The sequence below is a fragment of the Arachis ipaensis genome, chromosome B2 (assembly GCF_059453495.1).
Source record: "Arachis ipaensis isolate K30076 ecotype BB chromosome B2, ASM5945349v1, whole genome shotgun sequence".
In the NCBI taxonomy this organism is placed as follows: domain Eukaryota; kingdom Viridiplantae; phylum Streptophyta; class Magnoliopsida; order Fabales; family Fabaceae; genus Arachis; species Arachis ipaensis.
In genome coordinates this window covers 14,751,999-14,883,120 of record NC_142437.1, presented here as the reverse complement: position 1 = coordinate 14,883,120, position 131,122 = coordinate 14,751,999, and the positions used below count along the sequence as shown (strand labels likewise).

The 131,122-nt window shown below is 33.3% G+C and overlaps 4 protein-coding genes, 1 long non-coding RNA gene and 6 pseudogenes across 16 annotated transcripts; 4 read left to right on the top strand and 7 right to left on the bottom strand.

The window, feature by feature from the left end:
• The first annotated feature begins 19,735 nt into the window (after positions 1–19,735).
• Positions 19,736–20,782, top strand: LOC110268724 (ubiquitin-like-specific protease 1A). Its single transcript, XM_021115543.2, has 5 exons — positions 19,736–19,968; positions 20,086–20,170; positions 20,266–20,343; positions 20,451–20,540; positions 20,630–20,782. The coding sequence occupies exons 1-5, from the start codon at positions 19,736–19,738 to the stop codon at positions 20,780–20,782; spliced, it is 639 nt and encodes a 212-aa protein (XP_020971202.1).
• Positions 20,783–23,284: 2,502 nt separating this feature from the next.
• On the bottom strand, positions 23,285–25,391 carry LOC107626904 (protein FAR1-RELATED SEQUENCE 5-like; annotated as a pseudogene).
• Positions 25,392–39,500: 14,109 nt separating this feature from the next.
• Positions 39,501–40,468, bottom strand: LOC148573101 (uncharacterized; annotated as a pseudogene).
• LOC107626905 (protein FAR1-RELATED SEQUENCE 5-like) lies at positions 40,468–41,599 on the bottom strand (annotated as a pseudogene).
• Positions 41,600–61,477: 19,878 nt separating this feature from the next.
• On the top strand, positions 61,478–89,353 carry LOC107626907 (putative aquaporin NIP7-1). Of its 11 annotated transcripts, none has more exons than XM_088506400.1 (7): positions 61,478–61,781; positions 63,479–63,510; positions 77,871–78,095; positions 78,903–79,097; positions 79,219–79,280; positions 88,688–88,802; positions 89,329–89,353. In XM_088506400.1, exons 2-6 carry the CDS (start codon positions 63,481–63,483, stop codon positions 88,692–88,694), a joined length of 519 nt encoding a protein of 172 aa, XP_088362526.1. In that variant the 5' UTR covers positions 61,478–61,781; positions 63,479–63,480; the 3' UTR covers positions 88,695–88,802; positions 89,329–89,353. The 11 variants fall into 11 exon arrangements, with proteins under 11 accessions (XP_088362526.1, XP_088362525.1, XP_020971199.1 ...); XM_088506399.1 differs by having other exon boundaries at positions 63,416–63,510; XM_021115540.2 differs by lacking the exon at positions 63,479–63,510 and adding an exon at positions 74,287–74,369 and having other exon boundaries at positions 61,478–61,814.
• Positions 76,741–77,310, bottom strand: LOC110268723 (uncharacterized). Its single transcript, XR_015905459.1, has 3 exons — positions 77,209–77,310; positions 77,066–77,131; positions 76,741–76,858 (listed from the first exon to the last, which is right to left on the bottom strand). It is a non-coding gene; the product is annotated as an uncharacterized LOC110268723 (long non-coding RNA).
• On the top strand, positions 87,203–89,687 carry LOC148573100 (photosystem II reaction center W protein, chloroplastic-like; annotated as a pseudogene). Its single transcript, XR_015905458.1, has 3 exons — positions 87,203–87,314; positions 88,688–88,802; positions 89,329–89,687. The product of XR_015905458.1 is annotated as a photosystem II reaction center W protein, chloroplastic-like (transcript).
• Positions 89,688–98,890: 9,203 nt separating this feature from the next.
• On the bottom strand, positions 98,891–100,360 carry LOC107626908 (uncharacterized). The gene is made up of 4 exons (XM_016329801.1): positions 99,682–100,360; positions 99,385–99,502; positions 99,136–99,302; positions 98,891–99,042 (listed from the first exon to the last, which is right to left on the bottom strand). Exons 1-4 carry the CDS (start codon positions 100,358–100,360, stop codon positions 98,891–98,893), a joined length of 1,116 nt encoding a protein of 371 aa, XP_016185287.1.
• Positions 100,361–109,632: 9,272 nt separating this feature from the next.
• LOC107626909 (peroxisomal targeting signal 2 receptor-like) lies at positions 109,633–110,162 on the bottom strand (annotated as a pseudogene).
• A 689-nt stretch (positions 110,163–110,851) lies between these two features.
• On the bottom strand, positions 110,852–119,533 carry LOC107626910 (phospholipase A1-Igamma1, chloroplastic-like). Its single transcript, XM_088505174.1, has 4 exons — positions 118,686–119,533; positions 116,295–116,609; positions 113,096–113,322; positions 110,852–111,413 (listed from the first exon to the last, which is right to left on the bottom strand). The coding sequence occupies exons 1-4, from the start codon at positions 119,460–119,462 to the stop codon at positions 111,164–111,166; spliced, it is 1,569 nt and encodes a 522-aa protein (XP_088361300.1). The 5' UTR covers positions 119,463–119,533; the 3' UTR covers positions 110,852–111,163.
• Positions 119,534–130,388: 10,855 nt separating this feature from the next.
• LOC148573099 (uncharacterized) overlaps positions 130,389–131,122 on the top strand; it is a 1,312-nt pseudogene continuing 578 nt past the window's right edge.

Sequence of the window (131,122 nt, the reverse complement as noted above, 5' to 3'; positions counted from 1 at the left end):
TTAATTACGTTTATGTAATCTTCAATTCTAATATACGGTTTACTTCTGTCTAATTTGTTTTTACTTGTAGTGATCAATTTTGTCGTTGTTAAGATAATTATATTTTGATTTCACAATAGTTATGTTCATACCCTGGCCCAACACCAACGCCCAGGTCCAAATAGGATAAAAAAGTCCCAATCCATAGGTTGGCCTCCCCACGTAATCGACCTCCTTCCAAGAAATCAGATTCGACACAGTTTCCACCCTAAGGAAGTTGGGAACGAAGGTTAGCTGGCAGATAAGACTTATTCAAAAAAGTAACTGCCCCTAAAATCTCTCAACCCACTTCCAGGAGCCATATCTCAACTTACCTAAGATAAAGGGACGATTATCCTCCTTAAAAGGTGGAGCTACTCTAACGGTAATTATTGAATCACCACTATAAATACACTGACACCCCTCAGGTATCTCTAAGTTCCAATATTCTCCAAACTTGGTTAGACTCTTTCTCGTTCAGACGATTGGACCAGGAACAAGGAGTCCAGCCCACTATTCTCCGGTTACCTATTTTAAGAAGTTATATAGTCTCATTTTGTCCAGTATGGATAATTACATTACATTACCTGCAGTAGTGGTATTTTCCAACAAATACTTATAGTATTTAATAGTGTAATGGATGTAAACTAATTAAGAAATTATTGAAATTTAACAATAATAGTTATTTTATTATAAAAACAAATTAAAAATATGTATCCCAGCATAAATATAGCAAAATATATTTTATTCTCGAACCATATTATTTAATATGCAGTTTGATATTCTTAAAATATTATGAAAAAAATGTATTTTAAAGTTTACTTTTAAACCAGTTATTATTTTTCTTTTGTAATTTTGTAGCCAGTAGTATAAAATCATGGTGCTGAAAATCAAACCGGACCGGGCGATTCAACCGGATTAACTGAGAACCGGTCAGCTAGCCGGTCCGGATAAGCCTAGAAACTGCATGGCAAAAAATCGGTGATAGTACTGGCCGAACCGGCGGTTAATCGGTGAATCGGAAAAACCAGTCGATTTTTTGATGGTTTTTAAAGGTTTAAAAAAAAAAACAAACCCCCATATAAAAGCCCAACTACCCCCTTTCTCTCATAAGAAAACCCTAATACCCCTTTCTATCTCCCTCTAAGTTCCACGCCGCCACCACCCCTTTGAGTTTCAGCGCCGCTACCACCAACAGTAGCGTCACCTTCTCAGCTTCTCTGTCGAGCTCAAAGCACAGTTCGAGCGTTACTATCTGCCGCTGTAGAATCTTCGCCGTTTAACTCCGCCGCCATAGAAAATTACACAGTTTGACTGTGTTGCTCTCCCTCTTTGTTGAGTTATTCGATCGGTTGTTCAATTTGTCTTTTTTTATTTTGTTAATTATAATGATTATGATTTGTTGTTTTTATATTCTGAATTCTTATGCTTGGATAGATTAAATTCTGATTGTTGTAGTTGCAAAAAATATTTCAATTGGATTACCTATGTAACTCTGTTGATTAACTAAAGAAAATATGGTTGCTGCTTCATTTGTTTTTCCTCTTTTTTTTGTTACTGTTGGAGTATTTTTGTTAATGGTTGCTGGTACCTTGTTGAAATTCTTAGAATAATTCTGTTGATTTTAAGAAATTAAACTATACATTGATGCCAATAAGTACAGGTACAACACCCCCTTTTTTTTTCTTTGAGATAATGTACTTCATAAGATTTTTTTAAAGGATTTAAAGCTATATTTTTTATGACTGAAGTTTTATTTTGTTATATGTAATTTCTAGAAAGTTTATTTAGTTGAAAATTTATTGAATTTAAATATTAAAAATGACTTCTTAATTTTTTATAATTTTATCTTATATATAAGTAAACTGGTTGAATCCCAGTTGAACCACGGTTAGACTAATAAATTGTTGAACCAGTCATTCTACCAGTTGATTGACCGGTTCGGTTTTTGCAACCTTATATAAAATACATACTGAAATATAAATATACATTGCGAATAAATTAAACTACAAACATAATGGTTGATTTTAGTTGCCAAGTTTGTTGTAAAAAAAATTATTTGTTTATAACAATATGATCCTAATATATGAAATTTTTTATGGTTAAACAAGAAAATAAATAAATAACGTCGGCTGCAGGTTTAAGAGAAAATATTAAATATTTATACACTTTTTGCTGTGGGTGACGAGAACTGAGTTGGGCAACTGAAACACGCAATTGTACTCGGTGTTCACTTCACGTCCATCATATGCCTACAGTAACGACTGTCACCAAGGTGAGAGAGAGACAGTAGAGATTTAGAAATAGATCTCCTCGTGAATTACATTTTCGCTTTCTTTATTTATTTGTTTTTTCATTTTCTTTTTGCGTAGAAAAATTCTTAATGTTGTTCTTTGTGATGGAGTAAATAATTTTCTTTCCCTTTCTCTTGAATGTTATAGTTGGTCCTCAAAGTTAAAATTAAGAGAAAATTTCAGCCATTCTCCTTTGTAAGATGCTAAAATGGCACTCCCGTTCCCTCTATTTTATAAATGTACATTCCCGTTTTTTGTAACTTTTTAAAAACCTCATCTTTAATCTATTTTTTAAATTCTGCTTAACAAAATACTCTTTAATAAATTATTTTTTATTAATGAAACTGTATTTTTACCCAAATATTTTTAAAAAAATAATAAATAGATTATTTTTTTCTAAGATACATACCCTTCAACAATTATTTAGTTACTAAATTTTGTTTTTACTAACATTTTTGTTAACAGTTAACTATATATATTTTATTATTGACTTTTCGATATCAATATATATTATTTTAACATGAAACAAAAAAATGTTACTACTATTAATATGTATAACAATTAATACATATGGATATTGAAAAATAATTTTACTTAAATTTTTTACTTAATATTAAAATATTATATTTTTTTATATCAACAAGTTAATAGTAAAATATAAAAAAATTGTTAACGAAATTTTTGGTAAAATTGTAATTTAATAATTGAATAATTTTTGAAGGATATTATACGAAAATGTAATATAAGTATTACATGTTTTAAAAAAATACTTTTTAATCAATAAAAGAATAATTTATTAAATAATTATATTAACTCCAACACTTAATTGATAAGGACGAGTTTTGAAAATAGTCATTACGAGCAACTTCGAAAATGATTTCATTAATTAATTATTGGCAGTCAAAGGTTCGTATGATACTAACAAGAAGGGAATTAATTTTCTAATAATATTTACCAAAATGAAACGACAATACGTTCAGTTAATATTAAATTGGCTCTGCTACTATTCTTTTCACCGGTTACCATCAAAAATTGATTTTCAAGGTTTCCTTCACTCCGCGTGGCTTTATATCCATTGTGTGTGTTACACATAGAGAAGGAGCAATCCTCTTTCACAGTGAGTGATCCCCACCTGAAATTTTTCCCAAACACAATACCCATGAACAACGGAAAGTATAGGCTCTATGCTGTGCGCAGGGGATGTATTCTTGGAATCTACATGTCTTGGGAGGACTGTAAAGAACAAGTTAACGGATTTAAAGATGCAGAGTTCAAGGATTTCCGCCTCCTGAGAGACGCCCAAATTGGTTGGGAGTTGTTGATCCACCAATGATACTACCCCCACCTCCGGAGCTCGATTCTGGAGTTCATCCTCCGACAGGACTATTTAAGCAACCGTTCTCTTTATCCAAACACTTCAACAGCATGCACGTTGGCCCAACATTAGGTGAGTCATCACAGAAAGCATTCATTCCTTGTTCTCAAATACCACAAGGTACGGGGGCAAGTGTTGGTATGGTTACGCCAATGGTTTCTCTTTTCTTTTTTTTTCCCTGTTTAAACTGCCATTGATTATGACGATGAATAACTTTGGGTGTTTATCATTGTCATCGATGTCCGGGACTGAATATTGTTCCGGAGACTTCTTTGACTCAGTTTGTACTGGTTGAAGACATGGAGGTCTATCTCATTCGTGTTTGCTGCCAGCTAAGGCTTGATTATCCGGTCTTTAACAGGCGTGAGTTTTTCTCCGACAGTGGTGAGTTGCTTCATGGCTACTGGGTGACACTGCAATCACAACAACGCGATGTTAATTGGATCTTCGAGGGTGGGTGACAAATGAATTTTTTCCGGTATAGAAATTATCAAATGATCAATCGTAGTATAGTCTAAACCGACGCAAACTCCTTCATCAAACAAATCTACAATCTATATCCGAGAGTACTAGTCTCCCGAGTCGTTCTCCCTTGGAATTGCCAAAGTGTGCATCTTATTGATTTAGTAAGCCTTGTTGGAATTCTTTGAAGGTTTTAGCAAGTAATGAGAAACAAACAATCAATTATCAAAAGACTTGGCTTAGGGTTGGCATTAGAATTTCTATCCTTATAGTCCATTCAATATTGACAACAATTAGGCCTTGCTTCATTTAGTTATCCCCTAGGTATAGAGGGAAGTCAAATGAAAGCAATCAACTTGAGTCACAAGTCCTAGCTTCACCTTATGTGAATCTAGCTTTAGTGCACTCCAAGCCAACTAGCAATCCCTAATTCTAAATCAACTATTGATACAACTATTCAACTTCTTCCAAGGACCAAACCCTATGCCAAGTGTGAAAATTCTACTCCATAGCTAGTGTTGTCATTTTATCAAACATGTGATGAGCAAGAAGGAAAGTCATAGTAAAATGAGAAGAAAAGTTGAATTGAAAGTATTGCAACCCAAAGATCTAACAACAAGTCTCAAAGAGTAGCAATGGAAATCAAATTCTCAAAATAGGAATGAAATCCAAAATTACAAAGTTGAATCCTAGATCTATGAAAGTGGATCAATTACATCTACTACTTGAACTAGAGAAGAAAATCTATGACACGAACAAAGTGGAGTGAGAATTGTAATGGATCTCACCAAAAAGTCATTGAAAATCCAGAAATTAGATGAGGATAAACCCTAGTGAAGCTTGGAATCTCCCTCTTCTTCTCCCAAAAAGTGTAACTAACTCTCCTCTCTCCCCAAAATATCTAGATCTAGAAAATGAACTAACTAAGTGTCCTTAACCCTTGTTCCTTTGGTCTTCTTAAGCTTTTTCCGCCAAGGTGTTTCTCCAAGAGTGGGATCCTTAACTGCCTCCACGCCTAAGTCACGTGACTTCTTAAAAATCATATTCGCAAATCGGCGCGCACGCGCCGTTGAGACGTCTTGTAATGTGCGCGGAGGCGTGATGTACGCGTACGCGCCCATGAAGATCCTGGCTTAGCCGCTTCTCAAGCCGGCTCTTGGCTTTGGCTCCACGTTGCCCTATCCGCGCGGGCGCGCAAGGTGCGCGCACGCGCCCATGCGGAAACCTCCAAAGCTTAATCCTCATGCTTCCTTCCTTTGTACCCGTCTTCCTTCTCTCTTTCGGTCCATTCCTACTCTATATCCTGAAACCACTTAACACACAAATCACGGCATCGAATGGCATCAAGAGAAGATTAGAAATGTATCTATTTTAGTGCGAAATAAGCATGTTTTCATTCATGAGGCGCAACTAGGAAAGGAATGCAAAATCTTGTATTTTCATATAGAAAGTGTGTGGAATCATTGATAAAACCCCTGAAATCAGCACAAGATAAACCCTCAAGTTGGGGTTTGTCAACCTCCCCATACTTAGATCCTAGCATGTCCTCATGCTTAGAGAAATACAAAGAAACACAGAAGACCGAGGGATTGCAAAAGTATAAGACTCATGAAGTGCAACCTACTTATATGCATGCAACTATGACTAGTGCCACTATCCACTTGGTTGGGAGCAAATTAGCCTTCTTAGGACATATGCGAGCACATGGGGTACAATGATGGTCAAAGCATAGGACTTGCCACTTTCTAAGCATCAAATGCAATATGTGCAACCTTGCATGAGGAATGCTCGCGAGAGCCGGGAATCAAAGGATTGAGCATCGAACCCTCGGCGGAAGTGTTTGCACTCTAATCACTCGGTGTTTGGGGTTTATTCTCTCAATTCTCCCCTAATCGTGCTTTCCAAGAATTGTTTTTCATCTAACAATCAACAATTATTCAATGCATGCATACAATTATCATGAGGTCTTTTCCTTAGGTTGTAATGGGGTTAGGGTCAAGGTAGGGTCATATATGGCTAGTGGACTTAGGATTTGAATCTTTGATTAACTTAAACTTTCCCACCTAACCTATATAATGACCTATACAATTAAGTACTATCCTAACTACCCATTCCTCACTTTTCCACATACTCATGCATTTTCTTTTCGTTTCACAATACTTATGCATTGATTCCTCTTGAGCTTCACTTTGGGGCATTTTGTCCCCTTTTTATTATTTTTTTTTCCTTTTTTTTTCTTTTTCTATTTTTCTTTTCTTTTCCATATTGTTCTTCTTTTTCTTTTGTTCTTTTGTTTTTCTCATTTTTTTTCTATATACGAGAGCGTCAATGCATAATGTTTTACATTTGATCAATTCATGAGTATGTACCCAATTCCCAATATTTCAATAATAATACAAAATACCCTTTTATCCACCCAATGCCCCAAGGTTCCCACACTTGAATGATACTCACACACACTAGCCTAAGCTAATCAAAGATCCAAATAAGGACTTTTATTGTTTTCCGCTTTAAGGCTTGTAATGTGCTAAATTAAGAACAAAGTGGGTTAATCGTAGGCTCAAGTTTGGCTAACAAAGGAAGATAGAAGGTAAGGCCGTTTGGGTGAGTGAGCTAATGAAATGATGGCCTCAATCATATAAACACCAAATAATGGACATAAAGAGTCAAACAAATCAAAGATCACAATCATAGAAGGAGAATAATGCACACAAGAAGGAAAAATAAGTGGTTATAAGATGTAACCACACCATTAGGCTCAAATCTCACAAGCTTGTGTTCTTAGCTCAAAACCATGTTCCAAAATATAATTCTTCATGCAACTTTGGCATCAAAGCATTTAAAATTTGCAATGCCATGGTTGCCCCAAAGTGTTGGTTTCCTAAGAGAGAATTTCATTGTTCCAACCAAGCAGGCTTATCATGCGAATGGTGCCAACTAAGACCTAATCATGCAACCTATCCTAATTTATTCAGATTTATTCAGATGTTACCTACGGAGATCGGTCGGCCGACCTCCCCACACTTAAAACTTAGCACGGTCCTCCGTGCTAGAGGTTAGGCGCGCTGGTTGATTGAGCTCCGAGTGTGCCACATCTCCAATGCCATTGCTATCTCCGCTTGAAGTTAAGGTGGAGGTGGAGATATCGGGTTCCTCCATCGGTGGGGTGATCATGCTTAGAAGCCTCTTCACATGAGCATAGCGGCGTTGGTTACGCCTCTCATAACAGTCTAATTTGTTGTGAAGGTCTTCAAGGCGTTGGGCGGCTGATTTTTGTGATGTAGATGAAGTGGTAGCGTGGCCAGTTGGTGTGGGTAGTTCAATGTCCTTGGTGACTTCCGGAGGCTTGAGGCATCTCTTGGTCGGAATGATATCACCATCGACCGGTATTGAGGTTCGCCTATCTTTAGTCTCCCGGTTGACGCCGGCTTTCGCAACTAATGCCGTCACTAAAGCGGGGAATGGTAGATTTCCCTTGGCATGAATGCGCCCCATGGATTGGCGGATGGCACGCGGGGCGTCGACCGGTTTCTCAGTCAAGATGCATCATATCAATAAGGCAAGCTCGGCGGTGATGGATGACCCATGTGTGCTTGGGAGCACGTAGTGAGCTAGAATTTGGGCCCATGTCGTGGCTTCTTGAGTGAGGTGGCGGACATCTAAACCCTTGGATCTTCGCTTTATGGTCCCCCGAATCCAATATGCGTCGGGTAACGCAATGACGCGGAGGATCGCGCTCCAATCGAATGCGCGGTCAACGCATGTAGCCAGGACTTCTTGGTAGGCGTCATATGCATCCGTGGACGGTGCAATCCCAAGGACTTCTCGGATGGTTTCCACTGTGACCGACACTTGTTTTCGGCGCACAAATATTGATGTGAGATGAGGTGAGTGGAAGTTGGAGTAGAATTCTACCACCCAAGAGAGATTGGCCTCCGTTGGTTGCCTCAAGAGGAACCTCCAATGCCTCCGGTCAATGTGTGGCATCACAATCGGACTGAGGTGAGCCGGTAAGACTAGGAGGGGTTCCGGATGGTAATTCCTTTCAATAATTCTGGAGTAAACAAGTTTGCAGTAGCGGTTGGGAAACTTGTTTGAATCCTTTGGAGGGTTGTCCTTCTCTAGAACGTCAACGGGGCCCTTGGTCTTCTTCAGGAGGGGCCTGGCCGTTAGTTCTTGGCGTGCTTTATTGGAAGCTGGCTTCTTGGGGCCTTTCCCGTTGTCCTTTTTGATGACCATCCTGTGGAAGCAAGAAAGGAAAATATCAAACCCAAAGAAGTGGAGGTACATGAGCTCTATGTAATGAAAGTTATGCCATAAAATATGGGTATCTTTGTTACATGACAGCTGCAACATGTAACTAGGATAATGTGTGAAGAGCAAGGCAAATGATTTTCATGTGGTGCAAGGGTAGTTTAAGCATGCAAGGAAGAAGCATGAGAAGCACACACCCTTGGGGACCATAAATGGGGATGAATGGTTTGTGGAAAGTGGGGATGCACTCAAAAGTGATTGGTTGAGAGGCAAGGTAGTCACAATAAGTCCAAAATTCAAGTGTGCCTTTCATCGAACACTTGGTGTGCATCCCTCAAGTAGTATGTGATTATGTGAAAATGAGAGCAATGTAACTTTCCACAATCCATTATTAATGATTATAATGCATATTGAGTGCAAGAAAAGTAAGCAACACCATTCATCTACTCATGTAAGTGAGTTTGGGGCCTAGATGCCTATGAAGAATGGGATTGAAAGAGAGGGGAGAGCAAAGACCACAAGAGAGAAGAAGAACCTAAAAGATGGTGCAACTAAATGAATAAGAACCACAAGAGATTATTGGACTAAGAGGGGCCTAGTATAATACCTTGTGAGATGGAGAAGGATGTGGAAGAAGAAGAGAAGTGGAATGAGAATGAAGGGGTAAGTGTGCCCTTCTTAAAGGTGGCGTCGAGTATCGGCGCGTGCGCGCGCGGTGCGCGCTCGCGCAGGGAGTAAGGTGACTAGGGGCGCGCGCGCGCGCACATGTCGCGTGCGCGTCCATGGGCTGGGGGCACAGGAGAGGCACAGGGGTGGCATAACTCTCTGGACGAAGTACCAGAGATTGCTTTAGCGTGTGTTGGCGCGCGCGCGCGCAGTGCGCGTACGCGTCCACGTGGTTGTGCCCCAGGCATGAGAGGGGCCTGGAGGGGGCTCAACTCTCTGTGAAATGGCCCAGAGAGGAGTGCAGAATGAAAGGGCGCGTGCGCGGCTGTGGCGCGCGCGCGCATTCCGTGCTCGCTTTGTATGGACGCGTGCGCGCCAGGTGCGCGCACGCGGCAAAGGTGCTGGGCTGGTGGCGTAGTGTAGGCTTGAGAATGGCTTAACTCTCTGTAAAATGTACTAGGGGGGAAACAAGGCAATTGGCGCGGACGCGCACCATGCGCTTGCGCGTCGATTGGCGGATTTCGCTCATGTGCGCGGACGCGCCATGTGCGCGCACGCACAGAGGGGTGGGTTTTTCTAAATTTGCAAGTGGTTACACCATTTTCAACATTTCAAACCCCCCCTCCATACAGCCACTTAAGCACTATAGCAAATGAAGTCAACAATGAAGGGGAGTTGTCATTAAAATCTAGCTAACAAACATGAAGTCAAGTGTCTATGTACAAGTCTCAAAGGAAGATCTTACCATGGTGGGGTGTCTCCCACCTAGCACTTTTGTTTAACGTCCTTAAGTTGGACTTTCAGCAGCTTATAGTGTTTATTCAAGAGTTGCATCCCTCAAGAGGAACACTTCAAATTCCTTGGCGTTCTTTCTTTGCTCACCATGATACAATTTAAGACGGTGCCCGTTTACCTTGAAGATGTCCGGGCTTGATGGGTGGCGCAAGTGGTAGACTCCATAAGGTTCTACTTTCTCCACTTGGTAGGGCCCATCCCACCTTGATCTAAGCTTTCCGGGTAGTAATCTCAACCTTGAATTGTAGAGAAGGACTAGGTCACCGGGTCCGAATTCCCTTCTCCTAATGTTCTTGTCATGGATGGCTTTCAACTTTTCCTTATAAAGTCTGGAGTTGTCGTAAGCTTCCAATCTCATACATTCTAATTCAGCCAATTGAAGCTTTCTTTCTACTCCGGCCCCACCCAAGCTCATATTACACTCCTTTACGGCCCAATAAGCTTTGTGTTCAATCTCCACCGGTAAGTGACATGCTTTACCATATACAAGCCGAAAGGGGCTCATGCCAATGGGTGTCTTGTAAGCCGTTCGATAGGCCCATAGTGCATCGGAGAGTTTAGTGCTCCAATCTTTCCTATTCGGCTTTACAATCCTTTCCAACACATGCTTGATTTCCCGGTTAGAGACTTCGGCTTGGCCGTTTGTCTGAGGGTGGTAAGCCGTGGTGACTTTGTGGATGATGCCATATTTTCTCATGAGGCCGTCTATTCTTTTGTTGCAAAAGTGGGATCCTTGGTCACTTATGATTGCTCTTGGGGCGCCAAAGCGACAAATGATGTTGTTCCTCACAAAAGAATACACAACATTAGCGTCATCCGTTCGGGTGGGGATTGCCTCAACCTATTTTGACACATAATCGACGGCTAACAAGATGTAGAGAAAGCCATTGGAATTTGGAAATGGTCCCATGAAGTCGATTCCCCATACGTCAAAGATTTCGCAAAAAAGCATATTTTGTTGGGGAATTTCGTCCTTCTTGGAAATATCTCCAAACCTAATACATTGGGGACAAGATTTGCAATAGAGGGAAGCATCTTTGAGAAGAGTTGGCCACCAAAATCCGTAATCAAGGATTTTTCTTGCCGTTCTTTGGGGCCCGTAGTGACCACCTCCTTCGGAAGCATGGCAAGCGTCCAAGATTGCTTGGAATTCGGTTTGAGGTATGCACCGTCGCACTATTTGGTCCGCTCCACACCTCCACAAATAGGGATCATCCCAAATATAGTATTTGGATTCGCTTTTCAGCTTATCCTTTTTGTGTTTGTTGAGATTGGGAGGGAAAGTGCGTGAAACCAAATAGTTTGCTATTGGGGCATACCAAGGAACCACTTCCGAGATTGCATGCAAAGCATCTAAAGGAAAGGAATCATTGATAGGAGTGGTGTCGCCTTTTGTGTGTTCGAGGCGACTTAAATGGTCCACCACTAGGTTTTGGGCACCGCTCCTATCTTTGATTTCCAAGTCAAATTCTTGTAATAAGAGCACCCAACGAATTAATCTCGGTTTTGATTCCTTTTTTGCCAACAAGTACTTTAGTGCCGCGTGATCCGAATATACTACTACCTTGGAACCAAGAAGATAGGCTCGGAACTTGTCCAAAGCAAAAACAATAGCTAAAAGTTCCTTTTCGGTAGTAGTGTAGTTGGATTGGGCTCCGTCTAATGTTTTGGAAGCATAAGCTATGACATGGGGAATCTTACCCTCGCGTTGTGCTAACGCGGCTCCTATCGCATAATTCGAAGCATCACACATGATTTCAAAGGGTTGAGTCCAATTGGGTCCTCGTACAATAGGGGCTTGTGTCAATGCTACCTTGAGTTTGTCATATGCTTCCATACATTCCTTGCTCATCTCAAATTCGGTGTCTTTTTGAAGTAATCGAGAGAGAGGTAAGGCCACCTTGCTAAAGTCCTTGATGAATCTCCGGTAGAATCCTGCATGTCCAAGAAAAGAACGGACTTCCCTCTCGGAGGAGGGGTAAGGTAAACTGGATATGACATTTATCTTTGCCGGATCTACGGAGATGCCCTCCTTTGATACTATGTATCCCAAAACAATGCCTTGTTTGACCATGAAATGACATTTTTCAAAATTTAAGACAAGGTTTGTTTTGGTGCATCTTTCTAAGACTTTTTCAAGGTTACCTAAGCAATGCTCAAATGACTCACCATACACACTAAAATCATCCATGAAAACTTCCATTGATTGCTCTAGAAAGTCCGCAAATAGGCTCATCATGCATCTTTGAAACGTTGCCGGTGCATTGCATAGGCCAAATGGCATACGCTTGTAAGCATACGTTCCAAAGGAGCAAGTAAATGTAGTTTTTTCTTGGTCTTCTAGAGCAATATGAATTTGGAAGTATCCGGAATAGCCATCAAGAAAACAATAGTATGATTTACCGGCTAACCGATCAAGCATTTGATCGATAAATGGTAGTGGAAAATGGTCTTTTCTTGTGGCCGCATTCAATCTTCGGTAGTCTATGCATACTCTCCAAGAATTCTGCACTCTTGTTGCTATAAGTTCACCACTTTCGTTTTTGATTGTTGTCACTCCGGACTTCTTTGGCACTACTTGGACTGGGCTTACCCATTCGCTATCCGAGATAGGGTAGATGATGTCCGCTTCAAGTAGCTTAGTGACTTCTTTCTTCACCACCTCAAGAATGGTTGGGTTAAGTCTCCTTTGAGGTTGTCGGACCGGTCTTGCTCCTTCTTCAAGAAATATGCGGTGCTCGCATACTTGGGGGCTTATTCCCACTAGATCCGCCAAACTCCACCCAAATGCCCTTTTGTTTTTCCTCAATACATTCAGCAATTTTTCTTCTTGTTGAGGAGTTAACTCTTGAGCAATTATCACGGGTAGCTTTTGGGCTTCATCAAGGTATGAATACCTTAAGTGAGGTGGTAGTGGCTTCAATTCCATCTTCTTGTCATTCTTTGAAGTTTGAGTTTCCGGATGGTTTGTATGGTGTGTGGTGTTTGGTTCGCTCGACTCTTCATTTGCTTCTTTGACCATGCACTTCTCATCTAATCTTGCAAGATGCACTTCGGCTACTATGTTATCGATTGGGTCACACCGAAATAGAGAATGGTTCTCCGGTGGATGCTTCATTGCTTCCTCTAGGCTAAAGCTTACAATTCTTCCATCAATTTCAAATGAGTAGTTCCCCGAGTAAGCATCAAGCTTAAATCTAGAAGTTCTCAAGAAGGGCCTTCCAAGTAGGATAGAGGATGCTCTCTCGGTTTCGCTTGACGGCATTTCAAGGACATAGAAGTCAATCGGAAACACCAACCCCTTTATATTCACCAATACATCTTCCGCAACACCCGCTACGGTTATTATGCTTTTATCCGCTAGGACAAATCTTGCCGTCGACCTTTTTAGTGGGGGCAACTTCAATACTCGATAAACGGAGAGCGGCATGATGCTAACACATGCTCCGAGGTCACACATACAATCTCTAAATTGAACTCCATTGACGGTGCAAGTGACCATACAAGGGCCCGGGTCATCACACTTCTCCGGTAATGTTCCCATCAAAGCGGAAATAGAACTCCCCAATGGGATGGTTTCCAATTCAAGAATTCTATCCTTGTTTATGCATAAATCTTTGAGGAATTTGGCATATCTAGGAACTTGATGGATGGCATCAAAGAGGGGGATGGTTACCTCAACTTTCTTGAACATTTCTACCATTTTTGGGTCGAGTTCTATGCGCTTTTTAGCTTTCTTTGCAAGTGTTGGAAATGGAATTGGTTGAGCAATTTCTTCTTCCAAGGTTCTTTTGGCCTTGGTTGTCTCCTTTGTTGGTTGGGCTTCATCCTCAACTATGGCTTGTGGTGTCTCCTCTTCTACTACCTCTTCTATATCTATTCTCTCTTCCTCTTGGGTGGTTGTGATAGGACTTGGGTCCTTTGCTTCCTTTTCTTTTAATTGTGTACCGGATCTAAGGGTGATGGCATTGATGCCCCCTTTTGGATTTGGTTGAGGTTGAGAGGGAATGACACTTTGGATTGGGGGTTGAGGAGTGGGGGTCGATGGTGTGTCCATACGTGCAAGAAGAGCTTGTAGTGTAGAGGTGAGGCCGGTGAGGCCGGAAGCAAGTGTGTTTTGTAATTCCTTTTGGCCTTGGATAATGGTCCGGAGTGTTTCATCTTGGTTGGAGGGGGTGGTTGCATATGTGAGTTGAGGGGCTTGTGATTGGTTGGGTGGTGGTCTTTGATGTGGTGGTTGATATGTTTGGTAGTTTCTTTGTGGGTTTTGTTGATTGTATGGTTGATTTTGTAAGTTGTATGGTCGGTTTTGTGAGAAATTTTGCGAGTTGTTATTCCATCTTTGACCTCCTCCATTGTTGTTGTTATCCCTATTCCCTTGTTGATGATTGTCTTTCCAATTTTGATTATTGTGTCCACTTCCTTGGTTGTAGCCTCCTCCTTGATAAGGGTGCCCTTGGTTAGGATTACCTCCTTGGTAGTACCCTTGATTAGGACGGTCATAGAAATTATGGGTAGCCGCCAAAGTGTTATCTTCTTGAAGGCTTGGGCACTCATCCGTGTGGTGAGAGTAGCAAGAGCAAATGCCACATACTCTTTGAGGGACCAATTGTTGGTTGTGTTGTTGAGGTGGTGGAGGGTGTTGTTGATATGATTGAGGTTGTTGTAGTTGTTGTTGGTTCAATTGGAGTTGCCTCAAAACGGATGTCATCTCATTCAAGGATTGAGTTAGAGCGGTAGCTTCACTACTAGTTGATACCTCGTTCACGGTCCTTGGACGGTTGACTCTTCGCTTCATATGTTGATTGGATTCGGCTAAGTCAATAATAAGTTGCCATGCCTCCTCCGCGGTTTTATATTTGGACAAAGAACCATTGCTAGAAGTGTCCAAGAGGGTTCTATCTTGCTCTCGCATCCCTTGACATATGTATCCAAGCAATACTTGAGTGTCGAGCATGTGATTAGGGCACGCATCTAGTAGTTTGCGAAACCGTTCCCAATACTCATAGAGTGGTTCCGTCTCACCTTGCACAATACAAGACATTTCTTTCCTTAGCCTATCCATCTTTTCCGGGGGTAAGAATTTATCCAAGAACCCCCTTCTAAGTAGGTCCCAATCGGAGGTAACTTCACTAGAGAGAGTGTAGAACCATTCTTTGGCCTTATCCTCAAGAGAGAAAGGGAAAGCAAACAACCATATCGCAACTTCATCGGACCCTTCCCGTCTAGTAGTCGAGCATATGCGATGGAAGTCCTTGAGATGTCGAATAGGGTCTTGTGCGGGAAGCCCGTAAAACTTGGGTAGGAGATTGATCAAAGCGGTCTTCAATTCAAAATTCGCATTCAAATTGGGGTGAGTTACATGAAGGGGTTGAAGGACATAATCCGGTGCACCCGCTTCCTTGATGGTAACTCTCCTTGGAGCGTCCATGGTATTAGTACCTAAAACAAAAGAAGAATTGTTAGTGAGATTGATGGGAGTATGATTAATGCCTTCTTTGAGTGACGGTTCAATGTTCACTTGTAGTAAGGTGGTTGAGGTGGTGAAAACCTCTTCACCTTTTCCAAATCTTAGCCGCCTCCGAGCTTGTCTAATATGAAATAAAGTTCGTTCTATTTCCGGATCAAAAGGGGCTAAGCTCGGATTCGGTTGTGAACGCGTCATGCAATGAAGGAGAAATGGAATTCATTGTAACGATGAGGAGTTAGTCAATTGAGCAATTTACAATGAAGTGCAACTATGTACATATATACACACTTAATCCAAAACAATAACATGGCACACTAAGCAAATCCCCCGGCAACGGCGCCATTTTGACAAATGAATTTTTGCCGGTATAGAAATTATCAAATGATCAATCGTAGTATAGTCTAAACCGACGCAAACTCCTTCATCAAACAAATCTACAATCTATATCCGAGAGTACTAGTCTCCCGAGTCGTTCTCCCTTGGAATTGCCAAAGTGTGCATCTTATTGATTTAGTAAGCCTTGTTGGAATTCTTTGAAGGTTTTAGCAAGTAATGAGAAACAAACAATCAATTATCAAAAGACTTGGCTTAGGGTTGGTATTAGAATTTCTATCCTTATAGTCCATTCAATATTGACAACAATTAGGCCTTGCTTCATTTAGTTATCCCCTAGGTATAGAGGGAAGTCAAATGAAAGCAATCAACTTGAGTCACAAGTCCTAGCTTCACCTTATGTGAATCTAGCTTTAGTGCACTCCAAGCCAACTAGCAATCCCTAATTCTAAATCAACTATTGATACAACTATTCAACTTCTTCCAAGGACCAAACCCTATGCCAAGTGTGAAAATTCTACTCCATAGCTAGTGTTGTCATTTTATCAAACATGTGATGAGCAAGAAGGAAAGTCATAGTAAAATGAGAAGAAAAGTTGAATTGAAAGTATTGCAACCCAAAGATCTAACAACAAGTCTCAAAGAGTAGCAATGGAAATCAAATTCTCAAAATAGGAATGAAATCCAAAATTACAAAGTTGAATCCTAGATCTATGAAAGTGGATCAATTACATCTACTACTTGAACTAGAGAAGAAAATCTATGACACGAACAAAGTGGAGTGAGAATTGTAATGGATCTCACCAAAAAGTCATTGAAAATCCAGAAATTAGATGAGGATGAACCCTAGTGAAGCTTGGAATCTCCCTCTTCTTCTCCCAAAAAGTGTAACTAACTCTCCTCTCTCCCCAAAATATCTAGATCTAGAAAATGAACTAACTAAGTGTCCTTAACCCTTGTTCCTTTGGTCTTCTTAAGCTTTTCCCGCCAAGGTGTTTCTCCAAGAGTGGGATCCTTAACTGCCTCCACGCCTAAGTCACGTGACTTCTTAAAAATGATATTCGCAAATCGGCGCGCACGCGCAAGGTACGCGCGCGCGCCGTTGAGACGTCTTGTAATGTGCGCGGAGGCGTGATGTACGCGTACGCGCCCATGAAGATCCTGGCTTAGCCGCTTCTCAAGCCGGCTCTTGGCTTTGGCTCCACGTTGCCCTATCCGCGCGGGCGCGCAAGGTGCGCGCACGCGCCCATGCGGAAACCTCCAAAGCTTAATCCTCATGCTTCCTTCCTTTGTACCCGTCTTCCTTCTCTCTTTCGGTCCATTCCTACTCTATATCCTGAAACCACTTAACACACAAATCACGGCATCGAATGGCATCAAGAGAAGATTAGAAATGTATCTATTTTAGTGCGAAATAAGCATGTTTTCATTCATGAGGAGCAACTAGGAAAGGAATGCAAAATCTTGTATTTTCATATAGAAAGTGTGTGGAATCATTGATAAAACCCCTGAAATCAGCACAAGATAAACCCTCAAGTTGGGGTTTGTCAGTGGGTTCTCATCGAATGAGTAGACCGCAAGGCAGGACTACAACTACAGGATCGTGGCAGCCTTGAGAGTTCGGGTTGAGGAGCTGGAATGGCAACTACCAAACCCCGTACACCAGCGAATCCAGGATCTCAAACAGGAGAACTGAAAGCTTAGGTCTGACCTTTAGAAGTATAACGACTTATTCGAGACTTGAATGGAGGGTTGACTATGGTTGCAAGTTTCTACATTCACAGTTTAGCAGCTTATTGTTAAGTCTTCGTCCTTTACTGTTGTTCATGTTTAGTAGTTATTCCTGTTTGCGTTTTTCTGTTGTTAACGTCAATGGTGAGTCTTGTAACGTGGTGAACGGTGATGTTGTTGTTGGGTATACTTTGCTTTTCAGTAATTTCCAAGGATGGTTGACGAACTAATGATGCAAATGTTCAGGTTAATTACATATTTTACGGTGGTTGGGTCTGTGAATTATATTTACTCAAACTTAATTTATTTAACTTAACTCTGGTAAACTTAGGCATGCTGCAGCAAAAAATAGGGACCTAGGACTTAGTGCCCTAATAGTTAATTTATTTAACTTACCGAGGAAGTCCACAGTGGAACCAACTACTATGTAACCACAAAATTTTGTATAACTGCTGACGTTGAGTTAATTTTTTGTTTAAATTAATTGAATTACTTTTCCAACCATAAAATTGGGTATAGTCTGCTACCAATGCCATAGGATATTATTTACCTATCTAATGAGAAGGAAGGTGTTGTTTCTCCTGTCTTGTCAAACAGACGTGAATAGGCGTGCAGATGTGGTGGAAAAAGGTTGATGTGTGATTGGATAAAGGTAGGGAAAACCCTAAATTGCATTTGAAGTTAGGGTCAACCTTGAGTGAATTTTCCCGTGTGCTGTATTGTCCCAGAAGACGCCTACAGAAACGATGCCATTCGGCCCATTAGGCCATAACACCAAAAAAGCCCATGAATAAGAAACCAAATGATGGGGTTCAGTATGCATTCTATGACACGAATTGGGCCGCTCTTGAACACATTAGGTGAATACAATTAACAGTGGCCTTATGTTTGAGTAGCTACACGTGTGTCATATTTATGAACTGCAATGTTAATGGGAATCGTCTAAAGCACACTAGTTTCCTAACCCACTGTACTTCCATTCTATTCTGCCCTTGCTCACACTTTTCCGGATGGAGTTACACAAAGAGAAAAGTATCGAGGATGCAATGAAGCGTCGAAGAAGAGCAACCAAGGATGAATCAATGGAGCGGGTAACCACCGTGGACGATGCAGTCAGCGGTGTCGATGATCACACACAGGTATGAGAACGTTGTTCTTTTTCTGCAAAAGTGTGGTTTTTTTTCGTTCTTTATCATCCGGTTTAGTATCACTTGCACACGGAAACGGTGACATGCTTCCCTTCTGTCGTCATTGTTCAGAAACCGTCAACCGGAGATGACATGATTTTGGGGATCCTGAAGACGCAAGCGAACCAAATATAGGCTCTAACCGCAGTTGTGGCACAGCACGGTCTGGTGCTGGAACTTCTCACATCTTTGAATGTACCTGCTGCTTGTGACAACAAACCGATCATGGACCTGAACCTAAACTTGCATCCTTTTGGAGGAGTGCATATTTACCCAAGCGATGGAACACTTCAAGAGACGGTGAAAGAGGTAGCGAACACCAGAATGTTCCCAGATGAAGCTCCGACACGCCAAGAGTGTCCTCCACCAAAACCAGAGGACGTTGTCCGAGGTATATCAGCCCCACCGCCTACAAGGATGGCCAGGGTCAATAAGGGAAAAGCCGGTACTCCCCAACCAGCACCACAAGTCAACTTACAAGTTTGTAGTTCTCCAAACGGATTTTATTTTCAGGTTATTGTTGGTTTATTTTTTTAAAGATATTCTCCGTGGTATTTATATACATATGTATATGTAATTTCCTTCATGTCAGAGAAAGCTGTCCTTTAAAGATGAAGGAGAATCATCACAAGACCTCATAAGAAACATAAGGTCCACAGGTCCTGGCTCTCCATGGACATTTTACACACACAGGAGTGCGGACATTAGGTCAGAGGAGACTCCAAAGGTACATGAAACACTGCATGGAAACCCTGGATCCCCATTGTTTTGTATGTTTAGGGTCAACTTGCTCAATTTTTCTCATTCGTGTCGAAAGAAAGATATGTTTTCGGTCTGGACAAAATTTTTTTTTCTTTTCGTATAGGTCCGGACGACAAATATTTGGGTTCATTACCTTTTCTTGGGCCGGCATATGTGGCAATTTGGAATTTAATTTTTTTTACTACGTAGCCCAACATTTGCATGTCCAATTTGGTGACCATTAATGTTTAAGGGGCCACTACTGCATCTTGGGCCACAGGTGGCTTTAGTTAGACCCAATAGCCTTCTCATAGTCTGATGGAATGCTTTCCTTACTAATCATTATTGTTTGGATCACTTTTTTATTTAACTGCAAGTGGGTTATTTTCCGTGAAACCGTGAACTGTTTATGTCTTGCTATGCAAATATAATAACCTTCGGACCATTGGGTATACTCTTAAGGTTTTATTCATGTTGGGCCCGTATACTAAGAAATTTAAGAAATTTTATTTCCGCGATTCCAACACCCTCATGGAGAAGCAATGCTTGGACCTCTCATTCTGGCCCCCCGCCAGGGATGCAGTTTGTTGGCCACGAGCTCGCTGTTGCGGCCTACATCTTTGCCAACGGCCTACAACTGAGGTAAGCAGTTACATTTTTCGGGTTCTCTTGTTTAGTAGTCTACAATTATTTCTAGAATTAGAAACTACTTTCACCACTCATGGCTATTTTTGTTTTTTCTGTATGGTGACCTGGCAGCGAAATCTTGGTGGAGAATGAACATTGCACCGGGAATTGGGAAGCCCTTTGGACATTACGCCCTGGAGAGGAGGTCGTCGACGACGTAAGTGGCTTGAATTTTTTATTTCCTCACAGCATGGTTACATTCTTTCCGAATACATCCGTTAATTGTTTGCGCTTAAATTTACCAACACGTAGGTTATCAACCTTGTCGTGGCAATGTTTTCCTCAAATATGGCTGAGAAACAAAGGTGGTGGCTTCCTACCACGTTTGCGGTGAGTTTGTTAACCAGTTAAATTTTGTTCGGGCAAAAGGATAAGTACTCTCGATTGGCAATTAAACTCCTTCATAATTTTGTTCACCTAAATGATATTTTTTGCAGCAAATAGCGATGAGCCCAGGCCACCATTGCAAGTCAACCCTGGATTACATCGTAGCTAAGTACATGGGTTTCGTCGACAATCTACTGAAGGTGAATCTTCTCAGACCCAAGATTTTTACTAACGGTTTAAACGGTCATCATAGTTACAATCTCACTGGCGAGTGTCCCTGTTGGTGCAGATTTATGTTCCTCTCCACATGGGACGCCACTGTTATTTGATGATTGTTGACATGTGGGATCAGAATTTGATTTATCTGGATTCATTAAAGTCCACCGTCGAGCGACAGGCTCGAATAGACCAAATATTGGAAGTTGTTTCCTCTCACTACTGATTCTCGTCTAATCTCCCTCTGATTTTCTTTTTTTTTTATCTCATTCGCTTCTAGATTTTGTTCATTTGTTACAATGACATGATTGCCCCTTTAACAATAAGCAAAATTTGTTCCCCATAGCTGCATAATTTTTAAGATTCATCCCACACATGGTGCTAACAATATGTATCTCACTAATCATTGTAGGCTCGTTTACTTGAGCTATTGTTGTCTGACATGTCTGCATACGAGTGTAAGACGACTGTGCCGAAGTCTATATCAAAGTTTAGGATCCACGAGCCACACATTTCTCAACAGGCTGCGGATTCGTATGTTGTGAACTCTTTCACTGATTCCTTTCTGCCATGCTTACTTTATTCATTATAAAGTTCATTTCTGTGTTTGCGGCAATGACTGCGGAGTTTGGGTTGCAGAGTGGATGATCCAATACGATTTATGGGCATCATATGACCTTCAAGTTAGATAATTAAATGGTTCATTGAATGCTTTCAATCCTGTACATGATTTAGGTTGAATTTCATGTGGTTGTAATGAATATATATGTATTACCATTGTGTGTTCTCCTTTCAGAAGATCAATGGACACACCAGAATGACCATTGCTGTTGATCTAGTTATGGGTGAGCACAACCCAATCTCCGAAGAAGTTCAACAAAAGGCTGTTCAATTCTGGGACAGGAATATGATTTGTTCTTACATGAAAGGAGCCAGACCAAGAAAGAGGACCCGTAGCCCTGTAGGGCCACTAAGTCCCTAAGTTTGATGTGGCTCAAATTATAACATTTTTTGGGTTGTTGAATGCTCTATCAAATGCTTTAATGGATCTCTGGCAGGATGAATTGGCCTGCGTTCAACACTTTCATCGGTGCTCCCTTTTTTGATCAATATGAATGAACCACAATCTGGGTACAACCAACCTTTGTGTGACCGTACTTGTTGGGTTAACATTAGTTGGCGTTAAATGCATCAAATGAGATCTGGTTTGCTATTATTTTTTTGTCTCCATACATGACACTGATGAATTTTTTTGGTTTTGAATTAGTGGTCTCTATTGTACTCAGAAAACAAGATTATTGTATGGCATGTTGTGAATGTTCCTCAGTAGATACAAATTGTAAATGAAATGACATTCCATATTTCAGTAGGCACACTTGTCCTTAACGATTACACGAGTCGAAGTGATTGTACCAAGCTCCGCAAGAATGAGTAGTTTTAATATTAGATATAGTAATAACCTTGAGACAAGGAAAACATGAGCCCATGATATAATTAATCTGTGGTACCATGGACTCATTTTTAACCACTAATAAAGCCCGTTACCAGAAGTCACTAAAGAACGTTCACTACCTAGATTGCTTGATAAATGTTTAACCAGTTTAATTCAGCACAGCTTGCACCAAAAGTTAAATAGAACACGCCTGCTTAAAAACACATGAAACTAATTTATGATCAAGGTCTACTGACAAATAATAAGGATGGCATACTAAATGGAAGTGGACCTGTGAGTATATCAAAGACTATTAATTATTTTACGCCTTACTATTACTAGTCCTAGTATTGGTTTCATTAATCTCATGTTAGTCCTCAATAATGGAAGTGGACCTACGAGTATATCAAAGACTCTTAATTAATTTACGCCTTACTATTACTAGTTCTAGTATTGGTTTCATTAATTTCATGTTAGTCTTTCAATGGTTCCGCAGATGTTAATTGCACTTCTTTCGACCACGAATAGAAGGCTAATACACACACTTCATCTAATGAATGTACACAAATAGCAAATAGCTGGCTGCAATAATTTCCCATATGAAAGATATAACTTGTGATCCATATTTCCTTTATCGGTGGTAGAAATGACATTTCATTGGCACTAAATTAGGCAGTGTTTTTACCCATCCAATACTATACTCAAGCAAAGATAGAAACTAACACTTCAGAAAACAAAGAGCATAAAGCACAGCTATTATATTAGGAAACTGAATTCTCTAATGAACACCAACTTTGACTACTAATTATGCTGGAAACCTCAAACCCAGTCTTGAACTGATATCAGTTATTTGAGTCATCAGCTGCACAGGTAAAAGTAAATATAATCACTCAATTTCGGTTTGAAAATTTCTTTTAAGGTGCCACCAGAACATGAGTGCAGAAGTCAGATTTTTAACTAGGAGAAGCTTACCAAAACCACGTACCTGTGTTAGTAAATCATCGGTGTTACTTATCATGTTCTTCTCCCATTCCATAGTCTCATTACGTCCAGTTGCAGCATAAATTTCATGTTGTAATCAAATCTTCGAACCTGATGCCTCTAAGCAAACCTGCGTAGCCAAATTATTGGGTCCAGGAACACCCTTCTTGCCGTGTTCAAATCTAACCTGCACGCCAAACAGCCATCAAAAGGAAACAAAAACACATAATTTTTGAAACACAAAACTCTACTTGCTACAATAAGAAATGGTATGCGGTGTTTTCACCCCTTCCGTTGGCAATGACCCCTCTGACCCTAAATTTGTCGCCTCAAAATCTTTGCTCTCTTCAGCTTTGGAAACAAAGGACCGGTCGGCTTGCAGTGTCATTTTGTGTGCCCCGTTTTGCGGCAACGGGTGCAGCACCTTTTCTGTCCGCCCTGCCTCATCACACGAGGGGCACCCTTGGTCTTCGCCACAACAGGGTCATGTAAGTCAACCGTATCAAGAGCTTTCTTCTGACGGACATTTTCAGGGCCTCTATCCTATTTCTGACACAGCGTATGGAGACCGTTAAACGCCTGTGTACTGTGCGGCTGCATGAAGTACACCATGGCGCAATAAGAAACCAATTTCACTACCAACTTCCGTTATCTCAGCATACTTATCCAACGACTTTGCATCCTTGCGCCACCTCTTCAGAACCAGCCTCTCAGGAATTCGAGTCAAATGCTTATGCTTCATTACAAAAAATATATGCCGACAAGGAATTCCCTTTTGGCTCTAAAAATTGCATCGGCACTCCATTTTCCTTGAAACCCTATCATACAACACAATCACCTCTCTACCTGGGTCGTCGTATTCCTCCAATGTGTACACCATTGTAGTTGAACGTCTAATCTTGGCTACAAAATTAACTTCACCGACACCCACTATTTCCTTCTTCGCATCAACGAATATCTCCCGTGTGTATGCATCTGCAGCATACTTTTCAAGAGGATCCAAACAAGTTATCATAACCAGCATCCCATGGAGTGATCTAAATTGTGCAAGCAATTCATTATTTCGGTACTCTCACACGACCAACTTCAAATTTTGAACCATATCAACGAGACTGTGCCTAGACTTAAGAAAATTCTTCACGTACGCGTTAATGCCTTCACACCGGGATGTTGTCCGAAAACCTGCACAGAACTTGTCTTTTAGATACGCATTAGCCCACATCATCCTCTTCTGAAAAGTTTCTTTGGCCCAAAAACTATTTTGCAACCCATACTCTTCAACGGCATCATCCCACTCAGCCTCAAATTCATCTATTTCCATCTCTGAATGCAGCCACCGGGTAAAACATTGCCACAGTCCCTCTTCCTTCACATTAGCGGTTACGTTCTTCTCCATATGCCAAGCACACAATCAATGCGTTGCCTCCGGAAAAATAGACTTGATTGCAGCTTTCATTGAATCACAGCCATCCGTGATGACATCCGACGGCTTCTTGTTACGCATGACTTCCAACAAATTTTCCAGCAACCACTTATAAGACCCAACGCTTTCATCTAACACCAAGCCAAACCCAAATATTGTCGTCTGCTTATGGTTATTCACACAAGAAAATATCACCATCGGTCTCTGATATTTATTTTTCTTATAGGTCGAATCAAAGGCTAGAACATCCCCAAAGTATTGGTAATCAACTCTACTGCCACCATCCGCCCAAAACATATTGGCTAGCATATTATCCTTAGTAAGATTATACCTAGCCATCGACATCGAATCTGCCCCCGCTTTACCCTCCAAGTATACAACAGCGGCGTTAGCGTCCCCATCAATAATCTTTGCACATTTAGCCTTGTTAATATAATTGTAAGCATCCTTCTTAGTGAAGCCCATTAGAGAATAGCCACCAGACTATCCAGCCATATACCCTAGAATCTTAGACGTCGGAACACCATGAGCCTGTATACCAGATATTTGTGCCTTAGCGGAACAACTTATTTCTCTAAAATTCGTCATCATATGAACCATATATGCCGGAGTTAAATCATGGTTATGATCCAATACTATTTTCCTCACCCTCCATATACCATTGACCACATCAAGGTAGACTGATAGCTTTGCCTCACAATTTGTCCGCGTTTCCGGTCTATGACCTCTCTGCCTATCTAGCCTATCATAGTGATGACGTTGTCTCAGGCCCGCTCTATTACAAAAAAATCTACGACGAATAACCCTTCCACTTTCATCTTTTCCCGAGTCACCCTTTCGAATACCAAAACCAAAACATTTGCCTAACCTCCTGTAAAATTCATATGCTGCTTCATCGCTTTGGAATGCCTTATTCATTATCTCTTCCTTACTCAACTGCAATACATCTCCATATTCACCGGCTTCTTCATCCAACATTTCATATCCACTCTCAGCCATTAAAATTTTTAGTGAATTTTGGAGTTCAATAAATTCAACAACGAATATCCTGGAAGAATATTTGCATCAAAATAAATAATAAAAGTAACTGCTCAGTAACACAGCAACAAAAAAATCTCCTCACCAGTGTGATTCATTAATTCCAAAAATACAATACCGGAGTGGCAGAACAGAATATTTCCTAAACAATTACTCATCATCATGCAGCAAAAATATCTGACATCACAAATTACTCATCAACTTAGTCTAAACAATTTTACAATCAATCATGCAACAACAACAACAAGCTCTTTTTATTTCTAAAAATTTTTCTCGACCATCATTACTTCAAAAAAATATTTTACATCACAAATTATATGCATTAGCAACAAATCCCCCATAAAACTTACAAAAAAAGAAAAATTGGCGTAAATTGTATTTGCTTATTTTTCATCACATCCTCTGTTGTTAGCAAAAAACCTGCAATACTAATTTTAACTTCTCTACCACCTTACAACTCAAACACACCCTTGCATCAACATACAACCAAGCATAATCTTCAATGTACAAAATTAAAGTGTTATGTCGGAAAAACTTACCGGCTTAAATGGTTTGGACACAAATCAGCACCGCTCCCTGTCCTTTTCCTTCGTACCCTTCAACTTTTCCGGCCTTTCACTATGTACTGCCGTCACCCTTCCCCCTCCTGAAATCGTTACAGCATCTGGGTTACCCTAGTTCCTCCAAGGCTCCAACACTTCTTTCACATATTATTATTATTATTATTATTATTATTATTATTATTATTATTATTATTATTATTATTATTATTATTGGGACTAAGCCCAGAGAAGGATACAGCATCCCAATATATTCTTGTTGAATGAATAACCCAGATTCAAAAAATTTTATTGGGCTTGAAATAAAAATAGCCCAAACATTTAACCACATTAATTAACATAATGTAGTACTTATCTTATTAATCAGTTTTACATGTTAAAGCCTGCTGTCTCTGCTTCTGGTCAGACTTGTTGTTTCTTGGGGAACAACTATACACACGTCCACCAACCATGTACTCCACGTTGCTTCAGCATGAAAGGAAAATTTTTTCTTTCATCACCGTATCACTGCCCTTAACATATGGTCAAGTTCTTTTGTTGAGATAAATATTGTAAAAGAAGTTTTATACGAAGGTTTATAAATTAAACTTAAACTTTTATACATAGAACAACTATGATGAAGAGGTTATTCTTCTTCAACAGCTGAAACGACGTGGAGGAGCTATATTTGCGAAACGTGTAACGTTGTTCCTGAAATGGAGACATAGGCTGTGTAAAGTCAGAGGATATGCAGTCCGTGTTAGAGAAGGGGATTTATTTGGTTAGAGTTTTTCATCCCTAATGATGATGATTATGATGTTGGGATTTTTGGTGTAGGCCCAGCATATGAGTTTTGTTATGATGTGGGATGGGCTTTTTGGTTCGGTTTTTCGGTCGTTAAAACTATGAGTTAAAGTTTTTGTGAGTTGGATAAAGAAGGAAACTTTTGGTGAAAAAGATTGATAATTATAAAAGTAGAAAACAAAAATACAATGGTAGTCGCTAGTAATTGGTAACTTAGGAAGGAAAATATATAACCCAATTCCAAAAAAAAGAAAAGAAAATATGTAACAAAAGAAACTTAGTCAGGGAAATTATAAATAGAATTTAGAATGTTGTTCAGAGTCGGTGTAATTTTGATAACTTGAAAATTGATAAGATTTAAGAATTTAAAAAATTAGAAAATGATAACTTTGATTTAAAGAAAGAATTGTTTCAATTAAAATGTAAGTAGATGTTTATTAAACCAACTAGGAATGATGAAAAAGTATGTACGTATTTTAGAGACGATAACAATAGTTGCCATTGTTAAGTATGAGTTATTTTTTTAATTTATAATTACAAGTTCCTTGAAGAAGTCATGCTTGTTGTCCGTGTATTTTTGTGTATTCTTATATACTGTTTGTAGATGTATATATTATCTGGAAAAGGTGATAATGGATTAAAAAGCAGAATTGAGAAAACTTAAAACAGAGTTTGCCGCGGGGTTAGGAGAACTTGCCAATTTTTATAGAGTTTGCCGGGGGTTTGGCGAACTTGCTTAAATGCCAAAAAAAAAATCGTATTTGGGGAATTAAAGTTCAGAAATCATGTTGGAAAAAATAATACTTTTCTTTATTTTATAAATAAAAAAATCCCTTAGGATATGCATTTGATTAACCAAAATGTAACGCACAACACAAGACACACTTGGCAATTGATTTTTGACCATATTCCGCAAAGGCCGTTGCTACCGTGCTGAAGCCCTTATATTTCATCAGGTGATAAACTAAGCTGGCGGCATCATCTAGGGGACGCGTGTTGATATTAGGAGTGCACGCGCAGACAAAAGCCTGTCGGCTGCAGTGGTTGCAGAGAGAGTTTTAGGTGAGTTGGGATAATCACATAGGTCATAAGCTTATATTAAATTATTAATGATAGTTATGTTTTTGAATTGGATTTTTTTGTAGGTCATGGGTATTTTTGGTTGTAATGGTGGGGTTGGGATTTTTTAAGGGTTATTTTTGTATTGTGTATGGCCTAACGGTGGAGAAACATCTTTTTGAAAATATTCAGTTTGAGAGACAGAAAACTAGCATGTTGATATTAGGTATAGTTAATTGGATCATGTAATATGGGAAAATGAATTTGTTTCCTTTTTTTATATATACTAGAAACCTGGAAGGACTTACGAGGAAGAAGAAAAAAAATGACTAACATTCAGAGTAACGTAAGCATTGACATGAGTACTATTAAAAGTATATTGATAGAGATTGGGATTGGAACGTGGTGGAATATTTTTATCCGTTGTGCAGTTCGAACAAGTCTCCGCACGTCTGCCATTCTCCTTTCCAGCCTAATTATGCTTGAGAGTGCATGTGGTGCTTCACGCTCTTCCCTGTGCTTGACGTCGTCAAACTGAGCACAGACACCAGGGATGGTTGGTGCAGCTGGAGATTGTACTAGAGCGACAAGTAGAGGCTGAACGAGCTCCAAAAGGGAAGTTCGAAGACGGTGGGAGGCAGAAGGACCAATAGGCACACTTTAAGCGGACCTACCGAAGCTACCATCATGGGAAGTAGCTGATGGCTTCAGAGAAGTGTGTTCTCTTAATCCACGTCGAAGGGGCAGTTGACCTCCGTGTACGAAGTACAAGAACGACCAAAAAAGTACATGAAGGTGGAGAAGAGTGGCCGGCTAAGAGAGCGTGTCTGGAAACACCTGTTCGTGGTCTTCTGGACGGAGCAAACAATTTTTGGTGCAAAGAAATTACGCCAGTTAATTCGGTCAGACGTGTTGTGAGTTAATTACGTTTTATGTAATCTTCAATTCTAATATACGGTTTACTTCTGTCTAATTTGTTTTTACTTGTAGTGATCAATTTTGTCGTTGTTAAGATAATTATATTTTGATTTCACAATAGTTATGTTCATACCCTGGCCCAACACCAACGCCCAGGTCCAAATAGGATAAAAAAGTCTCAATCCATAGGTTGGCCTCCCCACGTAATCGACCTCCTTCCAAGAAATCAGATTCGACACAGTTTCCACCCTAAGGAAGTTGGGAACGAAGGTTAGCTGGCAGATAAGACTTATTCAAAAAAGTAACTGCCCCTAAAATCTCTCAACCCACTTCCAGGAGCCATATCTCAACTTACCTAAGATAAAGGGACGATTATATAGTCTCATTTTGTCCAGTATGGATAATTACATTACATTACCTGTAGTAGTGGTATTTTCCAACAAATACTTATAGTATTTAATAGTGTAACGGATGTAAACTAATTAAGAAATTATTGAAATTTAACAATAATAGTTATTTTATTATAAAAACAAATTAAAAATATGTATCCCAGCGTAAATATAGCAAAATATATTTTATTCTTGAACCATATTATTTAATATGCAGTTTGATATTCTTAAAATATTATGAAAAAAATGTATTTTAAAGTTTACTTTTAAACCAGTTATTATTTTTCTTTTGTAATTTTGTAGCCAGTATTATAAAATCATGGTGCTAAAAATCAAACCGGACCGGCTGGTTCAACCGGATTAATTGGAAACCGGTCTGCTAGCCGGTCTGGGTAAGCCTAGAAACTGCATGGCAAAAAACCGGTGATAGTACTGGCCGAATTGGCGGTTAACCGGTGAATCGCTAAAACCAGTCGGTTTTTTAACGGTTTTTAAAGGTTTAAAAAAAAAACTAACAAAACCCCCATATAAAAGCCCAACTATCCCCTTTCTCTCATAAGAAAACCCTAATACCCCTTTCTATCTCCCTCTGAGTTCCACGCCGCCACCACCCCTTTGAGTTCCAGCGCCGCTACCACCAACAGTAGCGTCACCTTCTCAGCTTCTCTGTCGAGCTCATAGCACAGTTCGAGCGTTACTATCTGCCGCTGTAGAATCTTCGCCGTTTAACTCCGCCGCCATAGAAAATTACACAGTTTGACTGTGTTGCTCCCCCTCTTTGTTGAGTTATTCGATCGGTTGTTCAATTTGTCTTTTTTTATTTTGTTAATTATAATTATTATGATTTGTTGTTTTTATATTCTGAATTCTGATGCTTGGATAGATTAAATTCTGATTGTTGTAGTTGCAAAAAATATTTCAATTGGATTACCTTTGTAACTCTGTTGATTAACTGAAGAAAATATGGTTGCTGCTTCATTTGTTTTTCCTCTTTTTTTTGTTACTGTTGGAGTATTTTTGTTAATGATTGCTGATACCTTGTTGAATTTCTTAGAATAATTCTGTTGATTTTAAGAAATTAAACTATACATTGATGCCAATAAGTACAATACCCCCTTTTTTTTTCTTTGAGATAATGTACTTCATAAGATTTTTTAAAGGATTTAAAGCTATATTTTTTATGACTGAAGTTTTATTTTGTTATATGTAATTTCGAGAAAGTTTATTTAGTTGAAAATTTATTGAATTTAAGTATTAAAAATGACTTCTTAATTTTTTATAATTTTATCTTATATATAAGTAAACTGGTTGAATCCCAGTTGAACCACGGTTAGACTAATAAATCGTTGAACTGGTCATTCTACCGATTCATTGATCGGTTCGGTTTTTGTAACCTTGTATAAAATACATACTGAAATATAAATATACATTACGAATAAATTAAACTACAAACATATTAATAGAAAAATATAATAATGGTTGATTTTAGTTGCCAAGTTTGTTGTAAAAAAATTATTTGTTTATAACAATATGATCCTAATATATGAAAATTTATATGGTTAAACAAGAAAATAAATAAATAACGTCGGCTACAGGTTTAAGAGAAAATATTAAATATTTATACACTTTTTGTTGTGGGTGACGAGAACTGAGTTGGGCGACTGAAGCACGCAATTGTACTCGGTGTTCACTTCACGTCCATCATATGCCTGCAGCAATGACTGTCACCAAGTGGTACACAAAATTGTGATCGCACACTTTTCACACAACTCCGTGCAGCTGACCAGCAAGTGCACTTGGTCGTCTAAGTAATACCTTACGTGAGTAAGGGTCGATCCTACGGAAATTTTTGGCTTGAAGCAAGCTATGGTCATCCTTGTAAATCTCAGTCAGGCGGATTCAAATGTTCATGAGTTTGATAATTAAAATATAATTAAAACAAAAAATAAGATAGAAATACTTATGTAATTCATTGGTAAGATTTCAGATAAGCGTATGAAGATGCTATGTTCCTTCTGAATCTCTGCTTTCCTATTGCCTTCATCCAATCATGTGTACTCCCTTCCATGGCAAGCTGTATGTTGGGGGATCACCGTTGTCAATGGCTACCGTCCGTCCTCTCAGTGAAAATGGTCCAAATGCGCTGTCACCGCACGGCTAATCATCTGTCGGTTCTCACTCATGTTGGAATAGGATCCATTGATCCTTTTGCGTCTGTCACTATGGCCAACACTCGTGAGTTTGAAGCTCGTCATAGTTATCCCATCCCAGATCCTACTCGGAATACCACATACAAGGTTTAGACTTTCCGAGTCTCAAGAATGCTGCCAATTGATTCTATCTTATACCACGAAGACTCTGATCTCACGGAATGGAGGGCTCTGTTGTCAGGAGAGGCAACCATGCATCGTGAACCAGGAGGCTAAGAGATATGCATTCAAGCTCGTTTTCATGTAGAACGGAAGTGGTTGTCAGGCACACGTTCATAAGTGAGAATGGTGATGAGTGTCACATAATCATCACCATTCATCATGTTGAAGTGCGAATGGATATCTTAGAACAAGAATAAGCTTGGATTGAATAGAAAAATAATAGTACTTTGCATTAATTCATGAGGAACAGCAGAGCTCCATACCTTAGTCTATGGGGTGTAGAAACTCCACCGTTGAAAATACATAAGAACAGAAGGTCTAGGCATGGCCGAATGGCCAGCCCCCAAACGTGATCAAGAGATCAAAAGTGATACAAAGATAGCCTCAACAATGATCTAAAGATGATTCCAAGATGAAAATACAATAGTAAAAGGTCCTATTTATAATGAACTAGTAGCCTAGGGTTTACAGAAATGAGTAAATGATGCAGAAATCCACTTCCGGGGCCCACTTGGTGTGTGCTTGGGCTGAGCATTGAAGCTTTCACATATAGAGACTTTTCTTGGAGTCAAATGCCAGTTCTGGTGCCAGTTTGGGCGTTTAACTCCAGCTTTTATGCCAGTTCTGGCGTTTAACGCCAGAATAGGGTAGAAAGTTGGCGTTTAAACGCCAGTTTGCATTATCAAAACTCGGACAAAGTATAGACTATTATATATTGCTGGAAAGCCCAGGATGTCTACTTTCCAACGCAATTGAGAGCGCGCCAATTGGGCTTCTGTAACTCCAGAAAATCTATTTTGAGTGCAGGGAGGTCAGAATCCAACAACATCTGCAGTCCTTTTTCAGCCTCTAAATCAGATTTTTGCTCAGGTCCCTCAATTTCAGCTAGAAAATACCTGAAATCACAGAAAAACACACAAACTCATAGTAAAGTCCAGAAATGTGATTTTCATTAATAAAAAGTAACTAAAATATACTAAAAACTACCTAAAAACAATGCCAAAAAGTGTATAAATTATCCGCTCATTACCAAGATGAGAGAGAGACAGTAGAGATTTGGAAATAGATCTCCTCGTGAATTACATTTTCGCTTTCTTTATTTATTTGTTTTTTCATTTTCTTTTTGCATAGAATTAAATTCTTAATGTTGTTCTTTGTCATAGAGTAAATAATTTTCTTTCCCTTTCTCTTGAACGTTATAGTTGGTCCTCAAAGTTAAAATTAAGAGAAAATTTTAGCCATTCTCTTTTGTAAGATGCTAAAATGGCACTCCTGTTCCCTCTATTTTATAAATGTACATTTCTGTTTTTTGTAACTTTTTAAAAACCTCATCTTTAATCTATTTTTTAAATTTTGCTTAACAAAATACTCTTTAATAAATTATTTTTTATTAATGAAACTGTATTTTTACCCAAATATTTTAAAAAAAATAATAAATAGATTATTTTTTTCTAAGATACATACCCTTCAACAATTATTTCGTTACTAAATTTTGTTTTTACTAACATTTTTGTTAACAGTTAACTATATATATTTTATTATTAACTTTTCGATATCAATATATATTATTTTAACATGAAACAAAAAAATGTTACTACTATTAATATGTATAACAATTAATACATATGGATATTGAAAAATAATTTTACTTAAATTTTTTACTTAATATTAAAATATTATATTTTTTTTATATCAACAAGTTAATAGCAAAATATAAAAAAATTGTTAACGAAATTTTTGGTAAAATTATAATTTAATAATTGAATAATTTTTGAAGGATATTATACGAAAATGTAATATAAGTATTACATGTTTTAAAAAATACTTTTTAATCAATAAAAGAATAATTTATTACATAATTATATTAACTCCAACACTTAATTGATAAGGACGAGTTTCGAAAATAGTCATTACGAGCAACTTCGAAAATGATTTCATTAATTAATTGTTGGCAGTCAAAGGTTCGTATGATACTAACAAGAAGGGAATTAATTTTCTAATAATATTTACCAAAATGAAACGACAATACGTTCAGTTAATATTAAATCGGCTCTGCTACTATTCTTTTCACCGGTTACCATCAAAAATTGATTTTCAAGGTTTCCTTCACTCAGCGTGGCTTTATATCCATTGTGTGCGTTACACATAGAGAAGGAGCAATCCTCTTTCACAGTGAGTGATCCCCACCCGAAATTTTTCCCAAACGCAATACCCATGAACAACGGAAAGTACAGGCTCTATGCTGTGCGCAGGGGACGTATTCCTAGAATCTACACGTCTTGGGAGGACTATAAAGAACAAGTTAACGGATTTAAAGATGCAGAGTTCAAGGGTTTTTGCCTCCTGAGAGATGCCCAACATTGGTTGGGAGTTGTTGATCCACCATTGACACTACCCCCACCTCCGGAGCTCGATTCTGGAGTTCATCCTCTGACGGGACTGTTTGAGCAACCGTTCTCTTTATCTAAACACTTCAACAGCATGCACGTTGGCCCAACATTGGGTGAGTCATCACAGAAAGCATTCGTTCCTTGTTCTCAGATACCACAAGGTACGGGGGCAAGTGTTGGTATGGTTACGCCAATGGTTTCTCTTTTCTTTTTTTTTTCCCGTTTAAACTGCCATTGATTATGACGATGAATAACTTTGGGTGTTTGTCATTATCATCGATGTCCAGGACCGAATATTGTTCCAGAGACTTCTTTGACTCAGTTTGTATTGGTTTAAGATATGGAGGTTTATCTCATTCGTGTTTGCTGCCAGGTGAGGCTTGATTATCCGGTCTTTAACAGGCGTGAGTTTTTCTCTGACAGTGGTGAGTTGCTTCATAGCTACTGGGTGACACTGCAATCACAACAACGCGATGTTAATTGGATCGTTGAGGGTGGGTTCTCATCGGATGAGCAGACCACAAGGCAGACGCGTCGTTCAAAATGTTGGGAAAGGTGTTATCTTTGGTGGGGAAGGAAATCCAAGACTACAACTACAGGATCGTGGCAGCCTTGAGAGTTCGGGTTGAAAAGCTGGAACGGCAACTACCAAACCCCGTACACCAGCGAATCCGGGATCTTGAACAGAAGAACCGAAAGCTTAGGTCTGACCTTCAGAAGTATAACGACTTATTCGAGACTTGAATGGAGGGTTGACTATGGTTGCAAGTTTCTACGTTCACAGTTTAGCAGGTTATTGTTAAGTCTTCGTCCTTTACTGTTGTTCATGTTTAGTAGTTATTCATGTTTGTGTTTTTCTATTGTTAACATCGACGATGAGTCTTGTAACGTGGTGAACGGTGATGTTGTTGTTGGGTATACTTTGCTTTCCAGTAATTTTGAAGGACGGTTGACGAACTAATTATGCAAATGTTCAGGTTAATTACATATTTTACGGTGGTTGGGTCTATGAATTACATTTACTCAAACTTAATTTATTTAACTTAACTCTGGTAAACTTAGGCATGCTGCAGCAAAAAATAGGGACCTAAGACTTAGTGCCCTAATAGTTAATTTATTTAACTTACCGAGGAAGTCCACAGTGGAACCAACTACTATGTAACCACAAAATTTTGTATAACTGCTGACGTTGAGTTAATTTTTTGTTTAAATTAATTGAATTACTTTTCCAACCATAAACTCGGGTATAGTCTGCTACCAATGCCATAGGATATCATTTACCTATCTAATGAGAAGGAAGGTATTCTTTCTCCTGTCTTGTCAAACAGACTTGAATAGGCATGCAGATGTGGTGGAAAAAGGTTGATGTGTGATTGGATAAAGGTAGGGAAAACCCTAAATTGCATTTGAAGTTAGGGTCAGCCTTGAGTGAATTTTCCCGTGTGCTGTATTGTCCCAGAAGACGCCTACAAAAACGATGCCATTCGGCCCATTAGGCCATAACACCAAAGAAGCCCATGAATAAGAAACCAAATGATGGGGTTCAGTATGCATTCTACGACACGAATTGGGCCGCTCTTGAACACATTAGGTGAATACAATTAACAGTGGCCTTATGTTTGAGTAGCCACACGTGTGTCATATTTATGAACTGCAATGTAAATGGGAATCGTCTAAAGCACACTAGTTTCCTAACCCACTGTACTTCCATTCTATTGTGCCCTTGCTCGTACTGTTCAGGATGGAGTTACACAAAGAGAAAAGCATCGAGGATGCAGTGAAGCGTCGAAGGAGAGCAACCAAGGATGAATCAATGGAGCGGGTAACCACCGTGGACGAAGCAGTCAGCAGTGTCGATGATCACACACAGGTATGAGAACGTTGTTCTTTTTCTGCAAAAGTGTGTTTTTTTTTTTTCGTTCTTTATCATCCGGTTTAGTATCACTTGCACACGGAAACGGTGACATGCTTCCCTTCTGTCGTCATTGTTCAGAAACCATCAACCGGAGATGACATGATTTTGGGGATCCTGAAGACGCAAGCGAACCAAATACAGGCCCTAACCGCAGTTGTGGCACAGCACGGTCGGGTGCTGGAACTTCTCACATCTTTGAATGTACTTGCTGCTTGTGACAACAAACCGATCATGGACCTGAACCTAAACTTGCATCCTTTTGGAGGAGTGCATATTTACCCAGGTGATGGAACACTTCAAGAGACGGTGAAAGAGGTAGCGAACACCGGGACGCTCCCAGAAGAAGCTCCGACACGCCAAGAGTGTCCTCCACCAAAACCAGAGAACGTTGTCCGAGGTATATCGGCCCCACCGCCTACAAGGATGGGCAGGGTCAATAAGGGAAAAGCCGGTACTCCCCAACCAGCACCACAAGTCAACTTACAGGTTTGTAGTTCTCCAAACGGATTTTATTTTCAGGTAATTGTTAGTTTATTTTTTTAAAGAAATTCTCCGTGGTATTTATATACATATGTATATGTAATTTCCTTCATGTTAGAGAAAACTGTCCTATAAAGATGAAGGAGAATCCTCACAAGACCCCATAAGAAACATAAGGTCCATAGGTCCTGGCTCTCCATAGACATTTTACACACACAGGAGTGCGGACATTAGGTCGGAGGAGACTCCAAAGGTGCATGAAACACTGCATGAAAACCCTGGATCCCCATTGTTTTGTATATTTAGGGTCAACTTGCTCAATTTTGCTCATTCGTGTCGAAAGAAAGATATGTTTTCGGTCTGGACAAAATCTTTTTTTTTCTTTTCGTATAGGTCCGGACGACAAATGTTTGGGTTCATTACCTTTTCTTGGGCCGGCATATGTGGCAATTTGGAATATAAAATTTTTTTTACTACGTAGCCCAACATTTGCATGCCCAATTTGGTGACCATTAATGTTTAAGGGGCCACTATTGCATCTTGGGCCACAGGTAAGGGTGGCGAAACGGGCCGAATTCGCCGGGTCAAACTGCCAAAACCGCCAAAAACGGCGGGTCGGGACGAGATTTTGAACCCGCCAAATTTTAAAAACCCGCCAAAACCGCACCGCCAAAAACGCGGGCCAAGACGAGGCGGGGAGGGCTGGCCCGGCGGGCTGACATGTTTTTTTTAAGGGTAATTTCATAAATTTACAAGTGATATATAAATAGGAAAATTAGGTTTTCCTTCCCCTGCTTACCAGTTCCCACTTCCCACAAACAGCCGGCCCTAACCCTTCGTCCCTTACTCCCTTCCCTGACCCTGACTCCCTGAGACGGTGAGACCCTCATACCGATGGACCCTGACCCCCCGGCTTCATCCTTCAACAGCTCAGCTCCCTCGTCTGTCCTCACTCCTCGACCTCGCTGTGCTTAGGTGTTCCCTGAGCTCCCTGCACAGGCAGCATCACACCGTCGCGGTTCGTGGCAACGCGCTCCAGTTCCACTTCTCTCTGAGTTGCCTCTCATCGTCGGTCAGTCACGTCACTGGTCGCTGTTTCATCTCACCTGTCCTCACCAAACTGAAGTCCCGGTGTCGCTATCTCGTGTTGCCTCTACGTTGTCTCGGCGGTTCTGTGTTCTGGCAGATCCCGGCGGCGCTACTCTCTCCTCCCATGCCTCTCGACGACTGTGAGCCAGTAAGTAAAGATATTTATTTTTTGTTTTTTTTTTAGTAAGGAACTGTGAATCTGTGATTGTGATTGTGGACAGCTTCTTTGATGCTGTTGAAAATTACGGTGGATTTTTTATGAAATTTATTTTACTGGTGTTTATTTTTGAAATTTGTTTATGAAATTTGCTTATGAATTTTGAGAGTAGGCAAGTAACCCTCTCAGATATCAGCATTGTAGTACTTGTTATGCAAGACATACACTACTTCCATCCATATATGGAAGCATTATTTGTATTTAAATGGCTGTACATATATAACATAATTCTGCTACCATTTCATTGTTTTCCCTCCCTTGAAATTCACCTATGAATTGAAAATGTAAGCATAGTAATTTGAAGGCCTATGTTCATTAATTTATACAAAGCTTATGATCTACTGAAATAGTCCAGAAAAAAAAGAAAAGAATTATATTAATTACACCAGAAATTATATCTCTGGCATGCTGCTATTACATATTTTCACCATCTTTATCTTCATCTTTTTTTTCATTTTGTGGTGGTATGTACTGGGTGTGAGGTACTAATGAATATTCCAAAAGTTTGTAGTGTACTAGTGTGAATAATACATGCTATTCATCTTGTTTCTTGCCTATCTTTATGTGGCTTCTATTAGAGTATTACTGTATTAGTATCATTTTAACTATGTAACTTTAGTTTGAACTTTTACTTCTTTGCTTTCTGTGATGCTTGGTGTATGTGTTCTGACTTCTGATGCAACATTATTGATTTATTGCTGATTTAGATATTGTTATTTATTTGTGTTATTTAGGTTGAGTTGTTGATTCTGCAATGGATGATTCTGTCTCTATGGAAGTTGATGGTAGAAATGTAACATAAAATCCTGAAAATATGGAAAGATCTGAAACGGAAGAAGATATTAAAAAGAAAAAGACAAAGGCTGTAACATCTGATGTGTGGAGATATTTCACAAAGCTTGGACCTGGTGATGATGGAATAGATCGTGCTCAATGTGATGGATGCAAATAGAAGTTTAAGGCTGGTGGTAAACAATATGGGATATCGTCACTTAAGCGTCATTTGGACAGGTGCGTGAATGAGTAGTTTTAATATTAGATATAGTAATATTACACGAGTCGAAGTGATTGTACCAAGCTCCGCAAGAATGAGTAGTTTTAATATTAGATATAGTAATAACCCTGAGACAAGGAAAACATGAGCCCATGATATAATGAATCTGTGGTACCGTGGACTCATTTTTAACCACTAATAAAGCCCATTACCAGAAGTCACTAAAGAACGTTCACTACCTAGATTGCTTGATAAACGTTTAACCAGTTTAATTCAGCACCGCTTGCACCAAAAGTCAAATAGAACACGCCTGCTTAAAAACACATGAAACTAATTTATGATCAAGGTCTACTGACAAATAATAAGGATGGCATACTAAATGGAAGTGGACCTGTGAGTATATCAAAGACTATTAATTATTTTACGCCTTACTATTACTAGTCCTAGTATTGGTTTCATTAATCTCATGTTAGTCCTCAATGATGGAAGTGGACCTGCGAGTATATCAAAGACTCTTAATTAATTTACGCCTTACTATTACTAGTTCTAGTATTGGTTTCATTAATCTCATTTTAGTCTTTCAATGGTTCCTCAGATGTTAATTACACTTCTTTCGACCACGAATAGAAGGCTAATACACACACTTCATCTAATGAATGTACACAAATAGCAAATAGCTGGCTGCAATAATTTCCCATATGAAAGATATAACTTGTGATCCATATTTCCTTTATCGGTGGTAGAAATGACATTTCAATGGCACTAAATTAGGCAGTCTTTTTACCCATCAAATACTATACTCAAGCAAAGATAGAAACTAACACTTCAGAAAACAAAGAGCATAAAGCACAACTATTATATTAGGAAACTGAATTCTCTAATGAACACCAACTTCGACTACTAATTATTCTGGGAACCTCGAACCCAGTCTTGAACTGATATCAGTTATTTGAGTCATCAACTGCACAGGTAAAAGTAAATATAATCACTCAATTTCGGTTTGAAAATTTCTTTTAAGGTACCACCAGAACATGAGTGCAGAAGTCAGATTTTTAACTAGGAGAAGCTTACCAAAACCACGTACCTGTGTTAGTAAATCATCGGTGTTACTTATCATGTTCCTCTCCCATTCCATAGTCTCATTACGTCCAGTTGCAGCAGGAATTTCATGTTGTAATCTAATCTTCGAACCTGATGCCTCTAAGCAAACCTGCGTAGCCAAATTATTGGGTCTAGGAACACCCTTCTTGCTTTGTTTTGAATCTGACCTGCACGCCAAACAGCGGAATGAAGCCATCAAAAGGAAATAAAAACACATAATTTTTGAAACACACAACTCTACTTGCTACAATAAGAAAGGGTATGCGGTGTTTTCACCCCTTCCGTTGGCGATGACCCCTCCGACCCTAAATTTGTCACCTCAAAATCTTTGCTCTCTTCAGCTTTGAAAATAAAGGACCGGTTGGCATTGCAGTGTCATTTTGTGTGCCCTGTTTTGCGGCAACGGGTGCAGCGCCTTTTCCGTCCACCCTGCCTCCTCACACGAAGGGCACCCTTGGTCTTCGCCACAACAGGGTCATGTAAGTCAACCGTATCAAGAGCTTTCTTCTGACGGACATTTTCAAGGCCTCTATTCAGTTCCTGACACAACGTATGGAGACCGTTAAGCGCTTGTGTGAAAGACGAAGGGCTCCTAGCTCCGACATATAGCATCCACTGTGCGGCTGCATGACGTGCACCATGGCGCAACAAGAAACCAATTTCACTACCAACTTCCGTTATCTCAGCATACTTATCCAACGACTTTGCATCCTTGTGCCACCTCTTCAGAACCAGCTTCTCAGGAATTCGAGTCAAATGCTCATGCTTCATTACAAAAAACATATGCCGACAAGGTATTCCATATCTGAATACAGCCACCAGGTGAAATATTGCCGCAGTCCCTCTTCCTTCACATTAGCGGTTACGTTCTCCTCCATATGCCAAGAACAATTGATGCGTTGCCTCTGGAAAAATAGACTTGATTGCAGCTTTCATTGAATCACAGCCATTCGTGACGACAACCGACGGCTTCTTGTTACACCTGACTTCCAACAAATTTTCTAGCAACCACTTATAAGACCCAACGCTTTCATCTAACACCAAGACAAACCCAAATATTGTCGTCTGCTTATGGTTATTAACACCAGAAAATATCACCAGCGGTCTCTGATATTTATTTTTCTTGTAGGTCGAATCAAAGGCTAGAACATCCCCAAAGTATTGGTAATCAACTCTACTGCCACCATCCGCCCAAAACATATTGGCTAGCATATTATCCTTAGTAAGATTATACCTAGCCATCGACATCGGATCTGCCCCCGCTTTCCCCTCCAAGTATACAACAGCGGCGTTAGCGTCCCCATCAATAATCTTTGCACGCTTAGCCTTGTTAATATAATTGTAAGCATCCTTCTTAGTGAAGCCCATTAGAGAATAGCCACTAGACTGTCCAGCCATATACCCCAAAATCTTAGACGTCGGAACAACATGAGCCTGCATACCAGATATTTGTGCCTTAGCAAAACAACTTATTTCTCTAAAATTCATCATCATATGAACCATATATGCCGGAGTTAAATCATGGTTATGATCCAATACTATTTTCCTCACCCTCCATATACCACTGACCACATCAAGGTAGACTGACAGCTTTGCCTCACAATTTGTCTGCATTTCTGGTCTATGACCTCTCTGCCTATCTAGCCTATCATAGTGATGACGTTGTCTCAGGCCCGCTCTATTACAAAAAAATCTACGACAAATAACCCTTCCACTTTCATCTTTTCCCGAGTCACCCTTTCGAATACCAAAACCAAAATATTTGCCTAACCTCCTGTAAAATTCATATGCTGCTTCATCGCTTCGGAATGCCTTATTCATTATCTCTTCCTTACTCAACTGCAATACATCTCCATAGTCACCGGCTTCTTCATCCAACATTTCATATCCACTCTCAGCCATTAAAATTTTCAGTGAATTTTGGAGTTCAATAAATTCAACAACGAATACACTAGAAGAATATTTGCATCAAAATAAATAATAAAAGTAACTACTCAGTAACACAGCAACAAAAAATATCTGAAAATACAATACCGGAGTGACAGAACAGAATATTTCCTAAACAATTACTCATCAACATGCAGCAAAAATATCTGACATCACAAATTACTAATCAACTTAGTCTAAACAATTTTACAATCAATCATGCAGCAACAACAACAAGCTCTTTTTATTTCTAAAAATTTTTCTCGACCATCATTACTTCAAAAAAATATTTTACATCACAATTTATATGCATTAGCAACAAATCCCCATAAAACTTACAAATAAAGAAAAATTGGCGTCAATTGCATTTGCTTATTTTTCATCACATCCTCTGTTGTTAGCAAAAAACCTGCGATACTAATTTTAACTTCTCTACCACCTTACAACTCAAACACACCCTTGCATCAACATACAACCAAGCATAATCTTCAATGTACAAAATTAAAGTGTTCTGTTGGAAAAACTTACCGGCTTAAATGGTTTGGACACAAATTAGCGCCGCTCCCGGTCCTTTCCCTTCGTACCCTTCAATTTTTCTAGCCTTTCACTATGTACTGCTGTCACCCTTCCCCCTCCTGAAATCGTTATAGCGTCTGGGTTACCCTAGTTCCTCCAAGGCTCCAACACTTCTTTCACATATTATTATTATTATTATTATTATTATTAGGACTAAGCCCAGAGAGGGATACAGCATCCCAATCTATTCTTGTTGAATGAATAACCCAGCTTCAAAAAATTTTATTGGACTTGAAATAAAAATGGCCCAAACATTTAACCACATTAATTAACATAATGTAGTACTTATCTTATTAATCAGTTTTACATGTTAAAGCCTGTTGTCTCTGCTTCTGGTCAGACTTATTGTTTCTTGGAGAACAACTTTACACACGTCCACCAACCATGTACTCCACGTTGCTTCAGCATGAAAGGAAAATTTTTCCTTTCATCACCATAGCACTGCCCCTAAGTTGATTGTAGTTCTATGTATAAAAGTTCAAGTTTAATTTATAAACCTTCGTATAAAACTTCTTTTACAATATTTATCTCAACAAAAGAACTTGACCATATGTTAATATAAAAAAGTTCTATACAGACAATAACAACACATATAAATCAAAATTTTATTGTATTTTTTTAACAACCTTATACCTCACTACAGTGTCAGTTTTGGCTGGATTCTGGGGATAATTCTTTGTAAGAAGATTGGTTAAATGTCTTGGAAGGGCTTCACTTATTGTATTCATCCTCTCTGGTGTTATTTTTGCTAGTGCTGTCACCATGGGTAATAAACCAAACCTTACTCAATCTCTGATTCATGACTTTTTTACCCCTACATAATTACATTGTTAAACATTTTCTTTTTAACATTTTTAGGTGTTGGCACTGAAAAGAGCATTAAAATGATAAACAAACATGAGTTTATGGTAAATTTTTGGCAATCAATTATGGCATGTTTTCTATGATTTCTGCATTGTAGTGCGGCTGCAATTTCATTTCAATACAAAACAAACTTCTTTGCCCTTTTTTCATTGATTGATATCAAAGTTGGTGAAGCTAAAAAATTCATGAGACATGCAAAAACAACAACAAAATATGCATAGAGAGAGCAGGGGAATACAGAAAGAAAGAAAGATAGATAGATAGATAGATATAGAGGTTTGGTTTGCCTTAGCAGTAAGGGCTCATTAAATTTACTTGTATTTGGATAATTGGATAGTCCTATATATATATATATATATATTGGTCAATATTATTAGGGTGGCAACGGGGCGGGTTTTTGCTCTACCCGACCCCGCCCCGCCCTACAAAAAATCTGCATCAAACCCGCCCCGCCCTACCCGCGGGTTGTAAAATGTTAAACCCTAACCCACCCCTGCGGGTACTTGTCCCGCCCCTACCTGCCCCTATAATTATTAAATCCAACAAATAAAATTAAATTTTAAAAATTATATAACCACCATTTACATACATAATATAAATTAAAGTAAAAATTTATATATAATATAATATTATTAATCATTTTACTAATTATGTTATATATGTTACATATATTATATATACCAGAGCGGGTAGGGGCGGGTTCAACCTAAACCCGACCCCGCCCCGCCCCGCCTAAGAACCCGCCCCGTTAAAACCCACCCCGATGCGGGGGCGGGTAATTACCCGCCCCGAGCGGGTAGGGGCGGGGTGGGTACCCGCGGGTTCGGGTAGTGTTGCCACCCCTAAATATTATGATATTAATTTTCAGATAATTTATTTATCTAATTATGTATGAAAGATGGTAATTATAATTATGCAGTAATACAAGTTTGAATGGGTGAGCTATTAGACACGGATGCTATATTAATTGGTACAATAAGAAGAAATTTTTTGATATATTCGATATGGGAATAATATCACCTATTTAATAGTAAAAGAGGTCACTTTAACTTATATTTATCTGGAAATTATATTTTAAAAAAGATATGAAAACTAATTTTTGGTTCAGATATAGAAAACCCCTATATTATAATTCCTATGTTCATATATATACTAACACTCCCCGATACTTGTACTTAAGGCGGTGTGCGGGTGTGACTTACTAAGGACATGCCTTTGTTAATTATGGCTGGTTTTATTATTATCCTTTTAATATTATTACTATTATTATTATTATTATTATTATTATTATTATTATAAAAGAGTGGGAATCCAATTTTCCACACTAACACATTGCTAAAGCCAAATTTGAGATGAAATAAGGAACGGCGCCCAAATCCTCTTTCAAGCCTTGTGAGACTCCAATTGAACCTACCTCCAGCAGTGTCTCACGTAGTCCCAAGCCATCGAAGCCCCCTCCTGACGAAGGCTTGAAACCTAGCGCTTCTCTCGTCTATCGCAGTTCTTTCCTTTCGAAGGTCTGCTGTCCCGTCTTCTCTTCTCAGGTAAGGGTTCGTCCTCTAATTATTTCTTGTGTATATATTTTGACTGAAGCATGAATTTACCTGGACTCTGGCAACATGCATGGCTATATAATTTGCTCATAGATGACCCAGGGGTATAGTTCATGAACCTGCATTGTAATAGGAACATGTTGATAAAAATTCCTCTATTATTGAAAACCTCATAATTCTGCCGATTACATTGAATTAAAATTAACAGGGATTAAAAAACAAGTATTGGTTCTCATGAGCTGCTTGAGATTATGAATATGAGAAAACAACTATGGACCATGACTATTCGTATAATTTTTTGTGTGCTTGTTGGTGTCAGGAGTTTAAGATGGCTCAGGAAGGTCGATTCACGAAAAAATCAAAGTTTGGACCAGGGTTTCAGCAACCTCAACGGGAGCGACTGCGACTTCGGTCATCCCAAAATGCTTTCCAATGCAACACGGGGAAAGAAAAGTGTGAAAAGGGTGCTGTGGGCAAGAAAACATGCTTCATTTTTCTCTCTTTTTTCCATTAAACCAGGAAAAATACAACAAGAGTGGGGTTCCATAGTTAAAAGGCAAAAATGTGCCCCAAGCACAAAGCTTTTCCTGTTTAGTAGTAATTAAATTATAGCTATTAAGCTCTCTCTACAAAAACACTTCATTCACTATTCTCTCCCATCGCTTCTTACCAAGCCTCTCTTGCCTCTGCAGCTCCCAGAAAGCACTTGCTTTCTTTCAAGGTAATCAAATTATGACTACCCTATTTTTTTTTAACCTTCTCTTGGCTTTGTCAGCATTGGAGAATTATCAATATTGTGACTGAATGGCTGGAAAATTAAGTACCTTTATCCCATGTTGTAGATTTATGAACTTGTTAATTGTGTTATTCAAATTAAGTAAATTTATGGCAACCCATGTTGTAAATATGCTCAATTATGCTCCCACGTTGGTCTCTCAAGAGTTAATTGATAAAGGTTAACACAAGTCAGTTTAGGAGAATTCCCTTTTTTTATGTTTTGGTTCATAGTGCATATCTTTGCACATTACTATGATATTGCATGCTCCAAGCTTAAAAAATGCTGCACCATGCGTTGCGTATAAAGAGAAGGCTTCTTTGAACTGTTATGGTGTTCTCTCTTTATTATGTGATGAACTTACTGTGTGTAAAGAATTAGAGATGGCCTATGAATTCTATAGTATGCTAAACTAAACTATCACATCTTTATGTTGTGAGTTTGTATGTAATATGATCATCGATGCTAATCTTCAAAACATTTCATTTACTATCAGAAATCAATTTTAATTTCTTGTTTGTTTGTTATTTTTCTTTTCATTTGCCTTTGGCTTTTTTATTGACTGAGATTTTATGTGTAATATTAAATTTTTTTGTTGCTATATTTTTTTTTTTTGAAATGTAAGTGATACAGTTAATTGAGGAGATTGCTAATTTGTGTATATAGGAAAGAATTGAGGAGATTGAGCAACAGGATGAGTCTTCTAGGATGTTGTCTCAAAATGATTCCATTGCTCAGGTTTTCGGAAAAGAGAAACCGGGTAGAGTACGTGATGTGGGTTTTAGACCGACTCGTAGTCAACTCTTTGGTCCGAATTTACATGCGTCTGGCAACGGAGTCCAACTAGAGGAGACCCAGAGGAAGCTGCTTGAATTGCAGGCAGGGCTGAAAGGCGAGAAGTTGAAGAGGAAGGTGATGGAGGATGAGGTAGCAGCAGAGAAGAAAAAGATGAAAGCGATGGAAAGTGCTCTGCTTTATCTGTTTCAACGGCAGGGTGAGGAGCTACCACCGACATCGCCGCAGGGATGAGTTTCGTGGAATGATAGAGTGAAAATAGAATATTAGGATTGGAGTTATTTTGCATTGAAGCAAACATTTTATTGAATTAGACTGAGCAATTCTTCGAAATAGATTTATTTACTTCGTATTTTGATGGATATATTATTTTGTTATGCTTATATTTCAATTTTGTTTTTGCTACAAGTTTAGATTCTATTTTTGTTGAAAATATTTACTCTTAAATTAATAAAAAATATAAAAAAATTAAAAAAATAATTCAATAATATTTTAATAAAATTATGCGGGGTTTTTTTGAAAAATCAAATTTTTTTTAATTTTTCTTAAATTAGCGGCAGTTTTAAACCGCCTCTGTTTGGGTTTAGAGATTATACAAACTGCGGCGGTTTTAAACCGCCGCTAAACCTGTGGAAACTTTGACATAACGTGATAATTTGCGGCAGTTTGGAAACCGCCGGTAAATATGAAGCAACGCAAAATTTTGATTTAGCGGCGGTTATACCAGCGGTTGCTGGAAACCGCCGCCAAACCCAATCCCGGCGCCTATATCCATTGCGGTCCGGTTAACCGCCGGCATTAAACCGCCACTAATCAAGAAAAAAACCGCCGCCAATTCGCGCCTCCCTTGTAGTGGCTCCTAATAATGCATTAGTCTTTTTAGCTCAATTTAACAGTGTATTGTTTCGTGCTGTGTCGTTTCTAATTAAAGATGGTACAAAGAGAGGGGTGAGAAACAAGAGTCATGTGTTCTTTGAACACATATTAATTAAATATTTAATTTTTAATAAATATACAATATCAAAAAGTCATTTATTTTTTAAAAAAATTATAAAATATGTTTAATACAATATTATTAAATCTTTTTTTAAATGATCTCTTTTCATTTTTTCTGTCAGCAATTAAAGTTAATAAATAAATAAAAAAAAAAGACAATTCTTATGAGCGTCTAAATTTATTTTCCTAATATGTTTATATAAGTTATAACATCCGTCTATAAGTACTTTGAAAAACAATAGTATACAAAATGAAAATTATTAAAATTACTTAAGTAAAGAGCAGATATGATCATATAATAAAAATATTATCCTTAATAAATTGATTTAGCTTGTATTGATTTATATAGAGCACAACACCCTACCAAATCGGCTTAACTTGAATTAATGAAAAAGTATTGGAGAATAACTTAGAATCAGCCAAGTTGTAACCATTATAATTAATATTTATTTTTTATTAAAAATAATATGCTTAATATGTTAATGATCAACATTAATTACTAATTAAAAAAAAGGTTGCCAAATACAGCCACATTTACGTCGTCCTTTTTAAGGAGGTCCCAACCCTATCTCGCAATTGCACCCCACCCGTCTTCACATGCTGTCGCCGTCGTGGTTCTTGCGTTGTTGTCGTGCTACCGCGGAGACCGACCAAACGCGCATCGTCACTCCCCAATTCCATTTATAATCCAACAGGTTTCGTCAACGAGAAACTCAATCTTACTCAACGCGATCACATCCCAACCCCATGCTAGTTATTGTCGTCGTCGTGCATGCCCCGTCGTCATGCCACCGAACATCCCTCCTAAACGTCAACGTGAACAGACCCCTCTCGTGGAGCTATAGCGTTCCACCTCCATAGGAGCAAGGTGTAGTTGTTGCCGTTGAATGCAGTTTGAGAGTGTTGCGTCAATGGAACCATCAACTTGTGAAGAAGGATCGTGTGGCACTTCGGATTATGTGAGTGATCACTCTAATTGCACCGTAGTCAATGCCCAGTGCTTGAGTGATGTTGATACCCAACGTGTAAAGAAGGTGAGTGGTAGTTTAGTAGTATAATTAGTGTTGATATTTTTTATGCCAGTCTGATAGTATAACTTTGATATATGATGTGTTTTTTCTTTTTTTTGTCTCTTTTTGTTATGCAAGTTGCATATTTCTTTGGAACTTTGTTTATATTTTTTTTGGTTGTACTTGCATGGATACTCTTGTTTGTTATTTGATATTTCGTAATAATCTATTGGATTTTTGTATGTAAATTAGTGGATTTTTGTATGGATACTCTTGCTGTGAACGATGACCTAACTTCCTTACATTTGTTCTTTAAATTGTTGCAGCGCACAACAGGTTGAGAACGTCTATTGAAAGCGTTCAGTGCTTGGTCAATCACTGAATTATGAGGATTCAGAATGATATCAAGCATTATGTCCCATTGACTCTACCTCAACTAGGTTTTCTTCAGCTAGATGCCTAGATCTCTCATCATATTAGTGATGTAACAAGGTGAGCACCTTGTCTCCAATAATTTCAGTTAACATAGGAAGCGACCGTAAGAAGGAAATAGAGTCACAAATTAAAAGAGAAGCACATAGCATGGACATTGTAGTACCAGTTTTTTCATTTTTTGCAAGGTGATTTTCAGCAACACACCAAAAGTGGGGGGCTTCCGACGCTGGTTGGGAATGTAAACTAGTTTAAGTGAAAAATAAAATCCGACGATGCAAGCATCAAATTAATACTAAATTAAACACACATTCCAGCTCAATCAACAACACCCCATAATAAAAAGAGAGGGGGAAAAAACTCTGCGGTTTATCAGTACCGAGAGAAACATCAAACATTTTTAGATAATTTAGACTATTATTGAAGCTATAAATTACTAAATTATAAACAAACACCAATTCAAAAAAAAAATAATTCCAAGATTCAACTTTTCGGTTTTTTCCTTAGTCAACTAAATCAAAGGTACAAGAATAACATACAAGACATAAAGTAATTCAACAGCAACCTCTATTAATTAAATGGACATCAAAGAACACTGAACGAAACCAAATAAATTCAGTTAGTGATAACCATACATATAATTTGAACCGTGGAACGGTGCATGAAAATTAACTTTGATCAGAAGACACACTTATTTTTAGATAATTTAAACCATTGCACCTATTAATCGCTAAATCATAAACCAAAAATCAATTCAGGAAAAAAAATTCCAAGATTCAAATTTTAGTTTTTCTAAATCAACTAAATCAAAGGTACAAGAATAACAAGACATAAAGTAATTCTGTAGCAATCTCTATTGATCAAATGAACATCAAGGAATATTGAACGAAATCAAATAAATTCAATTAATGACAACCATACATATAGTCTGAACCATAGAATGGTGCATGAAAATAAACTTTGATAAGAAGACACACCCATTTATTTTAGAGAATTTAAACCATTGCACCTATTAATCACTAAATTATAAATCAAAAATCAATTCAGGAGAAAAAATTTCAAGATTCAACTTTTGATTTTTCTAAATCAACTAAATCAAAGGTACAAGAATAACAAGACATAAAGTAATTTAATAGCAACTTTTATTAATCAAATGAACATCAAAGAACACTGAACGAAATCAAATAAATTCAATTAGTGACAATCATACATATAATCTGAACCATAGAACGGTGCATGCAAATTAACTTTGATCAGAAGACACATCCAAAATAACAGTCAGTTAATAGGATTATAACTATTATTTGTTACTCAGCATTCCAAAACATCACTCTGTATTTATGGGGATAACAACTATATTTTTCAAATCCAATTATAAGTTGACCACATTCAAACCCAATTTAAACCCGAAAAAAAAAAACACAAACGAACTTATAATCCTATTTTTATCCCATAGTTCTAAATTCTCTTAACAACTATAATTATCAATGCATACAACAGCTCTCCAGCAAAGCATAATGAACCAATATCATATAAAAATTCAGTTCAATTCATATAACAATCCCGCAGTGTGCCTGGAGGCAGAGCAATAAGAGGCACCGTCAGATGGTCCAACTGAGAAGGGGATGCATCTTCAATGGAGCGGCCATGGTGACATGCAGCAGTAGTGGCGGCGCTACATTAATTTGCCGAAGAGCCGCAGTTGCTTGCTGATGGACGCGCTGGCGGCGCTGACCAGAGTTGACGTCAGCGATGGAAAACATGTGCGAAGAGGTGGTTCGGTGGTGCTGCAGTAGTGTCTTGGTAAATGAGGTTGAACGGTAAAAATTAGTGTAAATTAAATTTATTATAGTCATTGGGAGGAATTAGGTTTACCATGAATAATCGAAGATGTAGTTTTTTTGATAAAATGGGTTCTAGGATCTAACCCAATAAAAATTGACAAGAGTTGACTGGATTCTTTTTAGTTACCTAACGAAATTGTTAATTTATATAGAGCACAACATTCTACGGAATCAGTTTAACATAAATTAAATTACAATGAAATGTCATTTTCTACTAAATTAATTTAACTTAAAACGATTACATGATATAAGGGTATATCAATTTAACTTAAAATATGAATACATACTAAATCGATTTAAGTTAAATCAATAAACAAAAATTAAAACAGGACAATTAAGTAATATCGAATGCCAAACAATTTAAAAGGGTGATTTACCCTATTTGTAAACTTATATCTAAAAGAGAAATGATCAAGAATTTTAAATAATTATTATTATTTTTTACTATTTAAATATAGAAAACTTTAAATGTATGTACATTTTATTTCTATATTTTAAATACAAAATATATATAAATTTTTATTTAACTTTTAGAATTAAACAAATTTTTAGCAGAACAAAAACGTACAATGCTATGCTTTCATACACAACTAGTTATTAGAGTAAGAAATCATCTCGTATCTTATTTAATAATGAATGAAAATATATTAATTTTGTAAATATTATATTCAAATTATTGCACTAGACAAACTAAAATGAAAAGAAGATAATAATGAAAATTTCAATGTTCTAATTTCTAAAGTCAAATACAACAGCAAAAGAGACTTGTCCACTTGCTGGGTTGGCAGAATTTTTGAAGTTCAAGTTATTATTATTGTGTTCTGTGTTCAACCTTCTAAGCTCTAACTATCATTATTCCATCACTTTATTGTCAAATACAGGAACAATTTAGTGACACAAAGAATTTTCTTCTAACACTAATTAAAGACTTTCTTGTCATTCTAATAACCTTTTGCCACATCAATTTCTTTTAGATCAAGCAAGAAATAAAAAAAAAGTTGAATTTTATAGTGTCTATTATTTAGTATTTAATTTTAATTTAATTTATTTTTTATAAAAAAATTTAAATATTTAAAAATTATTTATTTTATATTTTAAATTAAATATTAATTTTTAATTTTTTAAATAAATTAGACACTACTTTGTAGACATTAATCACCATTAAAAAAATAGCTTGCTCTTGGGAAGATTCTGGTGATTGTAAGCACTCCCTAATATGCTGCCAAGTAGGACTATAGTTGTCATAATTAATATCCCTTTTTAATTCAAACAACTTGCAATCAAAATTATGATGTACTTTTGTCTTTTTTGTGTTTAATGTGTGTTGTACTGCTTAGTGCTTAAATTCCCCCATCACTCTCTAAAGTTCTCTAATTAACTACCCTATAGTTTAATAATTGATGTTAGGAATACAAACCCTTCAAGCTTTAATTTTGATGCTTTGTGTAGTTGTGTCTCCTTACTTCTTACTTTATTTGTTTTTTCCATGCAATTATATATTGTTTGAAAGGAAGAACAAAGAAAACCATGAAAGGAAGCAACTGAGTGCATTAGAGACAAATAAATAAGGGGGATAAAGTGCTTTTTTTACATGTTATTTGAAAAAATATTTAAAAATATTATCAATATTCAACTTATATTAATTTTATCTTACCCTTTAAATTTATTTATAAAATAACTGATTAATATTTTTTTTTTCAATTTTACTTTTGTCATTTATCTTCTTCTTCTTCCTAAAAAAATCAAATAGTGACATTATTATTAGGAACGTCAAAATAGATCGGATAAACTTTTAAGAAATATAGGTGACAAAACAGATAGATGACGGTGGTGCTAATAGCGGTAATGGTGAGAACAGTGACAATAACGCAACTTTATCATTGATGATACTAAATAAGAAAACAAATAGATTATTTTTAACAAAGGAGATAATAATGTCACTCTTATATTGATAATGACATTCTTTTTTAACTACATTTTTTTATTTTCTTCTAAAATTATCTATAATCTTTATGGATATGACAAAAAAGTATTAGAAAATATTGATATGACAAATATAGATTGAGGATAGTTTTAGAAAAAAATAAAAAAAAATAAAAATAAAAAAATGACGTTATCAAAACATTGTCATTTCTCTTTTAACAATTAAATAAATTCTAATTTTTGTTTAGTTGTATAGCTAACATCTAAAATACTGCAAAAGATAAATTCTAAACAAAATTTAAATATAACATAAGTCAAATTAGACCATGACATAAAAAATTGAGCTTATTACATGAAAAAAAAAAGGTCCTAACTACACTAATTATTGTAGATTTTGTACGGCCAATAGGGCTTGATGCTAAATAACATAAGTCAAAGGATTATGGTCTAATGGCTTTGTTGAAGAACTTGAACTTACAAAGGTAATTAAGGCAATTAATAATATTGTTTGTAGCACAAAAAAACGAGATGCCAACATTATATGATTATTTATTGGTAATTCTCTTAGCTAAATATAACAATTGCAAATGTAATAATGTGTTTTACATCTTAATAAAGTACACATTTTGAGCTAATGCAACAAAATCTTAATGTCACGATTAGTTAATAAAAAATATTTAGCTAAAATATGCCTTAAGAACACAAGAATATATTATTGATTGCTAACGGTATTTTTTAATTTGAGAGGTCAATGATTAATTTATTGTGGATCTAAATTCCATTTAAGCATTTGTTGTTAACTAATGAGTTGCTGCATACACGTAAATAGGAGTGGCAAATGAGTCTAAACCCGTTGGGTCAGCCAGCGTAATCCTCCAAAAAAGACGGACTGGGCTGAAAAATTGAGACTGTCACACATCAAAAGCCCGCCAAACCCGCACCGCTTAAACCGTGGATTTTGGCAAGTTTTGGCGGGGCAGAGCGGACTTCCCCAACGGGCTCAGTATTTTTTTGGCCAGGTGCATTTTTTTGCAAATTTTCTGTCCCAAAACTCAGCTTCCCCCAACCCGATCCGACCCAATAAAAATTCTACCGACCCTAATTGACCCTCCCTTACTCCCTCGGACTCACTCACTCAAACTCACAGCACACTGAGCCTTTCCCACAGTCACACTCACACCAGCCGTCGCTCCCAACCATGCTGCGTCCAGCATTCGGCGCCCCTACAGGTGCCATTGGCTCGTTACTCTTCTCTCACGCTAACACTCGCAGTCTCGCACAGTTGCACTCAGCAATCCTACACCACAGTCGCGGTGCTCCTCGTCATAGGTTGCTCCCTCCGTCGCTCCTCGGTCCTCCTGGGTTCTAGCCACCACCACTGCTCCGTCTAGCCATCGTCGTCGTTGCTTGTGGGTCCTGGGTTCCTGGCCATCGGCAATGCTCCTCTGTCCTCTCTGGGTCTGTCGTCTAGTCGTCGCCGCTGCTCCTCGTCTCCTCTGTCCTGGTCGTCGCCAGCTCACCGCTGTTATTCTGAATTTCTGGTATGTTAGTTTTTTTGTTAATGTTTTGAATTTTTTTATCTTTTTACAAAATAGTGTGCATGGTTAAATTAAACATTAGCATAAGTTTAGGTTTGTATCATATCAGAGATTTAGATAAGTTTAAGTTTGTTTGCTTTGATTAAATTTTACTGTTTTGACAAATCTAAAATCTTATGCAGATTTTTTTATTGTTTGTTGTGTTTTCTTTTGTTTGATCATGGTTTTAACTAAATCATAATGTATAATACTTGTTTTAACATTTACTTTTATTTCAGAAAATATGAATTTTGAAATTGTGAGTAATCTTGTTACTGCTGGAGCTGGTTTTGAGGCTGCTCAGGTCGAGGTTGATGAACCTAGTTCGAAAAGGGCCAGTCCAGCAACATCTGATATTTTTAAATTTTTTCAAAAAACTCGGTCCAAATAAGGATGTAGTAGAACGTTCTGAGTGTAAAGGATGCAAGAAGGTGTTTAAAGTTAGAGGTAAGCAATATGACACATCTACTCTAAAACGACATCTTGATAATTGTACTCAGATTAAGCATGTATTGGTGAGACTATAGCAGAATTGCAAAATAAAATGGGTTCACTTAAGATTGATTAAGGAGTCGCTAGGGATATGTTTGCTTCTTATGTAGTTGCAGGGGATAATCCATTCAATATGGTTGATGATAGGAGATTTAGAAATTGGGTGAAATATATAAGTTTAACTTTGAAACTTCCTACTAGAAATACGATTAAGTCTGACATAGTAAAAGTTCACAAGAGAGAAGCTACGAAACTTAAAAAAATTTTAGTTCCCATTCCAAATGGAATTTGCTTAACATATGATCTTTGGACATCCATGAACAATGAGGAGTTTAAATGTTTGACTGCACAATTTGTTGATGAGAACTGAAAATTACAGAGTAAAATTCTCAATTTTGTCATATGCCTCCTCCTCACACAGGATTTGAGTTGTCTTCTAAAATTTTTACGTTTTTAAATGAGTGGAAAATTGATAAAAAAAATTTTCTATTACTTTGGATAATGCTTCTTCTAATGATACTTGTGTTGATCACTTGAAAAATACTTTGGATGTGCATGATTCGTTGTTATGTGGTGGTGAATTCTTTCATGTTCGTTGCTCTACTCATATTTTAAATCTTATTATTAAAGATGGAACATAAATAGTTGGTGATGCAGTGCATAAGATTAGAGATTGTATTAAGTATCTGAGAAAATCTAAAAGTCGGATGGTTAAATTTAAATAATATTTTTCAAATATTAAGGGACTTGAGTATACAAATGCATTATGTTTAGATATTTCTACTAGGTGGAATTCACTTTATGCAATGCTTGCAAGTGCTATTCCATATAAGAAAGCTTTTGAAATGTATAAAGTGAAAGAAGTTGGATTTAGGAATATTTGTCCTTTATCAGATGAGTGAAAAAAAACTGAAAAGATATGTGATTTCTTGTTACCATTTTACGAAACTACTAAGTTAATGTCTGGAACTTCTTACTAACACTCAACTTGCATTTCTTACAAGTTTAGTAAATTCAGCTTATTTTGATGAATAGTCTGAAAAATGATGAAGTGCTTATAAAGACTATGGGAGAATAAATGATGATCAAGTTCAAGAAATATTGGGATGAATATAGTATTGTTCTTGTATTTGGGACAGTTCTTAATCCTAGATTTAAATTCAACACTTTGACTCATTGCTATAATGGAATTGATCCTATTAGTGCTAAAGACAAGATGGAGTATGTGAAGAGTATGTTATACAAGCTCTTTGAGGTTTATGACCACAGTTCCTCTACAATTGTAGAAAGTACTTCTCAAACTCCAAGAATACTTTCTCAAGCGATATCTTCTGCAATAGGAACTCAGCTTATTAAAATTATTGGTGTAAGTATTTTTTTTATATTACTCTACTTGATTATATGTATTTTTTATTGTTTATGTTTTTTTATTCATATATTGTTTGCGATTCAAAAGATTTGATGTCCCATAATCAAGAAGCTGAAGTGAAAAGTGGAAAGAATCAACTTGGTGTTTATTTGAGTGAGGCAACATTGTTTGCAATGATGCAATCATAGATGTTTTGCAATAGTAGAAAGACAATAATCATCATTGTTTTCAACACTATCACTAATGGTACAAGATTTGTTGAGCATTCCTATTACCACCGTGGCTTCAGAATCTACATTTAGCATGGATTCTCATGTTTTGAATAAGTATAGAAGCCGTTTATTGCTAGATAATGTTGAATTTGTGATTTCACTCGAAATTGGATACGTGAATATGCTGATTATGGTATAATTATATTTGTAACATACCTATTTGAGTGATTTTGTTCATTATTATGTATTATCTTTCTAATACATTTATTTACTTTTTTCTAGAGAAAAATTTAGATGAAGAAGATATTGCAAAAGGAGAAGCTTATTTTCAGGAGTTGGTTCCAATGATGTTATTGATCTATAAGAGAACGAAGATAAGAATTGAAGTTGTTCTAATTTAGTATTTTGAATTATGTTTTACGTTTGATTGATTATGTTCTGAACTTGTAGATGTTTAATTATATGTTTTGGACAATATTTATTTTGCTTTGGACAATGTTGGTTTTATTATTTTGTTTCAAAAAATTTGGTTTATGATTATGTTTATTATATATTTATAATTATAAAGACTTTAATGTTTGTGAATTTAGAAATTATAATTTTTTTATGTCTTTAGAAATTATAAATTTATTAAAATGGTTGTAAAATTATATATATTATTTAATACTTAATAGTAAAAAAAAAAAAAAAGAGATTTCGCCGGCTTTTGGCGGGGCGGGACGGGCTTTTCCGCTTGCCACCCCTACACGTAAAGCAGGATTTTAAACTCTCTGACACTTACTTACACGGTCTAGTATAGTGCTTTAACCATTAGATCAATCCAAATTAATTTTCTAAGAGCACACGATAAAAGTACTATTAATAAAAGTTTTTAAATATTTTTTTAATAATACAAAATAAATATATTAAAAATTTAATTTTTTTCATTTTTAATTAAAAAAATTAATATATAATCTTAACATATATATACTCTAAAGACATAAATTAATTAAATCCTTTTTAATATTATTCTAATATATATTTTATATATATCTTACGTATTATTGTATTGTTAGTTAATTAATAAGTACACATATGGAGCAATCAAATAAATAACCTATTATACACAAAATTATATGATGCAATCAAATAAATTAATTGACTATTATACACAAATTTTCCAGCCAGAAATTAAAGTAAGGTCAATGTAATAACGGTTAGCCGCCAAACAATATGAAAGTTCTAAACTCAGTAGCACAAAAAAAAAAAAAAATCCCTTAGGACATAGCTTCCAACAAGTTAGTAAAAGTTTTCTCCGGTACAATTGTCTCAATTATTGACTTATTGACACATCTCTTACATAAATTTTAAAAATTGAGAGACACCTTTTTTTGGGTGAAGATACTTTGAAATGTGGACAAGGAAAACAATACTAAAAGGTAGTTTGACTTGTAGGGATGCTTCACACTTTACACCATGTTCAATTTTTTTTTTAAATAATTTGTATTTTTTTTCTGATTTAATTTGCATTGAGGTCATGATTTCCATCCACCATTTTCTGTTTGGCTAGTTTAGTGTTACATTTATCTATAGCTCTTGGAAGTTATATCTATGAACTTTATTCTGCCAGCATTTGTGGACAACTCCATGCATCCCCCTTCTCCTTAAAGCTCATTTTGACTTAAACATTTTTTTCCTATTTATAATTCTAATTCCTTTTTTAAAAAAAAAAGTCTTTTAACACTTAGGTAGATTTCCAGTCCATACAAGGTTTTAATTGTATCAGGGTTATGTGTCCTAAAATAACACACTCAACAAGTTTTTTCTTTTTTTTTTTTTTGAATAAAAAAATATTTTGTGAAATTGGATAAAAATAAAATCTCACTTAAATAAATTAATATTGAAGTTAATAATAAATAAAATATAAATGTTCTTAAGATAGCTATTTTGATAATAAAAAGTTAATGGTGGAAGAGTTGTGTCCACAAGAATGTGGTGGTGGATACTTCCCTCTTAGCTGTATCTCACATATGTCTCAACATCTTATTATCTTAGTACATAGTAATAATGAATACCAAGTAGACCAAGTTTGAACGTATGTATATATCTCTATTTTGTTTTAAATTTAAAACATTTCTCTTTTAATCTCTAAATAGTGGTTAAAATTGTTAGAAAGGGTAAGAGAGAATAGTAGAGAAAAAAGTTTGCGTATATTCAAATTGTATGAAATAATACAAATATAGAAGGGTATTTATAGGTGTTAAGAGAATCGAAATAATAAAAATGTAATATTTTATAATAAATATTCAGATATACTAAATAATGTTAATTGATTTAATTGATTCTAATTATATTCTAACAAAAATATTTGCTTTTAATAACATCATTGCATCTGATCGATTATCATATGAGGAAAATAAGCAACTAAGTATAATTGAAATTAACTAAAAGATTTCAAATATGTGTAAATATATAAGATTCACTATAATAATAGTAACCAAAAACATATCTACACCATTAATTAGTACTCAGTAGAAACAATGTTTATGAGAAACATAATTGAAACTCACCCATATTTGAATAATATTTATAGTATTTATTTAGGAAATTATTTTTTTTTTCAATCAATATTAACAAACTTTTTTTAATTATAAATTTTAAATTTTAACCCTAATCCTAAACTTTAGCTTAGATCTTCCAAAAAATGAGAATTAAAAAATATTTTTACAATAAAAACTAACTAATATTAATTAATTAAAAATTAATTTTCTATATCATATATAATTTGACTATCATGCACAATACTAGTACAGGATCTGCTTTAATTAATGTAACATATTTTTAATTTCTTTTCTGTTATATGCTAAGCTTGGTAATCAAGTTTGGTATATTATTCTTGTGGTGTCATCGTCAATGATAAATCACAATTAGTAACTTCTCTTTACCTTAGTGGCAAGCACTACATGAGAGATCCGAGAAAAAATGAAATAATCCAATGATGTCAAAAACCTTCAAAAGAATCAAAACAAGAGTAAGAATATCAAAACTTTAACTTACTAATTAAAGGGTATATTACATGTGCCATCAATTTCCTTACAACTTTTTCTTAGTATCACTCTCATGTAGTCAATTAAGTAAAGTGAAGTGCCGCATCAACTTTAAGTATATAGTAGTAGGTTTTTAATTTGTCAAGGTTTTTAGTCATCTAATAAGATCAGACAAAAATAATTAGGTACATTACACGATGATAACACATTTTCCACAGTTTTATTAATAATCCCAATGCAAAAGCAATTAGATTTCTCTAATTTTAAGTAACATGAAGATGAAATAAAAGTGTAACATATCAAAAGAGTAGTAGACAAGTTCTTTTCCTTTCCAAAAAACCTGAGTTTGAGTATCAGTAATGGTATGTAGTGTGTATATAAAATAAAAATAAGTTACTAAATTAATAAAATATTGACCAATTAATATATAGTCATCACATAAAATAATATTTAAATATAAAATATATATATTAAAATAAATTAAATAACATATATATTTATACATAAATACATAATGATTGATTTGATAACTAATATCTAATATACATATAGTATTTTTTAAGTTAATATTTGTCTAGTTTCTTTTTCTGGTCGTTATTATAGGTATCTAAATTTATTATTAGGAATCTAACTAGTAACTCAGGTAAAAAAAAAGTAATTGAATATTGAATATAATTTTCTCTCTCATATCAACCAATCAATTATGAAATTGGTCATTTATATAAGATATATGTTAAAATTTACGGCGCACATAAAAAATAATTTAAATATATATCATATGCATTTATACACAAACACATAATGCTAATTTAATTTAGTGGTTAATTTTTTGTATGTCCATAATATTTTGTTTTCCGATATATTCAAAAAAAAATGTTATATACACAAAAAACTACAAATTAGTCTCTATGTATTTTTTTTTTAATTTATGCATGAAATGGAAACAATGCAATAACAATTGTTAATGCAATAACAATTGTTTTTGTGTAGTATTTTCGAAACATGTATTTTATATATATTAAGGGTATTTTTTCAAGTTCTATAGCATATATTTTATGAGTGACAAACTTATAACTCCCTTTCCAATCTTAATATTGAAACTGCACATTTATAATTTAATATAATAGATAAAAAAAAAAAAAAAACAATTGCTTCGGTACTTCTAGAAATTATATATAGAGTAAATTACTTTTTGTTGAGTATAATTTCATGCATGATAGATCTACAATAAATACTTTTAAAGTATAAAATCATTACATTTCTAGTTTATAATTTAACTCTCAGTTAAAATTGGACAAATCATTAAATATACTCTAAAATTATGCAAGTATTAATCAAGATTGATATTTCAATATAAGTAAAAACAATTCAATAAATTAATTATGTAGAATTTAATTCAAATATATATAATATTTCTTATTCAAATAAAATATACAAAGAGAGATTTATTGCATGCATAGAGTGCATAGTTAGATTCATCATACAACAATACATAACATAATGTGATTTATCTTCTAATTTTTGAAAATAGTTGGGAAAAAAATAATCTCTAGTTAAACTAGTATAATCCACCGTCAATTAGGTATGCGTTCATTGGTACAAGAATAGTTGATTTGTAAATTAGTAACATGCAGAAGAAACTTTAACTTGTTCAAAGAGACAACTAATTTTCTAATATATATGAGATGGAGACAACTTTAATAATTTTACTATTAAATAAACAAGCAAAATCCTACGTGTGAAAAGCAAGTTAGGAGCAGTGTAGAAAGTGGACTCACAAATCATGTGACCAAAGAAAGGATCTCCTTATTAGTACATAGAATATATATATATATTAGAAAAAATTTAGGAAATCAATATTTTTATTAAAATTTGGTTAATTAATTATAAAAAAAATAATTTTATATTATTAAATAAAATTTTATATCATTAAAAATACTAGTAATTATTAATTAATAGTTACAAATCATAAAATTTATTATTTTCCTAATATTCTTCTAAATATTCATGGTAATGAGTAACGACCCAACAAAAAAATAAAAATAAAATGAACAAATTAATTTTTCAAAAAAATTTAATAACTAATAAAATTTATTATTTTATTCAATATTTTTAGTTATTAATTTAATTTTTTAATTTAATAATTTAATAATATATTTTTAATTCACATTTTTAAATATTATTAACTAATTACTAACAAAAAAAAATACATTTTTTTAAATTTCTAACATTTTTTTTAATTTTTTTTATTTCTCTGTATATATGTATATTTAAAACATGTAATAATAATAATAATAATAATAATAATAATAATAATAATAGCGCTAGCGACAATAGTGTCATCTTAATAAACTTACGTATATATAAATTATATAATAAGAACCCATGAAAAATAATGCATGGACATATCAAAAGCTTTAGCCATCACTCTCTCTCTCTCTCCTAATCTTCTTTTGCTCTCTCTCTCTTCCAATCTTTTCTTCTGACTGCCATACATACATGGAAAACAAAGAGGTTGAGGGGAATGTTGTCTGGTTCGAAATCATTCATCATCTCGAATATGATAAGGCAGGATGAAAAGTGATTTCGGACCAGGCTTCATTCCCCTCAGCTATTATAGTCGGATTCGTATTATCTTCTTCTTCATTTCAAGTGTATAGAAAAATGGTCTCCTGCGGCAAAATTCAAGATTGAAGAAGGATTACACAAAAAGGGTATGCACTACTATGCATATGAAGGATAAATTGGTAATTGCAAAGCTTCCAGGTTCTACATATGAATCTTTTCAACTCCTTATTAATTACATTTCATATGTTGCTTACTCTGTTGATATTGATATGATGAATAGATGAATTGGATTTCAATGATAATTTCTTTTTTCAAAAGAGAAAAGAATAAAAAAATAAGAAATTATTGGTATTTGTTCTTCTATATATGTAGGCTTTTTACTTATATATATTCTGTTAGGAAATAGTCATCAATAATCTCATTAATCTTCTCCCAGATTCATCATAACATATATTTCATTAATTCTAAACTATTTTTACATAGCTTTGTTGTTCATATATACTTCAACTTTAAAATAAATAAATAAATTTAACAAATTAAAGGTCAGAGTTCTGCTGGTTTATTAAATTAATTTAAAAATGGTCCTTATTGTTGTTATTGTAACTAATTTTAAAATGATTAGCTAAATTAATTAGATAATTATTCATAAAACCAAAATAATAATCTCACATTCTCACATGAAAAAAGCAGTGTCCAGAAGACAAATTATTAAAGATATATATCAAATAATGGAAGGCTTTGTTAGGAACATAATGATGAGTCATCACCTAATGAATATTATAGAATTCAATATTTAATTAAAATTGACACACAATGATGATGATACAGTTAAAAGATATATTATTATTAGTTGAATGATTAGGTGTGGACGTGTGGTGCTGTTATGAACCCAATCATTTGTGACTTCTGAATTTGATTGAGAGTGTTCAATCTTCAACAGTAGTTGCATATTATTAATGTGGATACAGAGAAAAAATTGTGAAGCAATAGTTCTTAGAATAATGTAATCCAAGCCAGGACACACAGATTATTGCCAAACAGAAAAGACAGAAAATTGTAATTAGCTCTTACCTACACTCAAGGACACAAGAAAATCTGTTAAATCTTCAATTGTATGATTAGAGCTTCTTCTTCTTCTTTTTTTTTTTTTTTTTTTTTTTTTAAACTGCATGAATTGTATGATATTCGAACCCAATTTCTATAGCGGTTTGTTAGAGATTTACTATTTTTTTTTTATAACTAACAATTAGCCAATAAAATTAAAGTCATGGATAAAGAAATGCTAAGGGTTTAAATTGTTATTTGTAGAAAGAGAAAATAGATTTAAAGAAAAAGGTTAACTGGTTATTAATTAAAAAATTAGTTTCTAATGTTTTTATTTTATTTTGATATATAGTATCAATTATATTAAAATTTAAAGGAGAGTAAATGAGTCATAGTGAGAGAAATTTCTTATTCTAAAATTACAAAAGAATAATGTAAATGTCAAATATGTTTTTTTTTAATAAAAAATGCTATTTATACACTAAAATCAGCAATTAAAATCAGTCACTAGTGTATTTGTATATAAATACATGTGTAGTTTAATTTATTTTCAATGTGTATTTGTATTCTAACATGTATTTTATCTTGGTAGCTGATTTTGATGGCTGATTTTAGTGTATACGTAGATATTATGTGAAGAATAAATCTCTTTTATTTAAGTAAACGTAATTGAATAATATTATAAATATGTATTACATTGAGAATGAATAAAAACTAAACTCATGTATATATATAGTTGAGATTGTTGCATGATGGAATAATGAAGGGCATTTTGGATACTTTGGCATCATATTTGCAGGAATGGCAGCAAAATCAGGAACATCTAGTGATGTAAGTCTAGTCCAACAGATTCTGAAAGTATCACTTTTTAATTTCCATTCACTTCACCTTTGAATGAAAATTAAAAATCTACAGCACCTTCATTACCCTTTTTGGTTTGTGATAGAATAAAATATAAGATACTAATTAATAAACAAATACTAAAGATATATATAAGAGATATTAATGTCATTTAGGATTATCTATCAAATTCGAATCGACAATACTGAATTATTGATTAAATTATTCAATCAAAATTATATAATATTTAAAAATATAATTTAATTAAATATACTAGATTATTTAACGTTTTTGGGCTATTAATATACATAAAGTTAGGTGTAATATAACTAAACGCGGCATAAAGTGTGCGTTGAAAACCTGGTATGAACATACACTCGATTAGTTCTTAGTCAAAAGACAAAATCAGTCTACACAAGTTACAAGCCATAAATGTGACTTTGGTCGGTCAAAAGATTATTCTACCACTGTTCACACAAAGACTGGAAAAAAGGGTTGTAAATTAGAATAAATACATTATGAAAATGCTAGAATTTCTGCAAAGGTTTTATGTTATTGTGAATCTGTAATAACCGGCCAGAAATTTGATATAATATCCATATTACGGTCAAATTTAATATTTGATATGACTGTATAACTCGGTCAAATGTTATAATTCGTCTCTATATATCAAAATGAATATCATAACGTCTTAATATGATATTATTATTTTTTTGATATAAATTATTTTTGAAACGTAAGTGATAATTTTTCATCTCATATATAAAAGAGATAAGATATCTTATAAATCAAGAGAAGAGACATAATTTTTTGGTAAATTCTATGTTATTTTTATTGTGGTGTCTAAATTATTTAATTTATTTTTTAAAATAAAAAATATTTAAAACAAAAAATAAATTATTTAAAATTTATTAAATATTATTTATTTACCTTTTTTAGTAACTTAGACACAATGTTAAAGGTACCATAACATTTACCTAATTTTTTATATACTCACTAACTTGAGTATTGGAGTATCTTTTGCAGATACCTTCTCTCTTTATTTTGTCTGTAGTAAGGGTTTGAAACTGACTGCTGGAGGATGAGCTATATCCTAACTATCGCACGAGAACAAAGATAAAAAATATATAAAATTTATAAAAATAAAAACATCTAAACTTTAACTAAAATAAATTTAAAATCCAAACTTAATAAAGAAATTAGTACTAAACTTATTTGATAGTTTATTATACTGTTAATTAAAATTGACTGCTTAGTATTTTTAATATTATTTTTTTAATTAATAATCTTCAACATACTATATAGACACATAAAAAAGAAAAATAAGATTATGTGATGCACAATTTGTTGCAAAAATTAAGGTTTAATAAGAATCTGTCTAACAGTATAAACACCAAAAATAATTTTTTATAATCTGTACGATTAAATAGGCAATATCAAAGATACTCCAATAACAAATATAATGACAGAAAGTAAATAATCAAACACCTGAATTTTATCGTGGAAAATCCCCCCCAAAAGAGGATAAAAAATTTACGGGACATAATCCAGTAAAATCTTCCACTATCAAAATAATGGGTACATAATCAGTTTTCCTAGTAGCATTAGAGCATCTCAACAATCAACAAAATACATCATCAAAATTGATGAAATCAACATAAACCCTCCATAAAGTGGGTATCTCAAATCAAACAAAAAGAGAAGGCAATACAACTAGCAAGTTATATTCTAATGTTCATCTCTACACCAGGAATAACATACTAAAATTTCATAAAAAATGGAGCAAATTTACTGATTTAATCGAATCAAAATGACATGCCATTTTCCCCTAAATTTTCTTCTTCTCTCCATGGAAGCTCCTTGTTCATTTCTTTGTTTTTTTTCAAATGAGAGTTTCAAAACTCTCTCTCTCTCCCTTAGTGGCTTAAAAGCCACTTTATTTATTTATTTGATTTTAACTTGTGGGCCCTATTTAGTTGAAAACCCACCAACAAATCTTCCCTCACCAACTCAAGTGGAAATAGGCTGCTCCACCAAGCCTGTCTTCTCTTTGTAGGAATCAAACTTCACTGCAGGTAAACCCTTAGTCATCATATCTGAACCATTATCATCAGTATGGATCTTCTCAAGTGCATATGACTTTATCTCAAGTGCTTGACGTATCCAATGATACCTCACCTCTATGTGCTTCGATCTGGAATGAAACGTCAGATTCTTGCTGAGATGGATAGTACTCTAACTGTTACAAAATAACACAAACTTCTCTTGATTGATGCCTAACTCTTGTAGAAATTTCTTCATCCACAAGAGTTCCTTAGAAGCTTCAACAATAACAATGTATTCTGCCTCTGTAGTAGACAAAGCAATACATTTTTGAAGTTGAGATTGCCACGACATAGCTCCCCTGCAAAAGTCATCATATAACCAGAAATAGACTTTCTTGAATCAAGATCTCTAGCCATATCCACATCTGTGTAACCATCCAATATAAGTTGGCCACTCCCAAAGCATAAAACAAACTCTGGAAGTGCCATTAAGGTATCTGAGAATTCACTTCACTGCTTGCCAGTGTTCCTTGTCAGGATTAGAGAGAAACTGACTAACAACTCCAACAGTATGAGCAATATCCGGCCTAGTGCAAACTATAGCATACATCAAACTGCCAACTGCAGATGCATATGGAATCTTCTTCATTTTTGCTTTCTATTTCTTACTTGTAGGACATTGCCGTGAACTCAACTTGAAATAACTAGCAAGTGGAGTACTAACAGGTTTGGAATTATTCATATTAAACCTCTCTAAAACCTTCTCAATATACTTCTGCTGCGATAACCACAGTTTTCTTTTCCTCCTGTCACGAGTGATACTCATGCCAAGGATTTTTTTTGCAGGACCCAAATCATTCATAGCAAATGATCTGTTCAAGTCTTTCTTAAGATTTTCAATCTTCTTAGTGTCATGACCAACAATCAACATATCATCAACATAAAGCAAGATAATTATAAAATCACCATCAGAGAATTTCTTAACATACACACAATGATCTGAAGAAGTCTTACTATACCCATGATCTTCCATAAAGGAATTAAACTTTGTATACCACTGTCTTGACGCTTGCTTTAGCCTATATAAGCTCTTCTTCAACTTGCATACAAGATGCTCCTTTCCTTTAACCTCGAAACCCTCTGGTTGCTCCATATAAATTTCTTTATCTATGTCACCGTGAAGGAATGCAGTCTTCACATCAAGCTGCTCAACCTTTAAATTCAAGCTAGCCGCCAATCCAAGTACAACTCGAATAGAGGACATCTTCACAATTGGAGAAAAAAATCTCCTCAAAATCAGTACCTTTCTTTTGCTCAAAACCTTTCACAACCAATCGAGTTTGTACCTTGGCCGTGAGACATTTTCATCCGCTTTTAATTTGAACACCCATTTATTCTTGAATGCTCTCTTATCCTTTGGTAGCATCACCAATTCAAATGTATGATTCTCATGCAAGGATTTCATTTCTTCTTGCATGGCCTTCAACCAATCTTCCTTATGCTCATCAGACATAGCTTCCTGATAGCTCTTTGACTCCCCAATCTCAGTCTTCATCACATACTCATAAGAAGAGTATTTCTGAGAAGGATGACGCTCTCTAGTAGATATTCTCAATTCAGGTTCAACTGGTGGTTTAGGTAGAACTTCAACATCTGGTGGAACTTCGGCATCTGGCACCTCAGGTTGAGGTGTAGGTTCATCATACAAATCATCACCATCATTATCAATTTGTACATCTCCCCCATCAACAGGAGGTCTAGTGGAAAGACCAAGTTCATCATCAGCAGAACGTCTAATAGTTATTGTTAGCTTATCTATCTTCTCAAGGTCTTCAATAGTTTGGTCTTCAAGAAAAATCACATCTCGACTTCTAATTATTTTCTTACTCACCGGATCCCATAATCTGTAACCAAAGTCTTCGTGACCATAACCCATGAAGATATACTGCTTTGACTTTCCATCAACTTTGGACCTTTCATCTCTTGGAATGTGAACAAAAGTCCTGTAGCGGAACACTCTCAAGTGACTATAGGAGACATCTTTCTCTCTTCAAACTTTCTCTGGAACATCACTATTTAGTGGAACTGAAGGAGAAAGGTTGATCAAATCTACCGCAGTCCTCATCGTTTCACCCCAAAAGGATTTAGGCAACTTTGCATGAGAGAGCATACACCTGACTCTATCATTAATAGTACAATTTATTCTCTCTGTAACTCCATTATGTTGAGGATTCTTAGGAACCGTCTTCTCAAACTTGATCCCATGTCCTTTATAATACTCTTCAAAGGGACCCCTGTATTCACCACCATTATCTGCTCAAACACATTTCAGTTTTTTTCCTGTTTCTCTTTCAACACTTGCATGAAAGTGTTTGAAGATATCGAACACCTGGTCTTTAGATTTCAAAACAAAAACCCACACTTTTGGAGAATAATCATTAATACAAGTAACAAAGTATGATGCACCGCCTAGTGTCTTAGCATCCATAGTGCAAACATCAGTGTGAATTAAATCTAGAAAATGTGATCTCCTATGAGATCCAAAACTATGAAATGATACTCTAGCATTCTTTTCAACAAAACAATGAGTACAAGTACTTAAAGTTGTACCTTTCACGAGAAGTGAGTGCTTCTTGGCTAAGACGCTTAGTTCTTTCTCACTCAAGTGACCAAGACGTATATGTCACAAATCAGAAAAGGAATCATCAGTTACGTTCACATCTTTTTTGCACAACTTTGCTTGCAACCAGTAGAAAGTAGTGAGACTATTGTCTTCTTTAACAGCAATGAGAGCTCCTTTGGTAATCTTGTATTTTTCACTAGCAAAGGAAGTGCAATACCCCTCTTGATCCAATGCCTTCACTAAAATAAGATTGAACCGCATATCTGGCGCATGCCTAACATTCTTCAACTGCAACTATATTAGTTTCAAGCCACATATCACCCATACCAATGATATCACACACTCCTTTATCTCCTAATTTGATATTGCCAAAATTTCCAGCAGTATAGGAAGTGAAAAATTCACGCTTCGAAGTGATATGGCATGAGGCACCAGAATCCATAATCCAAGTGGAATCATCACAGACAAGATTCACATAATTTTCATTATATGTGATAAGAACATCTTCATAAACAGCAGTAGTAGTTTCTTTATCACTATCTTTACCTTTGTCTTCATTTCTTTTCCTTGATTGTTCTCTTTTCAAGAACCTACAATATCTCTTGATATGCCTCGACTTGCCACAATAGTGACAAATGAACTCCTTTCTTGGTTGGTACTTTTCTCTTGACTTGCTACGACTCTCTGACTTGTCAAAACTATGAAGTTTTCTACTTTGACTTCTCCCCCGTGACTCTGAAATAAGTGCTTCTGATTGGGAGGAGGCATTAATCAAATCTCGTTCTCTTCTTTTGCCTTCTTCATTCAACATGTTTAACAATTGTTAACGTTAACTTTTCTTTTGGAGCTGAGTTAGTTATTGTCACAACCAGAACTTCCCAACTATCAGGCAAAGAGCTCAACAACAACAAGGCTTGCAACTCATCATTCAAAGTGATTTCATTATTTGCCAGTTGGTTCACCGTCTCTTGAAAAATGCTCAAGTGCTCTGGCATTGATTTACCTTTAATATACTTTATATTGACATGCTTCCTAATCAAGAATGCTTTGTTTTATACATTCTTCCTCTCATATAACTCCTTTAATTTCTTCCACATCTTCTTGGTTTTCGTTTCGGTGTCAACATGTGGATACACGCTAAGATCAAGCCATTGTCTAATCAAAGCAATTGCCTTCCGATTCAACTTCTTCCATTCAGCATCAGATTTAGTACCTTTGGATTTATCCCCCCTCCACAAGATCATACAAGTCCTTTCTATACAACATATCTTCCATGAGGGTCTTCCAAATCGAGTAATTTTGGAAATTCAATTTGACCATATTTAGCCTATGAGTATTTTCCTCCATTTAATCGCACAAAGATAAACAACCAAAGCTGTAGATACCACTTTGTTAGGAAAATTGAGGTTCAATAAAAACTTGTCTAATAGCAGAAGCATCAAAAATAATTTTTCTACAATCTGTGCGTTAAATAGGCAATACCAAAGATACTCTAAGCAGCAAATATAATGGCAGAAAGTAAATAATCAAACACCAGAATTTTACGTGAAAAAATCCCCAAAAGAGGGACAAAAAACTCACGAGACCTACTCCAGTAAAATCTTCCACTATCAAAATAATGGGTACACAATCAGTCTTTTTAGTAGTACTAAGACATCTCAACAATCAACAAAATATATCATCAAAATTGATGGAATCATAAACCTTCTATAAAGTGGGTATCTCAAATCAAACAAAAAGAGAAGGTAATACAACTAACAAATTATATCCTAATGTTTATCTCTACACCAGAAATAACATACTAAAATTTCATAAAAAATAGAACAAATTTACTAGTTTAATCGAATCAAAATGACGTATCATTTTTTTCTAAATTTTCTTCTTCTCTCCGTCAAGCTCCTGTTTTGTTTCTTTCTTTCTTTTTCAAATGAGAGTCTCAAAACTCTCTCTCTCTCCGTTCGTGGCTTAAAAGTCACTATTTATTTATTTATTTTAACTTGTGGACTCTATTTAATTTGGAAACCCACCAACACAATTAATATAAACACATAAAAACAAAAATATTATCAAATGCATAATCAATATAGGCACAAAAACTAATAAGTACAAACAATAAATAACTTTTTTATTTATATAATTTTTTTCCTATATGATAAATCAATATTGTTTTCATATTACTGACCATAATCAAGAGTTTTAATCACCTTCATAACTTGCTTCTGAGTTCCACATTCCCAAATATTAATCACTAACAGTCTATAACATAACTTGAACGATTTCATATTTTTATTGTAACAATTTTTGTGGTTTACCACTTTACCTACCCGGGAAGCAGAATTTGAACATGACTTGCCTAAGGGCACCCATTTAGTATTGAATGGGAGAAGAACAGATAAAAAAAGAAAAGGTGATTTACAGTGATACCAATATTATTGTTTTTGTATTCTGCGAAAAGGTTTTTAGTCACAAAAGAATATGTTTCGAACTTTGAGAAAAGCTTTTTCGTAAGACAAATAATAATTAAAAAATATTTTGCAACTGAAGAAAGTTTTTTTAGAAAAATAATTAAAAAAAAACACATTTTAAGCAACGTGCAAAAAATTCTCAAATCCATATTCATGTCATTTTCGTATGTGATTCATTATGTGGCACTTCACACAATAATCAGTTAGATAAGGGTGTCAAATGATAATGTTAAGTTATCTAATAAATCTTTCACCAAATGAGATAATCGATTCGTTTTATCTAAATAAATATATTAAAAATGTCAAATCATTCTTCTTGTTAGCAAATAGGACAAGTATGTGAAAAAGTAGGTTGACTTGTCAAAAAAAAAATATTTTTAAATTAAAATTAAAATTAAAATTTTCAACTTTTAATTCTCATTGTCTATTTTTTTACTTTAAACAAGTGAAAATAAAAAATCTAATCCAAGAACAAAAATCAAAATAGAATGGATTTACAGATGTTTCAAAAAAATAGAAATGAAGGAATTGATGACATGATAAGGTCATTTTGAAAGGAGAGAAACGGGTTAATGGTGGTGGCATGCATGTGAGAGTGAACAATAACGAGAAAAAACGTGCTTGTATGATTTAGTAATTTGTAATCTTTTGTTTGTAACGATGTTTGTGTTTGTACATCTTTTAAATTTGTTTGTTGTATTTAAAGGTTTGTGAATGGTTTAGAGAAGGAAGGTTAAATTTATGCTCACTATTTTAAAATTTTTTTTTGTTATTTGTTTTTGATTGAATTGGAGTTTAATTATTGTTAAGTTTGTCAAGTTAAAATTTTAGAAAATAATTTTATTTTATTTATGTACGATGTATTAGGAATAGAGTAATTTTTTGTTTTTGAACCGCTGTAACTCTGTGATGTAAGTAATACAGGAAACATTTTTATGTTGTCTCATATTGAAAGAAAACAAAAAAGAGTAAAAAAAGGAAAATTACACAACTATCAGTAATGGATCTAGAAAATTTTGAGTGGGGACAAAATATACATAATATAATAATAATTTTTATAATTATACTTTGTTATTATAAAATATAATTAGTCGTTAAATTATCTAACCAACAAATTAAAATACTAAAATAATAATTTAAATAATAATATATAAGTTAAAATTTTATTTTTTTGATTTTATATTTTAAAAAGATGAAATACAATCAAATCTAAAATTTCATTGTCAATACAATCAAATATCTCTCTTTTTTATATATATCGTTAATAATTATTTAAAAATGCATCTCTTATACGATTACAAAATCGATTCTTTATAATATTCATATTTAAAAAAGTTTTTTAACTAATGTTGTCAAAAAAAAAAACTAAAGTTAACTTAAAAAAAATACCAATGAATAGACAGCATTATTTTGATTTTGTTATTTTATTATTATTATTATTATTATTATTATTATTTATATAAATATTTTTTATTTAATAATCAATAATATAATATTAATATTTTTATTAGTTATTTTTAATTTAATATTAAAATTAGTTTAACAAGATAATCTATTTAATTTGCAATTAATTTAATAGAATAATTTTATATATTTATAATCAAATCTAATAAAATATTGAGTTGAATTCTATTGACTATTAAATATTTTTATTGTTTTAAAATTAAGATGCTAACCTAGCGGTAATTTATAGAAGAGAGAATAATATTTTAAAACATATTATTTTAAACGAGTAAACAATCAAAATAGTGTTGAAAAATTTACATCTCTAATAAAAAATAACTCTAAAAGGTGTTAACAACAAATAAGTCCCGAAGAACTAGATATATATTAAATATATATTCTAAAAAAACACTTTAGATGTCATATTTTGATGTAATTTTTTATAAGTAATATTAAAAAATAAGATCTTTTCATTCTCAAAAATTTATAATTTTATGTCAACTGAATTTTTTTAAAAATTTTTAATTGTGAATGATTAATTTTTTTGAAAAATAAAAAAAAATCTAGAGATCAAATTTGCTCTAAATATTTTTGTGCATCTTCTAAATATTTATTCAAACGTTAACAAAATAATTTAGATTAAATGGATATGTCATTTATTAAATACGAAAGTTTTTTATCACTTTTAATAAATATAATATTTATTAGTCATTTTTATCGCAATTTTTAAATCATTCAACGATTATTTTGTCTAAATTTTTTGGATATCAAATTAGTAGTTACCTTTGTTTTGAATAAATAATCAAATATATATAATATATATACACGACACAATAATAATATTCACTAAGTATATAAACAGATTTTTTAAAATTTTAGGTTTATTTATTAGTTACAATTATAAAATAACAAATTTATAATTATTTCACCCCTTCTTTTCAAAGGTTATTATAACAAATTCATTTGAATCTTGAATTATATTACCATTGGTTTTTATATAATTAAAGTTGATGATGAGTAAAGTTCAATTATAATGGGTCAAATTGAATTATATAATGGGGCAAATAAATTTTATTACTATATTAGTTAAAAGATTTTTAAATTTCACTCGGGGCACTTGCCCCACTTCCTTGAACATGAATTCGTTCCTGCAGCCATGTATTCTTATTCAACCATCTTGTACACTGTAACCTACATATAGTCTTTCCCATAACAATAGATGAATTTTTACTATTTTTCACAAAAATTACAAACACCAATTTTTCTAGGATTCAATCCAATCCTATCTGGGATAAACCCAACTTCTACCCAAGTTAGATTTGACTAGATTTACTCCCTAAACTTTCAACCACTAAGTTATCACTCAACTTAGTAAGGGAATCCTCTTAGGATCATGATACAACCAATAAGTACTCACCCAACTTAGCAAGAGAATCCCCTCGGGATCATGTGTACAAAACAGGATAACATACAAAAGAATTTTGACATAATTTTCTGAATTTTTCTTATAACTCTCTTTACCTTCAATGGCTTTTACTGATTCCTTATTTATAGCCTTTTTTCATTGAAATGAAACAAAGAAAGATGAACACTAAAGAACAGAAACTTTAATATAAACTCATGAAGAAGAAGAAGGGTTAGCTTGAAAGTTATGAAAACCCAAACTTATGTGCTCATTCCTTGAATCAATCTCTGGCCGTTTGCCCCTTTAATAGGGGAGTAAAGCTTTCAAAGTCTAAACCTTAGTTTAAAAAGTTGACTTCTTCTCCAAACACAGTAACAGCGTAGAAGAGAGATAACACAGTAGCAATGAATAAAGTTTACATGCATTCTTACCTAGCTTCTTCTCTTTCTTTCTTTTTAAAATTTCTTCAAGGATCTGAGCTATTCATTAATACTTTGGCTCCAAGTTTGATTCTTAACCCTTGATTTGTAACAGAATTTCATAACCTCCAATTTCTTCTATTTTTTATTTTGGTGCTTGAGGGAGGATTGCATCTTTAACAAGCTACTTAATGAAGCACAAAAACAAAAATTATTTTTTGAATCACCTTGGATTTGATCATTATTTTTTTGTTGCCCTAACCTCTGACTTTCTTTTTCTTTCTTTTTTGTTTCTTAATTTTGGTAATTACTTTTTTCTTGGTTTGAGTCCTAATTAGAGCTTTTTTTTTCTTGCTTGTTCTTGAAGTAATCACATGGGTGGAAAAAAGAGAAGTGGGAGACTTGATTCGGTTACAATTGCTTTAGTTCAAATAGAAACGTGTTGTTATGGTTAGTGATCATCAACTATTCTCTTGGACCATGATTGATTGGTGTAACATCCTCACTATCAGAATGTCACGCTTCTAGCTGCGCCACTCTGATAGCTCGAAAATTACGACAACTTTTACAATATTTAAAACTAAAATATGAGCCTGTTTAAAACTTAAACCGTATAATCGCTCAAAAGACTTTTTTTTTTTAATAAGTAAGATACCTCCATACGAATATCAATACTTACAAAGGATATATATATTATATACATAAAATTAATTTTACAAATATTACATAATCCAAGTTTCTATCCCTCTTATAAAACTTGTAAGGATAAAAGTGAGGGAAAAAAATAACTAATATAACACAACATAGCATTTAAACAGAAACGAATTAACTAAGCTCTTCCGAACTTCGTCGTCCATAACCTGAAAAGAAAAGACCTATAAGGGAGTGATAACATCGTCCTCAAAAGGGTTCTCACTATAGGGTTACAGAATTGCTATAATAAGATACGAAAATAAAACTGTTTTTTAAAGTACAGTAATTAATAACCGCCTTATGCTTCTTTTCAAAAGTCAAAGATTTAATATTCAAAATTCGAAATCCTTTCTAAAAGGAAAAGCTATTTTTAATATTGTAAAAGTCGTCATAATTTTCGAGCTATCAGAGTAGCACAGCCGAAAACGTGACATTTTGATAATGAGGATGTTACGATTGGATTGAATATTTATGGGTCTGAATCACTTTAAGGCTTTGTTAATTTGTTATTGGGTCTATTTTAATTTTAATAATCTCCTGCATAATAAACAAACTAATCAAACACATAATTACATTTTTAAACTCAAAATAATAATATTTGGTCATCATCCAATAATTGTTATTATTTTTTTAAATTTAATAGTATTTTATGCCAATTTGGCATTTAGAGGTTCAAATTATAAAAAAAAAAAAACAAGAGAAAATCAATCTCGGCTTTTATACTTTAAAAAAAATTACTAATCCATTTAACTAATTCGGCCCATCAAACACTACGAGTTAAGCAATACGAATTTGGTGAATTTTCTATTTTAGCGAGCTCAAATTTCTATTTTAACTTGCTTTTTTTTGTTGAGTTAGGTGGGCTGACTCGACTAATCATGACCCGTTTGCACTCATAGAACCATCTACAATTTTTTTTACCAGCCAAACGAAGGCTTTGATAAAATTTATTAGAGAGGTATTTGTATTTTTTCTTTAAAGTATAAATATTTTACTTTATATTTGGTAATTAAGAAGATTAATTTTATTATATTTTTAATGTAAAATAATTTTATATATACATCTAACTATATAATCTCACGTCAAAAAATAACTATTTTTTATATTGACTGGGTTAATAGTCATATAAAAAACAAATATGACTAGATAAATACACAAAATATTTTATATTATCAGTGTATTAAAATTAAACTCTTTACAAAAATATTAAGTGTTAATTTATATTAGCTTTTTTGAGTGAAAAAATATTTTTTTTTTAAAAAAATAAAGTACTTTTATTTAGTTTTAAACCTATTTAAATACTTCTTTTAGAAAAAGTACTTTTATTGAAAAAAAAAAAGTAAATATTTGCTTTTTCTAAAAGTCAATAATACTTTGCTTTTAAAAAAAATAGAAACAAAATATGTTTTTTAATTTAAAAATTCTTTTTAAAAAGTCTATCCAAATGTAAAATAGTTTTTATTTATTGAAAAGAAATCTTTTTAAAAAAAATAAAAAAATAAGTACTATTTTTAAAAACTAATCCAAACTGACCCAGGTGTTTTGCATATTTTATTTGAGTTTAAACTTCTCTATTCAATTCTCACACCTTTTTGAAGAACAATCTAATTTAAAGTTCTTTTGCTACTTGGAGGGCTAGCATCGCCATCAACCTAGTAAGTCAGCCATGACCTTTATATTTAGATCCTTGATATTTAATAAAATTATTAGTTGATTTTTGGTATTTAGAATTTGTACACTAACAATTTTTAAATAAATTTTAATTTGATTACAAATTATGCGCTAATTATTCTCAAAAAAATTACATACCGTCAAATTTACTGACAGAACCATCCAACGGTAAATAGGCACCACAAAATATAACATGGTGCCAAAATTACCGTCGAAATTAAGCAACTTCTCTTTCTTTTTTTGTCGTATTAAATATTAATTGCAAAATCTGCCATTAATTAGCGTCGGATAAACTAACACTTAATATTTTTGTAAAGAGTTCAATTTGTCAAAATATGTTAATAAACTAGAGTAACCTTTCAGTGATTGCTTGTAATATTGCACAATTTAACAATATATGGTGATGCTACAAAAATTGGAAACAAGTAAGAGGATATGACGAAAATTGAATCTGAGACTAACCTTGATCTTAGCCAACATAATCTTGAACCTGTCGAAGTCATTGAGGGATGCCCTTCTCTTCTGGACAATGAGTTTCCTCCCCCAAGAGCTCTTCTCCCACTTGTTCTTGACATCTGAACAATAATAACAAGATTTGATAAATGTAATGCTTTGTTAATATTAATATACTAACAAACTCAAAATCACTCGATGTGAAAAACAACTTTTTAAATTGTGACTTTATTCAAAGTTAATAACGATGCTAACTATCTCATATCAGTGTCATCATCGAATCATCAGAAATTTGGTGTCAAAATCATCGTAATTATCAGTTTACATACCTTATTCGGAGGATAGCTCCTGTTTCCAGCATCAATAGCAACTAATTTGCTCTTATCTAGTATCCCCTGCAACCAACAGAAGAAAGTGAGAGAGAGTAAGAGAGAGAGAGATCGAACGTGAGAGAGAGACAGATGGAGAGAACCGTATGCGAAGCAATGGAGAAACGGTGGCAAGGCTTCCTCGTCGACGGCAAACTGGACGCCAAGCAGGAGAGTGACGCGGCGAAATTGGGTGGACTGACGGGAGACATTGGGGATTGAGAAAGGAGGAAGGGGAAATGGTTGTCTGGAGGATTGGGTGAGGGTTTTATTTTTGTTTTTTTCTTTTAATTAGTAGGGATAATTTGGTTATTTCATTTATTTTAGTCTCTATATTATATTTTGAACGATATTTTATATCAAACACAATATTGAGATTTATTTTAATTTCTGTCTCTCTATCTTTGTCTCTCAGTATCTGTCTTTCAATATCTGTCTCACTACTAAACACTACCTAATAGAACGATACAGAATTAGATTGTGCAAAAATCCACTCTTAATGGCTTCTTGCCACCTCTAAATTTGAGGAACGAATAGTACTCATAGAAGAGAGAATGTTAGATAGAAAAAGAGATTTAGGAAGGCAATGACTTAGGTATTCACTAATTCCTACTATGGCCAAGTCCAATACTACTAATTTAAAAATTAGCCCATTATACATGTTTCATACTTACATAGTTATATGTATTATGAAAAGCAATGTGATTGGGTTTTGAATCTTTTTGTTATATGAGAAGTGTAAATTGTTTTTGTTACATATATAAAGGTGATGGCAGAGGTGATTGGAACATTTATTTTGATGTTGTGTGTAAGTGGAATAATAGCAAGCACAAAATTCCAAAATGGTGAAGTGGGGCTTCTAGAGTATGCAGCCACAGCAGGATTAACAGTGGTTGTTATCATCTTCTCCATAGGACCAATTTCTTGTGCACATGTCAACCCAGCTGTCACAATTGCCTTTGCCACAATTGGTCATGTTCCATGGTACAAGGTATTAAACCTTAAAAACATTCACTCACTTTCAAATATTTATAACTTCACTCAATTTTTAGTTTGATCCTTGTAGTTTATATATTCGTATTTAAGACTTTATATATAAGAAAAGTTTTCGAGAAAAACCTTATATTATATTATATCTATGGTTTTTAGAACTAAATCAAATTATTCAAATTAATTAAAAATCAGTAATAAAAAATTGATCTGATTCAGGATAAAAATTGGTTGAGTCAATCAACTAAAATTAAAAAAATTAGGTCAAAAATCGATTAAAAATTTGATAAATCGGTCAAATCGATTTAAACTTTTACAAATTAATCAGTTTAAAATAAATAATAAAATACAAAAATTTAATTTTAAGATTATATATTAAACAAAAATATATTACTTTATTATATTTAGTTTAATTTCGATTAAATTACGATTGAACCTTTAAATTTTTAAATCTCTAACTCTTTCAATTCAAATTTTTAAAATCTTCATTATATCTCTCTTCTATAAAAATATTTGTGATAAGATTTCTCCGTTGTTAAGAAAAATTCATATAAAATAATAATTTATCATCCGAAATACAGATTTGATCACAAATTTTATATTAAAGAAACTGGACCCAAAAACATTAATGCAATATGATAATTTGATTAGAAAATTACTTCAATGAAAATTTTTATACAAGACATAAGAATTTGATTATAAATTTTTAAACTATAATAACCTAAATAAAACCAAGAGAATATACCCCGTTAAAATTCAGGTAGCTAGCATAATTTATTCTTTTTGTTTATTTTGTTGAACTGAACAGGTTCCAATTTACATAATAGCACAGATAGTAGGTTCTATATTTGCCACATTTATAGGTAGCCTTGTTTATGGCATAAAATCAGAGGTTATGATCACAAGGCCAATCCAAGGTTGCAACTCTGCATTGTGGGTTGAACTCATTGCAACTTTCATCGTCATGTTCCTTGTTGCAGCTTTGACATCTGAGCATGAATCAGTAAGGAATAAATTTAAATTAAATTTACATAATTAAATTACTGATTAAGTTCTTTAATTATTAAACTATTTTACATTTATCTACAATAAGCTGAAACTTAAGACAAAAACTATTTATGCAGGTTGGGCATTTATCTGGCTTTGTTGCTGGAATTGCAATTGGTCTTGCTGTACTAATCACAGGGTAATTAACTACAAATTATTAACAAATTCTCCTTTTTGCTCCCTATTTTTGGTTAAATTATTTTTGATATCCTTTAATTTTATTCAAATTTCAATTATGTTTATAAAATTTAAAAACTTGTGATCAATTTTGTGGTCTATATAAAAATTAGGGTAAAATATATTTTTTGTTCTTAACGTTTGTGGATTTTTTTTTTCAAAAATACTCCTAATATTTAATTTCATTCAAGTTTGTCCTACGTTTTCGATTCATTTAATTGTCATTAACATTTTTGCTTTGTATCAAAACTATCTTTAAAAGTTTTTAATTTTGCCCTTAATATTATACATGGAGTTAACACTCACAAGTGATTTTGACACAAATTGAAAACGTTAATAACAAAATTGAATCCAACAACGTTAGAGACATTTTTTAAAAAAAAAAATTATAAACATTAGAGATAAAAAATATATTTTATTCTAAAAATTATTTTAATCAAATTTGATCCTGTGAGTTAAATATTTAAATTCAAACCTCTAGGTTGTGCCAAGTGCAAACATTTTTTTAACTATATCTCTATGGTTTGAAAATATGGTAATCAAAGTATCAAACCCTATTCTGAAACCCAAATGAAAAAAAAGTTGAATAAAAAATTTTCTATAGTATAGGGATAAAATAAAAAATTAAAACAGGAAAGATTCTGGGATTGATTGAGAAAATATTTATGGGGGATGCTACGGTAAAGATGCCATTTTCATCTTTACGTAAAGACGTTTTTATTTTGTGGTTGTTATTGATTTAAAAGCGTATCACTAAAAGTGTTGCTTAAAGAGAAAGTGTTACCCTTAATCGTTAACTTGGCTCCGATACCAATTTTTTGGTTTGCAACCATTTCTACTATATGATTCCAATTTTTTACTAGTCCTTGATGTATATTCTGATTTTATTTTTATAGTTTTCAATCTTGTTTTAGTTTATAATATTCTTTTTTGCATGGATTATTGTATATAAAATCTTTTATCTGTTTGTCTTTTTCTTTAATATAATTTCTCAAATCCTCAAAAACTTCTTTTATTTCTACACTTTCTGTTGTTTCTAAATACCTTCTTAATTTTTCAACTTCATTCTCCATTTTTTCTTTCAACAGCTTTAATTCTTTTAAGTCATAATATGATTTTCCAGGCATTTATAAATTTTTTAAGTTTAATTCCAACTTGTTTATATTTATTCTTATTTCTATCATTTTTATTATAAGGTCATCAATTTCAATCTGAAGGTTATTTAATTCTCTTTTATACTCTTTTATTTTACTTTTTAATTTTTCCGCCCTTTTTCTTTTTATTTTATTTTCTGGTTTTTCAATCTTTTTATGCTTCATTATTTATTTTAGAATTTCTGCAAACTCTATCATCGATTCATCACTATTTTCTAAAGATTCTATTAATTTTTCTAGCTCTTCAACTTCTCTTTTTAACTTGTCATAGATTATTTTTAGAGCTTCAAATGCTCTTTGATTTATTTCAGAAAACTGTAAATAATTCAAACAATTTTCTCTTTCAAAGAGCTCTTGTTTCTTGTCTTGATAAGTTACATATATTTCTTCTTTATTTATTGTCATAATTTAGTGTTTAGAGTTTCATTTAATTTTTCGACCTTTTTTGTTAATTCTTTTATTTCAGAATTTTCTTCTTTAATCTTTAACTTAGATAAACTTAAAGGGCTATTAATTTTAGATTCTCTTATTTGAAAATTCGATGAAACTAATTTTCCTGATGGTTCTTTTAATAATAGAACTGAGTTTTCAATAGCTTTATATTTTGGTATTTCTGTTTTTACAATTTTTTGAAATAATTCATCGACATAAATTCTTTCTCTATTTTTAAATATTATACTATGATGGCTATTTGTTAAAGCATAATTTATTGCATATGTAATTGAAAATGGTTTATCATCTTGTTCCATTAGATTCTTTCTGTGAAATTTATAAGCCAAACTTATAGATCTTCCAAGATTTTCAGTTGATAAAGGTATAGCATATCCAAGATGGGCATTGAATTTAACATTTACGTTTGCCAAGTTTCCATGAACAATTCCAATTATTTGATCTATTGGGTCATCAGTAATTCTTTTGTCACAAATTGCTAAGCTTATTGGTGAATTAATTCCTTTCATATATGTAGATTTGATTAAGACTTGTATAGTACTAATATGAATCCATCCAATTTTAGATCTTTTTTGTTGATCCTTAATTTTCTCAATCTGTTTACCCAATTCTTCATCATTTATCAAAGCTATTTCAAGTTCTCCATTGGCGGATTTTATCTTTATAGGGGCTTCAAGTTAAATTTTTCCATAGTATATTATATTTTTTCTATGAAAAACTTCTTTTAAAAGATTTTGTTTATTAAAATTTTCATTTGATTTGAGATTTAATTCTGTTTTTAGAACAGTCTGTTTTTCATTATCTAATAAAGCAGTTAATCTATAGTAATCAGATTCTTCTGTTAATTCTAAACTTTCTAAATAATTCATAATTGAAAGACTAGGATGAAGATGTACCTTTCTGGAGGAAAACTTCCTTTATTTAGTATATTTTACATAAGGTGTTTTTATTTCCAGATGGGAGATTGTAGATACTAACTCCATAGGGGAGTTTAGAATTATTTTTCCCTAAGGAAATTCTTCGTCAGACTACAGAATCGCCTCGGCCGCTTCCTCCTTGCTCTCCTAGCATATGAGTACTCTTAGCCTCCTGCTTTCTATTGTCTGCCCCCTCTACAATTGCCTGAGCAATCTATTTATAATAGTTGGGTTTGATGGACAATTCCCATCCTTACCCTTCTTATGACGTCATTGCTTACGTCATTGTTTGTTATCTTGCACCAGCTACATTGTTAGTGCTTTATGACCTAAGTGCTTACGTCACTATGCAATAATGTTGAGAGATGCTTCAGATGCACTGTCCTCCTCTTTTATCATGTGACCCTCAGATGCGTTGTCTTCTTCTTTCATCATGTGGGTTGATTCCGTTTCATTATTGCGTTCTTCAGATATCTCTGAGGCACATAGCTGGCACTTGTGGTCTTCTCTGTCTTTTATCAAATAGCAGAGATTCCTCTTTATCCCTTCAGGGAGCTTTTCTAAAAGTTCAGATAAGTTGTAGAATGCTGATTCAAATTCTACCAAGAGTCTCATCTCTCTTTCTTCAATTTCATTTCTTTTACTGGACACAAGCAGAGTATTTCTACTTTTATAATTAATCCTTGTGTGAGATTCCTTCATTATTTTTTGAGTTCTTTCAAAGACCCTTGCTAATGTGCTGGCTAGCCTTCCTTCATGACTGTAGATTGTTAAATCTTGAATCTGATCAATTGGTTGAAAATTTCCTGGGAAGACGGACATGAATATTACTTGGTGTGCTGGAACCAAGCATTCTTCTTCTTCATTAAAAATAGGTTGACTGTTTGTAAATTTTAGGGATATATCCCTTGGATTTACATTGTCAATCATATTTTTAAATCTCTTTACTGCATCAACGAATCCTGCAGGAAACTCACTAATAATTTTTAGATCATTAAAAATTAAAATTGTATCAATTAATCCATACTGGAAAAACTGATAGGTGTCCGATGGGGAAGCATCTGGAAATATAACCAGCTTTGTTAGCTGTTCTTTGGCAATAGGATAATATCCCAAAATTGCCCTTTTTTCTTCAGTCCAATTTAGGACTATGTTAAGGGTTTCTCTGAGATTTGATCTACAGACCCTTTTCTTTTCCTTGATTTCAGCCCTTGTAGGAATGTTTCTTATTATCCTTGTTCTCTGGGTTTGAATTGGAGCTTTATCTGCTCTTTTTAGGGTTTGCTCTGGATGGAGAGCTTCATATTCCCTGAAGGATTCTTTTGCCTCTTCCAGTGTTAAAAACCCTCCTTTATGAATTATCCTTGATTGATGTGTGAATGGTGCTGCTTTTTTTCAGACATCATATACTCCTTTCATGGGGCCATTATAAATTACATAATATTTTTTATCTTGGGTGGATTTTTTAATAATTTCAGCAATTGTTTTATTTTCTAAAATTTTTTCTTCACCTGATTTGGCCACCATGCTTAGCTGACTGAACTCTGATGGTTTTGCTTGTTGTGTTGATTTCATTGCTTCAATGGCCTTCTTGAGGGATTGGATCTGTGTCCTTATTTGCTGACAATGCTTGCATTTTTCGAGCTCTTACTCATATTTTTGAATTTCTTGATCTAATGCGTTGTAGACGAACTCCATTCTCTTATTAATGTATCTGCAATAACATTTTTGTCACCCTTAATATATTCAATTTTTATTGGATATTGTAACAAAAATAATTGCCATCTTACTAATCGTCCATGATTATAATCAACTTTTAAATTATATCGTATGAAACCTGTTAGGTAACTTGAATCTGTCCTTAATGTAAATTCTCTGGGTAGTAAATCAATTTTCTATTTCTTAAGAGATTTAATTGCTGCTAGAGTTTCCTTTTCATGAGTGGTATATCTCTGTTCTGTTGGAGTAAAAGTTCCTGAAGTATACCTGCAAAGTAATTCCTTTGGGGAATATTTAGAATCTAGTGATTCTTTTTCTTGTTCTAAACCTTTTATAGTTTTCTTAGCTTTTAGACATCCTGACCAGGTTATGTCTGAAGCATCTGTTTCCACTATTAAGTAGTCGTTTTCTTCTGGAATATAAAGTTCTGGAAGTTTTTCACATAACTCTTTAACTCTTTGAATTTGCATACTATCTTTTTCTTCCCATTTCCATTCTTTTTTAGTACTTATTTTTGGAAATAAGCTTTTAGTGTATTCTGTTATATTCTTTAAAAATCCTTGATCAGAAATATAATTTATACACCCTAAAAATCTTTGTAACTGTTTTCTATCTTCTATTTTATTAGGAAATAAATTTATCTTTTCTAAAATATTTGGTTGAAGTTTTAGCTTTCCTTGAGTGGATAGAATTAATCCAAGAAACTCTATTTCTTGTTTTGCTATTCTTGCTTTCTTTTTACTAAGAACTAATCCTTTTTCTTTACATCTTTCTAAAACTATTAGTAATTTTCGAAGATGATCTTCTTTATCCTATTTTGTAAAAATTAATATATCATCAATGTATACCAAAACAAATTCATTTAATTCTTTTAGATTTTCTTCCATAAATCTTTGATAAATACCTGGGGCTTGTTTTAATCCGAATGGTAATACATTCCATTCATAGAGCAACACACTTATTGATTCTTTTGTTGGACAAGTAAAAGCAGTTAATTTCTTTGTTTCTTCGTCTAAACGAAGTTGCCAATATCCTGATTTTGCATCAAGAGATGAAAACCAAGTTGCTCCTTTGATCTTTTCTAAAATAGAATCTTTTCTTGGAAGTTTATGAGCATCACCAATGGTTGCTTCATTCATTTTCTTATAATTAATTACCATTCTTCGTTTTTCCCTTTTAATTTCATTATTGTTTTCGACATAAAAGGCTGGAGCCGCATGAAGACTTTTACTTATTCTTATAATTCCTTTTTCTAAAAGATCTTTACATTCTAATGAGAACTCTTCTCTATCTCTTGCAGAATAAGGAATTTTATTTAGAACATTTATCTCTTTTGTAGGATCTTTTAATTTAATGCTTACTAATTCTTTATTTGTATTTTTAATATCTAAAGGATTTTCAGCACAAATTTTATCTAAAAGTTCTTCTATTTTTATTTCAAGATTTTTTTTTTAGAATATTTATCTGAAAGTATAAATTTAAATAACATGTTTCTAAAATAGAAAATATTTTAAATTTTAAGATCTTATCTATAGTAGTAGTTGGTATTTTTATACGTTTTGATTTTTGATTTATTGAAGAATCGTGTGGAGCTTTTAAAACTATATATGTTAATTCTTGAATGAATGGATGATATAGCTTTAAAAAGTTATTTCCTATGATAAAATCCATTCCAGAATCTAACATATATATAGATAGATTTGGTCAATTTTATGTATTGATTTGTCAGCTATTCTAACTCTTAATGGTTTCTTTAATTTTTTCCAATCAAGTTTTATATTTGTACTAGCAAAGCATTGTGTTGCTCCAGTATCTTTAAAAGCATTTATAAACTTTTATGTTATTTTTATAGTAATAAATGTGGCATTATTACTCAGTCTCTGAGTCTGTTTCTGAGACATATTCAAAAATATAGTCTAAGTTATCATCGGATTCTTCTAATGGTTCCATGAAACAAGACTTAGCAATTTCTATTTGTTTGGTAAGATCCTTTTTATCCTTCTTTTTTGGACATTCATTTGCATAGTGTCCTTCTTCTTGGCAATACCAACACTTACAATTTTCTTTTTTATTTGGGCAATAGTCATTTTTTTGTCTTTTATTTTTATTGTTATCTCTTTTTTAAAAATACCTCTTTTTTCTCCAGTTTGGATAGTATTTTCTTTTTCTAAATTGATATTTTCTTTTTCTTTGAAAATTTTTATTAAGACCATATTTTTGAGGTATTTCTTCATTATCCTGACAGCAAATTCTAATTATATTTGCAAATCTTTTTTGAGTCGCTTCTTGCATACAACGTTCTTTTATTTCCTCTCTTATTGCAGAGGTTGCTCCACCAAAATTATTTTCAATTGTCCCTCTATTTATTTCTCTTATAAATCTTCCCATTATAAATTCATTAGCAGGATATGGAAGTTTTGTTATATACATACTAAGATAATGATTTTTATCTTCTTCTTTTAATTTGTAATAATGTATTCTATATTCACATATATATGACTCCACATTACATAAATCATATATCTGAATATTAGCTAAATGGTTTTTTGCTTCTTGATATTCTTTATTATAGACTTCTTGTCTATGATCTATAATATTCTTTCCAAAAAATTCTTTATATAGAATCATCATTATATGTAATATCTTATCATAAGCTGTTGTTTTTGTTGCTAATTCTTCTATTATTTGGTTTTCTATTGATGTCATATAATCTCTTATAGTTCCTTTAGTATGAAACCCTATGTAATTTCAAATATCTCTTCCAGACAATTCACTAAGTTTTGGATTAGTAAAGGTTTCTAATAAGAAGGAATTTAACCAGTTTTCGAAAATTTCTTTTTCATTCTTTTTACAGTCTAAATCGAGCATTCTTTCTCCTTCCATTTCCTGGATTTTAGGAACATATTTTGATGGTATTTTTGTATATTTTGAATCTTTATTTATAAACCCCTTTTTAAAAGCATAATTATCAAAACCTGTTTCCCATTTAAATTGAGATTGATTATCCTTAGATGTTCCAGCTTCATTTTTTACTTGTATTGGAATTGCTGGTTCTTCGTCACTTGAATAATCTAAGATGTGTTCTTCATTTTCTATGTTTTCAGAATTTACTAATTCTTCTTCTATTTGAAATCCCTGTTCCATAATATTATTTTCTTGAGCCATTTTTAATTGTTTAAAAAGTATTGTAACTTCTTCTAATTTTTCTTCAATATTCATAATTTCAATGGTGGTTTTACTTTTAAATCTGTTATGTTGATTATATTTTGAAATTTTTCTTCTTTGGGATTCTCTTTTTCCTTATTTCTTTGAAATTTTATGGATACTAATATTTCTTCAAGCATATCTACTATAGAATTTAATTGTGGGTTAAAAGTATGATAAAGATGTGGGGAATCATTTCCATGGTAACATTTTTTAGAGATTCCGTGTGAAAAATAAGTTTTTTCAGGTTTTTGAAGTCCTTCAATAAAACTTATAGTAAAATAAAGATTTTGAGAAAAATTATTTTGTATTGATTTTAAGAATTCGGTGTCATTACAGTTAACATTAGTTAAAATCATTAATTTTTGATCTATTAATTTTGATAATTTAATTATTTCTTCTCTTAAATATTCTAATTTACTTTTTTTCATTAGGTGATGCTTTTCTTTGTGAAGAATTACGGTTTTAAGTGAAAAGTGTGGCTTTAGAATGTGTGAATCAAAACTTGTCACGTAGGCATCTTTATCATAAAGTTATTTTTGGAGACTTTATGTAAGTGGTGCCCAATATTTATTTGGTATGGAGACTTAATTATAAATAATTAATCTATATAGATAATCGACTTATAATTTTATAGTAAATTTAAATACAAAATCTTAAACGATAAAAGACGGTTAAAAGTTAGTTAGAATTATAGACATTTTAAAAATAATTAAATTAATTTTTATTTAAAAATATTATGTATATACTAAAAATTAGTTATTATGGATGTGTTTGGTTTTGAGAACAGGACAAGATACCATAAGACACAAAGAACAAAAACATAAAAATTAATGTCCTTGTATTTTATTTGGTGATAAACTAAAATAAATTATAAAAATCTAATTTATTTTTATTTTTTTTCATTCAAAAGATTTGGAAATAAAATATAATGATAAAAAAATATAATTAAAAAATTAACAAGAATAATAAAAGAAAAAATAAAAAATAAGTTGTATCTCTTATTAGTATCTCTAAATCTTTTCTATTAGAATGGACACAAAATACAGTAATTCAGTGTATCTAGACACAATATTTTTGTGCATATCTCATTTGTCAAACACGATTTTATATCTTTGTATCCCTATCTCAATATCTCATGCTGCTAAACAAGTGCAGCTTATATATTCATGTAGAAGTGTCAATTTAACCCTAGATCCTAAGGACTAGTCCCAAGCTAGCACTCTAAAGCCTGACCCTATACTAATCATATTTTCTAAAAGGTCTTTATCAAACCTAATTCACAATAATCTTTAAATAAAAAGATTAAACCTTCCAGTTCAAGAGTTGATTCCAAATTATTTAAAGACTCAAGACACTCATACGATGATAACGATCAACTCTAAACAGTTACCGACCCAACTTAAATGACTTATGGATTTTAACTTATTGAGCTGTTTTCGACCAACTAGAGTTACTCGCTAACCGTTCGACATCTTGATCAATTGATTTTAGGTAGATCGTTGACTGTCTCTAACCAATCCCGAGCAAACCACTAATCGTCCATGCCGACTTTGGTCGACACTCGACCGACTGCGATTAATTTCGAATAATGTAAAATAAAAAATAATAAAAATATGATAATTTTAAATAATTTATTAAATATGATTAAAATAAGAGATCAAAGTATAAAATAAAAAAAAAATTAAAATAACTAACATTAGAATTAACCCTGTGCACTTTAAGTCCTATAAAATTTTGGCCATGTTGGACTTGTTTTAAAAAATGATTTTTTTTTTAATTTTTTATCCATCGTCAAAATCTTATAGAAAAGGTTTTATTGACATTTTAATATTTATATATAAATATATATGTTATTTTTTTTAATTTTAATATATATTTTATATTTTAACACAAAATTTATAAATTTTTTGTGTATATACCAGTTACTGAAAAGAGAAATGGAAGCAACCATCTCAACTACCTCCACAGCCTCATCAATCACCCGCACTAGCTTTGTGAAAAACAGACCTCTGGGGAACTCATCCTCTTCTATTCTTGGTAAGTTTTTATGTATAACAGCATAATATATATGTAAAAATTAATTTTCTCATAAACTTAAATTTTGTGTGAACATATTGAAGGTCTTGTATTACCCAAAGACAATAGAAGATAAAAGGAACTAGTAATATGAGAGTTGTGAATTGTGATAAAGTGGATCAATTATTACTTTGTTGAGAATTTGAAGGAACTTTGAGATTTTGTTCTTCAATTGTGGGACACAGAGACATGTCACAATTGATTATGGAAAAATTAAATTCAAAAGTTTGTCTAACTTATACTTACCTCCATTCTAGTTTATTTTTCAAACATGAAATAAGGTTATGCTATTTAAATTTGTTGAATAACTATATTATTATTATTATTATTATTATTAAAAATTTAAAGAGGAGCTGGGCCAGAGTAATTTACTCATTGAATGTTATTGTTGGGCTTTTAGCCTTTAGATGATGTTAGTTGATAAATTAACCTTAGCTTTTTCTTTAAATTCCTTTAAGACTACTCAATTTTTGTATATATTTTTTAGCGTTGCCTACAGTGTCAAAGTTGGGAAAGGAAAGCCTTCTATTGAGGAAGAAAGTAAGTCAAAGATGGGAATGCGAGCCTCATCATCCATGTTAGGTGTCGCCATTGCTACAACCATGTCAAGCCCAGCAGCCATTGCTTTGGTTGATGAGAGAATGAGCACTGAGGGAACTGGGCTTCCATTTGGGCTTAGCAACAATATTCTTGGGTGGATCCTTTTTGGTGTATTTGCTCTTATTTGGTCTCTCTACTTTGTATACACTTCAACTCTTGATGAGGACGAGGACTCAGGTTTATCCTTATAAGGACAAATATATTTGTCTTTGAAAGAGTAAGATTTAAATTAACTAAATATATTATTTGTCGAAATTCGTAATGAAAAAAATGACATTTTAAATTAACACATTCTAGGTATACTGGTCCAAATTTTATAAATTACACAAGAATTTGGGATAAAACATATTTCAAAAAAAAAAAAAAGATATTGAGTATTCGAGATATATTCTGTAAAAAATTAAGATTCGTATATCTGAGATATGTATAATAATACGAGTAAGTAATACTAAGGAATTTATTCCAGATTTATTTGGATGTTTTACTTTGTTGATAAATTAAATTGGATTAATTTAATTTACGTGTATTTGTTTAAATCCAGTTTGTTTGAGTCAATTTATGTAGATTTGTTTAGAACAGTGTGTAATCAATTTCTATTCAGGATATGAGTGTAATTAAATTGATTATAGTTGAAATATTTGTCGTGTACTCTTTTAAATACTAATTGGAACGATATTAACATTACGATCCTAACATATCTATTAATATATTTTTTTTACTTACCTTTGATAAATAAAAATGTAAAACGTATCAATTGATTTGCTATTGTTCATAAAATTTTAAAAATTCAAAATATTTAAAATTTGAGTATATACCCATTTTGGTTCTCAAAGAATTTCAGACCGGACACTTTAGTTCCCAACTAAAATTAATTACTCGATTGGCCCCTAACAATTAATTTCGTCAGTCACTTAGGTCCTTTATTCCGTTAACTCTAACGGAGGACAAAATAGTCCCTGACAACTCTAACAGGGACAAAATGGTCCCTAATCTCCTCTGTTCGGAAACGACACTATTCTCTCCAAATTTCCATCATATCTTGCACAACACTAGCAGTCTAACACTGTAACTTCAAACTACACAATGCACACTCTATAAATTTAATGTTCACAAGAAAAAAATCCTCAACTTGTTCTCAACCAATTCATACTCAGGAAACTAATGCCTATGTCTCTCAACTAGTTATCGTCTTCGATGGATCCCATGAATCTAGACAGCAAGTCTAATTTGTTAAGACCCGTCGTCATCGTTGCCATCTCTCTCTTCCTCTTCCCTATCATCTCCATGACCACATTGTCCACCACTCCGATCGCTTCCTTCAGCTTCTTCTCCGAACTAATGTTCAGTAATCGCTTCAATTTCCATATGAGCGGCAACAGCGACATTGCTCGTTGTACTGATAGCTTGGATGCGAGGTCGAAGCTGTCGGCCAACTTGGAATCTGGAAAAAAAGGAATGAAGCACTCGGTGTCTATTTTAAATGATAATTTGCATATGATGTCGAAGGAGAATCTTCTCATGATATCCTAATGTCCAACAATCTATATTACTTGCTGGAGAGTGGAGAAAGGCGTGCCCTTGGAATAGTTGTGGAACTTGGTCTTGAGGATGTCGTGGACGTGTCTGGGTTAGAGGTGATGTTATCGAAGACGTGAAAGTGGATGCTTTTGGTGGGTGAAGTGCAGAGGAGGTGGATGTACCAGTAACAAATTTAGGAAGTGTGTGGTCCATGACATGTTGAGGTAGGTGCGATACGTGTGACAATTACACTATAGCTTAATCTTGGAGTTAAAGAGGAGGAATGAAAAGATGGAAAAGAAGAATGTGAAGGTGAAGAAGGAGAGTATGAATATTAGGGTTATGCGAGATATGATAAAAATTGGGGAAGAACAGTGTCGTTTTCGAAAAAAGGGGATCAAAGATCATTTTGTCTCTTGTTAGAGTTATCAGGGACCATTTTGTCCCCCGTTAGAGTTGTCAGAGACTATTTTGTCATCCGTTAGAGTTAACGGAGTAAAGGACTTAAGTGACTGACGGAATTAATTGTTAGTGACCAATCGAGTAATTAATTTTAGTTGGGAACTAAAGTGTCCAATTTAAAATTCTTTGAGAACCAAAATGGATATATACTCTTAAAATTTTGATGGAATTTAGTCCAAATCACGATAATTTGAGCTGAATTATTAAATTAAAAAATAAATTTAAATTGATATCATATCAAATTACAAATACAATTTGCACCAATGAGTTTTGATTTCTATATATGGTTTGTGATGTAATAGAGGTAAAGAGATATATATTCCTAAAAGAACTATTGTATTTTTGTATCTATCTAAGAATTGTATTGCCATCTATAACTATTGAAACCTTTTCATAAAGATTTTTCTTTCTCTTTCCAGAGCCACTGTGGCCTCCAAATCCTTGGCTTCTAAGGTCTCAAAGAGATTCAACTTATCTTCGAAGTCTTTCTCTTCTAACATCTCGTTTGGATTAGGGATCATTATGCATGTTAAACTTCAGGCCTGTCACTTCTCTCCGAGAATACAAACACACATTAGGTTCTATCATCAACAACTACCTGCTAATTTCATCACTAGTTTACAATCTTTTCATATCATTTATCTCTAGTTTGTGACGTCAGAGAGTATTTCCTAATCTTATAACCAAATCTTTATACATGACTTATGATCAACTTTAGTTATTAGTGAACCAAACCCACTATAGAGTCATCATCTGCATCCACATTTGTACCTTCAGTTCCATTCCTTGAAACATTTTAACAACGTTAGTACTCTTCACTGTCAAAACACAACCTCAACAACCTTAAAAATATGTATTTAACCTACAAACTTTAAATGACACTTATATAGAACCATCACTTTTCTAACAGAATCCTAAAATCTTAACCTACCATAATCTCATTTTACCACAAAAAATGATAAACTACCCTACCAAAACAGCCTTATCTATCTCACATATCCCATATTAGAATCAGTTATCAGTAGCAGCAATATGGATAATTTTGGGACCAACTCCATAAAAGGAAAGATCATCAGTCTCAAACCCAACCCAAGTCCAAGATTCAAAGGAGATTGCTTCAATACTAGAAATGTGGGGCAATCCGAACGACGTCTCTATTTTGGGAGTAGGAAGAAACAAAATTCTCATTAGTTTCAAAGACAACAAAACTGCTGGTAGAAGGTTTATGGAAACTCGACCATGGAATATCAAGGGCAACTTGCTGAATTTACAAGAATGGCACTATGAAGAATCTGCCCACTTTTTAAGCCATGACTAAATGGATTTTTGGAATTAGCTGCACGGGGTTCCAGTAAAAAACCTGAATGCAGAGACGGCAAGAGCTATAGAAAATCCGTAACGTCCTTTTCAACACAATACTTTGCTTAAGTCATGGCATTTCTGCTTGAAAGAACATTATATAAATTTTTTTACTATTAACTATTTAGTATTGAGCTTTTATGTCGTTAATGCGTTTTCAGTTTTAGGAAAAAGCGAATAAATTTTATTTTTATTCTGATTTAAAAATCATTCGTTAAAAATCTCTATTTTGATTTGTTCCATCATAAGAGAAAATTATAAACAAGCAAATTTATAATCACTACAAAAAAAAACGTTGAGTATCATCAGATTTGGTATCGCAGTGTAGTGGCAGATTACCGACGGTAACGACTTCAAATTCGTAAGGTTAAGTAATTACCGACAGATTCTATTTTCCGACGGTAATCACCACCATTGCCACTGCCGCCGAGACCACCGCTGTCGCCACCCCCTCTCCATTGCCGAGACTACCGTCGAGACCCCTCTTTCTTCTCCTTCTTTTCCCTCTCTCTCTCTCTCTCTCTCTCTCTCTCTCTACTCCAATCACGTCGGTGATGCCACAAGTTTCGAGTTTAGCGGACCAACCGTTCATCATGATCCCTAACCCTAATTACGTGCCACAATTTACGATGCCGCCTTCTACTGCTCAGCAGCCTGCATCCATGGTGACGCCTCCTCCAGCAACAGATGCTGCGACTCCGGAGTCCAGCCACGGTTGACTATTTGGCCTGATGGCGGCACGGGATAAGTATCACGTTCAGTCTCATATATGTCCTGTCTATGGTTATCACTAAAAGTGCATAGTTATGATTTCTGTTTAGTAGATTTAGGTTGATTTGGTGGTTGTTTTAAGTTTCAATGATTATAATTTCTGTTTAGTGGATTTAAGTTGATTTGTTTATTGTTTTAAGTTTCAATGATTATGATTTCTGTTTAGTGAATTTAGATTGATTTTTGTTTGTGGGTTGTTGTTAGGTTTGCACCGAACAACAACACGTGTACTCAGAAGATGACCAATATCATCAAGCTGATGTACGACCATCTCTGGGCCAGATACACGAAGATCCTTGCTGAGACCAGGGAGGGATGGTTTCAGAAATGGGCGGTAATTATTTTTTTTTTTTAGTTTCAAACTTTTTTTAGCTAGTTTATACCTTCTATCTTGCTTAACTAATTTCAAAGTTTCTTTGTTGCAGTTGAACTTTATATGGGCCCTTGAGCACGATCTGACTATCAGGAAGATATTCGACCATAGAATGAGTCGGCGGCTCCTGCAGATGCTAGATGATGTTCGTAGGGGTGGGACCAGCGGTAGGCCTGGCTCAGACCGGACATAAAGAAGGCTCTGTTTGTTTATTGGGAGACCGATGAGGGATTTAGGCATAGGCGTCTCACAAACAGAGCAAACAGGGCATCGTTCAGGTCGTCTAAATATACCGGCAACTCAGCGGCCATCATAAAGGCTATGGCTAGGTTGGTATGTAGCGACTTTAATTTTGTTAATAATTTAGTTATATTCTTCTGCATATCATTAACAGACATCCTAATCATATTGTTTCAATGCAACATGTGTAGTCAAAGTTGTTGGATAGTGAGGCGACATTGGCGGAGACGTTCAAGTACACCCACACGCTGAAGGAGAACAAAGAGACATTTGTTGATCAGTAGTCTCAGGACCATTATGTGAGCAAACTTCCATCTGATTATCTTCTCCTATAAAATTATTAGAGATTAACTGTCTTCCATATGATTATCTTCTCCTATAAAATTATTAGAGATTAACTGTATATCTGTCATACTAATTACAATAACTTGTGTTAGTTACGTAGGAGTCCTACACACAGAGACTAGAGTTCACGATTCAGCAGTCTCAGTAGAGTGAGCAAGACGCCGCCGATGTCTCTACTGCTTCAGTTGTCGATCCCGACGCAGTTTGACATAAGACCGCCTAAGCGCTGTACAAGAACTGCGTATACGGGATGGGGTCGTTTTTCGCTAGCAGCCTCTGCACCTCTACGTTGAGGCCGTCGTCAGGCTCCGCCACCAGTCGAGCCGTCGAGTCTGAGGAAGGTATGGATTTGAGGTTGCAGGTGGAGGAGCTCCAGCGCAGTCTTCAGCAGCAAGCTCAGGAGCTTAATGATTATCAGAAAAGGTATCAAGAAATTCTCACCCGCGTACAGTCTACGAATGAGATCAGACTGGAGTGGAGGGAGTCGCTAGAGTGGATGTAGCATATGGAGGCTCAGATGGAGGTGTACCAGGCCTAGATGCATGCCGCTAGCATCGACGTTACTGGTGGTAGCACCGCTGCTGGTAATAGCAGTGCTGCTAGTGGCAGACGAACATCACTGCCTTCTGCGCTGCCGACTCAGGGCCACGGGACCGATGACAACGACTACCTAGGTGTAGTTATTAGTTTTTCATTTTATTGTTCATTCTATTTATTTGGTATACTTGACTATTAATTTTCTTGAACATTGTATTATTTATTTTAAATAAAAGTCTTTCATTATTTATGAATTGAAAAATAATTGTGTGAAAAATAAATTTAAATCAAAATTAACCATTTATTTTAAATTTTCCAAAAAAAATTGACATTACCATTAGATTTACCGTAGGAATAATCCGATAGTAAAAGTGCGTGAAACAACATTTTTTGACACCAACAATATAATACCATCAGAATAATTCGCTGGTAACAAAAAAATTTTGATGGTAAACATTTACTGACGAGATTTATACTGTATGATTATTTTTTACTATAAATTTGACGATAATTAGCTTACCATCAGATTTTAATCATTTTTTGACGGTACTCAATATTTTTCTTGTAGTGAATCATATAATTACTAGTAATACATTATAGTTATTCAAATGAACAATAAATACAAGCCTACCCCTCTGAAGGAAAATAAAAACTTTAAATAAAAAGAGCAAGGAAAAAATAAATACTAACAATAATAACTTAACCTACAGTTAAACTCTTCTATGCATCTGCAGCTTCGTTAATAGGGCTTCGCAATCATAGCTAAAAGGGTTAGAAATTTTGGGGTGAGAACTAATCCACAAGTTTTCAGTAGAGAATGAGAATGTCGAGAAAGTAAGGAATAAAACGCAAATAATTAACTTATCTCAGAAATATCCACTTTCATTAATTCTATAACATTCCTTGAAGTTACATTAGAAAAATTGGCTATCTGCTTTAAGTTATATTTCTTAAAATTCATTTTGATTAATAACAACCTTCAATATAAAAGCAAAACATATACACAAGCAAATCAGACAGTACAGATAAACAAATCATGAACACACCAATTAAACAGCAAAGTAAATATAAATAAAGCAACACACAATACAAGCACACTCAGGCAAATCATACAAATACATATGATGAATGTCTATTCCTAAATAGGCCATGACCTCACGTGTCGATTCATTACCCGATACCCGACAGTGATCCTGAGATAGGCGTTACGTATCGCCGTCTCTACCTCAGCCAACGTCCCCCCATGAGCATTACGTATCGTCGTTCTCATGGGGAATATTCCTTTTGGTCTCAAGTGGGCGTTACGTATTGTCGTCCCCACTGAGCCTTATCCTTTGAGTCTCAAGTGAGCATCTCCACTAAGCCTCATCCTTCGAGTCTCAAGTGGTCGTTATATTCCGCTGTTCTCACGAGATTGTGCTTAGAATCAAATTCTTTGATTTAAATTATTCAATCTTCCTTAATCTTTTTCTCAATTTTTTCCTTTACTTATACCCTTAACCTTTTTCTTTAACCTTTCATGTCTTGTTAACTTTTATTAAACCAAATTTTCTTTCCATTACTCTTTTATATTTACTATTATACCTTTAACTAGGAAGCAAGGAATGGAGAATAAGGGCGACAAAAAGGAAGGAAAAAGATAGACTAACCCACTTGAACAAAGAAGAGGCACATAAGTCCATGATTCAGACCTCATCAATTTTCTTGAGTCAGTCATCCAAAATCAAAGAGGTCACCCCACCCATCATGAAAATACAAGAAAAAGAAAAAATGAAGATTGTAGAACAAGATAAGGAGGACAAGGGGTTGGGAATCCATATTGGGCTTCTAAATAGACAAAGCTCACCCCACCCATCATGAAAATACAAGGAAGAGAGCATAATGTTCAGCATCAAGGCTCTAAAAGCCAATGCCCAAATAAAGAGGAGAACAAAAATAGTCCATTACAACACCGTGAATTCTCCAAATATTAGCAAAGAGGACAATAATCAAATTAAGGATAATACAGAGAGTAAAATCAGCCTAAAAATAAAAAATTAAATACCCTTTACTTGGCAAGGAAAGAAATTGAGATTGAAGGAACAAAGAGCTTCAGGGATTCTCATCATGGAGACAACATGAAAATGATGCTAAAGTGGGAAATGAGAGATACTTCAAGAAAAAATGGGAAAAAAATAGAAAGGAAGACAAGAGTACAAAAACATCAACAATAATGTGTACTACGTGAAATATGTTATAGATGAAGATAAGGAAGAACAGGGATTCAACATTCAGGGGAGAGGTAAAGCTAGCAACTGGAAAGAATCCCTGAGTAGAGGAATATAAGAAAGCTTGAAACTGAAGAGGAGATGAGAACTTGGGGAATGATCCCAATATGTTGAAATTGGTTAGGAGGATGACCAGGTATCAAGGATCAACAAGAGAAGCAAGGGATCAACTGCTAAAGACAACAAGGACATCATCACCATAGCACATGAAATCAAGAGAATAGCTGAGGAGGCGGGTCTAACCATGTCTCCACCTCAGCCATGAATATCTTAAGTTGGAATTATCGCAGAATAACGGCTACCGTGACAACAACCGAACTAAAAAACTTATGTAAACAGCATAAACCAGCAATAGTATTTCTCATAGAAACTAGAGCTAAAGATGTAAGTATTAGTATATTAAAAAGAAAGTTGATGTTTGACAACCACTTTTGTGTAGAATTTCCAGACTTGTCTGGAAGTCTGTGCCTTTTAAGAAAGAATAGTATGGTTATTGATGTCTATTCTAGGTCTGAAAATTTTATTAAAACCAATATAGAAGATAAAAACGGTAATAAATAGGAAGAGATCTTTGTTTATGGGAACCCAATTTTCAAACATAGAAGGAAACTGTGAAAGATCCTATCACAAGGCAGTGCTGATCCAAAGGGAATATAATTCTATAAGAATTAGTCAAAGCCAACAGTCCATACCATAACTAATAGGAATACAACAAAATTACTTGTGAAATAGAGGCCACCACTGAACAATTGGCTCAAAATCAATGTTGACACTTCCTTTTTTGCAAGTTCAAAATTAGGAATAACAACAACCATCATTAGGGACTGTTCGAAAACTTCATGGGAGGTTTTGCTTCGAAATTCAAATCAAGGTCCTGTTTGGTGGCAGAAGCAAGAACATTAAGAGAAAGAATGATTTTTTTTCAAAATTTGGATATTGACAAAGTAATTCTGGAATTAGACAATTTAATTCTAGTTGAGGCATTAAAATCTGGAAGAGATCTTTGGGAGATTGATTCTATTCTGGAAGACATAAGAAAAATTAAAACAGAACTGAACTCCAATATATGACAATAAATTAACCCACTTGGTTGGGGAAGCCAAAGCTCAAAACACGCTTCCTTAGGATTTGAGCTACAACATCCCGGCCTTGATAACAAAGGTGATCGAGAAAGAAAATCATGGTTCAACGATTACAAAGCAACATATTACTGCTTAACAACAATCCACTCCAGTGCCCAATAATTCCAGAGTCGAGACAGCTCCCCACTGCTGCAAAAAGGGGAAGATGCATGCATAGTTATCAGAACTGAACCGATGATCGAACTGGTCAGGTTACTGATCACTGGTTCAACCAGTGGATCACTGGTTGAACCGGTTAACCCAGTCCCACATAAGTAAAACATATAAAATAGGTAAAAACTTAAAAATTAACAATTAAAAAAATATCTCCAATAACATTTTAATAAACATTAAGTCTCAAATCCTAAAAATAAGTAATAAAAAATAAACATAAAATTTGTTAGTACTATTGCATAAACAACTCAATTTAACACAATGAAAATAACAATTCATGGATTATATCCAATGAGTAATTTCAAAATCTGGATATCTTTCTTCATCTGACAAATCTGGAGCTATATCATGATTGGTTTCATTCTGATTTGCATTTTTCACAGAATTATTATTAGCTTCATCATCATCTCGATCATCTTCCATATTCAATTGATCTAGCATTTCAATAATGTTTCACAAATCATAATCAATAATAAGGCAAAACATTTGGTTAAAGCATTACAAAATCATCCCTAACAAAAACATACCCAAATCATCTAAAGCTGATTGAAGAGACATATTTGCAAGATCATTCCTTAAAGCATCAACTTCTTCAGGGGTTAAAAATGGTGGTGAATCTTCCAATATCCATTCCAAATGATCCTCAAATGTATCAAGACAAATTGGATCATAAATTTGCTTTCTCATTCGGTTCCTATATTATCAATTAACTTGATTATTCTTATTATGACTAAAAATTTAAAATAATGCCTTCAAGAAAGAATAATAAAAAGGACCTTTGTTGTAGCCTTAAGTTGTAATGAACATAAACAAGATCATTAAGCTTTTGATGCTCTAACCGATTCCTTTTCTTTGAGTGAATATCTTCAAAAATGCTCCAGTTATGCTCACAACCTGAAGAAATACAAGTTTGATTCAAAACACGAATCGCTAACTTTTGCAAGTTTGATGCTCCACATTCATAAGTTCCCACCATTGATCTTAACATAAAAAGGAAATAATATATCACAATCATAAAATCAAATCATAAACATATCACAATCATAAAAGACTAATTTTAATAAAAACTTTACCAGGCATCACTGTGCTTCGCTCACGTATTGCAGATTGTCTTCCAAAGTCTCCTTCAACATTCTTAAAGATTCTCGTCTCACTTGTCAATTTAGAAATCAAATCTGCATCACCGTAAGAATATCTCTCAATGACATCTAGTAGGCCAGAAGTTGTTTGCTTGTGCTTTTCAAATTCTACAGCATTAAATTGAAAAGCTGGATTTAACCAATAACCAGCAGCATGAAGGTTTCTTTTAAGTTGTGAATCCCAACGTGAATCTAAAATCTTCAAATATGGATCAACAACCCTCTTTCTTTTTTGAAATCTCTTCACCATCTCTTCCCTAGCCTTATAAATAGCTTGATAAAGGAAACCCATTGCAGCTCTATCTTCACTATCCACAATACGCAATACACGAACAAGTGGCTCAATAAGCTTAACAATATCAGTGCATTGATTCCAAAATTTAGAATCTAAGACTTGATCTACAAACTTATTTGCTTTGGCTTCTTTAGAGTAAGATGAGCTTGTCCATTCTCTAGATGTCACTATAGCTCTCAATGCATCCTTTTGAGCCAAAATACTTTGCAAAGCAATGAAATTAGTGGCGAATCGAGTTGGAGCTGGATGAAGTATTTCTCGTCCGCCTGTGAACTTTCTCATCAAGTACAAAGGATGGCAATGATTATAGATATACATCGTAATCATTGAAGCTTGTGACACAGTTTTACTCACTTCCACTAACTTCCCAATATCCTACAACATCAGATTAACACAATGTGCCGCACAAGGAGACCAATACAATCTAGGAAACTTTGATTCCAACAACCTTCCAGCAGCAACGTAATTTGCAGCATTATCTATCACTACATGTACAACATTCTCAGGACCAACAAATAACACAACATTCCTAAGCAACTTAAACAAAGCATCAGCAGTTTTCGAGATATGAGAAGCATCAAATGAGAAAATAGTTCCTTTAGGGAAATAAACCAAGAAATTAATTAAAGTACGCCTACAACGATCAGTCCATCTATCAACCATGATATTACATCCAGTTTGTTTCCAAATCACACGCTAATCTTCAATCATCTTCTTTACATCTTGAAATAATTTACTCAACAAATATCCACGAACTCTTCCATAATTTGGCCCTTTATACCCTGCACCCATGTTTGCAATAGCATCGATCATCGGCTGATAATAACCTGAATTAACTGCATTGAATGGCACAGAGGCATCCATCATCCATCTTGCAATAGCAATATCACACTTCTCCATAATTTCTTTGCTTTGGAGAACACTTTTGATAGTTGGTTGAGCTCTAGGTGTTGCTGCTGGTGGAAAAAAAGGATTGTAATCCCTTGAGTTGTTTTCCAACTCCCTTTCTAGAGCTAGGTGTTGGAATTCTTGATGTTTGTTGTTGTCGCATCTCATTACGTTCAATCTCATCAAACTCCCTTTCAACTTCATCACAAGCATTATAATTTTCTGCATATTCTTCTTGAGTTTTCCTTTTCTTGGTTCGAAGATCTTCAATGTTTTGATTGAATTGGTGTCTCACCACAGCTGGCACCTTTCGACATGCCTCAATATCTCCGCCTTTTCCAGCCAAATGATGCTTAACCCGGTTAATTCCTCCACCCCTAATAAGCTTTTCGCAATAAATACATAATAGAACAGTTTTTTCTTTATCCACAACTTGTTTACAATGGCCCCATGCAGGATCAGTTTTTCCTCTGTTACTATTTTTTTTTGAGTTCCAATTGTTGGATCAAGAGTTGATCCTTGTTCCTAAGAAGTTGGTGTTTCTGATGGTGTATTTGATGATGAAGCCATCCTAAATTTCTAATCAACCAGGACTAAATGACTAATCAACAATCTAACAACAATGGATAATCAACAAATTGAACAGAAATCAAACATAAATCAACAATCAATAGAGATCAAAATCAAACAGAAATCAACATAGATAATCAACATATATCACAACAATACAATATGTTACAAAAAACTGAATAATCAATAATATAAATTCTAACAGAAATCAACATACATAATCAATCATTAATCAATTAATTCTAACTAAAACTAAAGTACTAAATTATTGAAAATTTAAAATCTTAAATAACTTAAAAAAATAAAAACTTAAAAATACATACCTAGAGGGACGAGCAGAGAAGAGGGACTGAGGGAGACCGGAGGTGACGACTGACGAGCAAGAGGCGATGAGCAGTAGGCGACGAGCAGAACAGTAGCAGAAGGCGACTTGAATCTTCCATGGAGGTGCTTCTAGGCTGTTGTGGGTGGTGCACTGTGACGGTTGCCTCCTGCGACGATGGTGAGCCGGGTGAAGTGGCTGAACGGGTTTCTCTCACAACTCTCAGGTGGTCTCTCATGTAGTCATGGCCAAAAGGTTTAGGAAGGGAAACACTGAAACAGGGAAAGGGGATGGAGGTTGGAGGCTCGAGCTAGGGTTTTCAGTTTCAGCAGCTCAGTTTACTTTACTGAGTTTTTTTTTATTTTAATCGAAACGACGTCGTTTCAAGCAAACAAAAAAAAGGAGTTCGAACCGGTCCGAGTTAAATAAAACCCATCGATTTACCGGTTTTGACCAAACCCGGCCAGTTCAAACCGGGTCTTTTTGGTTCGCTTTCTTGTCCGGTCAGGAAGCTCACCCGGACCGGTTATGTCACAGGTTCAGCGGATTTTTGGTCCGACCGGGAGGTCTGGTCCGGTTCTGACAACACTGGATGCAGGTACTAATGCCGGTGACAACAGCAGATCAAGACTCTTCTCCGTTCAAGCGGCCACAAATCAAGTGCTCGGTGTCCATTGATCGCAACATCCGGAGATCCCATTAGAGGCGATAGGATCTAGCTCCTTAGATTCCCCTTTTGTCACATTGGTTTCACCAGCAACTAGAACCAGACACATCTCTGGCAAAAGAGCTTCGCGGTGGCCATCACTGATGAGAGGGAAAATTAGCTAGTTAAGAATTTATAATATAAGAACAGCGTTGCAAGTACAGTTCTTAACAACAAAAATCTGCTAATCAATTTAGAATGGTTGTCACAAAATTAGAATAAAAATACTGGGAGTATGAATCCCAGGTTGTCTCCCAATGAGTTGACAAAAGGGTGCTATTTTATCAGTCAGGAATTTTCCGAGAAATTTTGATAGTTGTATAACAGAAAAATAAAGGATTGTGAATTAAAGCAATGAAAATTAACGAGAGAATTTATATAATCAAAATAAAAGTCTTGACCGGGGAAAGATTAATTGGAAGTTCTATCCTTGTTGGATTTTTCTAAGTATAATATTAAGAGGTTGTTGTTCTATTTAGTCATCCCTTACCTGATAAAGGAAAGTCAAGTAACTAACTAACCAATTATACCTCAGGTCCTAATCCTCTCCCCAAGGAAGGATTATAGTTAGAGACTAGAGAGCCAGCCAATAACTTCCAATTAAAATTAACACTTGAATATTCCAACTCAAGGTTCTCCTTTTAATCAACCCCCAAGTCAAGTTGGGAGTCTACTCCATTGACATGAATATAACGTTCACAGAAGTGTAAGAAGAAGACATGATAAATTAAATAAAATAGGAATTGAAAATTAATTAAAAGTAAAAATAGTTCTTTACATTAATAAATCCCAAAATGCAACATCCTTATCTGAACAGGGTTAATAAGTAATCAAAAGAATAAAGGAATAAGAAAGCAAATTAGAATAATAGCAACTTCAACGAAGGTAGTGACTCTTCTCAATATCCAAAGCAAAAGCATAAACTAAAAACTATGAGTGTGTAGAAAACCTAGAGGAAAATTGATTTTCTCTAAGATTCCCATCTAAAACAAAAAACTATGCGAATGAGAATGTGTGTTGAGTCTCTGCTCGTCCCCTGACTCTAGTCTATATTTTTGGGCCAAAAATTGGGTCCAAACTCGGTATCGAATGGTATAAAGGGGAATTAAAATACACAATTTAAAGGCTTAAGAAGCAAGTTTTCAATTATAGAACAAAACTAGGAAGGAATTGTAAAATCATGCAATTTGTATGAATAAGTGTGCAAGGACTTAATAAAAACCACTCAATTAAGCACAAGATAAACCATAAAATAGTGGTTTATCAGTCACCATCATCCTCCACAAGTCTGATAGCAGCAAGAAATGCAACAAGGTAGGGGAGTTTATCCACGTTGAAGAAAAATCCTTTCTCTCTTTAATTAAGATTAGTGAGATAAATCTGCATTTAGGAGGGAGATCGTATTGCAGTTACTATTTGAATGTGTAGGTAGCTTTTGAGTCGGATCAAATTCCTTACCTTACCCAAGAACAAGGAAAAAAAAGACTGACCTAGACTAAATTTAAATAAAATGTCAAGGGCACTGTAAGGCCTATACTAGTGGTATACATGTATGCCTTGCTAGAAGGTGTATCCGGATTCAAATCTTAGTTATGACTAAAAAGTTGTTATATAAAACCCAGAAAAAAGAAAAAAGGTAAAGGACAAATAGGTTCCCGAGTTTTTAATTCTCGAACATTTAACTCCCTCAGGACTAAAAAATACAAAACGATCCCTAACCTCTCAAAACACCGTACATATTGATCCTTCCGTTCAATCTGCTCTCTAATGTGAAACGGACAAGGCTGATGTAGCGTCCATGTGGTGATAACGGAGTGATGTATCCGTTACGGTGTAGGATGAGATGTTAACATTCATTTGGAGGACAAGAAGGTCCTTCTGCTCTGCTCCCAAAATGATGACGTTTTGGGAGGTGTCCTAGTTCTCCAAATTGGTCCTAGATGCCATCGCACTTGTATAGTTAGGGGGTTTTGTGACTAGGGCATCTATTGCCAGTGAAGGAGGTTGCTTGAGCACCCAACAAGTCCGATTGCCGTCTCACATTCGTTGCGTGGAGGCTGGAGACGAGAAGGACGGCATTGCTCCGATGTGCAAGTGTGGTGTGTATATTGTACTGTACAAGTCCAGGACACCAACTAACCCCAATCGGTTATTTCTTGGGTTTCCCTTCTTCAAGGTAACATGGTTCTGTGAAGCTTGAAGCTGATTCATGTGTTTAGCTGAATTTTGATTTTATTGTTGATGTTGCAGTTGAAAAATCCATCCCACTGCAAGTTCTTTGTCTGACTTGATGATCATGTTGCAAAAGTTGGGGGTACAGAGAAGTCAATTTATGACAACGAGGTTGACGACCTGGAGCAGTACTTATGCAAGAATAAAGTAGAACAGAGGCTGGTTAACTTGGAGAAGAAGCTTGCCTGTCTAGAGAGGGAAAAAAAATCTAATCTGTGGGTTATTGTTGTATGTTTGGTTGTAATTTATGCTGTTGTTGCTGTTATTAGGTGTTATTAGATGTTGTGCATCACTGTTGTGAGGAACAATTGACATAATGTAGTTATGTTTATCCTTTGATGAATGATAATATTTTGTTGCTGTAACATAATATGTTTAAATGGCTATATCTAATATCATGTTGATGGTCCAAGTATGTAAAATTCATTAAATAATTTGGATCATTAAATAGTGTGCCATAAGATAAGTTCGAAGGATTAAAATCCTAACAAAATATGATAAGCAGTCTCACACCAAATAAGATAAGTTTGAAGGATTACAATCTTAACAAAACATTGAACCACCTGAGCACCATAATTTTTCCAAAAAGATACTAGAATGCATAACACACCAAAATAAGTTTGTTAAATTTTTACATAAACTACGACTGACTTCCTAAAATAGCAACATCATTTCTTGTAATTGTTGACTCCTGGGGTGGGGATGAACCGAAACATTCTTTTAATTCCAGTGCTAGCTACAGCCAAAGTCTCATCAGATTGTCCTCCACTTGCTTCTGCACTTGGTTGCTGTGATGGTGAACATATTGTTTGCTAACATCCTTCCTTCTAATTGGTTATTTTGGTCTCAAGGTTTTGTTGGATGGCCTTGCTGGAACTCTGGCTGGAGGTTTAAATGGAACTTGGCCTTGCCTTGCAGGGACTGCAGAAACAGGAATAGATGAAGCTTCTGGAGCAGCTTGTTGTTGGACCACATCTGAAATTGTGCTAGCTGTAGAATGATTTTGGTTGGTTGTCTCAGCTGAATTTTGCTCTTCACCCTGAAACACCATGTTATGTTTATGTCATGAATGAAGAAAGACATTAAAGTCATCAAGCAAATTTAAAAGATACAAGTAGGTCCTTTAATACTTTTAAAATGGACAACTAAATCTTGCAACTTTTTATCGGGGGGGGGGGGGGAGGGGGCATGAAGATCCTGCGTCCAATCAAGTACCTTTGCCTGAGGGGTTGATTTTGACAATGGTAGAACCACAAGTGAAAGGTTATTATTGGTCTTCTTCTTTGGTTTCCTGGTCTTAGGTTTTCAATTTGGGTTCGATGGCGCACTCTTGCAAGTATTATAGTTGTGTCCTGTTTGACCACACTTGCTGCAGGTCACATAGAAACTCCTCTTGAATTTTTCACCTTCAATAACCGTTTCTGTTGGGTCTTTCTGCCTATTATAGACCTTTGGACGACCAATTGGCCTCACTAAACAATACCCGACAAATGACTATCCCCACAACTAATCAGCGCAGCTACTACACTCACTTATAGTCCCTATAAGTCTCATCCTACGACATTGATAACAAATAAATGGCATAAGAGCAGAACAAATTTGAACAACAATGTACTTACCACTCTCCACGGCGGTCGCAGGTGGCACCATAAAGCTTCAATGGAACTGCTTCATGGAATAGCAACGACGACAACACGGAGACGAAACGTTGTATTTTTTTTAGGAAAAACGTAAGTGCTAGGGCTTCCTGTAATTGTCTGTGACTGATCTGGGCATCATTGGCATATCTCATAAGAACCATTGCACAACGTTTTCCGAAATAACGTCGTCTTAGTGCACAAGGACCACAATATCCCATAACTTTTTCTAGTGGACCATATCAGCCCCGTTCACAGCATTATGGAGACACGTACCCATTGTTACGCCACATAAGAGCCAGGTAATCTGAATTCGTAACGTGTTGCGAAGCAGATTGAACAGAAGGACCAATCTGTACGGCGTTTTAAGAGGTCAGGGATTGTTTTGTATTTTTCAGTCTTGAGAGAATTAAATGTCCGCAAATTAAAAGTTCAGAAACTTTTTTTTTAAGCAAATAAAAAAAAAGTATGTGTATATTAGAGTCTTGACTAAAATAAATAAATAAATAAAATGTCAAAATAGAAAAAGGAGCGGTCAAGGTCTTGGAACAATGATAATTTATTTGCCTAATCACCTTTAAAACCAGTTGAGACTAAGTACTGATAAGAATTAAGGCTGATAAATGAGACATGTATAAACATTGTTTTTGAGACACTGATTAGTATATTTTATATTATTTTTAATAAAGACATAGATATTGATTAGAGATATAATTTATTTTTATTTTGTTAATTATTTTTATGAATTAATTTTTTATAATTATATTCTTGTATCATGATATTTTTCTTTTTAAATTTTTGTATGAAAAAATGAAAATAACTTTTAATTTTTATAATTTATTTATTTTTATTTAATTTATAATTAAATAAAATATAAAAATATTAATTTTTATATTTTTTCATTTTATATCTTGTTCTTAGTATTTTATTTTGTATATTATTCTCAGACTTAGACACAACCTTAAAATGTTGTGTATGTAAATGTGTAATATGGATAAATTTATGATATTTTATTCCCAAAACAAACACTTACGGTTTACGGATATATATATATATATATATATATATATATATAACATGACTTAGATAAACTTGATTACTAAAAATATTTGGTCTTTTTTTAATATGTTGTAGTCTGTCATCTAACTAGAAACAAAAATGAAGATCTAACGTTGTCAACTTTGCCTTCGATTTATTTTCATTAATTATAAGTTTCTGCATGGAATAACCTTGCAAAAGATCCGTTTAAATTCTCTGAACATTCATTAAAAGAAATTATAAATTTCTCTTGGCATTGTTTATGTAGTAGAAAAAGAGAATATGCAAAAATAATCATATATGAAGATTCATATATGGTATGAACTTAAGATCTCAACACCCAAAAAATCATGTGTGCATATATCATATGATCCTTTTATTTGTGAAGACAGCTGGGATGGTGCAATATTTTACACTTTCAAATGAAATAATATCTCCAAGAGAGATTTTTTGTGCTTTGAGATCACCAACACGTAGCTCTTGCTACTTTTTTCTACTATTTTTTCTTCTATGTCAATAATGTTCTTGCCTAACTATTATTAAATATGTTGTTGCCTAACTATTATATGAGACCGAGTACAATCTGGATCGGATCACCTTTTGCGTTTTGATTATTAAAGCTACAAATTAAAAAAATGAAATAGATATCTTCCTATGTTATAAAAATGTATTATGTGTAATATTGTCTCATTATTTATTTAAAAAATAAGATCCAAGTAAGATATTGACCTATAAAAAAAATTATTTATAAAATAAAAATATTATTTGTTCCGGTATGAGACTTTACTCCGAGGTATAGGTCGGTAGTAGCTGAAAAAACATTGATGATATCCTTTTTTAATATGTTACACTGCAAGTTCCTTTCTCACCCGAACAATATAGAAAACCTGTAAAAAAGACTCCGATACTTAAGACAGTCCGTGATCAAGAATCAACTATCTCAACGATTTTCTTAGCTATATTTTGTGTGTGTTTAGATGATGCCCCTAGGTCGTCCGTGTAGCGCTATTTAAATTTAAAAGGTGTGCCCGTTACTTGGTTCGAGATTCTTGGCATCTCGTCCGAGCTGTGTACCGATTTTTCTTTTAGTGCGACGCTATCTGATTTTGACCTAGTAATTGATGTGTGGTTTGTTGGTGTTAGTCGAAAATATTTTTGACTAAGATAAGCCAATTCGAAATATTGAAGAGATGTTAGGATGGGAGCAAAGGTTAAAATGACGCACATGCGGGTATTTATTAGAAGTTATTTTACACGGATTCAATCTATACATCTTGGAAAATCGAATAAAGAATCGGACGGTTACACTAAGTAGAGAAGTTGAAGGCTGTTTCCAAGTGAGGAATTTATGGGTAACGCTTATCAACAAAAAAGTGGGAACGGTTACTTGGAAGTACGCATGGAAGGCAGTACCAGGCAATTAATGGTCGGTTATAGAAATAGATTATAAATATTAGCAAATTTTAGAAAATAAGGGTTGGAACTTTTCTCCAAAAATTCACTCAAGCACACTCACATTCCCAGCAAATTCCTGAGTCTGCATTCGAGTTTAATTTCTATAGGGTTCCTTCCATTGTCTTTAAATTTCCATTTATATTTTCTATAAAACTTTACTTTTCTTGTCCAATTTATCTTTCAAGCAATGTTTACTTTCTTTACCCAATTTACATTTCAGTACTTTAATTTCTATGTCAAAAGTCCTTTGATTTAATCGAAGGCATTTTACTGCTTTGTTTAAATTTAATGCAAATAATTTTGATTCCAGTCAATTTACTTTTCGAATCTTTTCTTTTACACTTCTTTTATCTTTTTGGCATTTTTCGAAATTATTTTCTGTTTTAATACTCATCTAATTCGAGAACTTTTGATGCACTTATAGAACTGGAACCTGCAAAAGAGAAGTAGGTTTCGCTCCCAAACCATTAAAATTAAACCACCATCAATTTACTAAAAATCGACTAAACAGTTGGATATGGGTTTATCCGAAGTATAACATTGAACTAAAATATTTGATAATTTATACATTAAAATTAAGTATCAAAATTAATTTTTATATATATACTAATTTATTTTTAATATATATTTTATATTCTAATATATTTTACATTAATAACTAATTTTAGTATATACTTACTTATAAAAACCACATATAATCAAATAATCATCCGTGCGTGCAAATTTTTTTAGGGTTCTGCAATCATGCACAAATTTGATGAGAGTATCTATTCCATCGAGTATATATAATAAGAATCATATCAACGCTAGTGACGAATTCTATGTGATGATCATACCGACTCACAAGTGCATCCTCCACCATAAAATTTCAAACACAAACCATCATATCATAAGAGCAAGACACTATTAAATTTCGCATGTGCAGTGAAAATCTCATGTTCCTCATCGCATACCAGTGCTCATTCATTAAACCCTAAAACTCTTTACATCCCAAACTTTGATGCTCTTATTCACTGAAGTCGTCGCAATTATATAGTCGTCGTATTTGTTCCAATCACAAGTTAGCACCTTAAATTCCTGAGGAGAGAACACCATGGTGGATGAAGGTTCACGAATATCCCACACGTAAAGGGTGCAGTCGTCGGAGGCAGACGCGAAGACATCGGCGTGGCAGGGGTTCCATACGGCAGAGTAAACGTAGTAGAAGTGTTCCTTAAAGGTGCGAAGGAAGAAGGGGCGGCCGAGGGTCTAGAGCTTGACGCTGTTGTTCTAGGAGGAAATGAAGAAAGAGGCATAGCAGGAGGGTTGAAGGTTGAAGAAGATTGGTGATAAGGTTAATTTTAAAATTTAACGTGTTCTTTAAATGGAGTCAATAAAAACTTAACGATGGGATATTTTTGTCGAATATAAACTCTCTTTTATAGATATAAAGTTCATTTAGTTTTTATGTAATCAATTTTGTCAGCGCCTGAATTTTTCATAGTAAAAAATGACCATTTACTCGAGGATATAAAAGTTAAATCACTTTATATATAAGAGTAAAGTATCGTTTTTGTCCCCAACGTTTGGGGTAAGTCCTATTTGTGTCCCTAACGTTTAAATCGTCCTATTTGTATCCTTAACGTTTATAAAAGTGATTCAATGTTATCCTACTATCAATTATATTAACAAATTAAATTATATTTTTCAATTATTCTCACTTGGATGTATTCATTCTCAATTAGGTCTCACTTTAATGTGTTCGATTTTAATATTATACCCACTATTTGTGTTTAGATTCAATTATGTCTCTAGAAAAGTGAATTATGTAAATATTGTAGGAATTAGTTTTAATATTTGATGAGCTATTTTTCGGAGTAGATCATCGATTCTATCCCAGACATTTGTATTCTAACTTCAAGAAGAGATTTTTAAAACTCAAACTAAAGCGCTCATGATGTGTAATTGACGGCAGGATAACATTGAATCACTTTTACAAACGTTAGGAATATAAATAAGACGATTTAAACATTAGGGATACAAATAGAATTTACCCCAAACGTTGGGGACAAAAACGATAATTTACTCTTATATATAATTCACAAGGACAACTAATCAGTAAAATTAATCAATCACATGTGTCCTTGAATTTCATCGCATCTTCAAATTTTATATATATGCACATTATTTACTTAGGACCCATCTAATAGGCTACTCAATGTGTTCATTAACTAAACATACATACATAACACGTGACATGTACATATATTTAACTTAATTTAATTTAGTTTAATTCAAATATCATATGAAGTAGCTAGACCTAATTGCTTGAGGTGGTGATGCATATCTTCAGGGTGATCATCAAGTTTGGGTCTTTCAGGCTGAACCCATCTACCATCATGGCTCAAGACCATGCCTTTATTCTCATTTTGCCTCCAATTTGGTGGAACCAAGTAATGGTCTTTCAAGAAATCACATGCCTTGTTCACCAAAGCAGGGTCCCTACCAGTTGCTAGCACAAATCTTTCACCCTTTCCATGGTACCTACATCATTATCATCATCAAACTACAATTTAACTAGGTTTAATTTATTTAACCAAGCAAAATATTAATTAAAATCAACCCATCACTTCATGAGTGAAGGAAATATTTTTCTTTTCGTTTCAAACTATCTAGTATTCTGAACTCTGACTAAATTAGCACATTAAAAAATTAATATATTTATAGTCAATTTATTTTAAATATATCGTTTCAAAATAAATATTAGGTGATATATTAATTTTTCAATGACATGTAATAATTTATTCAAAATGACATTAAATGTAAAAAAGAAGGAGCTGCTATAAAAAAATTAAGAATTATATTAGATAACCAATAATTTTCTTGAACAACATGAATAACAGATTCTAAATTTAGTTATTATTAGATATTAATTATTCATGTTACTAATTAAATTTAAAATTTTTTTACTTTTTTAACTCTATTATTAACATTATTCAGTAATATTATTATCTATCTATACTTTTCCAAAAATTAATAAACATGTATAGGTCATCAATATCATCAACACAATTTAATTTCTAAAGCTTTTGTCTGAGGTTTATTTGGTGCGTGTCTTGGTTATTGGATTTTACGCTGCATCTAGTGTTATTTTCTATAATTTATAATATGTGATTATTTTTGTATGGTAGTGCGGAAGAGAATGATTTTTAAATCAAAAACTCTTTTCTCCAATTTTGTGTCGAGTATATATACCAACTATCTTAAAAAAATAATGTTACTAGATATCATCATAATAAATTAAAGAGTACTTGTCAAGAAGAGAAAATTCACTTTGTTTTATCCTTTTAACAATCCTCTCTCTCTCTTCCTTTTTGGTATAGTATCAACTATCAAGCTCTCTTATTGGTTAGACAGCCATTTTAATTGTGCATTGCCATCATCATCATTAAATTATAAGCATTCAAATATGAAAGAGATAGTGACTATATATATATATATATACATATATACCTTTTTATCCTAAAATTGATTATTCAAATGTTTTTGTGTATATGAAACTAACTAGCATTATATTATAGGTAACCCAACTCATGAGTTTCATGCCATTATAGTTCTATCCTTATCTCATCTAATAGAGACAAAGAAGCTTATATGATTAATCAATAGCCGTAGGAACATTATTATGAGGTCTTCTTAAAAAATTATGTTGCCTAATTAACTTATAAGGTTCAAATATTTTAAGAATATGATATGATGATGAGTTATTCTAAGTTGTACACTCTGTCTTTTTTTCCTTTTCAGCAATATGACAAACCCACCTAATTTGCATGTGGACTTGTAAAATGAAAATTTTGTCCTTTTATTTCCAAATTTTATTAAGAAAAATTTTTAAGGATTAGCAATTTTTAATATTTTAATTATTATTTGATCATTGCAAATTTAAATTATTTTTAATAAATAAATTTTATTAATTTATTTATATAAATTTTAAAAAATATAAATATAAATTATATTAATTTATATAAATAAATTTTAACAAATATAAATATAAATTATATATTTTTTATGTACAAAATTTTTGTAAATATAAATACATATTTTTATCAATTAAAAATAATAATATTTATTAACCATATAATATTGTTATTCTATTAATTGAAACATGACTCACATGATCCCATATAGATTAGGTTTAGAAAAAATGGATATAAAATAAGACTAACCCATCAATCAAATGCAAGAGAGCCTCCAAGTTATGTGCACAAATAGCATCACCATTTGGGTTCAAGAATGGCGAGTTCTTATGATCCAAAGCCAGCTCTACCCCAACATGTGAGTAACTCCATGGCAACCCCTCCGCCAACTTCATCACCGCCGCCGGCAGATGCTCGTTGAACACCAATCCCGGCGACTTCGGCACCATATCATGAACGTTGAGCACCCTCAATACCTAATAAAACAAACCAATATATAGATGATTTTGTCATATTCATCTTATTGTGTGGATGTTAAATATAAAATTACTGTATTTTTCACCAACAATTTTAACTTTTTTTAGAAAATAAAATTTAGAATATGATACAAATCTTAAGGCTAAATGAATAGATAAAAGCATAGTTGTCAAAACCGAACCAGTAATCGAACCGGTGAGGTTACTGAGTTATTGGGTTATTGGTTCAACCGGTGGGTCACTGGTCGAACCGGTTAACCCGGTATAATTAAGTAATTATATAAAATTTAATTATTTTTTCTTTATTATAAGTACTTTTATTTTTTTATATAAAAATAATAATTATTTTTAAATTTTAATACTTTATTAATTAATTTATATTTATTGTATTATTATATTATTATAAATAAAAACTTACATACAGTTAATTTTCATGTGAAGTTGATATTTAAAAACAGTTAGATAATTTGACAAGTTTAACTAAATATCATCTAACGATTTTCAATTATTAACTTCATATGAAGATAACTGCATGTGAGTCTTTACCTATTATTATATGCTACAATTATTTATTGAAAAAATAATATTAATAGATATCATATAATCATAAAAAGAAAAAATAAATTATGGTTAATAATTTTTTTATCTTTTTAATATATATATATATATATATATATATTAATAAAATTTATAGTTAAATAAAATATAATTGATTTAAAAATGAGTGACTTTAAAATTAAAATTAATTGAATATAAGTAAAATAAAAAATTGCTATATGTATTCATTAAAAATAATATTAATATATTATATAATTATGAAAAGAAAAAATAAGTGAGTTTATAATTATTGTTAAATAAAAATATAATTAATTTAAGAATGAGTGAGTTTATAACTAAAATTAAAATAAAATAAATAAAAGTAAACTATTTGATGAAAAATATCTATATATATTATAATTTGCATATATATTAATGAAAATCAACACAGCTCAGCGGCAAGGAGAGGTTTTGATCTTCCAGCAGATAGGGGTTCGAACCCCACATCATATATTTTGGATAATTTGCCTTTCAAACGGTTCGGTCAGATCGGTCTTACCGAATTTGACCGGTTCTCACCAGTTCACTCTGGATTTGACCAGTTTGTTCCAATTCTATACCTTGTACAGTCTAAATATCAAACCGGACCAGTACTAAGTCCGGTTCACTGGTTTTCCGATCGAACCGACCAATCTGGTCCGATTCTGTTAACTATGGATAAAAGTCAATTACTATCTTTTATTTTTAAATAAAAATTAAGTTTTACTACAAAATAGAATGGACATATATCACAAGGAAACAATCAAAATGCATGATCTCTTAGTTTTAATTCGATGATCAAAAACAATTCTTCTGTTTTAAATCCGATCGAAACGATTTTTCAATTTTTTTTTATTGTAAATCAAATTAGTACTTCTGCGAATAACTCTAATATCGCAAATCTAACATGGACTCTAAACTTCTGGTGTGGCTGAAATTTTTAAATTTGATTAATTACTCTAGATCCCTATAATTTTATTAAATTTTTAATTAGGTTCTTATATTGTTTTTAATTAGATCGCTATATCATATCAGATTTTGTAACTAAGTTCTTATGTATTATGACAAAATTATTGAAATTAACAAAATATTTAATTAAACTATATAAAATATTTAGTCAAGTGTTAGGTATATTTATTTTGTTTAACGGAATATTATGTTAATTTCAATATTTTTGTTACTGAATTAATTATAAAATATGATATGGTATAGGAATTCAATAAAAAAATATAAAAATTTAATTGAAAATTCAGTAAAATTATAAGGAGTAATAGAATAATTAAACTTTTTAAATTTGAGTGACTATTTTGATCATTAGATTACTGGAGAAATACTAGAGATCTATCAGAATTTATTATTCTTGATTATTAGTTAGTCATCAATATTTAAAAATATAAAATAAAATATTTTATTTAATTGTTAGACTAAAAAAATTAAATTAATAATTAAATGATAATAAAAAATAATAAATTCTGAATGCGCATAACATTTTTTCTTAGATTAAAATAAGAGCCCGTTTTAATTGTTACCTCTATTATTCACACTCCAAATCATCTAAGTTCTTAAATATAATTAAAATCGTATAGTTTTACCCAACAATTTAAATATTTAAAAGAAATAGTTTATAATATAAAATATTTTATGATTTTTATGCCAATAAATTATTCTTATTTATTCTTAAATAAAATCAATTTTCAGTGCAAAATAGAATGGACATATTATTCACACTTCAAATCTTTAAACAAAAATTTTTTTATAGCAGAGGTTTGTTAGATGTATAAAATATTTACTATTTTTACCTAATAGTTAGTTTCAATTTTTGGGATATATATATATAAAGGGATATAATTATATAAAGCATAAATTTTAACTAGACGTAATTTTTTACATAAAACTAACCTATTTTTCAAGAAAAAAAGAGCTTGAACCTAACAGCAAAGAAATTAGAAAAGTTAAGAATATGATTTTAAATTAGTTTAATTATTTTATTGGTTCTTATAATTTATTAAATTTATAATTAAGTCTCTATATTTTTTTTTAATTGAGTGTTTACACTATTTTTAATTTTTTAATTAGGTCATTTTCATATCAAAAACGTTAAAATTAATGGAATATTTTTCTTAAAAAATATGTAGTCAAATATTTAATTCAATTCTTAATTGCAAAAACCTTCAATTTGCAGATAAATATTCAGTTAATTTTAATATTTTTATATTAAAAATGATTTAATTACAAAATTAAAAATAGTATAAAGACTCAATTAAAAAAATATATATATAAAAATCTAATTAAAAATTTTATAAAATCATAAAGACGAATAAAATAATTAAACTTTTTAAATTTCAATAAAAAAAAAGTTAAGAATATAATGGTGTTTAATTTCTATTGGGACGTACCTTTAGCCCTAAGTTTTCTAGCCTCTCCTTAAACCTCACATTCCCGACTCTGGGACCGGAAAACGAGAACACCGAGACCGGCACAACACGGCTGTCGGCCACGACATTCAAGCCGGTCTCGACGATGTCATAAGCACTCAGAATGGCCAAGGCAGCACCCAAACTGTGACCAGTTATGGTGATGCTGAGTTCCTCATTAGGGTACATTTCTAAGAGCCTTTTTATCTCTGTAAGAATTTGTTCTCTTGCTGAGTATTTACAGTAACCACAATTCTCATCTTTTTCATTGTAGAGGTCTAAGAATCCTGATTCAACCTGTAATAATAGGTCGGAAAAATATTGTGAAGAGTGAGATTATTAGAAAAAATTAGAGAATAAAAAAAACTGAAATGGTGAACATATTTTAACAATAACAATTCTTCATCTAATTTGGTATCAATTATACAAAAAAAAACTTCGAATTATTAAATTATTAACAAAAGTCTCTTTCAAATTTATTAACGACTAAAATATTTTAAAATATAATAAAAATAATAAAAATTAAAGTATAATTCTTTATTTATGACAAACAAACTTTTATATTTAACAAATTACTTATGTATTTAATTTAAAATTTCATGAGAACAATTTAATAATCATTTAAAACTTACATACAATTAATTAATCAGACAAAAATAATTTGATCTCGAGATTTTTTTATTTTTAGAAATACTTTTGGCACTTAAAAAAATTAATCGCAAAAATATTCATTCTCTAAATTTTTTTGGAAATATATATTTAATATAGTTGGATATTTTTATTGTATTTTAAAATATTTTAAAAATATTTTTGTTATTAACAAATTTAAAATTATTTTTTCTGTAGTTTAATAATTAAAGAATAATTTTACCCATTATCAAATACATACATAAGCATAAATTTGTGAATTGTTGCTCATATTTACCGTATACATTTTGAAACTAAGAGATGATAAGAATTTAATAATAAATCATACTAAGTAATCAACTAAGGTATCAGTCGATAATAACCAATTATTAATTAAGCTGCAAAATAAGTAAAAAACAAATTAGAATCAAATAAAATAAAACATCCAAAATTTAATAAAAAACTAAAATCAAACAAAAAGAGATATCTAAAATTATTATCAAAAATTCAAAATTTTAAAAAATTAAAATTATTATAAAAAAACATTCAAAACCTAACCATAAAAATTCAAAATCTGAATTTCAGATATTTCTTGTACCTGGAATTCGGATGTTTACATTTTAGATGTTTCAAATATTTTTTTTAAAAAGTACAATAAAAAATAAATAAAACAAACTATTCAAAAAAAGCATTGTTTCATATGTTTCTTATTCTTGAATTTTAGATGTTTAAATTTTACAGGGTTCAGATTTTTTTGACAATGTATAATTAAAAGTAAATGAAATTAAATTATTAAAAATGAAGACATCATTTTGAATATTTTTTATACCTAAGTTTCAGATGTTTTTATTTAAAAGGTTTCAAGTTTTTTTAAGAATGTACATCAAAAAGTAAATATACCCTAAACAATACTTTTGAATTTCGTATGATTAAATTTTAGAGATTTCAGATATTCTTTTTCTATAATTTTAGATATTTCGTTTTTTTATATTTTGAATGTTTTTTCAATAATTTTAGATTTTTAATTAAATTTTAGATGATTTTTTAGTAAATTTGGATGTTTTTTCTGTTAATAAATTTTAGATCTTGTTTTTCAATAATTTTAAATATTTGTTTTATTTAGAATTTTGTTATAAAATTGGCTAATTTATTAAAATATTAGCTGAAAATGATATTTTTTTTTTTACCCAAAATAGGAAGACTCGAATTTGCGACTTCTTAGATGAGTATAGAAAGACTATATTATTATACCATTTAAATTATAACTTATTAGCAAAAAAAAAAAAGATATTGGTTACCTAATTTTATTAACGCCTTTCTGATAAAATTGGGTAGTATACTAATTAATAAATTTTCTTAATACATAAATATATATTTCTCATATAGTTTTGGAGTACCAACAAATTCTTGAAAGTGCACGTAGTTTTTTTGTAATCCATATATATATCAAAATTTTTCATAAATTTATTATTATTATATTATATATACATAAAAAATTAATTAATCATATAAAATATATATTAAAATATAAAATATATATTAAAAATATGTAATACAATATATATAAATATATAATAATTAATTTGTTGATTAATTTTTTACTTACAGATAATATTTTTTATTTATTATTACTACTATAATCTAAATATTAGTAAGGATTAGCAACTTTTAGTCTCAACTCTCAAATTGTTAATTAGTTATTGTATGTGTTTACACAAAAGTCAAAGGTCAAAAGTCAAAGCAAACCTTAACAGATGGATCAAGGCAAGGTATGCTATTAGAAGAGAAAGGCTTAAGAAAATCCATGAGATCCGCCACCCACTCCAAGTGCGTCACCGTCCCCCGCCACGCCACCGCCACATCCCTCCGCCCTATCCTCTTACTCATCTCATCGTCCGAAACCGCCACGTATCCCGCCCAATTCGCATTCTTGCTCCACATCTTTGGCCACCGCGACTGCCGGAAAAAATTCGGCAGATTTATGTTCGCGGTGGCGTAAAGATACCGCGTCACCGTGTAACCATGGCGCGGGTGAGGCATCCCAAGGGATGAAAAGAAATTACGGCGCGTGAACCTACAACTCCCGCAGTACTTGGAAAACGGGTCAAAGTCAAAGGCGTCGTAGCAGGCCTGGGCCATCTCGCCGTAGCGTATGAGTTCCAAGCGGAGAATTGGGTCAATTGGATCCAAAAGCCCGGCCCAATCGCTCTCGCCTTGGATCTCACGCCACACGTGACGGAGTCTCCGCTTGCTGTGGTGTTCTTTTGGGTGTTTGGGCTTTTTTCTATATATGTGTTGCATTGCTTCTTGTTCTTGTTCCAAAGTTTGTTGCCTTGTGGTTGTGGTTGCGGCGGTGGTTGTGGCTGTTGGTGACATAACGGTTTTTTTGGCTTCTTGGAAAGTCATGGATAGAGTGATGGGTTTTGTTTTTGTGTATTGGGTTATTGTTGATTTAGGGTTAGATTCTTTGTGAGTTTTGTGGAAACCGATGAGTGTGTATGAGATTGAAGTTGCTGATGCCATTGGAGTGAAAGAACCGAAGATGGAGATGAGAATAATATAATTATGGTGGAGCTATAACTAACTCCAAGCTTCCAAAGAAATAGCCAACTTAAAAAAAGTGGTGGAAAAGTATTTTACATATATATATATATTATATATATATATATAGGTGGAGATATATAATATAGTATTAAGTATTGACACTATACACGTAATTCACATGTTACATTTTAAATTCATACGATCACATACATCTATTCAACCATGGATGTGTCTTAACTTTATTTACACTCAATCTTGATGTTTCTAAAATGAAAAGGGATTTTTTTTTTTTTTTAAGAAAAAGCCTATTAGTATGCATCATTTAGTGTTAATTAATTTGACTTTGCGAGTCAATTTTCTTTTGAGTAAATTAATGTTGAATGGGGCAGGGCGGGGGCGGGGGATGCCTCCCTGCTTCCCATTCCTGCCCTCAGATTTGCTCTTCATCCTCGCCCCATTTTCCATCGTGGGGAAATATTGCTCTCCATTCCCATTCTCTACGGGCTCCATTCTCCGCGGGAACCTTATTCCCCATTTACATAATATTTCTAACTAATTATTAATTTCCATATGAATAGAGCTGTAAGTATCTATCTTATGCAAAAACTGTAAGATTTTATACAAAAAGTCTAAATGACACGATTGTGACTTCTTTTAAAATAATGTAATGGGGAGACGCAACAACGAGCCAAAGAAAAAAGCAGAGGTGGGAGACGCGGCAACAGAGAGAAGAATGGATACGACGGCAGAGTTACGAAAAGGAACGCCGCAAATAGAAATTACGACACGATAAGGGTGATGGCACGGTGAGGTGTGACGATGCGGTGAGAAGGGTGACGAGAGGGTGGCTGCAGAGAGGTTGGATGGAGTATGGACAGCTTTAGGGATCTCTGAATTGAAGAAGGGTTGTACAAATAAATATTAGGAGTTTTGAGTTTCTATATATATGTGTGTGTGAAATGACTAAAAAACATATATGAGAAATAAACTATTAAGGATAATTTAAGGAATTAATAAATTTCGGGGAATAGCGAGGATAGGGCGGAGATCCCCGCTCGGGTCCCGTGCCTGCTTCGAAAGAATTTTGTCCCCCATTCCCATTCCTGCAGAAAAAATTCTCCATAATTAGATCCCCATTTGGGACAATCTCGTAAGGATCCCCGCATCTCAAGAAATTTTACCATCTCTAGAATAGGCTAATACAAATTGATTTTTTATTTTGTCTTTCGGGTAAACATTACACTAGTCTTTCTGATACATGTAATCTTGTTTTCTCGTTTTCATCTTTAAGAATCGTAGTCCATCAACATTATTATATCTCTTAGGTATGGTGTAGGCAGAATTTAATTAGGATCCCATTGATATTTTTGTTATTATTTCATGTTTTTAATCTTAATATTTTCTGTTTTTAAAATTTAATGAAAATATTGATAATAATAATAATAATAATAATATTTTTATTATGTTCAAAAGAAATAAAGTGTGACAAAATAGTCGCTAAAGAAATAGAATCACACAAAATCTTTATGGATATGTGTCAGATTTCTATAAGGAAAAAGTTTAGTAACAAAAAATTTTTAGTCATAATTAACCAAAATTTTTTATAATTTATTTTATTTTATCACTTAATAATAATTTTATTTTTTATTCCACTCTCTTATCATTCTATTTATCATATTCTTATCAACTCCACTTATTAATGATATTAATTATAATATTATATCCCTTACTATTAGGTATTCTTGTAATCAATATTTAATATTTCTTCCTTTTATAATTTGATTTTTATATTTAAAAATACAATAATAATAATAATAATAATAATAATAATAATAATAATAATAAAGACGAACGGTAATGATAATATCAATTACATTCAATAATTGTAATTTATTTTTTGTCCATTAAGACATTTATCATGATTTAATAAAGATATGAAACAGGAAAATGACGCTAATATATACCTTCCGTTAATTCAATTATGTTCATTCAAAAATCACAAGAATAATACCATTGCAAGCACAATAGTGTATAAACCAAGAAATTTGACAAGAAGTTGCCTTTATCATTGCAAATAGTATGACATTTGAATTCGACCTTAATATGGTACCTGAAGATGTGGAAGAATTTGAACAACAGATGGACTCACCCGATGAGGTTGTTATCAGTCAACCAATTTTCGAGAATATAAAATACTGATTTAATTTTTTTGTGTGTTTTTATGTGCATAATTATAGTATAATAAGTGTACTAACTAAGTTCATAGGCATAACATTCATAAATTCATATACATAACATCCATAATTACATATACAACTAACATCTAAAAATTAAATTCATGTTTATTAGATATTACATCTATGTACATATTATTTTTTAGTTATTGCATAAGTAACTATCAACTTAAAAATTTTTTAAATTTTATCATAATTGAATTTGAAAAACTATCAAATTCTTAAATTAATTTATTCAATTGATAAATTTACTCGTAACATCCACAAATTCATATACATAACATCCATAATTTTGTACTCATAATATTCATAATTTCATACATATGATATCTATAATTAATAAATTTTTATAATTAATATTACCAAATTTTAAACTATGTGTCTTATTGTATTTTTGAAATTATCTCATATGTGCACTAATAGGTCATGATTTTAATTATTCTAATATTTTTATTTAATATTCATATGTTTGCTTATTTATTAATTTTAATATGACGAATTAATAATTATTTTTAAAAATTTATTTTTTAATTTTTTATATTCTAATAGTTTATATATAAAATATGAGTTGTATAATAGTTGTTAAAATTTTATAATTTAATCTCCATAATTTTTGCAGAAAAATTATATTTTAATGGGTAATAATGTGATTGAGGGATGTTAAGAATTTGATTTGGGAGAAACTGAAATTAATTTTGAAAAGAATATTAATGACTCAAAACACTCAGAAAAAAGGTGGGTAATAAAAAAAATGAATGATAAACAAGTGTATGTCACTTGCTTATCAAGAGAATGAAAATTTTTACGTAACATTTCTATATTGTAATTACTCCTTGGCTACCTAACATCACTTTTTCTATAATCTCTTCTCAGAGTTAATTTTTACAGAATCTTTTTTATATCAAATTACTTATTTATCCTATATTTTTAATGTTGAATAAATTACCATTTGTACTCATAAAAGATACAGACGCTGACAAATGTACTTATATAAAAATAAAACGACAATTGTAACCACAGAAGATAACTTCTGTGTGCCAAGAGTACCCAGACGTTTCTTTACGTAATTGATCCGTTAGGGTACTCTTGGCACACAAAAATCATCTTTCGTAATTACAATTGTCGTTTTATTTTTATATGAGTACATTTGTCAGCATCGGTATCTTTTATGAATACAAATGGTAATTTATTTTTTTAATGTTATTCGTGGATTTATTTAAAAAAAAAAAACTTAATCATTGTGCTCTTCGCAATGCATATTCTCTAAATATAATTCTATTCGAGTATTTAAAGTATCATACAAAGTGCAACTTTTCTAACACCAATTAAATTTTCTATACCTAATAATACTCCAATCTAAAATAAACCACTTTTCTATAATGTAGCATGCAAGGTAATCGAGATTAGTGTTGAAACTGTGTCTCCGGTAGCAAAGAGCATGAGTGTGAGGCGAAAATTGCAAGAGAATTTTGGAATTTCTAGAAGAGGAGAGTTATCAATTAATTATTATTAGTAATTTTAATAGTGTGAAATTATATTTAATGATGTAGAATTACTCACTTTTTTTTGTTAGTTAAGTTTTAGTCAAATTTTAATAAAATTACTTGTTTCCTAAATTTTCTCTATCTAAAAATGAGTTCTAATCCTAGAATGATTGATGAATGTTACTTTTCTTTGTGATACGACATATCTCTTTTATACACAACTTTACAATAAGCTTAAGCTAACTAGTTTTTCACTCAAACTTCTAACTAATTTTTTATCCTAGTAGTTTAACTAATTCGTTTATGACCATTTACGGTTAGTTTAACTAACTTTCGTCCTAGTAGCAGTCATAGGCCTCCTTGAAATAACAATAACTAATGAAATAATAAGGATTATATTGTTTTTTTTTTCTCTTTCAAGATACTAGGCTTGAACCAACGAAATAACAATAACCAATCATATGCCTTCTTTAATATGGACACGTTTCCCAATTCAAATCTGAGAACCCAATTGTTTTGACCCAACCCAAAAACGAATCAGGGTTCGGGTACATTTAAACCGGCCCGACGGGTTCTCCAACCGCCAGCTCACCCCGTCTCTCTCTATCTCACCAAAGCATCTGGATAGCTGGAAAGGAAATTTTCAGGAAAGGGAGTCTGCCTGTATGGGTCCTACCCTAGTACAGACTATATAAGGGGAGGGCCCTACCCCTTCCCCCAGGTACGTCACCTACTCTACCCTAATAGCCGCCTCATGTACGAATGCTAACTTGAGCGTTGGGGTCCTTGTAGGTGGCACTCCCCCCTCTCCACACCTTGTCAGCTCAGAAGAGCCTCAACCGCCTTCCCTTCGGAGCTCACCCAGGCCAAGCATCTAGCAACCCACCGATCCTCGACATCCATTGGACCAGACCCGTTCCGGATCCGAGAAACCGAACATTGGCGCCGTCTGTGGGGACACTGGCATGAATGGATTTTCTGCTGGGCCCACGGGACGAACTCAAGGAGGAGAAAGCTCATGAGGAGGAGGGAACACACTTGATGAGTAGGTTAGCCTTCGTAGCCTCCTCCCGTGGGCACACGAGAACACGTTCTCGCAGAGATGACCCGCAGATACGTCACCTACTTTACCCTAATAGCGGCCTCATGTACGAACGCTAACTTGAGCGTTGGATTCCTTGCAGGTGGCACTCCCCCCTCTCCACACCTTGTCAGCTCGGAAGAGCCTCATCCGCCTTCCCTCCAAAGCTCACCCAAGCCAAGCATTCAACAACCCACCGATCCTTGACATCCATTGGACCAGACTCGTTCCGAACCTGAGCAACCAAACACCAATGATGTCTAAGCAAGATTGAGTTGGAAAGGAAACATTTGGATGACGACAATTTCATGTTTTCACTGTCCGGATGCTTGCTTTAACTCAAAAGAGTGAAGTGAAGATTGCAATAGCAGGGTTTTTGAGTTTCAAAAAAGTGAACTCTGATTCACAATCCTATCTTATATATAACTTTACAATGGTGGAAATTCAGTTACAATCAATTTCACATAAAGTTAATAACGGAAAGTAATCCGATAAAAATTTACTTAAATCAGTCAAATTATTTAATCGTTCTCAACTATCAACTTTACGTGAACAAAAATACTATTTGTATATCAAAATTAGCCACTAAAATCAGCCACCAATATATTTGTATATAAATACATGTGTGGTTTAATTTATTTTCAATGTGTATTTGTATTTCACTATATATTTTATACTGATGACTGAGTTTGATAACTAATTTTAATGTACACATACATAACTCTTACGTAAAATTATCTATACCTAAATTTTCACCTTTTATAATATACGTAAGCTAATTAATTCTTCACTCTCGTGGCTAACTAACTTCTCATTCTAATGGAATTTTAACTTATTTTGGTTAAGACAGCTCACAGTTAGTTTTCCTTCTTTGCTAGCTATCTAAACTGACTTCTAATAAGATATATTTGGGTTTAGTTTTTTATGTAGTACTAAATTTAAAAAAATATTAGAAAATTAATACTGTAACGACTAATTTGAGTTTACATTATAATAACTAATAAGTTACCAAACAAATTTAATATAAAGCTTACTAAAAATAAGTTTTTGTTGAGTTTGAATTTTAAATATTTTTTCTAATTGAATTTTGGATGCTTTTGTTTTTTAAGAATTTTAAATATTTTTTTTAGATTAAATGTTAACTACAATATTCAATGAGTAATGTTATCAAATATGTTTACAAGATAATATTATCGTATTGTCATCTTTGTATCATCGTCTTACAAAAAGGAGCATTAAAAAAAAGGAAAAAGTATTTACTCAAAATTTTATTTAGATGATTTTTATCTAATCCTCTCTTGAATAAAAGATAAGTTATCTCTTGTATTTAATGGTTTGAATGAAATGCATTAGGCTTAATTATTTTATAAGATTCTATAATTTTATTAAATTTTCAATTAAGTTGTTATATATTTTTTTCTTTTTAGTTGGGTCCTTATACCATATAATTTTTTTTCATTTAGTCTCTACCGTGACAAAAACGTTTAAATAACAGAATATTTTATTAAAAAACGAATATTCTTAACATTAGAGTAGGAGATCTAATTGCAAACACCTCCATATTTTAAAATTTTCAAAATAACCCTTGATATTTTATCCCACACTCACACACTCCTAGTCCTAAGTTCTTTGTTGAGCTCCCGACGAATCCATTGCACGGACTCGTGTTGTCACGTCTCCTCTCCTCTGCTCGGCGTCTTTCGTTTTCTCATCGTCCCTTGCATTCTCGTCGCCCTCTGCCTTGTCCACTGCTTGTCCAACATGTCCATCACTGCTCGTAACCCTGGTGGGCTCTACTGATGATCGCGTCTCGCCGCGGCGCCTCCGTCCCTCCATTGCTGTCTGAACTGCTACTCGTCGTCCTCGCTCTGCTCATGGTCACCTCTACAAGTTTCCACAGCTCCGATAACTTTTTCCTGTAGGTCAATTTCCTAAAGTGGAGACAAACTACGACAACACTGATATAAAGAGTGCAACGAAATTGAGCATTCAAGTGCATATGATTTCTATAGGAATGTGAGCATTCAAATAAAAAGAAAAAGTCAACACCACCACCTGATTTGGTGGATTATAAAGAAAAAGCAACATTAAATATGAAAATATATTTTGTAACTAATGATGTTGCAATAATTGATAAACTCAAAGAACTTGAAACACCATAATGTGGCTAGTATTTTGTTTCATTGTTTATTTTTCATTAGTTGAAGTTAAGATGATGGCATTGATTGTTTTAAACCTTTTCTACCTATTAGGTGCATCTTCTATTGGTTCATTTTTCAATTCAAAAATTTTTGCTGCATTTTCTGTTCTCACTGAAGAAAAATCATGCAATATTTTAATTTACAAGAATTTGATCCTGAGACTATCTCCAGTAAGGAATTCATCCCAATCCCTATTTACGACCCACCTGTCATAAAAAGTAACTCCATATCACCTTTGCGTCATAAACAACAAATAGGAACTCAAAGCATCTCTCTCTTCTCTATTAGGAGGAACTAACTTTAGTCCCTGTTGTGGTCCCACTTAAGTAATTAATTAAAATACTTAAAATTAATGTAATTATTTTTTTCAATAATATTATGTAAATTTATAAATTTAAAAATAATTCATTATTAAAAGATATTAATATTAAAAAAATTCATATATAACAATAAATACACAATATATAATTCGGAATTACACTAATTTGTAAAATTATTTAATACAAAGAAAAATATAAATAATTAATATAAATTATTAATTAAATAAAAATTTAATTATTTAATCTAATTAATTATTATAATTATTAATAAATTAATTATAATTTAATTATTTAATTAATTATTATTTAAATTATTAATATAAATTATTAATTAAATAAAAATTTAATTATTTAATCTAATTAATTATTATAATTATTAATACATTAATTATGATTTAATTATTTAATTAATTATTATAATTATTACTGAATTAATTATTTAATATAATTATTTAATTAATTAAAATTTTATATAATTATTTATTTTTATAATAATTTGCCAAGTGGCAAGTTATTATTGGACAATATGAGTCCCCATTCAGAAGGACTCACTCTCCGCAAAAGCTGTGCAGAAACTCCTTCTCTCATCTCTCCAACGGTAAGTTTCTACTTCTGTCAGAAATAGGGTCTCAACTTCTTGTCCATTAGAGTTGCTGACCATCTCCAGTAAGAAACTCATTCCAGTCCCTATTTATGGCCCACCTGTCATAAAAAGTAAACATCCGCTTTTGCATCATAAACAGTAAATAGGAACTCAAAGCGTCTCTCTCTTCTCCATTAGGAGGAACTAACTTTAGTCCCTGTTGTGGTCCCATTTAATTAATTAATTAAAATACTTAAAATTAATGTAATTATTTTTTTCAATAATATTATTTAAATTTATAAATTTAAAAGTAATTCATTATTAAAAGATATTAATATTAAAAAAATTCATATATAACAATAAATACACAATATATAATTCAGAATTACACTAATTTGTAAAATTATTTAATACAAAAAAATATAAATAATTAATATAAATTATTAATTAAATAAAAATTTAATTATTTAATCTAATTAATTATTATAATTATTAATAAATTTATTATAATTTAATTATTTAATTAATTATTATAATTATTAATATATTAATTATGATTTAATTATTTAATTAATTATTATTTAAATTATTAATATAAATTATTAATTAAATAAAGATATAATTATTTAACATAATTAATTAAAATTTTATATAATTATTTATTTTTATAATAACTTACCAAGTGGCAAGTTATTATTGGATAATATGAGTCCCCATTCAGAGAGATTTACTCTCCTCGAAAGTTATGCAGGAACTCCTTTCTCATCTTTCTAATGATAAGTTTCTACTCCTGTCAAAAATAGGATCTTAACTTCTTGTCCATTAGAATTTGGAGTTGCTCTAAAGTAATTTCAAGACCTTTGTTATTCTTTTAGATTTCATATACATATATTTTCTATTTAAGAGGCATAATTTATTAAAATTGTATTTATTCATCATTAGATAAGTACTTTAATTATTCATGTCATGTAAAGAATTTGTATTATGGGATGGGATGGATTTTGATTTGGGAGATTGAAAAAGACGGATTGTTGTTGATACAAAAAGAGTAAACAAAATAAGATTATGGTGCTTCCAAATGTGATAGAATATGGAGTCATTACTTTGAAAATAATGGCTGCGGGTGCGTGGCGTGTTCTGAGAAGCAAATCCAACATCATATGTTTCAGAGATTAGGAAGCAAACAGATTCTAAATTAATTGTCACAGATTTCACAAACTATGACAAGGTAATTGTTTTAGGTAGACTTATCTGGGACAAGAAATGCTTGGCTATGTCACAACATTAGACTAATTCTATTCTTTCACATCCATGGCATAATTAGAATTTTGATGGACAACAGTAAAAGTGTACCTTTTACATATTTTATATTTGTACTCAGGTAATATAAAAGATAAAAACAAGAGTAAATAACTTGCCAATAACCTAATACTCAAGCCTTCTCTTGAATATCTATATCAATTTCTATATCTTTCACTATTGTTGTATCACTATATATACCAGTGTAATTTAAATAGTATTAGTTCTCAAGTTATGGAGTCCTATGCTAACTATAAAAGATTATAGTTATCATGGTGTGAAAATAAAAGTGGCTACCTGGATACAAAGAAACCAACAGGATTTAATTAAAAAACAACCAACTATTTTTGGTTGAATGATTTAACATTGCATTCTAATTGCACTTCAAAATTATTTGTTCACAAAATAAAATATCTAAACTCTTAAGATAACTCATATTTTTCAGGACATAATAGGAAAAAAAGATATTGAAATATTCACAGGGTCTATTATAAAAGAATCTCAAGAGTTCAAGAGAGAAATCTTAGAAAAAAAATTATCTGCAAAAAGGAAAATCACTTTTGAGACAAAACTATTTCGGTCAAAGACATTTTTGATATATGTAGAACCTGTGTTTAGCAAAGAACGGGAGACAACTGGAATAAACTAATGGAAATAAATATAATAGATTAGGTAAATATTAATTTTGTTTTAGACAGTAATATTATGATAACAGTAGCACACATGATGAAGGCAGTATCCTTTTATGAGAGTGAATTTTTGAGAGTGAAATGAGATTATAGTTATGTTGGAGAATAGATTATTCATAGTGGACAATGTGTTGTTTTTGTTGTTAACTACGTTTATTTAGAATTGATATTTTTTCAGTTTTAGTCTTATATGTGGATTGATTTCTGAATGCATATATTTAGTCCTATACGATTTAGCAAGATCTTTTTTTTTTTTCATTTCTTTTTATTAAAAATTAATAATACTTTTCTATCCCATTTTCATTTGTTTTTTTATTGAATTTTTAATCTAAATGCGCATAAAATCATATTAATGTTTTGAAAAAAATATAACTAAATTATATTGTCACTTAATAAGTATGATAAACTGGATGTAATTTTAAAATAAATTCGATTATAGTATTTTTTTTAATCTTTAAAAAAATCACTTAATTTACTTATATATTAATAAGTATATTAACTCTTTCAAAATATATATATTTATTTATTAATTTTTACATATAAAACTTTGATCTTTGTATCATATAGATTTATTTTTTAGTCACAAAAAAAAATATAATTTTTTTTAAAACAAACAATTTTTACACATAAACAATTTGATTATGATTTATTAATAAACATAGATTAAAAATTATTATATTACATGATGAGTCAAACAATTTTATTAAAATAAAACATGTCTAAAAATTGAAATAAATAATAATTATACACTTATACCGATGCAATTACATCAAAATAAAACTTATATAGTCAAAAAAATAAAACCTATAAAAAAAAAGTATTCAAAATTACATCGTCAAAAAATTGAACAATTATATAAAATTAAATTCGTTAAGATAAAAATTATTATTACATCATCAGATACTTGGAAAATTCACTCTCTCTTTCAGCTAATATATATATATATATATATATAGAATAAGTTGATATTCGAAACCCTAGTGCCAACAGCCCCATCTTTCTTCCTCCGTTTAAACCTTCCAGTGCTTTAGCCTAATCGTAGATTTTTGCTGCCGCAGCACCACCGATCTCGTTCGAGCGGAGAGAGTGATGGCGGAATTGGATGCTGCTGAGTCAAAAAAAACGAAAAACGGCACAGTTTGAAATGGCGAAGGAAGTGTGCCTTTGCCTTGTGTCGTATGAAAGGTTGTTCGTGATCAAACTAAGCAATTTAAATAAACAAGAAGTTGATGTCAATTATTGGACTTGTTTGCATCCACCAAATTTCGATTTGGATTTGGAACTTCCAGAGCATTATCTGTGTCCTTTCGTGTTCGACTCCAAGATCTATTTGGCGTCCAGCGAGCGGCCTCGAATTTTCGGGGGTGACGTTTCCATGGAGGATCTGGAACCCTGGCCAGTCTATGAATTCAAATTTGAGGAGCGTCGTATTGAACGTGCGGAATCACTGGATGATGCACCCCTCTCTCTTCACGAATCAATCATCGCAAACACGCCAGGCTCGGGCGATGTTTACTTCCATATGAATCCGAAAACATTGATCAAAGATTCATCTGGATTTTACGTTCTTTCTTCTGGTTCTAGAGTTTGGAGACCGTTAATCGCTGCTGAGCCCATCAGTGACACAAATCGCTTAAATTGCTTGTTCGTTCTGGATAACAACCTCTTTTTTTCATCCTTCGAGGGCAGAGATTCCTGGTTGGCCCGCTTCGACCCCATAAAAGAGTCTTGGACGGTTGAGCCCTCCT

Excerpts from the sequence above, each read along its gene's own strand:
- LOC110268724 (XM_021115543.2), top strand. The coding sequence starts at position 19,736 with ATGTCTTGCTATGCAAATATAATAACCTTCGGACCATTGGGTATACTC. Across the intron at positions 20,171-20,265 it reads GAGAGGAGGTCGTCGACGAC|GTTATCAACCTTGTCGTGGC; the intron begins GTAAGTGGCTTG and ends ACCAACACGTAG. Across the intron at positions 20,344-20,450 it reads GGCTTCCTACCACGTTTGCG|CAAATAGCGATGAGCCCAGG; the intron begins GTGAGTTTGTTA and ends TATTTTTTGCAG.
- LOC107626907 (XM_016329800.3), top strand. The coding sequence starts at position 61,794 with ATGCATATGAAGGATAAATTGGTAATTGCAAAGCTTCCAG. Across the intron at positions 61,834-63,478 it reads GGTAATTGCAAAGCTTCCAG|GAATGGCAGCAAAATCAGGA; the intron begins GTTCTACATATG and ends TCATATTTGCAG. Across the intron at positions 78,096-78,902 it reads GTCATGTTCCATGGTACAAG|GTTCCAATTTACATAATAGC; the intron begins GTATTAAACCTT and ends TGAACTGAACAG.
- LOC107626908 (XM_016329801.1), bottom strand. The coding sequence starts at position 100,360 with ATGTATATCTATAATCATTGCCATCCTTTGTACTTGATGAGAAAGTTC. Across the intron at positions 99,503-99,681 it reads GCGAAGCACAGTGATGCCTG|GTTGTGAGCATAACTGGAGC; the intron begins GTAAAGTTTTTA and ends GTATTTCTTCAG. Across the intron at positions 99,043-99,135 it reads ATCAGCTTTAGATGATTTGG|ATCAATTGAATATGGAAGAT; the intron begins GTATGTTTTTGT and ends TTGAAATGCTAG.
- LOC107626910 (XM_088505174.1), bottom strand. The coding sequence starts at position 119,462 with ATGGCATCAGCAACTTCAATCTCATACACACTCATCGGTTTCCACAAA. Across the intron at positions 113,323-116,294 it reads TAGAAAACTTAGGGCTAAAG|GTATTGAGGGTGCTCAACGT; the intron begins GTACGTCCCAAT and ends TTGTTTTATTAG. Across the intron at positions 111,414-113,095 it reads CTCTTGCATTTGATTGATGG|GTACCATGGAAAGGGTGAAA; the intron begins GTTAGTCTTATT and ends ATAATGATGTAG.